The following is a 137,147-nucleotide window of genomic DNA, read 5'->3' on the forward strand; positions in this document are numbered from 1 at the left end:
CCAGCCTGGAGTCCCCTCCCATGTCCTTCATCTCCAGCCCCACCCCAGAGCCCATACTGCAGCTAGAGCCCTCCCCCCTGCACTCGGAACACCTTAGCCCCAGCCTGGAGCCCCCTCCTGCACCCCAAACCCCTCAGCCCCAGCCCGGAGCCCATACCTCCTCCTGCAGTCCAACCGCCTGCCCCAGCCCGGTGAACGTGAGTGAAGGTGGGGAAGAGCAAGTGATGGAGGGAGGGGGGGATGGAGTGAGTTGGGATGGGGCCTCAGAGAAGGGGCAGGGAGAAGGGTGTTCAGTTTTGTGTGATTAGAAAGTTGACACCTCTAGTTACTGGTTTACTGAAGAACACCCCAGGAGAATGGCTTTTTTCCAGCTTACCTGTTAATGGGAAGAAGGATCAGATCTAATTTTTGAATCACTGATAACTTGCTGAAATCTTATAACAATGAAGATGAAAGAAACCAGAGGTGGAAGCAGAAATATTATTCTGACAAAAGGGGCCCTTGATCTCCCATCTCTTAACCCAGAGGCTAGAGCGTGCCTGAGGAATCACACCTCTAATACTTGGGGCCAAGAGGGTACCATTAAAGAATTGCTGCATCCAAGGTCTTATGTAGTCCGGACAGACCAGGGGGACCATTTTGATGTAATCAAAGGGATCCATGACTAATCCAAGAAAGCTCCAACACATTGATAGTAGATGTGGAGCCTGGCATTTCCCATCTAACTGATGCTCTATCATCAGTGCACCAAGGAGAAAGCTGGTTTTATATATGTATATAATCGTTAATTTGTTTTTCTTTAAGAAGGAAGATGTGGAGACACGTTTGTAGGAGATTATAATTTAGAGACACTCCCTCGTAAGGACAGTATTGTGAACATAGGAATTTGGAGATGTGGCCTGAAGGCAGAGATTGGGAACATCGCATGGCTGTGTGCAGCAGCTCACTACAGAAGCTCTCCAGCTTGTTTTATTTAAGTTGTATTCCTTTCTCATTGATTAACTGGCTTGTTATTTCATGAACCCTGAGATCATTACAATGACTACTCTCAAAGCCAGTTACCCAGACCATGGAACAACAGCTTTTAATATTGAAGACATGGGATAGAGTAGACATGTAGGTACAATGACTGGAAATGCTGCAGAGAGCACGTCAGATCTTGTCTCAATGAAAATGGCTAATTCAAACTAATTTAGGATTCACAGAGAGAGATAGAGAGTGTGCACCTAAATTTTGGATGTTGCTATTTCTCTAATAAGCCGGGCTATGCCATATAAAATTGTGAATTATGATCTGAGACTAAGTGCACTTATAAGGGTCATAGGATTCCTCATTTGGGGCTTGATCCTGCAAGATGCTGAGTACTCTGGCGCTTAGCTAGCAAATCATTGAAGGATGGGCTTAACGTTAAGTACATAAATAGTCCAACCCTATTGACATGAAAGTTAAGTACGTGCTTAAGTGTTTTGCTGGATCAGAGTCTGGGTGTTCTGCATCCTGCAGGACTGAGGCTTTATTAAGTCATGGGTAGGCAAAAATAGAAAACAATGTTCAGAAAGGTTAATTTTTCTGCACATTTTCCAATTCAGTCTTGTTCTTTTGTCACTGATACATTAGTCTTTTGGAGCAGAGAGTGGAGAGTGGGAAGCCAAGATATTTAGTGACTAAAGCTGCAAGTGCTGACCAAATTTCCTTCAAATACCAGTAAGTGAAAGAACTATCTGCTGTCCCCTTGTAAGGTTTCCGTGATTTTTCTACCTGGTAGGTGGAGAACAGAATGCACTCCCTCCTCCTGAGATCGCAGGTTCAGTTGAATGACCTAGAGACCATCCTAATTAACTTTTCACAATATCTGCTGATCTGTCTGCAGGGATAGTCAGTATCACCACTATTGAAGACAGACAGATAGCTAGCTAAGAATCTGCTGATTCTGTGAAAATATAGCTTGTGATGGAGGTGGTCCATGCAAAACACCAGTGCCCTGATCACATTAGTTAGCAATGATCTGTAGCTGTAGTAGCCCTCTTATCATAGAATATTAGGGTTGGAAGGGACCTCAGGAGGTCATCTAGTCCAACCCCCTGCTCAAAGCAGGACCAATCCCCAACTAAATCATCCCAGCCAGGGCTTTGTCAAGCCTGACTGTAAAAACCTCTAAGGAAGGAGATTCCACCACCTCCCTAGATAACCCATTCCAGTGTTTCACCACCCTCCTACTGAAAAATTTTTTCCTAATATCCAACCTAAACCTCCCCCACTGCAACTTGAGACCATTACTCCTTGTTCTGTCCTCTGCTACCACTGAGAACAGTTGAGCTCCATCCTCTTTGGAACCCGCTTGAGCCCGATGGTCTAGCCAGCTTTCTATCCACCTTATAGTCCATTCATCCAGCCCATACTTTTTTAACTTGCTGGCAAGAATACTGTGGGAGACTGTCAAAAGCTTTGCTAAAGTCAAGGAACAACATGTCCACCACTTTCCCCTCATCCACAGAGCCAGTTATCTCATCATAGAAGGCAATTAGCTTAATCAGACATGACTTGCCCTTGGTGAATCCATGTGGTCTGTTCCTGATCACTTTCCTCTCCTCTAAGTGCTTCAAAATTGATTCCTTGAGATGAAAGGAGGAAATGCATATTGCTTCCTACCTAAAGGTGGTGGAGCTGGTCTGGCAGAGTATAATCCCAGGGAGTTCTAGGACGAATTCTGGCTAAAGTCTGCCAAATTTCTTACTTGCGACACGAGCTGCAGGATGGCTCTGCAACACCCACTCCTGCAAGGGCTGTGGCTTAAGTCACAATCTTGTTTATAACTAGCAGGAAACAGGGCTGATACAGATGCATAGCAATGAAATAATTAACAGTCAAAGGGCTTTACATTTGGTCTTTATTTTCTCTGTAGTCATAGTCACTTTCCAATTACTGATGAGTTTAAGTGTCCCAAAATAAAGAATTCAACAAGAACACCATGCCGCATGACCCAGAGACATCCCTGAGAAGCACCAAAATGTAAGCACTGTATCCCTTGTATGAAGCTATTGCCACTTTCCTGTAAGTGGAATACCTCTGCAGTAGGCTTCTGGATCTGCTGTTCTGTTAGCAAAGAGCTGTTGCTTGCTCCTGGACAGATTATATTATTATTATTTGTTTATTTATTATATGTTCTCCTTGCTTTTCTCCATAATTACCAGTTGTTCAACCCTAGTCAGATGATCAAGCAGGTTTTCAACATGAGAAAGGGCCAGACTGAGTTTTCCTTTGTTTTCTCAAGTCCTCCCTCCCCTATGCCCAAAAAACAAAACAAGAGCAACCAGACAAAAATCTGCTGAATGAGTGGAATAACCAATTCTCAGAATGCTATTTCAGCACTGATTTCTTAAGTGGCAATCACCCTTGAGTTCACGTAGAGATGTTCCATTATGATTCATTGGCCAAGTAGAAAATAATGCCTCTCCAATTACAACTCATTCAAGGAGGAGTGTTAATGGGCCACTTCACCTTGAATGGTCCCTTGAAATATGTGTTAACTACTTATGCTAAACAATCTGTTCCACTTTGTATTTAGCTGGGACATGGAGTAACATGGAGTTAGTTTCACAGACCTGAAGAAGAGCTCTGTATAAGCTTGAAAGCTTGTCTCTCTCACCAACAGAAGGACCTTGAGTTCACGTAGAGATGTCCCATTATGATTCATTGCCCAAGTAGAAAATAATGCCCTCTCCAATTACAACTCATTCAAGGATTGCTATTTTGTTAAGAAAAATCTAGTGTGCCATATAGTACACATTTGGCTTCACTATCTTGAGTAAGAAGTTGCACTGGAAGGGTTTGATTATTCAACGATTCAGTGAGTCTTTCAGAGTAACAGCCATGTTAGTCTGTATTCGCAAAAAGAAAAGGAGTACTTGTGGCACCTTAGAGACTAACCAATTTATTTGAGCATGAGCTTTCGTGAGCTACAGCTCACTTCATTGGATGCATCCGATGAAGTGAGCTGTAGCTCACGAAAGCTTATGCTCAAGTAAATTGATTAGTCTCTAAGGTGCCACAAGTACTCCTTTTCTTTCAGTGAGTCTTGTGATTTTTCACTACCTGTGTGGAAAATATATATTCTATACAGATGAGGGTGTTTAGCCAGTTCTTCTAAATTTTGTAGAGGCAAAATCTATCATTTTGCCAGTGAGCACAGAAATCTTCCTAGCTACAGAAATCTAGATTTTCTGGAAATTCAGTTTTATCTAACCATTCATTGAGCATATTGCAATTTTGATTTCCTCTCCCTGTCTACCTCTTTCTTCCTCTAGGGGGAGTTCAACTCCTTTTAATGTCCATGAGTCATGACTAATCAGTGGTAAGCCTAAGGCTGGAGAATTTGCATAGGCAGAGATACTTCTGTGACTGCTGGCCAGCCCCCATTCCTAGGCTGTCTACTTTCCAGGTAGCCAGGCACTCAGATACCGCAGAATATGCTCCACAGAGAAAGTCTGGGATATACACTCAAAACTGCTTTCACCAAACAAGGACACTCCCCCAGAGAAGTAGTTCCCACTATGGAATGATACCCAAATATCCCAAAAGAACCTGCTTCAATGTAAAAATAAAACCCCTTCGGACCACAAACCCCTAGTTGTCATCTGCCACACTACACTGGAACCCATACAGGCTCTCATCAAACAACTACAAGCCATTCTTGATGAGGACCCCATATGAAAGAAATCTTTCCTGAACCCCCTCCTCTGCTAATCAAACAACCCCCCCCCCCCCAACTTCACCAAGCTTATCATCAGAAGCAAACTCCCCACAGACCAGGACATACCAACTCAAAGCAGCACCAGAATCTGCCAGAACAACAGAGGTAAAACCTGCGGACAGATCTCCACTGCTACAGTGATCAACACTGCCCCCACAACACACTTTTCAAGATGCATGGGCCCTACACATGCCTCTCACAATATGTGATGTACCTCATCCAGTGCACTAAATGTCCCAATAACAACTATGTGGGTGAAACCAGACAATCACTACACTCTCAAATGGAAAATGATAAAAGACGAAAACACCAGATCACCTGCGAGTGAACACTTTTCACAAAGGGATCACACTATATCTGACCTCTCAGTCCTCATCCTCAAAGGAAACACGTTCAAAAAATGAACCTGGAGTTTAAATTCATAACTTTGCTAGACACTAAAAAACATGGACTGGATAGAGACATTGGATGTATGGCTTATTACAACAATCTGTAACACTGACAACCCTTCCCTCCTCCCCTTGGCTGTCTTCCTTTCCTCCCTATGACTGGAGGGGTGTTAATGGGCCACTTCACCTTGAATGTTGAAATATGTTTCATCTTGAAATATGTGCTAACTACTTATGCTAAAAGAAAAGGAGTACTTGTGGCACCTTAGCCCTGGTCTACACTAGGACTTTAGGTCGAATTTAGCAGCGTTAAATCGATTTAAACCTGCACCCGTCCACACAGTGAAGCCCTTTAATTCGACTTAAAGGGCTCTTAAAATCGATTTCCTTACTCCACCCCTGACAAGTGGATTAGCGCTTAAATCGATGTTCCCAGCTCGAATTTGGGGTACTGTGGACACAATTCGATGGTATTGGCCTCCGGGAGCTATCCCAGAGTGCTCCATTCTGACCGCTCTGGACAGCACTCTCAACTCAGATGCACTGGCCAGGTAGACAGGAAAAGAACCGCGAACTTTTGAATCTCATTTCCTGTTTGGCCAGCATGGCAAGCTGCAGGTGACCATGCAGAGCTCATCAGCACAGGTGACCATGATGGAGTCCCAGAATCGCAAAAGAGCTCCAGCATGGACCGAACGGGAGGTACGGGATCTGATCGCTGTTTGGGGAGAGGAATCCGTGCTATCAGAACTCCGTTCCAGTTTTCGAAATGCCAAAACCTTTGTGAAAATCTCCCAGGGCATGAAGGACAGAGGCCATAACAGGGACCCGAAGCAGTGCCGCGTGAAACTGAAGGAGCTGAGGCAAGCCTACCAGAAAACCAGAGAGGCGAACAGCCGCTCTGGGTCAGAGCCCCAAACATGCCGCTTCTATGATGAGCTGCATGCCATTTTAGGGGGTTCAGCCACCACTACCCCAGCCGTGTTGTTTGACTCCTTCAATGGAGATGGAGGCAATACGGAAGCAGGTTTTGGGGACGAAGAAGATGAGGAGGAGGAGGAGGTTGTAGATGGCTCACAGCAAGCAAGCGGAGAAACCGGTTTTCCCGACAGCCAGGAACTGTTTCTCACCCTAGACCTGGAGCCAGTACCCCCCGAACCCACCCAAGGCTGCCTCCTGGACCCAGCAGGCGGAGAAGGGACCTCTGGTGAGTGTACCTTTTAAAATGCTATACATGGTTTAAAAGCAAGCATGTGAAAGGATTACTTTGCCCTGGCATTCTTGGTTCTCCTAGATGTAGTCCTAAAGCCTTTGCAAAAGGTTTCTGGGGAGGGCAGCCTTATTTCATCCTTCATGGTAGGACACTTTTATCACTCCAGGCCAGTAACACATACTCGGGAATCACTGTAGAACAAAGCATTGCAGTGTATGTTTGCTGGCATTCAACCAAAATCCGTTCTTTCTCTCTCTGTGTTATCCTCAGGAGAGTGAGATATAATTCATGGTCACCTGGTTGAAATAGGGTGCTTTTCTTCAGGGACACATTCCTGCTGGGCTGTTTGCCTGTGGCTGAACAGAAATGTTCCCCGCTGTTAGCCACGGGGAGGGGGGAGGGTTGAGGGGGTAGTCACGCGGTGGGAGGAGGCAAAATGCGACCTTGTAACGAAAGCACATGTGCTATGTATGTAATGTTAACAGCAAGGTTTACCCTGAAAGAGTGTAGCGACTGTTTTATAAAATGTGTGTTTTTAAATACCGCTGTCCCTTTTTTTTTCTCCACCAGCTGGATGTGTTTCAATGATCACAGGATCTTCTCCTTCCCAGAGGCTAGTGAAGCTTAGAAAGAAAAAAAAACGCACTCGAGATGAAATGTTCTCCGAGCTAATGCTGTCCTCCCACACTGACAGAGCACAGACGAATGCGTGGAGGCAAATAATGTCAGAGTGCAGGAAAGCACAAAATGACCGGGAGGAGAGGTGGAGAGCTGAAGAGAGTAAGTGGCGGGCAGAAGACAGGGCTGAAGCTCAAATGTGGTGGCAGCGTGATGAGAGAAGGCAGGATTCAATGCTGAGGCTGCTGCAGGACCAAACCAGAATGCTCCAGTGTATGGTTGAGCTGCAGCAAAGGCAGCTGGAGCACAGACTGCCACTGCTGCCCCTCTGTAACCAACCGCCCTCCTCCCCAAGTTCCATAGCCTCCACACCCAGACGCCCAAGAACGCGGTGGGGGGGCCTCCGGCCAACCAGCGACTCCACAACAGAGGATTGCCCAAAAAAAAGAAGGCTGTCATTCAATAAATTTTAAAGTTGTAAACTTTTAAAGTGCTGTGCTTAATGTGCTGTGTGGCATTTTCCTTCCCTCCTCCACCACCCCTCCTGGGATACCTTGGTAGTCATCCCCCTATTTGTGTGATGAATGAATAACGAATGCATGACTGTGAAGCAGCAATGACTTTATTGCCTCTGCAAGCGGTGATTAAAGGGAGGAGGGGAGGGTGGTTAGCTTACAGGGAAGTAGAGTGAACCAAGGGGCGGGGGGTTTCATCAGGGAGAAACAAACAGAACTTTCACACTGTAGCCTGGCCAGTCATGAAACTGGTTTTCAAAGCTTCTCTGATGCGTGCCGCGCCCTCCTGAGCTCTTCTAACCGCCCTGGTGTCTGGCTGCGCGTAACCAGCAGCCAGGCGATTTGCCTCAATCTCCCACCCCGCCATAAACGTCTCCCCCTTACTCTCACAGATATTGTGGAGCACACAGCAAGCAGTAATAACAGTGGGAATATTGGTTTCGCTGAGGTCTAAGCGAGTCAGTAAACTGCGCCAGCGCCCCTTTAAACGTCCAAATGCACATTCTACCACCATTCTGCACTTGCTCAGCCTGTAGTTGAACAGCTCCTGACCACTGTCCAGGCTGCCTGTGTACGGCTTCATGAGCCATGGCATTAAGGGGTAGGCTGGGTCCCCAAGGATACATATAGGCATTTCAACATCCCCAACAGTTATTTTCTGGTCTGGGAAGAAAGTCCCTTCCTGCAGCTTTTGAAACAGACCAGAGTTCCTGAAGATGCGAGCGTCATGCACCTTTCCCGGCCATCCCACGTTGATGTTGGTGAAACGTCCCTTGTGATCCACCAGAGCTTGCAGCACTATCGAAAAGTACCCCTTGCGGTTTATGTACTCGCCGGCTTGGTGCTCTGGTGCCAAGATAGGGATATGGTTTCCGTCTATAGCCCCACCACAGTTAGGGAATCCCATTGCAGCAAAGCCATCCACTATGACCTGCACATTTCCCAGGGTCACTACCCTTGATATCAGCAGATCTTTGATTGCATGAGCTACTTGCATCACAGCAGCCCCCACAGTAGATTTGCCCACTCCAAATTGATTCCCAACTGACCGGTAGCTGTCTGGCGTTGCAAGCTTCCACAGGGCTATCGCCACTCGCTTCTCAACTGTGAGGGCTGCTCTCATCCTGGTATTCATGCGCTTCAGGGCAGGGGAAAGCAAGTCACAAAGTTCCATGAAAGTGCCCTTACGCATGCGAAAGTTTCGCAGCCACTGGGAATCGTCCCAGACCTGCAACACTATGCGGTCCCACCAGTCTGTGCTTGTTTCCCGAGCCCAGAATCGGCGTTCCACAGCATGAACCTGCCCCATTAGCACCATGATGCATGCATTGGCAGGGCCCATGCTTTCAGAGAAATCTGTCTCCATGTCCTGATCACTCACGGGACCGCGCTGACGTCGCCTCCTCGCCCGGTATCGCGTTGCCATGTTCTGGTGCTGCATATACTGCTGGATAATGCGTGTGGTGGTTGATGTGCTCCTAATTGCCAAAATGAGCTCAGCGGCCTCCATGCTTGCCTTGGTATGGCGTCCGCACAGAAAGAAGGCGCGGAACGATTGTCTGCCGTTGCTCTGACGGAGGGAGGGGCAACTGACGACACAGCTTACAGGGTTGGCTTCAGGGAGCTAAAATCAACAAAGGGTGTGCCTGTACATCAAGGAGTATTTCAGGCAGGACTGCACGGAGGGTTCCAATAAGAAATGGTGCACCAAAGTTATCGTTCTTATTGGAACAAGGAGGTTAGCCTGGCCTCTGATTGATACATGGCTAGATTAACCTCGCTGCGCCTTCTCTGTGACTGACTGCAGTGTGATCTAGACAGGGGAGGAGGAAAATGAGTCCAAAACAAATCTGGTCTATGTCTTGTTCTGACCCACTCCATCGATCCTTTACATCTTTGGCTGGCAGCAGACAAAAAAGGCGCGAAATGATTGTCTGCCCTTGCTTTCACGGGGGGAGGGAGGGTGGGAACGGGGTCCTGACGACATGTACCCAGAACCACCTGCGACAATGTTTTTTGCCGCATCAGGCATTGGGATATCAACCCAGAATTCCAATGGGCAGCGGAGACTGCGGGAACTGTGAGATAGCTACCCACAGTGCAACGCTCCAGAAGTCGACGCTTGCCTCGGTACTGTGGAAGTGCTCCGCCGAGTTAATGCACTTAATGCACTTAGAGCATTTTCTGTGGGGACACACACACTCGAATATATAAAACCGATTTCAAAAAAACCGACTTCTATAAATTCGACCTAATTTCGTAGTGTAGACATACCCTTAGAGACTAACCAATTTATTTGAGCATGAGCTTTCGTGAGCTACAGCCCACTTCATCGGATGCATACCGTGGAAACTGCAGCAGACTTTATATATACACAGAGAATATGAAACAATACCTCCTCCCACCCCACTGTCCTGCTGGTAATAGCTTATCTAAAGTGATCATCAGGTTGGGCCATTTCCAGTTCCAATTTCTGTTAGCCAACGGCCAAGGATGTTTGGTGAGGTGCCAGCTATGCCCGTTTATACCATCCGTGACTTTAACCGCTAGGACGCACTGTCCCTTCGCGGCGGGCAGCCCGGGCTAGGCTGACGGATGCCCCAAGGTCCTAACCACCCGTGACTTTAACTGCTAGAGCTCAGAGCTCCTTCGCAGCGGGCAGTCAATACTGACTGACAGGTGCCCCAATGGCAGCACTAAGAGCCTCTCCACACCCGTGACTTTAACTGCTAGAGCTCAGAGCTCCTTCGCAGCGGGCAGCCAGGATTGACTGACAGGTGCTCCAAGAGTTTGCCCCGTGGAGACGGCACAACTCAACGCTAGGCTCTTAGTACTCTCACCTAATGGCCAGGCTTTAGAGCCAAAACGGCTGAGGTTCTTTAATTGTGTTGGCTGCTTTACAGTAAACCAGAGAAAACAAGTCAGGCTTATGCACAAATGGTTACCAAAATTTATTAAGCTAGATTCTAATCATGTGGTTACAAAATTGCTAGTGCCTACTTATTTAAATGTAGAGATGTTACACACACAAACAAGTGCAGGAAATGGCCCAACTTGATTATCATGCACATTGTGTAAAGAGTTGTCACTTTGGATGGGCTATCACCAGCAGGAGAGTGAATTTGTGGGGGGGGGGGGTGGGTGGAGGGTGAGAAAACCTGGATTTGTGCTGGAAATGGCCCAACCTGATGATCACTTTAGATAAGCTATTACCAGCAGGACAGTGGGGTGGGAGGAGGTATTGTTTCATATTCTCTGTGTATATATAAAGTCTGCTGCAGTTTCCACGGTATGCATCCGATGAAGTGAGCTGTAGCTCACGAAAGCTCATGCTCAAATAAATTGGTTAGTCTCTAAGGTGCCACAAGTACTCCTTTTCTTTTTGCGAATACAGACTAACATGGCTGTTACTCTGAAACCTGTACTTATGCTAAACAATCCGTTCCACTTTGTATTTAGCTGGGACATGGAGTAACATGAAGTTAGTTTCACAGACCTGAAGAAGAGCTCTGTATAAGCTTGAAAGCTTGTCTCTCTCACCAACAGAAGTTGGTCCAATAAAAGATATTACCTCACCCATCTTGTCTCTCTACCTTCATGCTGCATGAAGGCTTTCTATGGCCTGGTCTAGCCTACAGACTAAGCAGCCTTACGTCGACCTAACTCTAAGCATCTGTGATGGGGTGGATCACAGAAACTCCCTTGGGAACTGCCAACACTATGTGCTGAGACTACCTCTAAGCCTGTCTTCCCTGCCAGCTTGGGACTCCAGAACCCTGCCTGGTTGTGCCAGAGATACTAGCCTGCTACAAACACAGACCCAGGTCTGAACCACGTCCCCCACAAGCTGCAGGCTTAACTGAAACAGCTTAAGAAGTGCTCCTGTCTCCAACACTCAGGTACCCAGCTCCCAGTGGGGTCCAATCCCCAAATAAATCCATTTTACCCTATATAAAGCTTATATATGGCAAACTCATAAATTGTTCACCCTCTATAACACTGATAGAGAGATATGTTTGCCCCTCCCCCAAGGTATTAATACATACTCTGGGTTAATTAATAAGTAAAAAGTGATTTTATTAAATGCAAAAAGTAGGATTTAAGTGGTTCCAAGTAATAAGAGACAGAACAAAGTGAATTACCAAGCAAAATAAAACAAAACATGCAAGTCTAAACCTAATAAAGTAAGAAAGTGATTACAGATGAAATATCACCCTCAGAGATGTTCCAGTAAGTTTCTTTTACAGACTAGCCTCCTAGTCTGGGTCGAGCAGTCACTCACACCCCTGTTGTTACTGTCCTTTGTTCCAGTTTCTTTCAGGTATCCTTTCGGGGGGGAGAGGCTATCTCTTGAGCCAGCTGAAGACAAAATGGAGGGGTCTCCCAGGGGCTTAAATAGACTTTCTCTTGTGGGTGGAGACCCCCTCCTCTCTCCTGTGCAGAATCCAGCTGCAAGCTGGAGTTTTGGAGTCACGTGGGCAAGTCACATGTCCATGCATGACTCAGACCTTTACAGGTGGCAGCCATTGTTCACATGCTACCTTGAATGTCCCCCGGTAGACTTCTTAGGTGGATTGGAGTCTTCCAAGGTTCCATTGTCCGTTAAGTGTTTCTTGATTGGGCACTTAACTTGCAAATTCCTTTCTCAAGAAGAAAAGGAGTACTTGTGGCACCTTAGAGACTAACCAGTTTATTTGAGCATAAGCTTTCGTAAAGCTTATTCTCAAATAATTTGGTTAGTCTCTAAGGTGCCACAAGTACTCCTTTTCTTTTTGCGAATACAGACTAACACGGCTGTTACTCTGAAATTTCTCAAGAAGCTGACCAAATGCCTTACTAAGGCTACTTAAAATCAAACAAGTACACAGCCAATATTCATAACTTCGAGTACAAAAATGATAAATGCATACAAATAGGATGAATATATTCAGTAGATCATAACCTTTACAGAGACATGTTACATAGCATATGTAGCATGAAACATATTCCAGTTATGTCATATATACATTCATAAGCATATTTCCATAAAGCATTATGGGGTGCAATGCCACAGCATCTACACTAAAATGTAGCTCCTGCAGATGTAAGTCACCCACTACACCAACTTAATAATGCCACTTCCACGAGAGGTGTAGCGGTTAGGGCAATGTAGTTAGGTCGACACAGTGTCAGGGTAGACATTGTGTTGCTTACATCGAGTGTTGCTGCCTTTCAGAAGCTGTCCCACAATGCCCCATACTGAGAGTTAAATCGGTGCAAGCGCTCCTGGTAAGGACGCACACCACTGACACAAGGAGCCTAGTGTGGACGTGTAAAAGCAATTTAATTGCTGCAATGGCTGTATGTCAACATAACTTATGTCAACAATTTGGTAGCGTAGACTTGCCCTAGTCTCCATCCCCTGGGGGCACGTACACACTACCACTTATGTCAGTATAACATATGTCGCTCAGGGGTGTGAATAAGCCAGCCTCTTGAGCGATATAAGTTACACTGACCTACGCGCTGGTGTGGACAGCACTATTTTGGCAGGAGAGTTTCTCCCTCCAGCATAGCTACTGCCACTAGCGGGGATGGTTTTATTATGCTCATGGGAGAGCTCTTCACCAGACACACTATAGCAATGTAGCTGCATCAGTGTAGCAAGTCTAGTGAAGACTATCCCTGAGTTCCTTGTTTCCCTTTTGCTCTGCTCCCTTTCCAAACTGCTCCTGTTTCTGTATTTCTGGCCCTTTCCCACTTCCGCTCAGTGCTGTTTTCCTACCCACTGTCTGAGTGCCATATCCCCTTATGCTCCATCTGCGCCACCATCCCCACCCCTGACATCCTTGGTGCTTCGTGGCACACAGTCATTCTGAAGCAAATTGGAAATTAGGTGGCAGCCTGAAACATAGCGAGAAAACACCCTGTCGAGTGGCTTTTAATAGATTCAAAACACAATCAATTCCGCTTTATAGAATTCAGTTTAAAAATCATTTTCTGTCTATTTCCCTGTGCCACTTTCCCATAGAATTCTGGGCTACAGAATATATGGCCCCTGAGCTAATTTTGTGTTTATTATCTTCACAACATGAGTCCTGATACTGTAAACGTGCAAGTGAATAGACCCATTGAAGCTAATAGGACTATTCCCATGAGTAAAATTAAACACGTGTAAGTGTGCTCAGGATTGGGACGACAGTTGAAGACCCCCAAATTTGTGTGCAGAGTGCTGGTTGCCACTTTAGTTCAGTGGTTAGTGGGGAAGGAGATTCTTTATTAGAATTATAATAATTGTTTTCTTCAAATCTCACTAATGTTCTGGGTTCAGCTTCAGTAAATATATCTTATGAATGTTTGTTTCTTTAATATTTATTTTTGCAATGCAATGCTTTGCTAGGGTTATATGGAATTGTTTATTAAATAACATTTTATTTATTTAAGACACATTCTTAGAAAAAAGAACATGGCATCTGAGAGTAATTCATTGTTAATATACAGTGTTTTGAGGGGTTTTTCTGGTGAGACAAACTATCAAATATCAACTTTGCCAGCAGACTGAAAGTAAACGTATACACTGAATTATTCATTAATCCTGTGGTGAAGCGAATGCAAATTCTGGGAGCCTCCTCGGCAATGCACACAATGATTTAACCAGTTATTCTAAAACAGTGTTTCTTGACCTTTCCAGACAACTGTACCCCTTTCAGGAGTCTGATTTGTCTTGTGTACCCCCAAGTTTAATCTCACAAAACCTATTTGCTTGCAAAATCAGACATAAAAATACAAAAGTGTCACAGCACACTATTACTGAAAAATGCCAACTTTCTCTTTTTTACCATATAACTACAAAAAAATCAATTGGAATATAAATATTGTACTTACATTTCAGTGTAATACTTGAGCCTGCTTTTCACTTGTGAACCTTGTCTGAAGCCCAAGCCAGGCGGCAGGGCTGAAGCATGGAACTTAGCTTCACAGGACCCCTGTGACAAGGGGCCCTGGGCAATTGCCTTGCTTGCCAACTCCTAATGCCAGTCCTGCACTTGCAACCCCCCTAAACCCACCCCACAGCCCCCCTGGGGGTCACAACCACCAGGTTAAGGAACACTGATCTAGATGAGTTGAGTATGCCCTGGAAGACCTCTGCATACCCCTATGGGCACATGTACTCCGATTGAGAACCACAACAGAAAAAAGTAAACACTGAAAATCTCTGTTGCTCTGTAGTTCCTAACAGGAAAAAAAACCCTTTGCATTTCATTAGACACTTAACATTCATAGCTAATGACTTGGGTTCAGAACAGAGTTTTTTAGTCTGAAAAAAGTTAAAGGCACAGTAAAGTTTTTCTACAAATAAAGATTCAAACTAAACAAAAGTCCTGGGCTAGAACTGGTTCCCTGGCTCCCAACCCAGCAGGGCTGTAAGCATTGTTCCACTTCTGCAAAGACACATAGATGGTGGCAAAAGATTTTTCTAACTGGATAACACATAAAATAGAGTAGATGGACACACAGATTTCTGTGGAGCCATGCTCCTTTGGAAGCAAAGTCACTGCAATACAGGGCTTTGATGAACGTAGGAAAATGGAAGTGAGAGAACATCATGGACCTGATATATACAAACAAACAAAGAGTAGCATTTCCAGATGTTAGAAAAAGGAAAAATTGTGGCCTGAATTATTTCACCCTTACACTAATCTTGAAATTTTCACCTATCTGCTAACATACAACCTTGGGTCCTGATGCTACAAACAATTGCACACCTAATTGTATAGACACTAGTGGTTTCCTGGAACTTGCTGGGACTACCTGCATGTGTAAAAAGAAAAGGAGGACTTGTGGCACCTTAGAGACCTACCAATTTATTTGAGCATAAGCTTTCGTGAGCTACAGCTCACTTCATCGGATGCAAGTAAACAAGTGTTTGTGGGATTGGAGTCTAGATATGCGTCTTCGAAGAAAGCTGGCTTTTATAGCAGCAATAAAAATGCTCTTAATGAAAGGCATAAGCCAACCTTTATAAAAGACATCACAAAAAAGTCACCTGAAGCATTCAAAAAGCAAATGTATTAACTAGAGCTAGTTTTTAAAAAAGCAGTTTCAAATAATGTCACTTTATTGGAATGTACCAGTGTATGGTGGAACTTAATGACAATTCCGTTTTTATATTAAGTCTGAGAATTATTTGATTTATTTCACTTGCATCTTAACTACATGTTCTTTGCAGCTGGTTTATAAAATAATATAAATGTGGTTGATATGGCTTTAAAAATGAACTTAAAGTGAAACTTAGTTACCCTTCCCCACACACACGATTAAACTAAAGAAAAACAGTTGAGTTTTCATTAAAAAATGACATATTTTAAAGGCTGAAAAGTTAATTAATTGTTCTGTTTAGTTATCTTCTTTCTCCCCATCCCTGTACCACGCACTGTTCTGTTTACTGTATCCTGGTACACTTTGTTTGGCCATAGAACTTCCAAATAATTAGCTTGTAGGGTAGTAAATCCCTACCGAAGCCTAGTGTTGTCTCCTCTCTAGTGAGACCCAAGTCCTGTAATTTGCTGAGGCCCAGATCCACAAAGGTATTTTGGCTCCTAACTTCCACTGAATACCTAAATACCTTTGTGCTTCTGGGCCTGTGTGACCAATGATTTCAGTGGAGCTCTGCAGTGATGCAGGATCAGGTCCTGTGATTGTTACGCTGTGGCTGCCAAATGTATTCAAGAATGTTTGGGTAGTACGGAGGTGGTAGCATTGCCCAAAGTAAATAAAATAATTGCAGCCGAAAACGGCTTGCTTTTTTGTTCACTGTCTGTGTCATATAAATCTAGAGGTTGCTTAATCAGTAAATGGCAGTGGTAGTCTGCTCATTAATTGGTGTATCTTACCTTGAGCAGGTGACATTAGTGCTCCAGTGTGCACAATGGCTACCTGTTGGTTTTCAGGTGGCATTCAACATGTTGAACTTACCACTGCCAAGTTATAAAGCAACTTCTGGGCTTGTTCTATTTGACAGAGAGAGTGAACAAATAAGCAAGCAGTTTTCTGCTGCTAGCATTTTAAAGTCTTAAATATCAACTTTATTGTCCATTAAAATTTATAAAAAATATTCACATTCTGCCAAGCCTCATTATGTCCTGTAAAACCATCAGATATTTGGTACATCCTTATCTGAGAAACTGCCTTTCTCCAGATGTGAGCCTGCCATGTTTGAGATGCATAGAGGTGCTAGAGTTGGACTTCCCTTAGCATACCACAGAGGGAGCTGCTGGCAGAGTATTTTCTGTGAGAACCCAGATTTGTTAACTTCTAGGATTTTGCAGAATGCTCATCTATTTGGGTCAGAGTTTAGCGAGTGTTGAGATGTGGGGGTGTCAGGTGAGGGATTAGGGCTTTGCAGGAGCTGAGGTTGGGAGATATTGGCTGTGTGGACTGGCTTCTTTTGTGCAGAGAAAAGTTGTTGGCTTGCTAATGCCATTTCTGCCTTAATTGGAAGGTACATTAATTCTGTCAGGGTGCCTAGAACCTGGGACAGGTTTTCCTTTCATGTTTCTACGTTGAACTAGAAATATAATTTTTTAAAACAAATATATTTTGGTGGGTTTATTTTTCTGCATTAATTTTATGACAGTAAACTTGCCCTTACTAGAGTCATAAATAAAACTTCAATCCTGCAGCTGTTACTCACATCAGTAATCCTTACTCATGCAAATAGACCTATCAGCTTCAATGAGACTAGCTGTATGAATAAAGATTACTTGTGTGAGTACACATTGCAGGGTCAGGACCTAAGTAAGGATTTATAATCATAGGAATACAAATGTAAGCATCAATAAATCAAAACCATTTCAGGGATATAAAGGTGGTAACCCAATACAGCGAGAAGTTTCATTAAGGTACACCACTTTCAAAGGAGACAGGAGAGACATTAAACCAGAATGACTCTGCTTAAAGATTTTTTGCTTGTTTGTTGTTTTACAAGACCTGTGGGCCCTCTAAAGTCTCCTTTCGGAGGGTGTGTTAGCAACTCTGCAAAATAACTTTAAAACTTAAAAAATAACTAAAATTTAATCAAAACATGCTTCTGATTTTCAGAGAACAAAATCAAAGGTCCTGCTTAATAAAAACCATGTGATCAGGAACAAAAAAGCATTGTTTCAGCTTCAATCACCAGGAAATGATGGAACAACCAGAAGAATGTGTATGTTGAGAAGTCCAAAGATAAACTCTGCAAACTGGTGTCGTCAAGACACAATGCATTTTATCATATAACTTCAGTCCTCTAACACAACTTGCATTTCAATAGCTTACTAATTGTGAGTGGCCACTACAGCCAATAAAAAAAAGAAATTAGTCCTAAATGGCATTGTTTAAAGAAACCTTCTCAACTCGGTATCTTGCCTATACTTTGTAGTTCTTATGAAGGGAAACTATTTTTAAAAGGTAAATTGTAGGATTATTTTTATTGTGGGGTAGGGGAAGCCTACAGACAATATCCTTCTCTAGGAAGGAAACTGCCGCAAAGCTCATTTACAGCTTTGCTCTGATGCTCAAACATAAATGGGGCGTTCTTGTGCACATCTTAAATTTTGGTCTTAAATAATGCTTGCTCTCACTGGTAGGGTTTCGTATGGTTCCCTCTTACTGCCATTCCCGATGAATGTTTCTTTGCAGTCACATGGAGAGATGGGGGCTCAATATTGTGTGTTCAGCTCTTGGAGGAACTGAGCATAGTTGCTCAATATTCCACAGAATGCCAAGCAAGACTTAGTACTATACCCAGCTAAACAGGATGGCTCACCATCCCACTAGACTGTGCTGGCAGTTGGAGCTAGAAGTCAGGTACTTAAGTGTGAATGCAGGTAAAGAAATAAGGTACTTTTAGCTGCTATCTCAGCCTAAAAAAGGAATGCCAGGTCCTGACTGTACTAGCTCCCTAGGCAAATACTCAGGAGCAGAATTTAGTCATGGCTGTACAGGACCCGTTCGAGACCTTACCCTTGGAAAACACGTGGAAATCCACCCAGCCACCTATCAGGCCCCTGTTTTATATTGTGATTTGTATCTTTAAAATATGTTGAGAAAGTTACAAAACACCAAATAGAAACTCAGGATTCCCAAGTGCTTTAGAAAGAGGGGGAGGCAGAGAACACATACAAATAGCAAATTTGATTAAATCTATAGATTTTTCTGCTTTGCAGCTCCTGAAAGCCACCCTGGACCATAAAAATGCAAATGATTAATAAGCAATGTGGGAGCATGGAGCCTTCTGTACTCATTCATTGTAAGGTGTATATTGTCTTCATCAAGCCAGAGACAATGGTGAATGTTCTCTACTATCTTCTATTCAAAGTAAAGCACCTTAGGCACAATAGGTTTGCTCTACCTGCAAGAAAAACTTCTTCCTCTTATCTGAAGGGAGGGGGTTTGGGAGCAATGGAAAATTACCAAATAGCACAACAAAAAAGACAGGTGACCCCAGCAGGGGTCTGTAAAGGGATTTACAGAGGGGAACTGGGAGAGAGTGCCATTTTGCACCAGATTAAAATGAGGGAGTCTGTTCAAGGGCAGAAGAGCCTGCCTTCCAGAACAGCTGATCTCCCAAGGGAAGGATGAGCTAGTGAGGGACATTGTGTTTAGGATGTTTTATTGTGTTGTATGATCTGTATTCTCCTGTGCTTTATCTGTTAAGTAAAGAACATAAAGTTGATAGATTGAACAAAATGTGTGTGTGTGTGGATGCACTCACTGCTTCACAACTGATGCATGCCCCTGAGAAAGTTGACCTGTGAACCAGAAGCATCATACCTTCTGGGGTGGAGCTTTGGGGAGTCTGAAGGGTCAGCACTGTGCCCAGAGGGGCTAGATAGCTGGGCAGTGGGTTCAATACTCAGAAGGGAGGGGTGCCAGTTAGAAGTTTTGTGCCCTGAGATTGTGCCTAGGAACCACAAGACTGGGGCAGTGGCTGGACTCAGTTCAGGCTCCAGGAGCTTAAAACACACTCAGGGATTCCAGAGCACAGTGTCTTAGATTCCCCTCACAGCTGTTCTAGTGGATGGCCAGGAAGGGGCGCATGCTGGGATCTCTCACACATTACACAATAGAAGTGGAAATAGCAGGGAAAACAAAATCCTGCCACCACACAAAACAAGGCCAGGTAGCCCTAACAAATTACATAGCATGTTATGCCTGAGAGATAATATAGCTGTACATGTCCCCCACTTATAAATATAACCTAACTATATTATTTTACTGGGTCAACATCAGGCTGTTTGGTTAAATAGTGCCAGGAAACAATATCTGTTTGGTGCCTGACAAACTCTGTTCACACACAGTTCTAAGTACATCAACAGCAGTCTCAGATCTGAAAAGCCACTGTAAAAATGCATGGTCCTTTCTGAACACAATTTTCTCCTCATACAAATATTGGTGAAAGCAGTATAGAGATGGAATTGCTGCCTAAAGTTTCTTTCCAATAGTGCAATAATTTCTCTCTTCAGAACTGACACTTTGGCTATAATGTGGCCACTACCTTTTCCAGCTAATCTCATTCTTTGGGGTTGCAGAGAAATTACTCTCAGTTTGAAAGCACTTACATCTGTTTCAGATATGGAAGGGGTTTTGAAAGAAGGGTAGCAGCTCTGAACTTTGCAAATGCCAAACTGCATCCATGCCTACTTAACGCGGTTTTTCATTTAACTTAGGAAATGGATTTGTGCTGTTAGCAAACCCAGAAAGAAATCTTTAATAGGAGCAGAGCCCTAGAAAATTCAATACATCTGAGCCAGTATTGCCTCAATTTTCTTTTTGTCAATCGAAATTCCTGCTTCGCTAATCAATTGGAAAATGTGATCTGGGCACTTGAAATAGCTCACATTTCTTTAGGTTCATTTTCAAATTGCCATTCTTGACCTTATCACAGACCATTTGTAAATGCATCTGTTCCTGTTCAAAAAATTTAGCACGTACCAGGATATCATCGGGTAATGACAAGATGAATGAAGCATGCTATGTAGTACCCTCTAGATGAGTGATTCAGATCATGGCCCTTTTTGGTGGGAAATCTCCAAACACAGACAATGCAGCTCTTTTAATTCAAGAATATTACACTCAAGACAAATTGTTCAATGATTACATAATGTTCTGCTGATAAAAAGAAAGGCCTTTTAACTAAATATTTTATTTTAATTAATCTATCTTAATTTGACTTAAGTAAATTGACAAAAAGTGGCTTATTACATTTACTACAATTGTTTGAATACATATACAGTATTTATTTGTAATACCAAATAAACTGTGTAAGTATACAGGACCTTAATTTTTTTTTTTTTTTGAGGAACTTTTGCAAACCTGCTGCATTAAGAAGTAAATTTTATCAAAAATGTCAAATTTTACTGGGTAGGAAATGTGACTTCTTATATTTGTATAGAACCTAGCACAAAGTGAGACTGCTGCAAACAAATAATCAAAAATAAGAGAGAAACTATTATAAAAATAAAGCCAAATAATTCAATACAAGTGTCCAGCAACTGCACTTAGTAGAGGACACAAACAAAACATAATTAGGCTTGGAAGGATTAGATTTTTATTGGCAGATGTTGGTAACTGTCAATTTCAGTGACCAACAACTGACAAATCTATTTCCATCAGTAATAATCAACATTTACAGACAGGCAAAGTTAAAAAAAAATGCTGCTTAAGAACTTAATTTAAGACTATTTACTTTGTATATTTTGATATGTGGTGCTGATAACTTTTAACTGTTATAAACTATAATTTTTAAAATCTCAACATTTACTGTCATTAAATAATTACTCTCTGACTCCCCCCCATTGCTTGACTCATCCATAATTTCCTGCAACCGTGAAAAGTTAAATTGACAAAAAATGCTTAAAACCCATAATTTTGCACAACCGTGAACATTTAAATGCATAAAAATTAAAAATTAACATAGATACTATCCAACAAAATTATAAAAAAAAATAAAAATCACATCCTGCCAAGCCTAACCATAATTTAATCCAGCAATGTCTTTCAAATAAGCAGGTAATTTCTATGTGTGCTAATAACAGGAACAATGTCTAGCTGTCACTGCTTATTAATTTAAGAGACCATTTTGCAATAATAATAATTGACAAAATATCCATAAAATAATCAGACTCACAATCAGGGCCAGGGACCTAGCCTACCATATTTTTATGGATATTGATTTTAAAGGCCCAAACAATTAAAATTAAACTCTTTCACTGTCCAACATTAAACAGTGATAGGTAGGTTGCAGGTCATTTAAAACAGAAACCTTGGGGTTTTACTCGGTTACTTGGGAAACACCCAAAAGCACTTGTTCACATTAAAAGTTTATTGAATAAACACCAAAAAAAACCCCAAGAAATTAAAACAGATATTTTTGTTGGGACTGGTGTTGAGTGATTATGCAAAGTAAACTTAGTCAAAACCTTTAAAGCCTTTCTCATTTTGGAAGCAAAATCAGTTTCTTATTTTCAGAATAACCTTTCTTCGATGAAAAGGAAAGGGTTCATTTCACTTTCTCTTCTGATGCATTGAGGGTATTTACTTATCCTGTTCTTAACAAACAGACAGACACAAACTGGAGAGGCAGGACAGAAAAGATGGGTAAAATACAGCTTTTGTGGATGTCTTTGAAATACTGAACCACTGATTAGTTACAAGGGGATGCTTTTTGGTTGGCAAGTCAACCCCAACACCTGCTGCTTGGATTCTGGTTTACGATCTGGTCAGGGAGGTCATCTGACTGGATCTTTTCTTCTCAGACAAGACAAGCTTGGATGAATACAGCATAGTTGACTTCAGGATTTCATGAAAAGCCAAGAGAGTGAGCGATAGGATAGAAGGAAAGAAAATAACACAAGGGAAGGGAAAACAATGCAGGGTCTTATGTGCCTCTGCAGTGCTGACAGTTAGATATCCCCACTGATGGGCTGAGGATTGGATGTCATGATGGTGTGGTGACTTTCAGTACTCACTGATGAAAACAAAGTTCCTTGAACAAGACTAAGGCCAGCCAGTCTTCCTCTCAGGAATAAAAGTCCGTTAGATGAGTTGACATGAATTGCATGAATTGCAGTGCTGGGTAGGGGCAGGGGATAGGAATGACTGCAATGCAAGGTGGGAGAGTTGATCTGAATTGAACTGATCATGTCTTTTTTCAAAGTCTCTTTTTAACGAACCCAAAAAGGGGGGAAAGTGGCAGTCATAGTTCATTTCCCTCATTATTTTGTCCTCCAATTAGGCCTAATATCTATCACACCAACCTTGGTCTATTAATTTCTAGTTCCACATTTTCTGTTTTTATACAAACATAATTTTAACAGTCCTTGGATTATATCCAGGGGCACTTTTTGGTTTAGACTAATTCAGCTTCTTTTGTCCAGGTCTTTTGCACTTGTAACAGTATTCAACAGTGGTAAACAACTTGACTGGTTGTCATGGTTATTGTAACATCTTATGAACTTTCAATACTACTTAACATTTGCACTTACGATAGAGATACACCTGGTATGCCCAACAGTCACAACAGGTCCTACTGGACCAACGCAAAATAGGGCAGCTATGGATTCTCTCAGCATGGGGAATCTTTGCCTTTTTTAAAGCCAGAATAGCAAACTTTATCCCAGCTCATACTGCAGTGGGCACATTGGGGCCAGTTGGCAAAGAGAAGCGCAGAGCTCAACTGTGATATACTCTGCCAGTCCCTAGCTACCAATTTTTCTACATGTATAAAAACAATGTTTTGCAAACTTATTTTTTTTAGTTTTTGGTCAACTGAAATATTATTCTACTTTTTGGTGTAATCAAGTCTAGCATTTTTAAAAATAAAATTGAAATGGCAAATATTTACTCTTGAAAACTGCTTTTGATGCATGTATAGGTGGATCCTTTCAATGAGTCTCATGCTGCTTTTTACTGATCACGCTTAGTGTTGGTTGCAGCAGGTAAAAATACATATTGACTTGAGAAACCATCATAGGATTATCTTTAAAATTAAAAATCAAAAATATATTTTTCACAATAACTGCTTCCATCAGCCCATTGGATAAAAAATGCCAGTGTATTACCGTCCCTTCAAGGCAATCACTTGGCCCTAACTTAATCCACTTGTAGTTAAATTTCCTAAAGTTGAGGAACTGAATATCAGTATTAATGGAATTACTTCAGATTTACACCAGTACGTGTCCTACATCAAAATCTGGCTCTCTAGCCTTAACCTCAACTATTATTACCCATAGAATGAAGTATATGCTGTATTGTAAAGTGCACAGACCCTCAGTGCAATATGTAGCCAGTCAGGGTGAAAACCATTTCTCAAGGAGACTTTTTAAACCAAAATTCTATTTCTATGACTTTAGCTCTCAGTGGGACTCCTCAAATAGACATATCCAGTAATACAGCCTAAGATTGTGTAGAACTCAGCATGCTTTGATGACATAAAGTAGGACGTTACTCTACTACAGATGACCTACAATAGTAAAAAAAAAAAAATTACATCTGAATATTTTAATGAGAACATCAGCAAATTTAGGTGAGGCTATTGACAAACCAAGTGCAGTTCTTTGTCTTCATAGGAGTATACTGAAGTTTCTCTCATGCTTGCTACAACTTCCAAGCTCAGGAGGATGCTTTTGATTTCCACTGTTGGTCTAACTTAGTTTTAGAGGCATTACTTGACTTCACTATATTTAGTTTGTCTTTGATCTATACAACATACTTCTTGGACACACAGAACACATAGTTGCTTGTTTGCCTTTGCCCAGGATAAAAAAGTACTGCTTGCACAGTTATTATTCACCTTTGATTGTTTTTTGATTTTTTGGAACAACTATCAAGAGTGTGTGTGTGTGCATATTAAGTTTGTCATCTGTGGCCATTATGTGACACAAGATTGTCTGGGCATACAGCACATGCCAATCAGGGAGCAGTGCCCCATCATTGTAGACACGGCACACAAATACAACAAAAAAGATGATCCCTGATACAAAGTGCTAGCCATCTATGTAGAGCTTACATTCTATATCTAGGTTTGTGTAAGGTCACCCATCACTAGTATCTGAGTGCCTTCCAGAAGAAATAATCACAAAAAAATTATTTTTCCAGTCCAGCAAGAACAAACCTAAATGTTTCTTTTAAAATAAAATCTATAAAATGAGTTGTGTCAATGTTCTTTGCTGGCACAAAGGGTGTGTGTTTGTTTTGTGCAGGGGAACTGTCATCTGAAGTTAAAAAAACCCCAGCATAGTTAAGTGCTGACATACAGGAATTTAACAGAGTTAAAAATGCACCTTTCAAAAAGCAAAAACTGTGCTCAGTAGCCATTGAGAGCAGAATACACCATATACCAGGATAGGTTTATACTGGAAATACACAGTGCAGAGAGATAAACATGAAGAACAGGTGGCTAAAGCTGATTTTTAAAAAAATCCCTAAAAAATAAATAGTAGAAGCAATAAGGCCCTCCTCATTACAAAAGAGTGAAAGGACTAAGAGGGAAAAATTAGAGGATGATAAAATAGCAGAGAATGCAATTTTGTAGCAGTGTTTACCATAAATGGTGAGTCTACGTCCAAGGACATTTTTCATGTGAAATCAGAGCATGGCTTTAACGGAAACTGAAGTTATGAAGCAACTTTAACAGTTGAATCACTAGCACCGGATGAAACCCACTAAGGAGATCTAAAGGAAATGTAAAATAGAAAGAATGAGAGATTCTTTAAAAACAGCAACTGTTCCTAAAGACATCTCTAGTGTGATGGTCATCTTCAGAAAAAGAAACCAGTGGAGATCCTAGGAATTACATCATGGAGTCTCACCTCAGTTGAGGGGAAATGACTGAATGTAATTAAGAATACAGCAGTACAACACTTGGATAGTTATAAGATTATTCTAATAATAGCCAGCATGACTTCAATAATGGAAAAATTATGCCTGTTGGACTTTGGAAAAGACTAATAAAGATAAGCCACTGGGGACAGTACCTTTATTAAAAGATTTTTGATTATCTTTCTGTAGGACCATAAGGACAATGGTGAGTAAGGATCCAAGTCCTGTCATGTATTAAAATGTGTTTAAACATTAGGAAACAAACAGCTGTTTTAACCTGGATGATGGTATTGGGACTTCTAAAAACATTTCAATTAATCATTTAGAGAAAAAGTACAGTGACCAGATGAAATTTCCCAATGTTAAAATGGAGGGGTTAGCAGTAATTGAGCATTGGGGAAAAATGCCATATGGATTTGGGCATCCCACACAACTAGATGAAATTTAACTGGAAACCATATAAATTGGCAAAAAACCACTACTCAGTAAACTGATGGTCTCTGCATATGAATGATCCTCTTAGGTCTTTTTCTTAAGAGTTATTGAAAATTTCTTAATAAAGCTGTGTGCTCAGTAATAGTGAAAAAATTAAATCTTGAATACATAATGCACAGAAATTTATACAAAAATGACCTTCAGTAAAATAAGTCTACTGTGTAAGTGCTAGGTGGAATTTTTACCAGCTTCAGCTTATAAAACAAAACCAAGATTGAAGTTTTATCTACATGCTATTGCTATTTCAGCTCTGATATATATGTTACACTTGCATAAACTAACCCTTGCTCCCAAGAACAGTTGTTTTAATTGAATCAGACAGTTCCATATGACTATGGGGAGAGAGAGCACTTAATATAATTTCCACCTTCTTGTGTGTCTTTACAAGATTCCCTTGGAGGACCACTAACAAGCACCAAGATCTCTGACCATTACTTGTGAACGTCAGAGAGACTCTGAAATCTGTTCCAGTCTTCACTGTACTAAACTATTTTTGTTTTTTCTACAGTACTTCAGCTATATATATGGCACTTTACAAACTAATAAGAAATGGCAGATTCTTGCTTAAGGAGTTGACAATCCAGATTAGGCAGACAGTCCCACAAGGTAAAAAAAAAAATCATATGCTTGTGTCATGCACACGGTTAATATTGTGCATACAAATAGGGTTTTTAATATAAAAATGTAAAGCTACTATAATGTTCACATATTAGCGAGAAGGAGCAGAGTTGTTCAAGCATGGAGATCAGTGCCGGAAGGTTAGTGGGGGCGAGGGGGAAGCCATGAAGGGATGTGAAGGAGGAAAAGTGAGGTTGCCTAACAGAGAGAGAGAATCAGAATATTAGACATTGAGATGGCTTTAAAAGATTGCGTATAAGCTTATAAAAAGAACAGTAGGGAAGAAAGAGGCAAGATATAGGCAGCAGCAGAACCTCTAGGATGAGAAGTTTGAATTTGATCCAAAGGGAAATCAGGGATTCAAGGTAAAGAACGACAGCTGCAGTGGCAGGCAAGAACAATTGTTGTTGCAGTATATTTAACAGAGGCATCTAGTGGGGACATAATATAGAAACCAGAAGAACAGAAATGGCTGCAGTAGCAGAGACAAGAAAGCCAATATTTTAGCACATGGGATGGCATGGAAGGGCAGAATTGAGCATCAGCCTGACTGAAGGAGTATGGACAGGAAAGACAGACAATGAAAAAAGTAGAATTACTAAAAATTATGAAGACTGGAAGAGGAAAGATGTGGAATTCCCTTTTAACTATATTCAGCTTCTGTTGACAACTTGATATCCAAGAAGGAATATCAAAGATAGCTACAGACTTGAGACTAAACAGAAGGGAAAAAGTCAGAGGTACAAAGAGATGTATTAATTATGAGATCATGCAGAAATACGAATGTAGAGAAGAGACAGAGCCCAAGCTGCTGGTTCCCTATTATTCATTCAGCATTGTGAAGGTGGCCTATTCAGTTTTTATCTAGTCCTAATCAGTTGCATACAATATCTTACCATAGGTTGATATTAACTTAAACAATATACAAAGCCAACAGCAGTGTTCTATGAAGGCTCATTCCTATAGAATAAAGAGCTTACTTGAAAATATTTTTATTCTCCCTTCTGAAGAAGTTTGGTCATTTTGATTTTTACCAGTTTAAGAAAGTTATATTGCTATACATGCTGTAGTTTGGCACATTTGCTAAATTAATCATGTCTCTCACAAACCATATACAATTTTAGATGCTCTAAACATTTGTCCACATTGAGGGGTTTTTAGATTTGACATTTTATCAATGTATGCACCACTTTCATTTCCAGTGTATGATCTTTGCATATCTGAGGACTTGCACTACAAGACATGGAAGCATATTTAAGGAGTTAATACTACAAGATAAAAGGGTGTTTTATTAGGACTGTTATTTTGTTGTGCAACAGCACCATCAGGCTATAAAACAAAATGGTGAAATATCTTAATATGAAGCACTTTCTAGATATGATTATAATTCTTCCATGTAAAAAGAGACTACAGTGAAGAACTACCTTGAGGCTGTAGTACTACAAATTCAAAACACATTTTTAGAACTTGTTGATACAGTTGAAAGCAGGGGCAAACATGCTATGGCCCTTTATTGCTGTGTTAAAAAACAAACAAACATACATCTAACCCATAGCTCCCAACACTATGGCTTACCTCACTTTATTAAAAAAAATGGAATGTAAGCTTTGTGATGTAAGGAAAAGGCCAATATCCTTGGCTCACAAAGATAATCACACAATTAGTGGAAGAACTCAAACTGTTGCATACATAAGGTTGTTTCATTTTGATAATTCATTACTCTACTGCATTAAATATGAACACAGCAGCCCCTGGTGAAGAAATATATATCACCACAATTGAAAGTAAACTTATGGAGAACTATTGAAAGGCACAATAATGTAATGTAAAAGCATTTGATCTCTTCAAGGAATTTTCATATAAAAAAAGCTTGGCTGTTTCTTGACAATGACAACGCATTGAGGTGTCCTAGAAATAGGATATATTTCTAGAAGTGATGACTGGCTATCTTCTACAAAGCCACTTGTACATATAGTCTCTGCATTCAAATCTTACCTGTAGATCCAGTTTTGCCATGACACCTACAAGAAGCTACAACTGTCCACAATGGATAGTTGATTGATAATTTGGATGTCTACAGCGATCCTTTTATTACCAAAAACAAACTGGCCACTTATGTCCTATCAGTTCCCATTACCCTGTGTCTTCCTTTTGTTTTATGAGCTCCTCAGGGCATTAACAGTGCATTCTTTTCTGTTTGGAAAGCACCTCGCACCCTGGTGTAATACTAGAAACAAAATAGCAAAGTAAACATTTAAACACCGGTTTCCTTCATATTGGAGAGAAAGAGGAAGATACTACTCCTGCCCAAATCACTTTAAAATGTAATATACAGCCCTTGGCCAAAAGAACAGTTTTACACTTGGTGTTTTAATTCAACAAACTACGAAGAATATTTTATTCAGTTTTGAAGAGCTCTCTTAGGTTATGTCTCCAGTCATCCAAAAATTACAATTGCCAAGGGTTTTATGTTCAAGGGGGCCATCTGCTCTTAAGTTTGATTTAAAAAAAAAAAAAAAATCAGTTGTCAAGCTTTGTAGGCATGGCAGGACACAAATGGCTAGTGAAGATCCAAACTTTGAGACATGTTGTTGGTTTTTTTTAAAAGTCAGGTGGTGGGTATTAAAGGCAACTATGAGAAAGCTGAACTTCACGCAAAAGGCAAGAAGAAATCAGTAATGGCATTGAAAGAAGAGTAAGATGGGAAGCAAGGTTTTGCATTAACTGAAGCAGGGTGGGCAGAAAAGAGATGACGAGATTATCACAATTTAGTGAAAGGGTTTTAAAGCTATAGGAATGAAGAAAGTTGTGTGACATAGGTGAGAAAAATAATGCCATGATCTTTCTTTAAGGAAAGACTATGTTGACTATAAACTTTAGTAAAACATACAGCAGATGACAGTGAAGAAGCAGTTCAAAACACAAGACTGCACTGACTGGGAGAGGGAAGTGCAGAGTAGTAGTAGCAGCTGAAGCCATAAGAGCAGATACATCTTGCCCAAAGACACAGAGTGGAGGAGCCATGACAAAATGCTAGTGATCACACTGGAAGATGATTTAACATTGACACTGAAGAAATGGGTGAAGAGCTTAATGGACCAGGACAACTCACATGACAAAGCCAAGAGGAGCAGTCAACTCTTTCAAAACTGTAGACAAACAGGAAGATTAGTACCAACCCAAGGCCCTTGCCTTATCAGACAGAAAGCTAATGCTAAGTGTGACTAGCAAAGGGAACAGAAACCAGCTCTCTAGTAAACCAAAAGGGGGAGAGGCAGTAAGTATTAAAGCATGTATGCAACATTCACAAGCACACCTGAGGCAAGACAGAAATGGTCCAACAATTAGAGAGGCCACATAGGCCACCAGAAGTATGTCCTTGTATCCTCTTTCCCTTAAATGGGCAGGAGAAAAGTGGAATGAGAGGACAGGAGGAGGTCAAAAGGCTAGAAGGTAGTCAGAATGAAAGTTGGTAACAAGCAGGGAAAAAGAAAAGGTTAGTAAGGGGCAAGGGTACTAAAATGTAGTTGGAGATAGTGATAGACTACATCTGGGAGAATTCTCTGGATATTGTCAATTTTATCCTAAGAACTATTGTGAACAATGGTGAAGTTTGAGTCAGAGGTGGGGAAGAGATGCAGGAGTAGACTTGTTTAGAAAGGGGGCAGGAGTACCAAGTTCAAAAAAGCAGCAAGCTTTAGGGCAGAAAGGCTGTAGGGGAGCCTGGATTCCCAGCAGAAATGCTCTTCAACATAGCAATAGCAAACAACCAAAGCTGTGGATTTGGGATGCCAGGGAGAGAGGAGGAAACAAAGTGCAGCAGAGCATGCAATAACTAGCACTAAAAGGAAAGGCAGCGAGAAAGGAAGTAAGAGCTGCAGAGTAGTCAGTTCAATCACATCCATTAGTTCTCCATCCCCAGTCAGACAAATGCAGGGAAGCCAGCAGCAGCATCCAGGTACATGAAGTGGTGAAAAAGAAATACACAGTAAGAGCAATGCTTAGCAAAGACAAGGCCAAGGGTCACCAACACACTCATAAGGCACAAAAAAATGGGATATATCAGATGGGCACTAACCATGCAAACATGAAGAAAGCCAGGATGAAAAAGAGCTAGGCATCCAACAGAAGAGTAGTGAGAAAAACAGCAGACAATTGCAGGGAGAAACTGGAGACCATGAAGTGTTGTCAGTGTAGTCCATTACATTACAGACAAAAGCAACCATCCGATCAACTGGAACACACATGCAGCATGAGTGGAAGTCAGCCAAGATATTCTTGCTAAGTCCATTGCAACAGGAGCCTTAACGAACAGTTCCACATTGTAGAAGTTACTCCCTCTGGCAGCATGGGACGATGGTTCACACTTTAAAGCCAACACTGGGGATTTTCTTAATGTTGTAAGATAAGGTGGTTGATTAGGCAGCAACATGAACTGCAGCTCTCTGCCTTGTTTAATGCATGATAGGTCCAGTAATCTAGTGTCACTTTCAGAAAAAAAATGTCAAAGGTGCTTTATGTACTATACATGCTCAAATTAAATTTAAAAAAAAGTGTGAAGCCATAAAGTACTTACGTTGCTGTTTGAAAGTTCCATAGAGAGGAGGAACTGGCTACACAGTGCTATTAAATGCCCAAAATAAGATTTTAAGATCTTATCTTAACTGAAAAAGCTTAACCTATAATTAATGTAACAGTTTTTTGTTAATATCCACTACTATTTACCTGCTGGCGATGGTATAAAAAAGTATGTCATGGAAGGTAAACAGGTAATCAGAAAGCAAGTTATTAAGAGCAATGGAATTCAACTTTTTCCCCTCACAAGCCTTTCCCTAGACAAGCAGATGGCTACAAATCTGATTAAACTTTTTTTTAAAAAACTAGAAATTTGTTTCCATTGAAATCCATTTATGTATTTTTTTCTAGTAGTAGCTTGTATTTTTTTTTAAGTTGTAACTTCAGTGATTGTACTGTTGTCAGATGCCTCCAATTAGAGCTGTGATAAGTGTGACTCATGTAAACATTGGTTTTTGTACATAAATATGAAAAAGTAGCAGGTCCCTATTCTGCATTTAACTATTACACAAAACAGTAGGGTAGTAATCAGTTAAGTTATACCAAACCAGTCTCAGTAGTTCCTCTTCCTCTGTAATTCTCGCTCTAAGCAGCTGCTCTGTCCCCCACCAGATATGCCGCTATGCCAAAAGTTGTTTTGAAGAAGCTGTCAAATATCAAGGCCAATTATGTGGTACTCAGCATTAAGTGAAAGATTAAGAATTATTTCCATAACTGCCTCAAGGTAATCTTTGTACATGTCTGTAGTGAACCTTTTAGGCACATAGTAATTACTATTTAGTTGCATCATGGTGGCACCTAGAAGCCCTACTCTGACCAGGATCCCATTGTGCTAGGAACTGTACAAACAGAAAAGCTGTCCCTGCCGCACTATGTCCCCTTGCCTCCCAAAGAGCTTTACAATCTAAGGTAATGTTCTTTTTCAGTTGGCAACATCTTATGATAAAATAAACGTAGAGGCAATGTTAAAAATTTTTAATGCCTAGCTGACAGAAATCTTCATATGTACATAACATATAATAGTAAACAATACAGATTGTGCAATCAGTATGGTGTCCCTCCTATTGACTTCAATATATTCTCTCTCTCTCCTGCTGTAGGCATATTTGGTTTCACACCATCTCTTCTCCTTTGTATCATAACAGCATGCTGTAAACAGAAGAAAGCGAGTATGAGAACACACTGATTTCTCAGAAGTCTCTGCCTCTAATTTAGCTCCGAGTGAATGTACTTCTTAGAAGTACTTTATAGCAGAAACTAGGTCCTTAACTTCAGTTAAATGCACTGGTATTAGTTAAGTAACATCAGATAATCCACTTTATCGTTTCAGTAGACAGTGAAAGCAAATACTTTTAAAGAACTACAGTATTCTCATGGCAATATGTCAGATTAACTGCATAATTGTGCAACCCACCAAAAAAGCTGTTTGCAGACAAGAATTATTTAAAGTCATTAGCTAAAGGATGTTGCTAGTAGAGCACAGGAGTGATTTCTCTGCTGATATTCCCACTGCAGAATGTTTTGTCTGAACAAAAAAAAGCTGGAGTTAGAAGGAAACTTAAGTGGCAGCAGCAGAACACCCCATGAGGAAGAAAAATAAAAGTTAGACTATATTAATAGGAAGCAAAATAAAGTGTAGGAGAACAATGTCAGGGAAGACAAAGTGAATAGAATGGTGAGGGAAGTTAACATAGGAAAGAAAACTCCCTGATTATATTGTTTAAAAATTTTGTTCTAATATATCCATGAGATTTGGGTCAGGATATAGTACCAGTACTAAATTATAAGATTCAGAAGGAGACAGGGGTATTTAACACTGCAAAAAACATTTGAGTAGACCCCCTCAGATTTGTAAAAAAGGACAAATATAGCAGTTTAAGACTTGCACCTATGCATTACTTTAACTTCTGAAAATTAGTTAGTATAATCATTGTTCTTAAAATTACACTGTGGCAAAACTAAAATTACTTTTGTTCTAGTATTTTCATTTTAATAGTGCTAAAACAGTAATGAAAGAACTTCAATTCATGTCAGAATATTGACAGGATAAACTGGAATTATCTAGTGCAAAAAGTTTGATTAGTGTTAGGCCTTAGTTACCAGGATAAACTCAAAGGACTGTTTTGTTAAACCAAAATATTCTGTTTGAGAATTTTGCTCAAGACTACTTACCCAAAATTTTCTGCAGTTTTTGTACTTTAAAAAATAAGAGGCACACATATCCTTTCTGTAGTTATTGTCATCCATACATTGTCTAGAAGCATCTGTTTCCTTTAATATGGAAGACAGGTCACACTTAAGAGCTGGTGGGGATAAATATATTTACACATTTTTAGTGTAATATTTCATTCTAAAAAATCCCCAGAGTATTTTATAAATTAAGATTAAGGGAGGCAGCCAACTTGTCTGAGTGCTACAAACAATAGTTGGGGAAGTAGGAGAAACTTTGCATCAAGGATACTAGGGCAAACTCCTGCTCTTACAAGAATCATAGAATATCTGGGTTGGAGGGGACCTCAGGAGGTCATCTAGTCCAACCCCCTGCTCAAAACAGGGCCAATCTCCAATTTTTCCCCCAGATCCCTAAATGGCCCCCTCAAGGATTGAACTCACAACTCTGGGTTTAGTAGGCCAATGCTCAAGCCACTGGGTTATCCCACCCCCCAAAGAAAGGCCAGGGAATCTGAAAGCAAAGACTTCAATTAGGAGTTGTGGCTGCTCAGCACCTGTGGGGGAAATTAAAAAATCAGGTCATCTGTCCTCAGAACACAGACAGAAGTTCTGTTTGGTTCTTTCAAAAGGTATCCAATGCAGTAAACAGCAAAATACTTGGGGGGTGGGGTTTTTTTGGGTAATTAAAAAAAAAGAGGGGAACAAATCCAAGCTACAAGGATTTAAGTCTGTCCTTGAAACCACAATCAGAATCCCAAACCTGATAACTAGAAGCCTACCCCATCCATTCGTGCAAGAGCTATTAGTTTCTGAACTTAATATTTTCAACTTAAAAGGTCCAAATATTACTGATGTTTACACGAACACATACACCCCTTCAGAAGGAATATGAAGCAATATAAACGACTTGCTTTTAGAAGGAACTATCTGGGTAGTTTTCATACCCCTATAATAATGCATCTTCAGACTAAACCATAACCGACCAATCTTACCGCTAGACATGGATTTGTATCGTGGTCTCTAAGTCGCTGCACATTTCTGGACATCCTAAAATGTCTTACTGCAGCTAGAAGCAGGAAAGAAAAGAAGGTTTTTTTGTATTTGACCCACAAGCGCCATTAATGTTAACAGTCTCAGTTTGAATTTCCATTTTAAGTGGTTTAACACAGAAACCTCTACCATAGTACATACACGCAAGATCTGAGAGAGATTTTTTTTAAACATATAATTTAGAAAAAAGGAGTATAGAAACTTGTTTGGTTTTCTGCATACAAGAGGCCCAGTTTTCTACTATATAAGGATGGTTCATGCTCCTCTGATAGTACGAAGCAACTCAGACCAGTTTAACCAGTCCTAGCTATGCAGTAGCTCCTATGCCAACTCCTGACTATTAGTGTAGGGATTTGACTGAGGAAAGGGGTATGTCTCACATATTCCTACACCTCCAAATTCGCCAGATACTACAAAAGGCCCTGTGGCTTTTAACAGCCACTGCATATTTAGAGAAAACTCAAATTGTTCTAATTTAAACTGGTGACCAGCCTAGTACCCAGATGGCACAACACAGAATTGAAAAGCAACAATGTGCACACGCAAAGCCCTCCTAGCTTGGGCCAAGTGCTCCTTGGCCAGTCCACAAGAATCAGGGCCATAGTGGAAACTAAGCTTTGAGTACAGAAACATCTAGACCTACTACTATATTACCAATTAGTGACATGTCTGACACACAAAAAATAGTTCCCTAGGGAAATATCCACTTAGATTCTACTTAACCCACATTTAAAAATCAGATTTTTAAACAATGCTTACCTACGAATATTGTAGCTAGTTTCCAATTGCTAAACCAGTGTAAAATAAAGTAGAAAACTAGTTTCAGTTTGACACTGAGCTTCCTACTTGATCTCATTTTTCTACAAAAAGCTGCTGTTAAAGACAAACTTAGAAATATAAATATAATTTAAGAGTATCTAAAGTAAAAATAGCATCCTGTACTAACTCTGCTTACATCAGTAACAAATCTATTTAGTCCTTTTTACCACTGCAGAGCCAATACACAGGAAGTAGTGGGATTCTATTCCTTTTTGTAAATCAACTGAATTGTTAAGTTTCAGCTGTAGGCCATATTCTGCCCTTAGGTACACTTGGGGAGCCTCTCTGAAAACCAGGTTGCCCAGGAGCTACTAATGGCAGAATCTGGTTTCCTAGTTAGTTTGGGGGTTGTTTTATTTACACCACAGGTAATTGTGTACAAGGGAGAAAAAGCTACTTCAGTTTCAGATCTAAGACGAGAGTATATAGTTAGAACATGTTTTTTAAACAGAGTTTGAAGTCACTGAAACAAACATGGAACTCTGATGCCTTTTTAATAAGCACTTTTCCACAGGAGAACCATACTTTAGAACAGTTTCTTTTGAGAAGTATTTGAACTCTCAGATTTTAATGCTGAGGGAAGACTGCATATAAGTTAAAAATGTTAACTCACCTACTGAAAGTTTTTTTAGCAACTGTTTTCACAGAGAGCTTGATATTTTAGTTGTATTTTAACTTTGGTATCCGGAGCTAAATATTCCGTTTCTTTGCTAGAGCAAGAGTGTTTTTGATCACACAGGGTTTAAAAATAAATGGATGTACACTAACCAGACAACCAAGGATTGCAGAAAAGGCCAAAAGAACTTACATCCCATCAACATCAATGCTGTTAACATGAAATTTCAGAAGTTTGCCCAAGTATTACTTATAACTAGTGTGTTGTGCTCATTTTAGAAAAGCATGATCAATAAGGGAACATTGCTGGTATGCTTTTAAGACTATCTTCATGAAAGTGACCATTCAATGAAAAGGCTGAAGGTAACTTACTGGAAGCAGATTTTGTCTAGTGTTCACACTATTGTCAGTCAGTCCACAAATGACTAGTAGCTCATTTAAAGCTGAGGTATTTCCAGTGCTTGTCAATCGGTCTAGTCCAATTGACAATGAAATGTAGGAAGTGTACCGATTGTAAATTGAGGTTTAAAAAGTAGGTTTTGTTCTTATAAAGTTGCTTAATGATTTGATTTAGAATGTGCAAAAGCTTAAATATGCTAGTCTATGTGCAAACATACTAGGCACTACTACAAAAAAATACTTCATAGATAAGGGCACACAGAAAATAATCTGATGGCTCCTCAACTGATTTTTCTATGAAGTGCTTCAACAACATTAGGAGCACAACCTACTATCAAGCCTGACAGGCAGGTAGGTCACATGCAAATGCTACTACTATTTGATTTAAGTTAACAGGAAGTAATCGCTCCTCTCCCTCCCCTCGGTTTTTACACATCTACAGGCTGACCTTCCTGCTTTAGGAATACAGGGCCAACCCCGAACACATCAAGGGTTTGTTTATACTACAGTTTTTAATTATGTTTTACTAAATTAGTGAACAGTTGTAAACAGCACAGGCAGGGAAAATATTACTAGTACAGTTTAACCCTAGGGCAGACTTGCAGTTCAAGAGCCATCAAGCTATTTTCCAGGGCTCCCACTGCTGCCAAGTCTTTCAGCGGAGCCTAGCACCGTCAAGCCCCTAACACGGTCATTAACGAGGAGGGCTGAATTAACACCTCGATCTGTGAGGGCGGAGGAGGAGGCTACAATAGGTGGCTGAGAGCGGTTTAGGGGCGGCCCCTCGCCTGGCCTCTCCCTTCCCAAAGCGGGGTCAAGGTGGTGCCCCCAAACACCTGCTTACGGGCAAGTCGCTTTCGCGGGCGCTGCGCTCCGGGAGCCCGGCGGGTCTCGGGCGGCCCCCCAGGCTCCGTCCTTGAGCTGCCCCCCGGGGACACGCAGCACACGCCCGGGGGCCTGCCACACGCTTGCGCCCCCGTTTCGCCGGCAGAGGGTCGGCGCCGCGCGCCGAGGGGCGGGAGGGGGACGGGGCGCCCCCGCCGCTCGCAGAGGAGAGGGGCTGCGGCGAGGATCACTTGCTCCCGTGACAGCGAGGCCGGAACTCCGGGCCGGGCTCGCCCGCCTCTCCGCCCAGACCCCTCAACTGCCCGGGGCGCCCCCTGCCGCCCGGGCAGCCGGGGAAGGGAAGCGAACGGGCCCCGCTGCGGCTTCCTCCCCTCCGCCCCCAACCCTGAGGCGGGACGGCAAAGCCCCGCTCCTGGAGCGGCGGGTCCCCGGCCCCCGCCGCCGCCCGGGCCGGGCCGCAGGGGGAAGGCGGCGCGGGACGCCCGGGCGGGCACGTCCCGGCGGCGGCGAACAGCCCGCCGCACCCCGGCCCCGCACTTACCTCACGGGCGGCTCAGTAGGCGCGCGAGCCCCGTCTCCAATTCGAAAGACGTCAGCGGGGGCTCAGGCGGCAGCAGTTATGTAGGGGCGCAGCCTAGCCCGCTCCCGGCCCCGCGGCTCCCCCCGGACTGACACCGCCGCCGCCCACTCCCGGCTCCTCGGCCGGCTTGAGTGACAGCGCCGGGCCCGCGGCCGGGCCGCCAATCCCCGCCAGGCCCCGCCCCTCTCTGACCTGAGCGGCGCCTCCTTCCACCAACCAGGCGGGCGGCGCGGGCCGCAGGCGCCTCCAGCGGGGCGCGGCCGGAGCCCTGAGTGACGGGGGGAGGCGGCCAACCCGCGGCGCGTGTGGGTGGCGGGCGGTGTGGGCGCGGCGTGTGCGGCAGGCTGGGCTGCACCGCAGCGCATACACTACAATGGCTGCTGGAAAGAGGGGAAAGCAAACAATTTCCAGGCCCGCCGCGTCCAGCCCGAAATATGGGAAAAAAATTACAGAAAAATCGGAGAACACTGTAAAGGGTGGAAACGGGGCGCAGAGGGGATGCTGAGGCTCCCGCGGTGAGTCTGCTGCGGGTTTGGGGGGCAGGCGCCGGGGTTTAGCAGGGAAATATCAGGGTTATTTAAATTATGAAGGGGGAGGAGGAGAAGGAGGAGGGGGGAGCGGAGAGCGGAGCAGCGGCAAGGAAAAGTTTGTGTTAATCGCGCCCCCTCCCATCTCTGAGCTGCCCCCACCATCCTTCTGGGGACCCCAGGGCAGAAAGTAGGGGAGAAAAATACATTGCCCGGAAAATGTATTTTATAAAAATATATCCTAGGAGTTTAGTCCACCCACCCCCCCCCTCCTTCCCTCCTGCACCGTAGTAGTTAAAGAGGGAGAGAAGTTTGCCTGGGGAACTCAAGGAGGGAGAGGGGTTCTCTCCCCCCCCCCACCCCTTAGCTTCGTTGGGGAGTTCTGAAAAGTTTTTTGCAGAAGTTTTTTCCCCCCATCTTCTAGCACCCCCCCCCTCCTTCTCCAGGGTCTGTGCTGTGAATAGAGTGACAGCAGCGAGAGGGAGCGGAAGACATTAGAGACCGTGTTGCCCAAAAATGAGGGAAAAATTAATATAAATTCACCCGAAGTATCAAACCAGGCGCATTTTGCACAAAAATTTCCCGGGTGGACCCCAGTCTCCCGAGTGTGTCCTAGGAAGTAGGCAGCTCACTCTTTTGGGGGGATCTGGAGTCACTTTGGGGAACTCGGCCCCCCTTTCCTTCGTTTTGTGTGTGTGGGGGGGAGGACTAAAGTTTTTCCCTTCATAATAAGGAAAAGAATGTATCTGCTCTCCCCCCTTCGAGTCGCCCAGGAGCCTTTTGCTTCCCTCATTCGAGTATGTTTAGAGGAAAGTGTGAATCCAAGTTAGTGCTGAGTGTTGTTGCATTGGGGAGAGGGGTTTGTTAACTGAAAGCAGGAGAGATCCGGAGAGAGAGAGAGCAGGGACAGCTTGTTGTCAGTATCATAAACAACCAAAATGGAGGGAGAACTGAGGCATATAACAAAATAAAAATTAGAAAAAAATTCCCAAAAATACTTAAAAATCGGGGCCGATCCCCCTTTTCTTCCTAAGGGTAGCAGAATAAACCCCGTGTCCTTGCATGCCCCTATTAACGTTTCAGGGAGCAAGGAGTTAATATTTATTATTTTTTTTGTTGATGAATTCTTTGGAAAGGCAAAAGCCTCTTATAACTCGCCACCGACAATAAGAAAACGTGAAAATCCCATTCAGATGAGAGTGGTGGGGGGAGATGATACTGTAGAAACTACATAATTTGGGGGTAATGTGGAGTGATTTTTAGATAAGATAAATGCTATAGTTGCTCCTTTATAACTTCCTTTTTAATGCTCTTTGTGTACAGTTGGTTTCTCTTTTTCTTGTTTTTTGGCCGGAATGTAATGCCTTTGTAGTGTCACTTTCTTGATCTAATTAGGATGTGTGAAGCAAAGAGTAAACCTTTCCGGTTTATAAAGTACATTTTCGTTGCATTTGAAATTCAAATTTTACTTGTGACTCCATCCTCTATTTAAACTGGATTCTTCAGTGTAGTGCTGGATTGGAACATTACCTCATAGAGAGAAAGTGAGGGCACCTCTTCTGGCGTAGAGGGCGCAGAGTAAGGGCACCTCTTCTGGGGATGCCTTGTGATTTCACTGGCATGCTTAGTTCACCTGTCTGTGTCCCATAAAGAATGTATTCAGCAGCCTTCTCGTTTTATTTATATAAAATGATGCCTCATCTTGCATCACATTGAAGTTAATGCGAAAGTGCTGCTGATGTTGGTTCCACGTGGGATCAGGGACAGAGCAGGGCATTTTAAAGAGACAGCTTCTCTTTTCTTATAGTTCTCACCTATGCAGAACCTCTGCCTAAAGCAAAGGGGTGGTTCTGGGTTTTTTTTAGATAAAGACATTAAATTGACCTTTGTATGATAAATTAATGCCACATAATAGGGATAAACTTGCAGATTCATTTGGATCCAAGCATTTCTTTTGTGCGTAGCAAGCCTTCAGGAGAGTTTTCTTAATGCATTAGTTATAAAACTGTGTTTTGGAAACGATTTTGGAATGGATGTTCCAGAAATTAAAAAGTAACATTATTAATATAAAATATAGTATACTTCTACTAGTTCTCAATTTCTTGAAAGGAGACTAAAGGCTATTATGTAACAAAATTTCATAGCCATCTTGTAAAAAGTTATTAAGTGCATAATTTTCACTTTGAGTAATTTCAGCTTTATGGGGGACATGTAACTGTCTGTTGAAAAGCAGTGCAAAGCTTCTTCTGTATTTAAAACCTGTGAACAGTTCCAAAAGGTTTTGAAAATAGTGCAATAACTGTTTGCTTTTAATTGGCCAAACTAAGGGCTTTTTACATGTACACCTTAGCTGTGTAATTCTAACATCTCTTGAAAAATTACCTTCAGTTTTTTAAAGAATCTTAACTACACTCAAGCTCCATTTATATGCATTTAACATCAGTATGGTAACTGGTACAGATTCCTGCTGTATTTTTAATTTGTAAATATTTAACTACTATGATGTGAATTGTTCCACTTGTCTATATGTCTGTATCTTGCATGTATTTTAATTCTCAGTAAGACATCTAACTTTTAAAATTCTTAGCATAACTTCTTAATATACTAATTAGATATCTTTATCAGAAATTATTACATTTTTTCATTACAGTTGATTTGTTTGTGTAGCCTTTATATTTAATTCTAAATTAAAACTTAAATACAAGGAATCCACTTCCGGAGATAGAAGGAGGGCTGAACTTGTAGGGAAGCCTTTTCAGCAAATGGCTTCTTTTGCCCTATAGACATTAAATATGAGTTGTTATAGGCCACTGTGTTCAACAGGCTGTGCTTACAAGCAATCCGTACCTTTATTGTAAATGTGACTTGTTGACTGGGATAGGCTTGTGGTTACAGATTTGGAAGAAATCACACAGTTTTCCAGTGACTCAAGCTTTGAAAATTAAATCACATCAACTATTCTTAGGGGAAAAAAAAGCTCATTAAGGGGGAAGGATTAATCTGTTAGTATGAAGGAATGAAATTGTACATTTTTACAGAACTGTCTTTCCAGGTTTTAGAGATCTTTCATATATTTACAAAAGAATTCAAATTTAGAAGGGCCTCTCCAATTATTTTTCCATAAAGCTTTTCTTTTTTTGTTGATTAAAGTTATACTTACCTAAAAAAACCCAGAAATTTGACAAAATTCTTTAAGTGTCATATGTTTATTTAGTGTAGTGCAATTTTTTAGTTCTTTAGTTATATAGAAGTAACTTTATTACACTAGTTAATGATACCGAAAATAAGTTTTTTTTTTTTTTTAAATTTAAACTAATACTACATTGATGATTATCGGAAGTATTTAATGTAAGACATCTCATTTATTTGGAAACTTAAATTATCATTTACTTTTTGTAATCCTGAATATAGATATAGGCATTGTTCATAACATCAAGTGTGGTGTAACAGTTGCTGGGTATCTTTCTTGACTCACAACTGCTTATTGTGAAGTGAATCCAGTACACCCAAGTGTAGAACAAAATTCAGACGCTCTAATTTGGGTTTGATCTATATTCTATTTTTCTACTTGAGTATATGTTAAATGTTACTTGATAGTATTCTTTATACCCCTAGTTGCTCTCATTTTGTAGAATACGGAGTTATTCTTAGAGCGATGAGGTGATGTTTGGTAGAAATAAAAGTAACATTTCAGGGAACTGAAGGTTTTAGAATTTAGATTTCCTTTTTCTAATATCTATAGCTCTGACTTGATACATGATAAATCATTTGAAAATTTGCCCTTTAAGTATCTAAGGAAATAAATGTTCATGGGCTGTTGTTGGTAAAGTTGTCCTAGTTTCTGTAGGTAAACTAGAATGTTCTAAATGCATTAAAAACTTTTGTAGGCATTTATCTGTCCTATCAGATAATGTTTGCATAGGTTTTATTAGCTACAGAGATTCTAAAATTGTTCAACAAATGCAAGAATATAGATTCTCATACATTAAACTTTTCTTGCACACTTAATCTAAGTATGGTTCTTGGCATGCACACTTTATTTAGTAAATTAGCCTGAAAAATGAGTTTCCCCAAGCACAGATTTTTCAAATTTAAATTACAATTTTTTTCAAGTTTTTCACTTTATTTAATGCAAAAATTCACTGCATCCAAAGTGGAACTATTTTTAATGGTCATCCATCTGCAGAGCTATTGAGTCAAAATGGTGCCCTTAAGTCTCCTCCTTTCAGTGCAGTGCAGATGTTTTATAAAATGAATGGGATAAAGTGGGTGACTACTTATGTTCTGAATTAGCAAGTATTGTAATGGTTTTAAATGATTTTACTGAAAGACTTGTTTTATTTCAGAAACTAAAACCTAAGGTTTTTTATCTGTTATCTATAACATGGTAGATCTTAAAAACTAGCTTTCATGATTAGAAAAATTTTGTTAGGAAGGTGTCCTAAACAAGTTAATTTGTTTACCAAAGGATAATATTTTGGAAAATGTAAAACATGTAACAGTGCTTAAACCATCCTCAGATGCATTGTAGTGTTAAAAGGAACTAGCAACCATCTCTACTGAGGTGACAGTATACTTGGTGAGAATATCCTCTTGAAATAGAATAGTGAGCTTTTAACTTTCTTTACTTTTGATATTGCATATTTCTATCTGCCCAGTGAACTGCTAACCATCTTTAACCAATTACCAAATGTTTAGGTAGCTTTAGGGAACTATTTCAAAATAATTCAAATATGAGAACAAAGTAACATTTTATATTGATCAGTTGTGAAATAAGTGTTTTGGAGTTCTAATGTATGGCAGAAGATTGCTGCATTTAGCTAGTAAAATATCTTGCTAATAAAATGTGTGTTTTTTCCTGTTAATCTAAAATCACATCTAGGACTTAGTCAAATGTTTAGTGATTTTATAAATTATGCAAACTTGGGGTTTGAACTTAAAACATATTACTTATAACTCATTAGACTTGCTCAAGCAGGTTCCTATACTTTAAATTATTTTAATGTAATGGGGAACATAATTATCTATTATCTACAGTTGAATAGATTGCAATTAGTAATGGATTTTAAATGACCACTTGTCCACAGAACATCAAACATAACTACACCAAATATGAAAAGAGTTCTAATTGTTTTGTATTACAATAATTAGAAATCTTCTGCTATGAGAACCTAATAATGAATAGCTTTGATCATAATAATGCCATGTTAAGTTCTGCTTTCAAGTATATTAATCTGCTACTTGGATTCTTTTCTTCCCTCTACCCTCAAAGTGCACACCTGCCATTCTCATCTTTTTAGGGCATATTAGCAGAAACTCCAAGTACAATTTAATATTTTAAAAAAAAGTTGACAAGACATTCTGTAATACTGTAAAAACCCCAAAATTGTGATGTGATACTACTTACAAAGATGGGTCATTCTCACAGAATCTATTAAAATTGTTAATATTTAAATGGTCCATGGATAACTTGTAAACAGAGTTACTGCAGGATCGTGGTATTAAAACTGCACACAGTGACTGAGGGGAATCTGAGATGACTACATATGAAGTGTGTGTGTGCATACTTGAACATTGAGAAGTGAGAGAGCTTATGCAATTATACTCCTGTTAATAGGATAAATTAGCTTGTTTTGTAAGCTTTCCTAATATCTCTTATTACCTTTAAAATACACTTATTTGTTTAGAATTTGAATACATTTTGTCCAGTATATTTTAATAAAAAGTGAATGGATAAAATTCTGTTCTCCGATGCACCATCAAACCCTGCTGATTTCAGTGGAGTTGCATAGGTATAAATGAGGGTAGAGTATGGTCCAATGTTCATGATTTTTTTTTTGGTCAAAATAATAAAGCATAAAAACAAAGACTAAAATAGGTAAAACAAGTGAATGTACCCAAGGTAGACAATAATGCATAGAACAGTAATTTAAAACTATGAAGTAAAATAACTTTATTTAATTATAAGAAGTTAAGTGGGAACCAGAAGAGCAAAGTTTAATATGACCATAGAAAGAAATGAAGAAATACATATGTAAAGGAACTTGGAAAATACAAAAAGTGTCTATTCCAGTAAATTGAATTGTTATAATCTTCTTTTGCACTTAACATGCCAAATGCCTCTCTGAGGAGAATATCCCTAGAAATCAGATTAGAAAGTGTTTAATGGGAATTTTGTCATACTTGTTTTGAGTAACGTTAGGGTAACTAAAAATAATTTGGTGTTTCTGTAAAAGATAGGTCATCTAGTTGTGTAGTTTGCATGCTGATAGTGACCTAGAATTTTCAGTAAATGTCTTTTCAAATCTTTACTATCACATATACTACAATCAAACAATTTACTGTAAAGTTCTACTCTGCATATAGTGCGTACAGAGTCGTACATATTTTGATGTGGGGTCAAATTTAATATTTTTAGACTGTCAAAAACTCTAGATTTTTCATTAATACAATTTGCGTAGTAGAATCTTGCTTATTCACATTGATTAGGGATCCCATTCCCAATTACTGAATTGTGCAAATCATAAAGTAAGCAAATAAAAAGCAAGGATAATGCATCACAAAGCTCATCTTGTTTGTTGATTTGACAAGTGTATACTGTGGTGTATCTAATTTAGTAGTAAATGTTCTGTAACATATTTTGAGAAAGCATTCAAGTCTGAATTAATGAGACATCACTACAACATCATGCTGTTAAGCCTTTGAGAAGTGCAAAGACCAATTCCTATATACAAATTAATGAGATTTTACTAGACTACTTTTAATAAGCCAGTGCTTACTGTGGTATATGTATTCATCATGGCTGTTACCAATTTCTTTAAAAATGAGGCTTTTCTGATCTGTTAGGGAGGATGTTGCAGTCGTTGAATTCTGTATAATATAGAAAACTATTCCAGACTACTAAGACAGACCTTTTGAAAAGGACCATTTAAAAAAAGAAAAAAAAATTCTATCCCAAAAGTAAAGGAGTTCTGGCAGTTTAATAATAATCTTCAAAACTGTATATTTAGTAATAAAATATATGTTAGACTTGGTAAATTTTTATTATTTTTTGAAACTCTTAATATAAATAAAAATTCCTAAAGTGATATTAATTGTACATTTAGTAAAATTGCTTCATCTCTAGCGATTACACTATTCATCACTTGTAAGTATGGATTTGCATTTTCATACTCAATATCTAAAATTGAAAAAATTAACCTCTACAGCTTGCAGTTATTCTTGTGTGTTTAGTCAAATGGCATACTACAAAGGGTTTCATATACATTACTTACTGAATATTATCAGATACTATTGTCCATTTCCTCCAAAAAGTATTTTAAACAAAATGAATGAAAAAGCCCTTAGAATTTAGCCACTTTGTCTGAAAGCCAAGTATAGATATTGTCAAAGCTGATTTTGTTCACTGGAAGATATTGTAGTTAATGCAGATTTAATTGATCTCATCCAGGAGACGTTAAGAAACTGTGAACCATGGAGCTTAAAAAACAGCTCAAACATGGCTGATCACAATAGGTGCCAGTTTAATTTGAATCTGGTGGACTTTTCTTAGTGACTTGACATAATTTTCTTTAGTGTCTTAATACTGGGATTATGTATAGGCTAAACCATTCTAATTAAACCCAACCAAAATATATTATGGGCTACTTTTCAGTTTCAGAAAGAGTAATAAAAATATTGTTGCACATATGAGTGCATGATATTACTACATACTGCTTTAAATGGTGTTTAAATACAGGTATAAGCATACCAATACAATGAAATCGAGAGGACTGTTATTCCTAAGTGATAAAACTTCATGATTTGTTACTTAAGAAGTTATTGATAAGCATATTATGTTATATCTAGTTATTCAGATTGTTCTTGCTGATGTAAAGTTCATGACTGTAGCAACTACCATAAAGAGTTCATATAAAATAATTATCTAGTGTTACACTTTCGTTCTTTATGCTTTTCCAATGTAATTGCTTCCTTATAATAATTTTTGAAGATGTGTTGCTTCATGTAAAACGTTTGTGTATGTTTCTCTTTGGTCCAGAAATCAAAGTCAAAAAGTGGTCTCGACTTTTATTCTCTCAATTAGTTTCTTCCTATGCATGACATCACTCTTGCTGGTAGTATTACAAATATAGAAATTGGATTGTAAGCTAAAATGGAAGACTAACTACCACTGGTAGTTGGGTGATGGGAGAAAGCCCAAACTGGATGAATATTGATACTAGCCTCTGAGAAAGAGATGTGAGTTCTTGAGGACTTGGAGTACTCCTTGCAATCAAATATATGATGTATTATCATTTCCCATAGGAAATACTTGAGCATACTCGTTGCTACCAACTGCTGTAGAAAGCAAACAGAAAAATAGATTGTGGTTTTAAAAAAAGATGCACTGTGAAATACATTACTTGGTAAGTATCATTTGTATAGGTAACTCATTTCCCTGAAATGTAATCAATTTTTCTACCTTTGAAAACTGGACCACTCTACAGTATTTTTTTAAGAGAGCAAGTAAGCTAAATATATCTTGGATAGCAAGTAGATACAGATGGTACTAAAAAGTCAGTGTGTTCATGTAAATCTAACTTGATTCTCTTTGTTAAATTTATATGCTGAAAGAGAAGTTGATTTTTGAGTAATCTTTAACTGACGAGTTTACTAGTTCAGTTGTTTGCAAAAGAAGTAAGGGTAGTTTGGCATATGTATGAGTCTTTTCTATTTTTAAGATATTTTCATGGAAGTTTTTAAAATCTTGAATATAAAAAGAGGGTGTATTTTTCATGATACGTGGTGGGAGGGGCGCTCTAGCAATTTAATCTGGTGGGGATAGACATTTTGAGAAAAATGAGGCCCAGTAGTTTTTACTACTTCAATCACACTGTTAGTTACAGCCATGAAGCTCTCAATATATTCAGTTAGCTTGGGTCAAAGTCCACAAACCCTGCTTGGGAAAGTTGATGTCACTAAGAGTTTTGTCTCAGTAATGACTTTAGGATTGTATTCTTTGTTCTTCATAGGGGTGAGTGACAAGCAGATGGACACCTCTTCGTTGATATAGATTATACAGTATTAAGCTTTCCTCTGATATATGTGTACATGTTTTCTGAAGGAATTAACTCATTATGTTAGATAACCTATTTTAGTGATAAATCTCTTTATTCTCTGAATTAACAGAGGCTTCTTTTATGTCCAGAGTTTCATGTTAAGATCGTAGTTAAACTGTGCTTGAATATGATGAAATAATCATTTCTATCAAACTGTCCTTTTAGTGAAAGGGTTGATAATAACGTCATTTATGGTGTTTTAATAAAGAAAAAAGTCATCTCTTTGAGTAGGAGTGGAATACTCTAAAACTAGCTCCTTAAGTAGTACTTAAACTTAATTATATTCAGCTCTTATGACAGTTGTGGGAAATGTGCATTGCAGAATGTAGGGCTTAGCTGATTTGTGAATTCTTCCCTCCCAACACATGGTAAATAGGTGTAGTCCCCTCCCTCCCAAAAAAAAGGAAAAAAGCTTTAAAGGCAGTTTATTTGCATGTATATCCAGCCTTTCTGAAGCAGAGGCCTTTGCAAGAAATTAAAGGAACTAACGACAAAAATAGGTTTGCATCTCTCTTAAAGATTTGATGTGCTGTACATATTTGTAAATGCATGCTGTGACTTCATATAAACTCAGATATTTAGATTGGAAGACAGAGAACAAAATATATGCACAGCCTGTTGTGTGCAGCCATGCAGTGTATGACAGTGCCCAATTCTTTAGCCCAGTGGTCTTTTGCCCAGGGAACTGAGGTTGCTGCCTTTAGATGCTAGTCTATTTCATATGTTTCTCTGCATTTGATAGGCTTGTTAGTAGCTTAAGTAGTTTGTTTCACGTGACTGCTTATAAGGTGCTCTTATGGGCAGTGTCAATAATAATATATGGTCTGATCTATAGAACTTTTAGACAAAAAATACGTAGTTTCCCTTTGTGCCCTCAAGAAGTAAAGCCATCAGCTGTTCTTCATTGCAAGCCAAAAAATACCCAACCACAATTAAATTCAGCCAGTACTCCCCTACCTCACAAGCCCTCTCCCCTTTTCATTCCCAAATTCTAAGTAAATTGATAGTCATTACAGTATGCCCTGCGGATCAAGAGTTTCATGCTGTTTCAGTCCAAGGACTAGATTCAAAATAGTGAGCACCTGCCAGAGAACAATCTAATGACAGCTCCCCTTCTCTTTATATCAAAGGGACTCCAGTTTGTGTGTCTTCTGATTGTTGGCATGAGAAGAGAAGCGTGTCTCAAGTAGGCAAGAACCAAGTCATTTAGGGCTTTGAGTCAATACCAGTACTTCAGACTCCATTGTGAACCTAATCATCAGCCAGGGCAAATCAAGGAACACTGGTGTCACGGGCTTCCAACAAGATAACACAGCGACTTGGTTAGTAAATAATTTAACAGATTACCTCTTTCCACACTGAAGGGCAAGGGACTCTTCTTTTTTCTTGCCACTTTCCTGTTCAGGAGTGGTGACTTTTTATAGCCTTTTTCCAAAACTCATAATTGTATGCTTGGCTACATGCAAACTGGTGTGTCTAAGGTCTGTTGATATCCAGTCCATGTACTGAGTCTTTGGCCTCCCCCTTGGTTGTCTTCAGTCCACAATCATTGTAAAGGCCATCTTACCAATATAACTTGGAGGTCTCCGCTGGACATGTCCATACCAATGTAGCCTCACCTTCCTCAACTTGTCCTCAGTTGGGGCAAGCCACAGTAGGCCCCTCCCAGTCTCATTTTGTTTTTTATATTGGAGTATCCAACCATTTGACCATCTGAACATCTTCATTTCTGTGGTAGAGGGCATACTGATTTTTCTTATGGCTGGCCATCTCTCTTTGCTCTATCCATTATGCTGGGTCAAATTACTGGCATCTTTTTATCAGAGAGAACTGGGGTCAACTCCTGCCATTTGCACCAAGCAGCTTTGGTATAATGCCAGGCATAACTCAGGAGGGCACCAGTGATGGGTGGGGAGCTACTGTTAGGAATTTGGTTGTTTGTAAATAAGGAAAAGTATGAGAGTTTTCAGTAGGAAAACCATCACAATTAGTCCAAAACAGCATAACTCCACTAGCAAATATATCCCTGAAATGGTTTTATTTAAATAATTAATTAATTAATTAAAAGTACTTGCTGAATTCTGAAGCTCCATGTTGCTACAGCAACATTGTCTAGCAATGTGTTAATGTTGTATTTAAGAATACTCAAGAAGTTTAATATTGATCTTGAAATCTAAAATGATTTCTTTTTCAAATTTCAGAATTAAAAGGAAATATTGAGTGACATTGTTAAAGCTAGAAACACTTAACAAATTAAATACACTATATACTCTATTTGAGTCAAATATTTTTTCTAAACAAATTTTAATATATGTATTATGTAGCTTCAATTGATTGCACAATACTGTGGATTGGACATAGAATAAAAACTTCTGTTTGTTAAAATTACTGTACTCAGTGTATTTGCCTTCGTTGGAATGTTGTTCTGTGATTGCATCATTTTTAGTTTATACAGCTTTGTGCTAATGTCTTATTTCCCCAAATGAATTTAATTACATTGTCCTCCCTCTCTGATTATTGTATGTAGCATGACTTATTCAGTAGATCAAAAGTTATGTTTATTGGAAAACAGGATTAATATTTTATACTTTTGCTAACACCACCTTAAAAATAGCCACATCAAAGATTATGCTTTTAAGTCTAATGTTGTAATCTATTAAACCATACATCATTCTGCGTGGAATGTTTTTAAACTGAGGCAGTTGTCCCTTACAACGGTTTGTCTGAGTGGTTTCAAGTTATTACAGAAGTACACATACAACATTTGAACTGTATGGGGATAGAATTGTGCTACAAGGTCTCAATGGAGTGCAGTGAGTGGGTAGTGCCAACTTAACAGTATTTCCAGGAATTGTATGAAATGTATAGCTCATGTAGTTTGGCTTACATTAAGGCATTCTGGATATTGCAAACAAAATTGTTATTAAAACTAGTATTTTTTAAAAGCTAAATTTTTAAATAGCAGCTTGCTGCTGGTAGACGCTCAAATTCTGCCCACTACTTGTACCTTCTCTCAGGTAAGCAGTGAAGTGTTTGTTTTATTTTAAATGAGTTATATTCCTGAAACCAAATATCTAATATTGTATATTAAAATTTTTCCAGAAATATTAGAGTTTTGGAGGCTCATCTGAAGTAGAAAACTCTGGGCAGGATCAGTAACATCTTCCATACTTTTGTTTCTTTCAATCACATATTCCTCTTTTTAATTTTTGTAAAAGTGTCTTCTGTTGCTGTATAAAAGACCCTCAGCAAACATCATGGGAAACAGTGAAACGGACGATGCACAAAATTCTGAGAAATGCATAAAATACAAAAATAGATATTTTCCTTATCTTTTCACTTCAGTAATTTTAAGTGTTACTTGTAACAACAGTAGATTAAAAAACTGAGGTTGGTGTGCCTTTCTTTTTTAAGATGACTGTTCCTTTAAACGTCAAAAACTAAAACCTGCAATATGTTAAACTGTTTAATACAAGGACATTTGCATGTACCTAAGTTAATTTAGATTGAGAAGTCTATTGAAGAAGCTTAGCAAGAACAGTTTTCATTCTAAATTATCGTCTAACAGCAAGAGGTAGAATATCTGAGAAATATTCAATTAGTCATTACTACTTGACCGTAGTAGTAGGCTGTCTATAGGATTTAGTGATACCTAAATGGCAGGTTAAAGTATATAACTTTACTCCTGTGCCAAAAAATTAAAAATTCTGCACACAGTGTTTTAAAATTCTGCATATTTTGTCAAAATAACACTACATAATCACGCCAATTTCAGTTATTTTGGTAATTTATTTCAGAATACTATCAGCAGCTATGTCTGTAACAATACAGACACAAAAAAAGTCCTCCGGGAGTAGTGTGTTAAGGAAACCCCTATGACAACCCAGTTCCTGTTTCTGTGCCCCTTCCCCCAGAGCCCAGCAGGAGGGCCAGACACCCACAGCTCCTCCGCACCAGAGCCCAGCTACGGCCTCCCCGCCCCCAGATCAGACACTCACATGCACCTCTTATCCCACACCACTCAGAGCCCAGCAGTGGGGCGCCCCCAGCCCAGATATCTGCACTCCTCCCCCTCATAGCCCTTCTGTGGGGCCCCCAGCCCAGATACTCGCACCCCCTCTCCCCGGAGCCCAGGGATTCAGAGGGAGAAACCGCCTAATGCTGGGTCCTGGGCTTGTATGGAGTTACCTGCATGGCGCTGCCCTCTCCTTCCTTGAGGACGTACTGGGAACTGCAACTGCCAGGAACCCTCCAGCTCCCTCCCACTTCTCCTGGCAGTGTCTTCTATTTGTGAGCTGGGCTCTGCTGGATCCAGTGCCCCCTAGTGGCGGTCAGGAGCTCTGCAGCCCATTTCAGGGGGGCAGAAATTCTGTGCAAAAAACATTAATTTCTGTGCCAATTCTGCATTGTGCAGTGACACAGAATTCCCCCAGAGTAAACTTAGAAGTCTTCCTGTTGCATGATTGATGAGCTGTCATATTATCCACAATGATGTGCTATTGCTAAGAGCTCTGAGGAGCATATAGAGCCAAACTCAGCCCTATTGTAACTTTACAGAAACCAGCAGAATCATACAAAGGATGAATGTGACATATATTGCTTACTAATGTACTTAACTCCTTTTAAGATAAGAGCAGTGCATTTTCAAACTGAAGAAAATTTCAAATATGCCTTACAAATTTTGCTAATAAGTAACAAACTAAACTATGTTTCATTATTGTTTTATTTCAGAGCTGCACCTACATCCACAATCATATGCCATTCAATTAGGAATCACAGAACAATGAGGGTTGGGGAAAAGGTGGGAGATGAGATAGAAGTATTGGTAAACATTTAAAGGTAAAGCCACAGTGCCCATACTGAGAAAATAATGACAAGCTAAGAAATGTTATTCTAACATATTTTGCTGTAATCCTGTATCTGTTATCTGTGAAAATATTTATCAGATTAAATTGTGTTGAGAGGGATATAGATAATTTAAATATTTTTAACCTTAGTCATTTTATAAACCAGTATCATGGTGTTATAGCAGAAGAATAGCAAAAGACAAATTATTAACAACAAAACCTATGTAAAACAAATGTCTTTAAATAGACTGAAATAGGACTTGTCTACACGTACAGTGATGCAGCTGCGCAGCAGTCGTGCTTCAGTGAAGACAGTATTACACCAATGGGAGAGCGTAATCCATCTCCGCAAGAGGCAGTGAAGCCTTCCCGTTGACATAGCGCTATCTAAACTGAGAGTCAGGTCAGTATAACTACGTCGCTTGGGTGTGGCTTTTTCACACTCCTGAGTAACGTAGTTTTACCAATGTAAATTTCTAGGGTAGACCTGGCCTAAGACTATTCCCAATACACATTCTGAACATTTACAGTATAAAGCCTTGGTGGGAAAGCTGTTGCATTAAGCTGTCTGTTTCAAAGCTGTGCAGCGAACCTTTCTAGCAGGTAGGATGTTTGGTTCTTCTAAGATTATATCTTAACTCAAGCTAATTCTGCAGTAATTTACGCTCCAATTAAATCCTTTCTAGTTAGGTTAGCTAAAATGAGAACGGCCATACTGCAAAATAACACTCAAGCAGCACAGTGTAATTGGATTAACAGTGGAGAGTAACTATGTCCCAACTGCATTACTAGCTTGAGTGTCATCAACACTTAAACTTCAGCCTATGCTCCTTTATGGTCCAAGTAGCTTGAGTTAGAGATTTTTGTGTGTGTACAGGATTGGGTTAATGGCAACACTTGAGTTATACCGTGAACTAACTGCACTGAAGACAAGCCCTAATATCAGCAACTGGTATATGTAGCTCCCTAAAACAGCAAGTGAACAGTGGAGCTATCTCAATCAGCAGCTCTGCAGCAAGATTACAGAGAACTACTGTCTGCACATTCCCTTACTAAGTTGATAAGATAAATGCTAAATCAAAGCTTTCCCCCCAAAATAACTAAAGTGCATTTACTCAATAAAAGAATAATATTGTATAAACTTAGAATGGTAGTTGAGGGTTGTATATCTGTCTGGTTGGGCTTGTTGGTTTCTTTGTTTTGGTTGAGGGGCAGGAGGTGTTAGGAAACTTAAAACTAACTCACTCCTCTCAGGAGATTCTTTAGTACTTTTGTTTTCTCTCAAACACACTCAGTAATCTTATATAAAATTAAAGGAGACCATTGCTTATTTGCAGACTCTAATTCTTCCAACCAGGAAAGACTTATGACCGCTGTAGTGAATGAGATTTCTTAATAATAAGAATTGTTTTCAAAAAATACTTTACAGCATGTTTAAATCGTGAAGTATTATTAAAATGATCCAAAAAATGGCAAAATAATAAACACAGATTCTTTTTACTTGTTCACTTGCTAATGTGCAGAAGTATTGTTCATGATGGGTTTCCCAATCACTATGAGCTTAAGAGGTTACTGTGTCCTCCAAGTTTCCTGACACACTAGCCTGGCTTAATGCAGGAATTGGCAACCTTTGGCATGCAGACCGCCAGTGGCCGGTCCAGTTTGTTTACTTGCCGTGTCCGCAGATTTGGCCGATCACAGCTCCCACTGACCGCGGTTTGCAGCTCCAGGCCATTGGGGGCTGCGGGAAGCGGCGGTCAGCACATCCCTTGCATCAGCCAGTGGGATCTGCGATTGGCCGAACCTGAAGACATGGCAAGTAAAGAAACTGCCCGGCCCGCCAAGGGGCTTACCCTGATGGGCTGCATGCGAAAGGTTGGCAATCCTTGGATTAATGTAACATGTATTATCTTTACAGAGATTCCTCAACTTTTCCTAACCTTAAAAATATCCTAGTTTAAATTATTTTTATTAAGTAACTTGTTTCTTAGGAAACTGTTAAATACTTCCAAATACCTTGCCCTTTATATCTAATATTTTTGCAACTAAGTATAGATTTTTACTTTAGTATTTGTGGCTGTATTCTCAAATTGCCACATTATTACATACATCTATTCAAGTAATATAGGCCTTAATCCATTGCTGTACACCTCACCGGAACCAATTTCAGTCAAAGGACATAGCTTGATTGTCACAGTCCAGTGAGTTTGCAGTTAAAAAACAGCACAACAAATGAAAAAAGAAAGCTAGCAGCTCAGGGGAAAAACCCATAATTTTACTTGTTAATTTACTAAATTTGAGACAGAAAACAGGACATGAATGGGAGTCTTCAATGCTATTTTTAGTCTCAATTTTCAGAGCAGAACTGTGCTTTAAAGACAAGAATGTACTTACTGAAACAGTTTATATTTAAACAAGACATGACAGGCAACAGGTCAAGCCTCTAACAAACTCATTGCAATGAGGAAACGCCAGGAGGACAGTTAGTTGTTCATTTTTTTTTTAATGTGGCTTGAACCAGGTTGCTTTTCTTTCTTTGCTACTTAATCACTGCTGCTGTGAGGTTTCTCCTTTTTTTCTCTTCCTTACTTAGTAACAACTTCTTTTCCATACCTTATTATTCTTTCTTGCTTTATTCCAAGACCTATTAACTTTTTTCCTCCTTGACTGTTGCATACATACCTTTAATATACTAAACAGGGAAAAGGATAAAATAGGGTAAAACTGTCCAACAACTTTGTCAGTGTCTAAACTTCCCTTTCAAAACATAATCCATTGATTTTTAATTTTTGTTTTTTAAAAAACTCTCCTTGATCTTTCTTTTTACATCCTTTTACATAGATATAATCATTAAGAAACAATGTGTTCAATATTTCTCTGAAATATTTGATTTAATAACTTTCCATTTATTCCTCAATTCATCCTTTTTATTGTAGTTTTTTTTATTATTCACCATTTCCATTGATTTTTTTTAAAATTTTTCCTTTGTATTTAATGTATATCTTTTTCCTGTGCGTGTTTTGCTGATCTCATTTTTTCTCTTTCCTCTGCTTGGATAGTTATACTCTGTCTCCTCCTCCTCCCTCTCAAAAGAAAAACATTAGGGCCCTGATTTCTATTCTACTTAGCTCCACGTGCTACCTGTCATAAGAGTGCTATGTAAAAGAGAGAGGTAGGGGTGTGTGTGTGTGTGTATATATGTGTATATAGTTAGTGCTAAACACGTCATAGGAGTGCTATGTAAAAGAGAGAGGTAGGGGTGGGGGTGTGTGTATAGTTAGTGCTAAACACTATGTAGTAGTGTTTTGGGGTTTTTAGGACCAGTACAGTTGCTTTTGTTTCACTCTAGTGGCATTACTAGGGCTGTCAAGCGAGTAAAAAAAATTAATTGCAATTACATGATTAAAAAATAGAATACCACTTCAGATTCTTAAACCTTGGGTCGAGTGCTGTATCTATCCTTAGAAATCCCACATTGGTACCTTCTTTGCATTTTGTCAAATCTGCTGCAAAACTGTTCTTAAAATGAACATGTGCTAGATCATTATCCAAGACTACTATAACATGAAAAATATGGCAGAATGTGGGTAAAACAGAACAGGAGACATACCCCAAAGGGTTCAGTCACAAAAAAATGTGTTAATTAAATTTAACGAGCATCATCCGTATGGGAGCATGTCCTCTGGAACAGTGGCTGAAGCATGAAGGGGCATATGAACGTTTAGCATATCTGGCATGTAAATACCTTGCAACGCCAGATACAAAAGTACCATGCGAAAGCCTCTTCTCACTTTCAGGAGACATTGTAAATAAGAAGCAGGCAGCAGTATCTCCCGTCAATGTAAACAAACTTGTTTGTCTTAGCAATTGGCTGAACAAGTAGTAGGACTGTGTGGACTTGTAGGCTCTAAAGTTTTACATTGTTTTGGTTTTGAGTGCAGTTATGTAACAAAAAAACCCTACATTTATAAGTTACACTTTCACGATAAAGAGATTGCTCCGCAGTACTTGTATGAGGTGAATTGAAAAATGCTGTTTCTTTTATCATTTTTACAGTGCAAATATTTGTAATAATAATATCAAGTGAGCACTGTACTCTTTGTATTCTGTGTTGAAATAGAAATCAATATATTTGAAAATGTAGAAAAACATCCAAAAATCTTTAATAAATTTCAGTTGGTATTCTATTGTTTAACAGTACGATTAATCGTGATTAAGCCAAAAAAATTAACTGTGATAAAAAAATCAATCACGTGAGTTAACTGCGATGAATTGACAGTCCTAGGTGTAACACATCCCTTTGTTCTTGTTTGAAAATTTAACAAATGGGTGGTGGAGACTAGAATCATGGGCCGATGAGAGGGGGAGTAGATATCTTGATAGTGAATGATAGGTCACAAAATGGCCCTGAAAGTGAGGACAAGCAACTTATATTTGATGCAATAGAGAAGAGAGAGCCACTGGAGGAATGCAGAGAGAGGGGTGACATGTTCAGAGTGATGTGCTAGGAAAATGATATCTGCAGTAGCATTCTGAATGGAGATGAACTGGGAAAGATTGCATTTGTCAAGACCAGAGAAAAGGATGTTGCAATAATCTAGATATGAGATGAAAGCCTGGGAAAGAGTTTTAGCTATGTGGAGAGGAAAGGCAATATTTTAGCAATTCTATGCATAAAGAATCCATAGCCTGGGTGTGAGAACTAGGTCAGAGTCCAACATGGTGCTGAGGTTATGGGCCAGAGTGATAGGTAGAATGATGAGGTTCACAGTGATCGAGGAATGGCTTGCTGGGGAGATTAAGAGCTCTGTTTTAGTCATGCTGAGCTTGAGCTGACAGCTAGACCTCCATAAGGAGATGTCAGAGAGACAGGCTAAGACTTTAGTATGGATAGGAGGAGGTAGGATAGGAATAGCGGAGATACCAGCCCTGTCAATTTTCTGTAATCTTCCCAATTTGTACATGTAATTATGAAATTATGAATTCAGGCCTTAAATCTATGACTTTTGCATCATTCCCCACGACTCGGGTCCAATGAACACCGCAAATAGTGCTGCAGGGGGCATTCTTCACCACCACCCCCCATGGCAGATGCACAGACTGCGCAGTGACAGGTCTGACAGGAGGCAAGCAGTGGCAGTTTTGAATGGGGTTTGAGGCCCCAGATCCATCACCTAAGCAACAGGCTGTGTGTTGCACTTTAGCTGCTAGATTGCTGGATTATGTTAATGTGCTCTAGATATCTTGTAGAGCATGCTGGCAGGGTCCAGACGGGGCAGTTAGAGCACAACATAACAACCTGTGACTTGGGTGGTGAATCCCATGCCCCAAACTCCATTCAGAATGGTTGTGGCTTGCCTACTACCAGATCTGTTGCTGCACAGTCTGTGGGGGAGGAGAAACCAGCAGGGCAGAAGGAGGAGGCGGTGGCGGTAGTGGTGGTGGTGGATGAGGATCATCCTGGGAAGCAGGTCTGGGTCTGGGTCTGGGCCTGGCCAAGGTAATTAAGAATCTAGGTAGCATAGCAGAGCAGCTTTCCTAGGACCGATCCTCCCTTTCTTTCAGTTTGGGGTGCAGTGAGGGGGCTTGGTCTTAGACAGGAAGGGTGGGGGCCCCATACACACACACATGTCTCTCAGGCTCCCTCCTTAGAATCATAGATGTGTAGGACTATAAGGGACCTCAGGAGGTCATCTAGTCCAGGGTTTCTCAACGTTTTTCTCCCCGAACCCCCACCCCCCGCCACATGCTATAAAAACTGCACAACCCGCTTTTGCCACTCCACTGTTTTTCTGCATATAAAAGCCAGGGCCAGCATTGGGGGGAGCAAGCAGATCCCGTGCCACATAGGGTCCCGCGAAGCTACATTGCTCAGGCTTTAGCTTCAGACCCATGCAGTGGGGCTTCTGCTTTCTGTCCTGGGCCCCAGCAAATCTAATGATGGCCCTGTTTAACAGCCCCCCTGAAACCTGCTCACAGCCCCCCAGGTTGAGAACCACTGATCTAGTCCAGTCCCTGCACTCAAGGCAGGATAAGTAATAACTAGACCATCCCTGACAGGTGTTTGTCTAACCTGTTCTTAAAAACCTCACAGATAGAGATTCCACAATCTCCATAGACGTCATAGCAATGCAAGTTTCCTGGGAGCGAACTTCCCTTTCACCATGTTTGGGGTGAGGCGTGTAATGGGGAAAATTCGGATTGAATCCCTGGAGAGAGTAGTGCCATGGGGGCAAGTAGGGTGCAGAAAGAAAATCGTGCCTACTTGCCCCAAAGCTTAACCACCACTGTTTATCAAAACGACTGGTGCAGGTGATAAACATGAGCCAAATATGCCAAAAAAACACTCAAAAAGGTTTCAGAAATTCAAAAATGAACTATACAACCAAATCTGATTAAGCTGTCAAGAAAGGACGATGGTTATGTGTGGTTTGACGTTTTGATGACGGCAAATGTAAAGTGATCACCTGGTTGCTATTGGTCCCAGCATGTCCAGAGAGTGCCACTGGAAAGAATATTTTTCAGCTTCCTGTGGGCTGCCCGTGTCACCTTGTGTACATCATGGCTGAGAAAAGTGTGAAGCACCTGTACATCCGTGTTAATTTTTAGCCTTGCGTGTGCTTCATCATTTGTGCCTGGAGGGAATAAACATTTTTATTTTATTTGCTCGCTGTCTGGACTTTTTACTGCCATTTCTTGTAAGTGTGGGCCATAGAATCATTACACTTAGTTCCAAGTCCTGTGAGCCTTCTGAGCTAATATTCTACCCAATTTACTGTGTAGGGTAATTGCCAAGAATACCATTCAAACAATCAAATAAATAGTGTGTAGTGATCCCTGTTGCACTTTCATATAGAAATTCCCACTAAAATTGGGAAAAATAACTTCCTAACTCATTGTTTACTCTCGAATGACTAATATTTTTGAAACTTCAGGTTTCTTAATCAGAAGGAGGTATCCTCCTTTTTGGATTAAATAGTCTCAGATGGTGTTCTCCAGTGTAAATGACACTCAGATACCACATTGGTGGGGTGTAGTGAATATGGATACACCTATTCTCCTTTGATTTATGGCTTGAATCCTTTATTATTTGTAATGCGGTAGGGCCTGCGGGCCCCCATCAGGATCCATTGTGCTAGAGGCCGTACAAAAACGCACACACGTCACATTACAGTGTAATTGTGAGACTAGATGCAACAAACAGGGAATGGGGAAGAAAGATAAGAGTAATAAAATAAAGTACTTGCAGTACTTTTGTAGTAATTGCACTTCTTGACAATTACTGAAGCTACCAAATATTTAGTAAATAAATAAAATCAGCTATCCCTGACTAATACACAGCTAAATCATTATTCCTCCCATCTGACTCCAAGACAGGATTCTGAACAAAATTTTCTCTGGAGGGAAACTTTGTGAAGAATTAGAATGGTCTGCTGAGACAAGCAACATCAGAAGTGAGAGTTAAGTCACTTATAGAAAACCGATAACCTCCAAGTTTTCAAACCCCAGGCTATGAGGGAAGATGTACAGTAGGGTGTGAGCAGATGATTCTTGAAGCAACCTGAACCCCAGCTAGGGTGTGCTGAGATCGGAGCTTGTGCGGTAGTTGGCTGGGGACTTCACTGTGCCCATTAGGCAACAGAACATATTTCCCTGAAGCTTTGGTGCACCAAATAACTTGATTGTCTGTCCTTTTCCCTGGGCTCTCTGCATCCTACCCTCTTATAAAACATCCTAGTGCACATGCATTGTGCAGGACAAGACTGAGCCCGAAGGTTCAAGAGAAATTTCTATTACATTTTGACAGGAATCTTTTAATTAAGGGACGTGATCATTCCATCAGTTATGCTTTAACAACAACTGTTGAGGTCAACTGAGAGGATGACTGGGCCCATAACTTCAACGAATCTAGGAGCATTTTGAAGAAAAATTTTTTTTTCTATGTAGCACATTCTCAAAAATGTCATGTCTTCAAGAGTACTTATCAGCTGGAAGAGAGTGAAGTGAAACAAACAGGTAGTTGCAAAAAGGCTGCTTTAAAGCTGCAGCTATGCCTTCTAAATTTAAAGGGCTATCCCCAGAAAGGCATGCTAGGAATATCTTTCTATCAGAAGGCAACTCAGTTTTATGGAGGGTCAAGAAGAAATCCCCAGAGAAGGTGTCCTCAAGGAAGGAGCTGTTTTTGTGTTGTATGCAAATCCACTGCATTATGACTTTACTTTTTAAATTATAATTTTTTGCAGCATATAACTCTGTGCATGATATGTTATACCTCACCTCTCACATGTTGGTGCATATTAGATTCATAGATACTAAGGTCAGAAGGGACCATTATGATCATCTAGTCTGACCTCCTACACAATGCAGGCCACAGAATCTCACCCACCCACTCCTGCGAAAAACCTCACCTATGTGTGAGCTATTGAAGTCCTCAAATCGTGGTTTAAAGACTTCAAGGAGCAGAGAATCCTCCAGTAAGTGACCTGTGCCCCATGCTACATAGGAAGGTGAAAAAGCTCCAGGGCCTCTTCCAATTTGCCTTGGAGGAAAATTCCTTCCCGACCCCAAATATGGCGATCAGCTAAACCCTGAGCATATGGGCAAGATTCACCAGCCAGATACTACAGAAAATTCTTTCCTGGGTAACTCAGATCCCACCCCATCTAACATCCCATTACATTAGAAAAAAACAGGGACTGAAATATTCAGTCAGCCAAGCTGCTTCCAAGAATCTAGTGTTTTCCAAATGTGTTGAAAGCTGAGCCTCTCTTCAGGAAAATGAAACAAATCCCACACACAATCCTCCCCTCATCCCCCCCAGCTGTGCCATGTGTTGTTAAAAGCCTACCTGTCTTATTTATATGTCTTCCGGATACCCCAGCTAATCTTTTGTACACCATTGGGGATGGGGGGGAGCACATCTAGCACTTAGGGAAATGCTGAGGTAATCTAACCAGTAGCATCTCCCCCTCTTCTATCCTGCTTCTCACCCCCAAAAAGTGAGAGACCAGCAATCTGTTCCATTCAAAGGCAGACTGACTAGCTTGGATATGTCTGAGCTAAAAGTGCCACCGGTGGGTAAAATATGGTCTGTCTACAGAGACCTTCAGTGGCCTACAATAATGCCTTCTCTAAGTGCGCGATGAAGGCAAAGCAGATCACCTGCAGGCTTTATTGTTATTGAATTCAAACATTTTCAGTTCCTCTATCATGGAAAAGGAAATACTGTTTTGAGACTTATTTTTTATTTTTTAAAATGTACATTTGCATTAAAATTAGTTTTAGCACTTAAGTTCATGGCAAATTTATCTGTTAACTCTTACTTTCTATAGTCTCCATCATCAAAGCATGTAGAAGGTTTAGGCCTTAAAATATTTTTTTTATTGCACTTGTGGAACTACATAATTGACTGCCAAATTAAATGGTGATGGTATATGCCCCCTTCTGTGCAAGAGCAGCCCATCTGCATTAAGAGTTTGCACTGATGGAACTCTCCCAGTGCTGTAAAAAACCCACCCCCATGAGGGGGGTAACTGTCAGTGCTGGGAGCACAGTCTACACTGCCACTTTACAGCACTGAAACTTGCATCGCTTAGGGGGGTGTTTTTTTCACACCCCTGAGCGAGAAGTTTTCAGCCCTGTAAAGTGGCAGTGTAGACAAGGCCTTCGAGAATTCTTAAGTAGCTGCCAATATCAATTATCTTGTGGCTGTCAATTGTTGAGATGGAAGTAGTGTGCAGATCAAGGCATATCTTACATAAATTGGTGAACAACCAGTTTGTTCACATTTGACCACCCTTGTGTACTTTTAACTTCCTTTAATAATCTAAAGTTATTAAATATATGTTGTATGTGACAACCATTACCATTAATGGATTATGAATGCAGAGCTCCTATTGCATCTCCTGCTATCAGATGTTTACCTGTTGAAAGTTTTGACTTATTGATGGTGCACTTCATTTCAGTGTTGGACAAATTTATTATTAAAGGTAGTCTAAAGAAAACTGGTGAACTTGATTCATTTCATAAATAAACTAGTCGACATTATTCAGTACTTATCTCAGAGAAGATGCACTGGGACTATTCTGTGGCATCCCAACTAAGGAGCCCTGATGGAATATGTAGCAGGTGAGCGGCTTTTTAATTATGTGGTGTATTTGTCAAAGTAACGTTTTTTTCATAGCTCAAGGGCTATAAAATTATATTTTTTTAAAAAAGTTTTGAAAACTGCTGTATAACTTTTAAAAAGCCAATTCCATAGAACATGCTACGCTCTAACAGGGTTTTCATTATACTGTACTGTGAAATCATAGAGTGACACATTCAGGGGTGTTGCAGTGGAGTCAGCCCAAAGTCAGGAGGAACCCAAACATGAAAAAAGTATTTATGCACTGAATGCCAAACCTAACCTGGTTACTGGGGAGATATATTTCTGCAATTGATCACATTTTTTAAGAGTAGAGGTTGATTATCTTTCAAAAGAAGGCTTAATTCTTTTTTCTTACAATAGTCTGAAAGTTCTCAAGATATAAAATTTCTTCATGTATGTAATAAACATGTGTAATTATACATACACCAATACTACAGACACAGAATATGTTAAAAGAACAAGATTAGGGTTGCAAAGTCAAGCACTCAAGAGTTAGGAAATGCCGAAATTAAGACTGCCCATGCAACCTCAGTTCAACCCCCTGTGCATATGCATTAGGATAATCTTTAACTGCATGATCACAAACTTTTTTTTTCGACAGGTCCCCTGCCTCATTCAGTGCACAGAATGGAGAGTGCTCAGTTAATGAACAGCCATTCAATATTTTGTTTTTTCTTGTTCAGTGTGTAGCGCTATGTCTTATTTGCTTATTTACATTTATTATTCAAACCTTGCTTTGAAATCAGAATTATTGGTATCCTCATGGGGTTTCTTTGGTGCTCGTCACTGAGGCTGCTCGTTTGTCACAGAGGTTACGGAAGTCGCAGATTCCATGACTTCTGGTGCGGCTGGCTCTGGAGCTGCGCGAGCAGCTCAGGCAGCCCCTGAGCTAGTTGTACTGGCTGCTGTTGGGGCAATCTTGGGCCACTGTGGCCCACCCCCCCACCTTCCCCAGCACCAGGAGGAGGAGTTTGGGTGGGGTGCTCAGGGTTGGGATGTGGGAGAGGCAGCACTTACCACTTGGGGGGACTCCCCGAAAGTGGCAACATGTCCCTCCCGCAGTTAGTGACCACCTGTGAAAAGCTTGGTTTAAATTACTTGACCAGCGTCTCATAAGAACTATGTGACAGAGGCAGGGATAGAATCAAGTTCTTCTGGGCAGCATTCAACTGCTTTAACTGCAAGATCTTCCTTTCTCTTCCTACATCCCCTACTTTATTCACTGCACACCTTCCAACTTCTGCAACAAATGAGGCAAGGTTCCCAAAGACCACTCAGAATAGTCTCTCACGATGCAATCCTCATTTATCCCCCAAGCAGCTCCATCCTGTGCACTGAATGAGGCAGGTGGGCCTGTGGGGGAAAAATAGTACATGATCATGTAATTAAAGACAGCATCATAATGCATATGCAAAGGAAACCTTTAATTCTGGCATTTTCTTAACTTTTGAGTGTTTGAATTTGCAGCCTTAATGTTCCTTTAACATAGATATTTTTTTTTGTCTGTAATTTCCTCGGTTTTAAAAAAAAAATAAATTGAAAAAACAGATTCCATCATGTGGCATTACATTGATATCCACGTGGGTTAGTAGCAGAGTTGGAACCTTTAGATCAGTGTTTCCCAAACTTGGGACACCGCTTGTTCAGGGAAAGCCCCTGGTGGGCCGGGCCGGTTTGTTTACCTGCCGCATCCGCTCCAGCTGGCTGCGGTTCGCCGCTGTAGGCCAATGGGGGCTGCGGGAAGTGGCGCAGGCCTGCAGCGGTGAACCGCTATTTGAGCTGAGTAACTTATGGCTATAGTATGCTGTCCCCTTCTGTGTGAATCAGCACTAGGGCGGGGAAGGATACTTTGCCAGAGGGTTTCACAGATACTTGCTGACAGCAGAAGAATGGGTTCCATTTCATGCTCCTGAGGGGAGTTTACTTTGTTGTGTACAGACTCTTCTGCACATTTCCCTCAAGCTTGACCCCTTCTGCTTTGACCTCTCCAACTTGTCCTTCCACTACCTCTGTCTTGTCCCCACTCCAGCTGTCTGACCCAGTTGCCAATCTTTGGATATCTTATTCTAGACCCAAACCAGCAATTGCTAATCTCACCCCTCTACATTCCCCATCCCTGTCCCAGTTTCCCTCACTCTTGGTTTTCAGACCTAGTCTCTATGCCCAGCCAGTCCTGGTCTCCCACACATCCCAACTCGCAGTCCTAGTTTCCTTCTTCCCCACTGTGAACATCTAATCCCAGTCTCCCTTCCCCTCCCAAGGCTCCTTGTCCCAATCTGTTCCTTCAGTCTATCTGCAGGTCTGGTTCTTGTTGTGCATTTGAATCTGTCAGCTTCCTCTTTCAGGCTGTCTGGCCCCAATAGGGGGTCATTTTAAAAGCGCAGGAGAGTGTGTCCCAGCTCTCATTTTGTGAGCTCAGGCTTGGCATGGCCCATAGCTCATCATCATCACTCCCATAAATGCATTGGTCGTTGGGGCACCATCATTGAGGAGCAATCGACGATTGTGTGTCAGTGCTTGGGTCTCCGCGAAGTCCATTCCTGTCCACTCTTACGTTGTCAATCCATCTCTTCTTCTGTCTACCTCTTCTTCTCTTCCCCTGTACTGTCCCTTGGAGGATGATCTTGGATACGCAAGATGATCTTGTTGCATGGTTATACCACTTCAGCTTGCGCTTCTTCACGGTTGTCAGGAGGTCTTCATATGACCCAGCACATTGGGTGATGATGTTGCGGACCTCTTCATTAGTGACGTGGTCGAAGTAGGAGATGGCCAGGATTTTACGAAAGTATCTCATCTGTACTACCTGTATTTTCCGTTCAAGTTCTGTTGTAAGAGTCCATGTCTCTCACACATACAGAAAAATGGAGATGAACGATGTGTGCAGCAGTTTCAGTTTGGATTCCAGGGAGATGGTCTTATTCCTCCAAACTGGCTTTAGCTTTGCCGCTGCTGCTGCTGTTTTTTGCGCAGTTCTTTCCCAAATTTCTGCATTGGATCTTTCATCAGTGATGATTGCCCCCAAGTACTTGAACTGTTTCACTGTCTCCAGCTGTTGTTCACTGACAGTGATATGTGAGCTGATCCCATCATGATTCTTTGTCATCAGCTTGGTTTTCTCTGCACTGATCTCCATGCCATATTTTTGCGGAGGTTTCGTCCAATCGTTTCACAAGATTGGCAAGTTCATCTTCATTGCCTGCCCAGGCCATCAATGTTATTAGCGAACTGAAGATTTGAGATTGTTCGCCCCCCAACGCTGATTGTGCACATGTGATCTTCTAGGGCATCAGTCATTATGTGCTCCAAGTAGATGTTGAACAGTGTGGGGGAAAAAGAAGGCAGCCTTGCTGGACTCCAACAGTGGTGCAAAACCACTCTCCTATTGTGCCATTGATGAGAACTGCACTGCTGGCCTTGGCATACAGTTGTTTAATGGTAAGAATAAGCTTACGACCAACATTTACTACTTCACGGTTGCCCAGAGAGGTTTGCGCCATACTCTGTCGAATGCCTTCTTGAAGTCAACAAAGACGTGGTAGATGTCGTGCTGGTGTTGTAAGTACTTCTCACATAGAACACACAGGTTGAAAATCTGTTCTGTGGTACTTCTTCCAACATGAAAGCCAGCGTGTTCTTCAGCAATGATAGTCTCTGCTTGTGGCTTCAGTCTGTTCAATATGACTTTCAATATCACTTTGCTGGGATGGCTAATTAAGCTTATGGTCCGGTAATTTTGACATAATTGCAGATTGCCTTTCTTTGGCAGAGTGATGATGAGTGACTGTGGCCACGTGAAGGGCCACTCACCAGTCCGCCAGATCTTGTTGCAGATCTTGGTGAGTACATCTATTACCATTTCTCCTCCAAATTTCATCAGTTCTGCTGGGATGTTGTCAGTACCTGTAGCCTTTCCGTTCTTGAGTGATTTCACAACTGTCTCCACTTCTTCATGTAGTATTGGAAAGTCATCCTCCTTTGTTGAATCTGGGCTAAGACACTAGGATCTCCATTTGTTTGGTGGTTGTACAGATCAGAGGAGTAGTTTGTCCACCTATTGATGATGTCCCTTTCTTCTGTAAGACTGTTTTCTTCTTTGTCTTGAATTGAATTAGCTTTGGTCCATCTTTCCTTCGTCAGATATTTTACAGTCTGGAAGGCTTGTTTGCTAATTTTATTATTAATACACTCTCCAATTTTAGAGCAAGGTTTTTCAATCCATATCTCCTTGGCCGCCTTCATTCCTTTCTTGATCTTTCTGCCAATCGCTCTGTATTTATCAGCTCCCTCAGTGCTGTTCTTGTCTCAAGTTCTCTTCTAATGTCACACGTTTGTAGTATTTCATTTGTGACCCATGGTTTCGTCGTCTTATGATGTTTCCCAACTATGTCCATTGCTGCCTCCTTTATTACAGTGTTGAAATTGTTGGTCATTTTTTCTACGTCTTCCTCTAGAGCAAGCAGCGGGGCAAATTTTCTCCTGATCATTGCTTGGAATGACTCTGCAATGTTTCGGTCTCTGAGTCTTTCTAAGTCCAACTTGGTTCCGGTGAACTTTGGCCTGACAGTTTGCCTTAGCCGCAGCCAAAACTTTAGCATCACAAGGTCATGATCACTTCCAATATCAGCACTGGGAAAGCTCCTTGTTTTAGCTCTGTTAATCCCAGAATGAAATCATTAGGTGTATGCCATGTTGATTGTCTGGATGCTTTATATGCTCCTAATGTGTTTGCAAGAACCAGATTGTTATAGCTGTTAAACTCAAAGTCTCAATGCTCTCTCATTGGTTACCATATTACAGAAAGGGCCACAATAATCTCACCAGTCTGCCTATGCATCAGTACCCACGTTAGCATTCCAATCTCCTTGTAGAATTAGGGTATCTTGTGTACCTTATTGATGATGTCTTGGAGCTAATTGTAAACATCTTTCAATTTGCTCATCGTCACAGTCTGTTGTAGGGGCGTAGACTTGTACCACTGTGATATTAAATGGTTCTGCCTTTAGATGGATGGAAATAAACCTGCTGGACATTGGGCGGCATCTTAATACTGAATTCTTGATATCTTTATGCACAAGAAATCCTACACCGTTGACATGTTTGTCCTTTTCACTGTAATAGAGGAAAGGTACTTCCATTGGTACCTCTCCAGAGTTCTTCCATCTGACCTCAGAGATTCCTAGGGGGTGCCAGGTGTATTGTTCCATTTCGTACATGAGTTCTTTCAACCTCTCTATTTGTCTCAATGTCCTTACGTTCCATGTGGCTATGGTGATGTTATCTCTTCCATGGATTCTCTTTGTTGGGGTTACACCAGTAGTATACTTGTAGCATCTACCCTGGTGGGAGATGGATGGCGGGGTCATTATTAACCTGGGCTGCGATCAATCCGGTAGGAACATCATTGACTTGCTCATCATATGGTATGTCTTGGGCAAATTTCTAACCTGGCAGAGCCCATCCCTGTTAGTCTCCTCTTACGACATGCAGGAGGAGCAGTGGGCCTATTCTGTCCCCAGACCCACAGGGAGGGCCCATAGCTAGGGCCCTACCAAATTCACGGCCATGAAAAACATGTCACGAACCATGAAATCTGGTGTCCCCCTCCCCCCCTTGAAATCTGGCCATGTATGCTTTTACCTTATATTATACAGATTTCACGGGGGAGGCCAGCTTTTCTCAAATTGGGGGTATTGACCCAAAAGGGAGTTGCAGGGGGGGTCACCAGCTAATTTTGGGGGCGGGGGGTTGAGGTATTGCCACCCTTACTTCTGCACTACCTTCAGAGCTGGGTGGCTGGAGAGTGGTGGCTGTTGGCCTGGCACCCAGCTCTGAAGGCAGTGGCCCTCCAGCAGCAGTGCAGAAGTAAGGGTGGCAATACCATACTATGCCATCCTTACTTCTGCGCTGCTGCTGGCAGTGGCTCTGCCTTCAGAGCTGGGTTCCCAGCCAGCATCCACCACTTTCTAGCTGCCCAGCTCTGAAGGCATAGCCGTCGCCAACAGCAGCACAGAAGTAAGGGTAGCAGTACCGCCAAGCCCCCCCCTCCCCCCCAAAAAACCTTACCACCTCCCCACAACTCCTTTTTGGGTCAGGTCCCCTCCAATTACAACACCATGAAATCTCAGATTTAAATAGCTGAAATCTTGAAATTAATGATCTTTTAAATCCTATGACCGTGAAATTGACCAAAATGCGCCGTGAATTTGGTAGGACCCTACCTATAGCAGACACCTGCAATTGCAGGGAAAGTCCTGCTCATCCCCAGGCTGGAACATACTGAGGGCAGACAGAATCTTCAGGGAATTCAGATCTTAAAATCTAAGGAGTCTCTACTGAGCGTCAGTGAACTGTAACTTTTGAAAGGCACATTTCCAGGGGGTGGTATCACATTACATCACTGGTGCAAAGACCACGCCCTGTCAAATTTCAAGTTCCTACACCAAAGTATAGGTATGCTAACAGCATTTCAAAGACAAGGCACCAGAATTTTTTAACATTTTTTCCATAGCCTTGTTCTTGGAAATGGCTGAACTGTTTTGGCTGAAATTGGCCATGCTGGGTGTATGCCTCAGGCTTAATTTTTTGGAAGATTTCAACCATATAGTTTCCCAATTATAAGAAACTGAAAATAGGTCGTACAGTGGGAAGTGCCAGGCAACCTTAATAAGCTTAAATAGAATGGGTTAATATTTCTGAGCCTGTGGCAGGTGGAATCAATATTACTGAGTGAAATCCTGTGTAAGACAGGAAAGAATTATTGTCCTGCTTTTAGTCAAGGTTTGTTAACAACCCATTTTGTTAGGGCTTATCAGTCTGCTTAGGAGCCAAATGAAGTACAGTGCATTTCACACCACTGTTCATTATTGGATTGATTAAAGACTGGGTTTCTTATAATAGGAAATTTTTAAAAATCAAAACCATTTTCTTTGAATTTTGGGACCTAACATGGTTTGATAATATTGGTGTCTGAGATGGCCACATGTTGAATCCCTTTGCCATCCATTTCATGCACCTCAGGCTGGCTACTGTTAGTCCACTTCACTTGGGAAGACTGCCAACTACCCATTCCCATCTCCTGCAGCCCTAATATGTGTGGAGACCACCAGTGGAGTGCATTCTTCTCATCACACCCACTGGCATGAGAAAAGCTTCCAATGACAGTCGTCCACACCCCTGCAGAGCACCTTCACTTTTTCACTATCACAAAGCTTGTGAGGAGGTTACCAGCAGATTTCTTCCCAATATGGCACATCAGTTTGCATGAGGATGCTGTTAGTGGATTGCTTCCATTTGGTAGTGAAATGTCCAGTGAGATCAAGGTGTTAAATGAACCATTCTGAGTGTTGCATTTGACACCGTGTCCCTTTCATTTTAGAAGCATAAGGTTAAAATGTTAATATATTGATTCTCAAAGGTGTATTAAGATAGATAAAAGTTTTCAGTTGATGTTCATTTCAAATGATGTTTCTTCAGAAAAACTGTCTGCAGCCTATCGGCACAGATAGGACATAAAACATTTTCCAGGCATAACTAAATTACATATTCTCAGTGTAAAAAATCTTTCATTGCTTAAGTCAGGAATTGTGTCTTTTGGCTGTAAAGCTTCAGTTTTATTTCCAGCTTTAGGCTAATTTTAAAAACAATAGTACTGGTTTTTTTTTAAATTATCATGCAAAAATGTTTGTCTTGAATCAGAGACAATGCAAATAGATTTGTAATTATGGATAAAGGCTCTGTTCTACAACAAAGTGGGTCTTTACAAGATTTTTGTGGTAGGTAACTTCTTTGTTAACCTTTGGGTTTTTTAACTAAAAATATTTCTTTTTCAGATTGTTCATTATGCCTTTTCTCGTGTTGGATATTGTTTGAGTGTTATAAATAAGCAGTTCTAAATGTCTTAATTTCTGAATTTTTTGTATTTATTTCAGTGAGACTTTGTCAGTTTGAGAAAGATGGGTTCTGATTAGCAGATTACCATCATCAGGCTGAGACTTTAGTAACGTTTAGCCTCGAGGTGTTTATTTTTGAGAACTTAGCTTTTTTGTATTTAGAGTCCTAAGCATCTGTTGATTATGGAGTATAATTTTACTTGGTTGATGTCATAACTATGAATATGATAAACTAGAAAGTTTGAAAAATATTTTTCTTTTAAGTAGATAGAAAAGATAGGGAGTATTAGGTGGTGGTTTTCAGGATCAGTGAAGTTCAGGAATTATAACTGGTGAGCTCCCTGACTCCCTTTTCTGCTATCATGTTTTTTGTGAATGGAGAAAGTGCTGGCTTTTTAACAATGTGCTGTCCCTGGTTCTTGCCTAGGAGCTCCGTCTCTTCTATCACTCTGGTTACTAGATATTTGACCAACTCCAAACATCACCCATCCCTTTGGCTCCTGGAAGGAGCAAGGACCTTTCTCTCTTTTTCTCCACTTGTTGTACACTTCTAGCTGCTATAGGGAATTCTTCCTCTTCCCCAGCCTCTGTTTTTGGGTCTTCTTACTCTGCGAATAACTCTAGTACATCTGCTGTGGTTTGCAGAAGCAACATGAAATTGAAGTGACTGATAGTTTCACTAACACCTAGGCTTTCTGTAACAGCTGTGAAACTGACCAGAGTTGTTAATTTCATTCCGTTGCTGCTACTTGGCTAGACTTTGAGCAGCAGTAAAGGCACTGACCTAATTTGTCTGCAGACTGAAGAAGATACTACTGCATCTTTTTACATTTGGTTCATGTTTGGGAAAGTTTTCTTCAACTAGTTATCATTTTTTTTTAAATGAAAGCGTAATGCCTTTGAGAATTCCCTTTATTGAGATCCATGCTCTGTAGTTGCCTGCCTTTGGTGTAGAAGCTTGGAAGTTTTTGGTCCTTTCTTACAGCCTTAGGAGCAGCAAGCTGGAACCGAGAACTGTCCATTGCTTTATCTCTTAGGCATCTCTTAGGTTTTCTAGGCTTGGCATTTGATGTAGGTGGTTTGTGGTTTTGTTGTTTTTTATTTTAGACAACATACACTTTTTGTGCGGATATGGACTTAGTTTGGCCCTGTTGGTTAGCTCTCAGCAGCTGGGATGTCCACTGCTAAGATCAGTGCATCATATGAAGCTATAATGTTGGTGACGGTGAACTAATCCAGTGCTTGATCTGTTGTGGTGAGGGATATAATAGCTATAGGTCAGGGATCTCAAACTCAATTTGCCTTAGGGCCAGTGCCAGTCCTCAAATCCTCCCATCAGGCCAATAATGTCACTGAAGATGGTGTTCACACCATCTCCCAGCCCGTTTTGTTTCCCACCCTTTTCCCTCACTTCCTTGGCTTCATGACGCCACAGCTGACTCTGCCCAGTGACTAGTGACGCTGCCTCCATGGCTGACTCTGCCCAGCAACTAATGATGGTACCTCTGTCCCTCTCTCCCAGCCAATGGGAGCTGTGCGGGGCGGCGCCTGCAGCAGGCACCATGGCTGCATGGGTCTCTCCTCTGCCGGCAACAGGAGGGATAGGGAACTGCTTGCAGGGAGCTGAGCTGCCTGAGGTGAATGACACGTTGCCAAGTACAACCCCTGGGAGTGTCCCAGGAGCAGCAGGATGGAGCAACATTGTGGGGAGGGGCACGTGAATCTCTCCTGCCCGCTCCCCTCCCACCCCCACTTTGGCTGGCAACCTCGAGGGCCGGATGAAAAAACTTTTTAAAAGTTTCCGCAGGCTGCAGTGGAGAGGTTCTCTGGCCGCAGATGGCCCGTGGCCCGGGACTTTGAGACCCCTGCTATAGGTTCTTACAACTCCCCAAATATAGGTGTCTCAAAAGCCCTTGTTTGAGGAAACTTTAAAGACTCCTTCATTCCAGTCCAGTGCTAAGCCCTTGATGTGATCAACATAAAGGGATTCTGAAGAGTCTAAGGGTAGGTTTACACTTAAAATGCTGCTTAAAACGCAGTACAGCTGCAGCACTTCAATGAAGATGCTGTTATGCCAGCGGGAGAGGTTCTCCCATCGGCATACTTTAATCCACCTCCCCGAGAGGCCGTAGCTATGTTGATGGGAGACGCCCTCCCGTCAACAGGGCGCTGTTTACCCCAGGGGTTAGATTGGTATAACTGCATTGTTCAGAGGTGTGGATTTTTCACACTCCTGAGAGACGTCGTTATACCGATGTAAGTTTGTAGTGTAGATGTGGCCTGAGTCCTAGTTGGCTAGCTGTAGTGCTGATTGGCGAAGTCAGTGCAAAGGGATTTCTTGATGTCTAGGTAGCAGTTGAGGTGGAAAGGTGAGTTGATGATGAGCAGCTTCGTGCTGAAGTCCAATACTGGTGATCAGGAGGTCTGTACTGAGGCTGCCTCAGCATGGACTTTTGCACTGAGAGCTATAACATAGGATGTAGAATCAGCCTCTTTGGCTTTGTTGCCATTCTGAGAACAGGGGATCCAGTGATCATCTGTGCCATATCTGTCAGTGCTGGATTGTTCCACAGCATAAAAAAACGCAAACCAATCCATTAGTGTGGGAGATGTCACGGTATTGCTCTCCTTGGCCTCAACCATTCTTGAGGCCTAGGTGTCAGCCTTCAGTATTGGCTTCTTTGGCATTGGTATTTCCTTCTGGTCTTGTCCCAGAGACGGTGGAGCAACACTCTCCTTAATATACTGTATCTGGCTCTTATCTTCCTCATCTTCTGTTACTCTGAACAGGGAACCTTCTGCAGTCCAAACTTTGACTGTGGACCGTCTTCTGAAGGAAGACTAGATTTTGTGTCAAGAACGGCCTGGGTGATAGACACTGAAGATCTTTCTAGGGCAGTGGTTCCCCAACTTGTTCTGCCGCTTATGCAGGGAAAGCCCCTGGCGGGCCGGGCCAGTTTGTTTACATGCCACGTCCGCAGATTTGGCCAATTGCAGCTCCCAGTGGCCGCAATTCGCTGCTCCAGGTCAGTGGAAGCAGCTGCCAGTACGTCCCTCAGCCTGCGCCACTTCCAGCAGCTTCCTATTGGCCTGGAGCAGTGAACTGCAGCCACTGAGTGCCGCAATCGGCCGAACCTGCGGACATGGCAGATAAACAGACTGGCCCAGCCCTCCAGGGGCTTTCCCTGCACAAGTGGCAGAACAAGTTTGGGAACCACTGTTCTAGGGTCCTTTACTACCTGGAGATGCCAGGTGTAGCTTATGCCTCCTGACTTGCTCTCTCTGGTCAGGATGATGGTCTGTATTCTGGCCTTGCAACAGACCCACGTAACTGCCTAGCAATCTTCTGACCCGGGGGTGGAGGGGTCTCTGTTTTTCATCTCCCTTATCAACAGGGAATGCTGTCCATACTGGTCAATGTGAGCACAATAATCCTGAGGTCAAAAGCTAAGACAATGGCCTCCTGAGAAATCACAAAAGAGACTTCAGCCAGTTTCTTATCACTGAAAGAGGTGCCTTCCACCAGATGTCTTTCCAGGTGTTTTTTCTTCCCTAGGCTCTGATCAGATTTATGGGATTCTGAAGATGAGAGTGGTGCAATGCAAGAGACTTCGGAGGGTTCACCACCTTTACCATCCAGGATGAGGTGTAACTTCTCCACCTGAGGCTATCAGAAGCTTCCAGAAGGAGATCTTGGGACAGCTTTCAAAGGTGCTTGATCTAGAGTCTCACAGTAACCTAGGACAATTTAGGCAGGTGGCCATTCCAAATAACGGAAGCATCTTAGAACCTGCAGAGTATTTTTGGCTAAATTTTGCTGAAGTCATATCTACTTCCAAGAGGACAGACCTTATCTACTCTATCCCTGAGTGGAGCTTTGAATATGCCATTCACATCCTATACTTGGATCCCCGGTTGTGCCTGGTGCATCAGTTTGCCATGAACTTTCATTGGCATCCCTGCCTCTTAAGAACAGATATGCCATATACTTTGATTTTCTGGGATGGAAAAAAGGCTTGATTTGTTCTATTTCTCTCCTCATGTAGCTAATTAGCAGGGGTAATTGGCCAAATATAACTTATTGCCCTGGGATAAATTTTTGTAATTGGTGGAGCACCTTTCTAAAGAGGCCAGGAGAGAGGCAATGACTAAAGTTGCTGAAGGCTGATAAGTCACAAAATATGCACTGTAAGGGCTTTACAATGTGTTGGATGCAGCTCCTAGATTTTTAGTGACCGCTACTATAACCATGGGACTATATTTGTGACTGATGGGTTCTGGGGTCCCATTTAAGAGAGAGGCCTCTCTGAAGGACCTTCCATTTGAGGGCCCATATGTACAATGAGAAGACAAACCATTCAGAAAGGCAACCTTGAGATCGTCAGACCTGTTTCTTTTCCTTCTATAAACACTGAACTTTCTATTCCATTTCCTTCTGATAACAAGAATGAGGAGTACTTGTGGCACCTTAGAGACTAACAAATTTATTTGGGCATAAGCTTTTGTGGGCTAAAACCCACTTCATCGGATGCATGCAGTGGAAAATACAGTAGGAAGATATATATATATACACAGAGAACATGAAAAAATGGATGTTGCCATACCAACTATAATGAGACTAATCAATTAAGATGGGCTAGTATCAGCAGGAGAAAGAAACCTTTTGTAGTGATAATCAGGGTGGCCCATTTCCAACAGTTGACAAAAAGGTGCGAGTAACAGTAGGGGAAAAATTAGCATGGGGAAATAGTTTTACTTTATAATGACCCATCCACTCCCACTCTTTATTCAAGCCTAATTTCATAGAATCATAGAATCATAGAATATCAGGGTTGGAAGGGACCCCAGAAGGTCATCCAGTCCAACCCCCTGCTCAAAGCAGGACCAATTCCCAGTTAAATCATCCCAGCCAGGGCTTTGTCAAGCCTGACCTTAAAAACCTCTAAGGAAGGAGATTCTACCACCTCCCTAGGTAACGCATTCCAGTGTTTCACCACCCTCTTAGTGAAAAAGTTTTTCCTAATATCCAATCTAAACCTCCCCCACTGCAACTTGAGACCATTACTCCTCGTTCTGTCATCTGCTACCATTGAGAACAGTCTAGAGCCATCCTCTTTGGAACCCCCTTTCAGGTAGTTGAAAGCAGCTATCAAATCCCCCCTCATTCTTCTCTTCTGCAGGCTAAACAATCCCAGCTCCCTCAGCCTCTCCTCATAACTCATGTGTTCCAGTCCCCTAATCATTTTTGTTGCCCTTCGCTGGACTCTCTCCAATTTATCCACATCCTTCTTGAAGTGTGGGGCCCAAAACTGGACACAGTACTCCAGATGAGGCCTCACCAATGTCGAATAGAGGGGAACGATCACGTCCCTCGATCTGCTCGCTATGCCCCTACTTATACATCCCAAAATGCCATTGGCCTTCTTGGCAACAAGGGCACACTGCTGACTCATATCCAGCTTCTCGTCCACTGTCACCCCTAGGTCCTTTTCTGCAGAACTGCTGCCTAGCCATTCGGTCCCTAGTCTGTAGCTGTGCATTGGGTTCTTCCGTCCTAAGTGCAGGACCCTGCACTTATCCTTATTGAACCTCATCAGATTCCTTTTGGCCCAATCTTCCAATTGGTCTAGGTCCTTCTGTATCCTATCCCTCCCCTCCAGCGTATCTACCACTCCTCCCAGTTTAGTATCATCCGCAAATTTGCTGAGAGTGCAATCCACACCATCCTCCAGATCATTTATGAAGATATTGAATAAAACCAGCCCCAGGACCGACCCTTGGGGCACTCCACTTGATACCGGCTGCCAACTAGACATGGAGCCATTGATCACTACCCGTTGAGCCCGACAATTTAGCCAGCTTTCTACCCACCTTATAGTGCATTCATCCAGCCCATACTTCCTTAACTTGCTGACAAGAATACTATGGGAGACCGTGTCAAAAGCTTTGCTAAAGTCAAGAAACAATACATCCACTGCTTTCCCTTCATCCACAGAACCAGTAATCTCATCATAAAAGGCGATTAGATTAGTCAGGCATGACCTTCCCTTGGTGAATCCATGCTGGCTGTTCCTGATCACTTTCCTCTCATGCAAGTGCTTCAGGATTGATTCTTTGAGGACCTGCTCCATGATTTTTCCAGGGACTGAGGTGAGGCTGACTGGCCTGTAGTTCCCAGGATCTTCCTTCTTCCCTTTTTTAAAGATTGGCACGACATTAGCCTTTTTCCAGTCATCCGGGACTTCCCCGGTTCGCCACGAGTTTTCAAAGATAATGGCCAGTGGCTCTGCAATCACAGCCGCCAATTCCTTCAGCACTCTCGGATGCAACTCGTCCGGCCCCATGGACTTGTGCACGTCCATCTTTTCTAAATAGTCCCTAACCGCCTCTATCTCCACAGAGGGCTGGCCATCTCTTCCGCATTTTGTGATGCCCAGCGCAGCAGTCTGGGAGCTGACCTTGTTAGTGAAAACAGAGGCAAAAAAAGCATTGAGTACATTAGCTTTTTCCACATCCTCTGTCACTAGGTTGCCTCCCTCATTCAGTAAGGGGCCCACACATTCCTTGGCTTTCTTCTTGTTGCCAACATACCTGAAGAAACCCTTCTTGTTACTCTTGACATCTCTGGCTAGCTGCAGCTCCAGGTGCGATTTGGCCCTCCTGATAACATTCCTACATGCCCGAGCAATATTTTTATACTCTTCCCTGGTCATATGTCCAACCTTCCACTTCTTGTAAGCTTCTTTTTTATGTTTAAGATCCGCTAGGATTTCACCATTAAGCCAAGTTGGTCGCCTGCCATATTTACTATTCTTTCGACTCATCGGGATGGTTTGTCCCTGTAACCTCAACAGGGATTCCTTGAAATACAGCCAGCTCTCCTGGACTCCTTTCCCCTTCAAGTTAGTCCCCCAGGGGATCCCGGCCATCCGTTCCCTGAGGGAGTCCAGTTTGCAAATTAATTCCAATTCTGCAGTTTTTCGTTGGAGTCTGTTTCTGAAGTTTTTTTGTTGGAGTATTTTGACTTTTAGGTCTGTAATTGAGTGACCAGAGAGGTTGAAGTGTTCTCCGACTGGTTTTTGAATGTTATAATTCTTGACGTCTGATTTGTGTCCATTTATTCTTTTGCATAGAGACTGACCGGTTTGGCCAATGTACATGGCAGAGGGGCATTGCTGGCACATGATGGCATATATCACATTGGTGATGTGCAGGTGAAAAAGGCTCTGATGGTGTGGCTGATGTGATTAGGTCCTATGATGGTGTCCCTTGAATAGATATGTAGACAGAGTTGGCAACAGGCTTTGTTGCAACGTTGTCTCTGCCTCTCTTTTGCATGCAGCCCTTTATAAGATAGTTTTTTTCCACAATAGTTATGGATGTTTGGTGTGGTAATTGGTTGTGTTCGTGAAAGGAACTTAACTGGATTAAAGATTGGTATCTGTAGGGGACAGAATTAAGTTTGCAATGTGTGGTCTGTAACGTGTGTATGATAGTTGTTGTAATGGTACCGTATCTATGGTTGAAGGAGAAGAGGGCATGTACTTCTAGGCTTAAATTTTTTCTTTGATTCAGAACAAAAGTATTTTGTATTAATTTTCTAGGTGGTTTTAATAGCTAGGTAGACCTGTGTGGGGCAGAAATGCAGTGCTGATGGAGAATATTTTATCCAGAAATCTGTGTATTCTTCTGTCATTGCTTGTTTCTGGACCTCTTCTATTTCTGATGTTTCTTTTTGAGATGGAGTAACCGTAACTGGATAGTATTACAAGCAAGGCTGCATTTATAGATTTCTGTATAGACTCATTTTGTTCACAGTCTTCGTACCTTTTAACATTAATTGTTCTTCTAGCTGCCACTGAATATTGAGCATATGTTTTAACTGAGCTGTCCACAATGGCACCCTGGAGTTTTTTCCTCTGACTGGCTAAAGTTAATACAGAACTCCTCAATGGGTATGAGAATAGTTCAGATTATTTCTTTCCTTGCATTTTATCAACACTGAATTTCATCTGCCATCTTGCCACCTATTCAGTTAATTTTGTTAAGTCCCTCTGCATTTCTTCACAGTATTCTCTAATCTTAATCAATTTTATTATCTACAAAAACATTATCACTTTATTATGTATTGTCCCACAGTTGTCCACTCAGGAATTTCTTATGCCTTTCTTTCCTGGTACTGGTCACTGTTGGCCAGGATATGGGTCTAAGTGGACCACTAGTCTAATTCAGTTTGCCATTTCCTATATTCATTTCATTACAGTTGCTTAAAAAAGGCTGCATTCTTGATAGTTCTCACATAAGCATGAAGAGTGTGCATGATCCAAGCTCTCATGCCCTCCCCTTTACCCCCCACCCCCCGACTGTTCCATAAGGATAAGATGGTTCTGTGCAACTCCAAGTGTTTTTAGTAAGTAATTTATCTATATTTTCACCAATCTTCATTCAGTTTTGGAAGAAGGTAGTTTGCATTGTTCAGATGCTAGAAGAGTTCTCAGTTATTCCTTGGACAGGAGTAAGTCTTCTGTAAAACATGTGCGTTGTTCATAGCCTACAGGGATACATCTAGAGGGCAGAGAGTTTCCACTGAAAGATTAAATAGATGAGATTATGTATACATCTTTGTTGTCATCTGGCAGGTATCCCAGTGCCTGAGGTCTTAAAACATATTCAACTATATCCAAGGCAGATTCAACTGTATGTCTCAAAAGAGACTCCAGGGAGATACGAGGCTGCTACTTGGAGTTCCATGCATACATTTACATGGTATTACTCCATCAATTTGGCTTGTAGATATATGACCCAGGAATTCAGACTGGTGTTTCATCTAGTCCAGCATCCTGTCTTGATAGTGGCCAGTCCCAGATGCTTCAGAGGAAGATACAAGAAACCCTACAATAGGCTGTTACAGGATTACCTTCCCAAGGGAAAGTTCCCTCCCTACCCGCATTTATTTGGTTTATGCCCTGAAGCATGACAGTTTATTGCCCTTCTGAAAAACTTGTTTTTAAAACAATCCTTGCTGTTATAATTCTGGAGAGTCTAGTTATCTATGTAAATGTCCAATCTTTTTTTAATCCTGCTAAGCTTTTGATCTTAATGATATCTTGTGGTAATAAAACTCACAGGCTAATTTTGTTTCGTGTGAACAAGTTTTTATTTTAAATTTGCTGAATTTAAATTTCATTGAGTGACTCTTCGGTTTTGGCATGAGAGAGGGTGATGTGAGTACCCTCTCTGTACCATTAATTATTTTGTAAACTATTACCATGTCTCCTAGCTAATATAAACAGTCCCAATCTTTTCAGTTTCTTAACATGAACGTTTTTCCATGCATCACCTCATTCTCATTGCTTGGCTTTCAGTCTCTATTTCTGCTAGAGCCTGTTGGAGATAGGGTGACTATAAATGCACACTGTATTTCAGGTGAAGGCACACCTTTGATTTATATAAAAGCGTTAAAATTTCAGTGTTCATCGCAGTGTTATAAAAGCTAATAGCAAAATAAACCAAACCAAAACAAATAGTAGTGGATATACACGTGGATTCTAGCATTGGAAATAGGCTTTTGCAACTCAAGATTGGGGGATATTGCATTGACTCGCCATTAAAGTGGTGGGAAACTTTGAGGTGGGTACCGATGCCATGGCTACTGATGAACAGTGAAGATTTTGTAATAGCTGAAATAGGTAGCAGTGTCACATTAGGAGCCCATGGTTCCTGGTTCAGGCTTCAGCAGGAATGGATTCCTAACAAGGATGCAGACTGGATGCAACCCCTCAGGAAAGGGCAGGGAGCCAGCATCTACTGTGTGCCATGCAGCACATCTTAGTGATGGCTCCCTGTGCTCAATCATGGAGGGATTTAGGAAGTGGGGTTGTGGCAGGAACTAGTGGATCTGTTAATATATGTGGATTCCTCCACCAGCCCCCTTCCCAACTTGGTGGAACAGAGGAAGCACAGCAGGGAGTTGTGGCTACTATAGCCCTCAGTCTGCAACAGTAGTCATGAAGTGGATCCAAAAGTCTGGGAGTGATTCTACTTCCTTCACCTCCTACATACCTTTTCCATAGCACAATTCGTTTATTCAGGTTGCATGCTGGGATGAAGGCTTTTCTCAAAGAAAGAAATGCTGCATGAAAAATATCCCTCATTTGTCTTTTTTTAAACTCACATTTGTTTTTTCTTCTGAATACAGCAGTGCAGTATCTTAAGTATTCCCACGCACATCAGATGCACTAGGGCAACTGGTAGCTTGTGCTTTGTTTCTTCACAAACTTCAAAATGGGTGTACAGGTGATATAACTAGCAGCTAAAGAGGATGGTGGTTGCTTGAAAATAGGGATGGTGGTTTCCTTATGTGTTTGACTGAATTGAGCCAAAATTTGACTGTGTTCTGAGTTGTTTCAAGTCCAGAAAGGCTTGCTGATACCAGCTTTGTGGTTTGTTCACCTTTTAAAAGGCAGTTTTTGCATGCAACAGAAACCTGATCCTCTTTACAAACCCCACCTTTTTTATCCCCATTCAAACCACGAAAGTTTAATAGAAAAAATAATTAAACTATTAATTGAATATTACTTGAGATTTAAAGCAACAAAAGCCATGAGAACTCTTTCAGAATGGGGGGCGGGGGAGATGGAGGGGGGGGTTTGTCCTAAGTGTGCTGCATCTTTAGTTATGCTCTCCTAAGGCTTCTGTATTTTAGCTCATAGGGTCACTTGATATACTCAGCCAGCATCAGAGCTCCAGCAGTAGTAGCAATGGCCATCTTGAATAAATGTAAGTGAACAATTTTCTTTAATATAAATCATCAATTTTCTATAAAGTTATTTCCTTTTCGGGTAGAATAGCAGGTTCTTGGAGAGTGGAGTGTTTTTAGGACATTTGCTGCTGCATAGCAACTGAAAAACTTAGGCACGCACGCACCCTTTCTACCCCAGTGTTCTACCGGGAATAGCTTCAGTGAGAAAACAAATTTAAATACAAGGCTAGAATAGGTTATTCTCCAAATCCTGCCCCAGTTTGCACCCCATGCAGTCATAGGCCATGTCTGCACTATGGGGGCACAGCTTCGGCGCCATAGCTATGCTGCCATAGTCCCACAGGGTTTATGCAGACTACAGCAATGGAAGGGGTTTTTCGCTTGCTGTAGAAACTCCATTTTCCAAAGTTCCAGTAGCTAGATCAGCAGAACCATTCTTCCATCAGCCTAGCTGTGTCTACACCAGGCTGTGTGTTGGCATACCTACCACACTCCAGGGTGTGGATTTTTCACACCTCTGCACATTGTAGCTACGTCAGCGTAAGTTTTAAGTGTACACCAAGCCTTAGTGAAGTCAGAGAGGTACTCAGTTGCCATCTGACATAGGGCAGAACTGGGCCCTTAGTACACTTTTTTTACTGTTTGTATTTATATGTATCATGTACATTCAATACATGTGATGTAAAACTAATTTCTGTTTGATAGCGTTATTTTGGTCACTTGTGAGTTGTACAGTTGTCCCAAATCTATGGGAACTTTTTCTGTAGCAATCTGTCTAACCCTCCCATGTAGGGCATTGTACTGTGCTTGCCCTGTTCAATACTACTAGTTAGCATTTATATTAAATAGCTCATTACATAGCTAATCCTCACAATGTCCCTGTTAGGCAGGAAGATAAATATTATCCCCATTTTACAGCTGGAGAAATTGAGACAGAAAGATGACGTGACTTGCCCACATGGTGAATCATAGGCAGAGTTGCAATTAGAATTCAAGACTTTCTCATTCCAAGTCCCATGCTTGATTTTTCAGACCATGCTACTTAAAAACTGGCCCTGCCTTTTGGCATCCTGCTAGCTTTTCCAGCACAGCCAATTCCTTTGTGCTGCCTGCATAGCAGACTTTCAAAGTGAAACTGCTAAACTCGTTGGTATGTTCTACTTTTCAGCACATGGTATGAATGCAGCTCAAATGAACAGAGAGAAGTGATGTGACTGGGAGCTGCATTTTCCATGCAATTCCAACTCTGGGTGCCTCTAGAACAGACGTGTCAGTTGTGCTAAATTATTTAATAAAAACAAAACAAAGAAAAAAAACACAACACTGTTGCCATATGCCATAAAGTGTATGAATGAAAGATTAGCATGAATTCATCAATTTCATTTTCACTTTCTACCAATGGACTAGAACCTGACAACTAAAATGTCAGTTGACTTTACTGATTACTGAAAGCATTCAGCACCAGGTCAGGAGTATAGAATCCCCTTCACAAGAAGTGAAAATGTATTACTAACCTATTATACCACTTTGCCTTGCTCTGCAACCTAATTATAATTGTTAAACAGTAAACTTCAAAGATACAGTTACATAAAACTTCTTTTGAAATTAATAGCTTATGGCTATTAGAATCTGAAGAGATTTTGAGAAGATTGTATTACACTTTGTGCAAGATAAATGGAAAATGATATTACCAATTGCATAAATGAATTTGATTCTGATATTACTACTGTGCACTCTGGTTATGTTAATTCATGCATGTACAAAATTCATCATTGCCTATCATTTGTTCTGTATGTAAAGTGACATTTTCCTACCTGTAAATAACATTTTGCTACTGCAGTAGCTAAGAGTTTCTTTGCCTTTGTTAGAGAATTTCACCATATTAAACATGAATTTGTGCAAATTATTTTTATTTTGAGCTTGAAATATAAAAATCTACCTGTATACAGGCTTTAGGCACATTGACAGTAGTTCAGTTTACAGCTCTAAAATTGTTTTCACCATGGTCTGCAGAGTTCTCAGAAAAGCATCCATGTGGTGCCAGAGAAATCCTAGAAACAAAAAAACAAAATCACACAACACGCTGCAGGGATCAGATTGGTTTACCCTAATCAACTCATTTTTTTAAATTCCGTATATAATTTGGGCTATCTAGTAACCCAAACTGAGCTCTGAAGATTTCAAATTATCTAGGTCCATTTTAAACATTGAAAGCACACACAGAGATTTCAATATTATGGCTTTTTAAATAATAACATATTAGATCATGGTAAAGTTTGGTAAGTTCGTTTCTTACATGTCCACAAACTAACTAAGATATACATAGCAAAATGTTTCTGTTCTTTGTGTTCAGAAAAGGTGATGTACACCATTGTGCTAGTATTCATAGTTATGTTGCTATAACATAGTGTAAAAATGAGTTATTTTCTAATATGCAGAAAATGGTGCTCTGTAGTTTAACAAGCTTAATATCTTTTTTTTAAACTTGCCAATACTTTTATGGCTAGGATAGAAGAAAACTTTAAGATTTTGGAGGCAAAGAAGCCCATGCAAATAAGTCCTTTCTTATATATTGGCTGATGTACCACAGCAGTATTGTGCTTTTTCTCCCAAATGCTTGCTTAACTACTAGTTGTAAGATTATTTCTGTTCTAACTTTGGAAGCCCAAGCTACATGTTACCAATGCTGTGGACAAAAAACATTCTACTTGACACTTTTAATCCTGCTTTTTCTTAGCTTAGAGAGGTGCTTTCTTGCTACTTGTGTTTGTCACTAGCTTGAAAGAGACCCAGCTCCTATTCTTTCTAAATTTTGTGCACTTCAACCTATTTCTGTCTACTGTGAATCTCTATCTTGCCAAGTAATAAAGGCTTAAATTCTGTAGTTATGAATTAATGAAATCCTAAAATCCCTGTGTTTTTTGTACTTTCTCTGACTTTATATTATACCAACACCAGCACAACCATAATTATGCGTCCAGTAATGTGCTTGCTAACATGCTCTCGCTCCTTCCTGATACAATTCTAGAATGATTTTCTCTGTTTTACTTTGATACCTATGTTTATCTATTCCCTAACTGGAAGAGGAACATGTTATCTATTAAGTAGTTTGCCGGAGGCATAAATTTGATCTCTCGCTATCTACAGGTCATTCTCCTGTTTTTGTTTCTTAGGATCATTGAATATATTTTCATTTTTCTCTCAGATCTTTTCATTGCTCTACAATGAATTTCATAAACCACTCACCTCCCCATGTGCTTGGATTTTGTTTTCTTTTCTCCAACCCATATGTATGTTGCCATTTTACCGCAGTTTCACCTATCTTTTTTTTTAAACTAGTATTTAATCCACAAAAGCAGGGTTCTTTTGTATTGTAGTTTATAGCATATCTAGGAATCCCGACATTCAAGTAAAATATGTCAACCTCTTTAACGGTTCCTTTTGTTCCTCAAACCATTAAAAATATTTCAAATATGGCTTGTCTCTATAATTCCATTATTTGTATCATTAATTACATCCTTATGCCTCTGATTAATGTTTGCTGGATCTTTCCCCTGCTGAAGTCTAGTTTACAAACTGATAGTTCCTTTCATCTCCTTTAGATCCCTTCATAAATTCAGGAGACCTAACTCTCACTAATTATATTAAAATAAATACATATTTTTAAAAAGTGGTGAAACTAATTATTTGTTGTAACATAATTGAAATTCCTATGGAAGTAAAAATTTTAGGCAGCAAGCCCTACTGAGGAATCTTGTCTGTTTCTTCAGCCAGATAATTCAGTTGTCTTGGGCTAGATTTTTGGAGTTCAAGTCATTTAAAAATGTTTTTAAAATGCAGTTAGTTTTCAAATTAACAGTTACCTGTAAAGGGCAAACAGAGATTTGTACCCCTTTTTTTTTATATATACAAATATTAGAAATTCAAGTCTTGTCTGCCTGAGAAGATTCTCTGGGATAATTGGAGAACTAGTAGAATTATAGCATCACAGTGCCAAGGAAGTAAAATCTGATAAATTTGAGAAAAGTTAATTTTATTATCGGTTTTTTGTTTAACACCCCGAGAAAGCCCTTACTTCAACGTGTCTCTGCAACTATTCATATTTAGCATAATTGTTCTTCTCCATCAACTTGCCTGTGATCTAGAATCAAAGCTTTCATGATAAAGAGATTGCACTATGGTACTTGAATGAGGCGAATTGAAAAATACTATTTCTTTTGTTATTTTTACAGTGCAAATATTTGTAATAAAAATAATATAAAGTGAGTACTCTACTCTTTGTATTCTGTGTTGTAATTGAAATCAATATATTTGAAAATGTAGAAAAATATCCAAAATATTTAATAAATTTCAATTGGTATTCTATTGTTTAACAGTGCGATTAAAACTGAGATTAAACGCGATCAAGTTTTTTGAGTTAATCACATGAGTTAACTGCAATTAATCTACAGCCCTAGTTTAAAAATATTCCTCTTGTTGGAGGAACATTGTCTTGTTCTTGTTCTTTAGAGAGTGGGTAAATAAGCGCAGCTGACTTATACCATTCACTAATTTAAATACATCGGTCATGTCCTCATTTATTAATCATAGAATCTTAGGGTTGGAAGGGACCTCAGGAGGTCATCTAGTCCAACCCCCTGCTCAAAGCAGGACCAAGCCCCAATTTTTGCCCCAAATCCCTAAATGGCCCCCTTGAGGATTGAACTCACAACCCTGGATTTAACAGGCCAACACTCAAACCACTGAGCTATCCCAGTTATAGTTTTCTCACTTTCTCCTGGGGTGGTAGTCCTTCCAATGCCTCTGATAATTTTTGTCTATCCTTGTCCATTATCTGAACCCTATCTATTTCTGCTGGGACTCTTTTAGATGGGTAACCAGAATTGAGCACAATATTTAAGGTGAGGGTGTACCAACAACTTTCATAAGAGTATTGTATTTTCTCTGTAAATCTATGCAATTATATCTGCTTTTATCTTCAGACAGCTTGAAACAATAGCTCTGATAGCAGGGAGCTGTCCCGTTCACTTCAGTGAGGAAGCTATCTTAAATGTTATCTATTTCACTGCTGATCATTTTAATAGAAATATCCATTTAATGTACTCTCTTCCTGATTGGTGGTTAGTATCAGATGCTGAGACAGGGTAGAGTAGTACTAAAGTTAGAGTAGCTGGTTTTAAAGGTCTTCATGGATTGGAAATGAGGAATTTAAATCCTGTTCCCCACGTTTAAAGTTACCTATGCCTGAAAAAGTGGGAAAGAAGATCTGTATTCCCTCCCTAGTACTGAAAGTTTCAGCTGCCCTTTTCAGGACCAAAATGCTTCTTCCGCCTCCCTGGGTATGAAAAGCCTCCAATACTCCTTTCCAGGTGTCAGCAACCTTCCAGTCTTCCCCCAAGTACTTTTTAATGCAGTTATGCATTTTCCATACAAAAATCTGCAGCACAGTGGAAGTTGGGGTTGTGTGAAGCTGAATTGGATACCAAAATAAAGAACACTATACTGGAGTGGACAAGGTAGTAAAGAGGGAGAAGGTTTGGTATGAGACACTGCTACATAATTCTGGGGTTCCTGTCACAGAATTTTCAGGGCCAGTGTGCCACAGAAAACATGGGGCTTTATACCTACGTAACTGAAATAGATGGAGAGATTCAAACCTCGTCCTTACAGTTAGGGACTGAGTACGCTTGTAATAAGTCATCATTCAGGAAGCCTTGCAGTAAGAAACGGGAAGAGAGATTTGATGTTTATAAGGAAAAAACTAGGGCTGTCGATTAATCTCAGTTAATTCATGCAATTAACTAAAAAAATTAATCTCAATTAAAAAAATTAAGCTCGCTGTTAAACAATAGAATACCAATAGAAATTTATTAAATATTTTTGAATGTTTTTCTACATTTTCAAATATATCTATTTCAATCCTCTGGAATGGAAGCATCAAGGGGCATGAATCTTTAGCGCATCTGGCATGTAAATATCTTGCGACGCCGGCTACAACAGTGCCATGCAAATGCCTGTTCTCACTTTCAGGTGACATTGTAAAAAGAAGCAGGCAACATTATCTTCTGCAAATGTAAACAAACTTGTTTGATTGTCTGAACAAGAAGTAGAAATGATTGGACTTGTAGGTGCTAAAGTTTTACGTTGTTTTATTTTTGAATGCAGGTTTTTTGGTACATAATTCTACATTTGTAAGTTCAGCTTTCATGATAAAGAGAGTGCACTACAATACTTGTATTAGATGAATTGAAAAATACTATTTCTTTTGTTTTTTACAGTGCAAATATTTGTAATAAAAATAAAAATAAAGTGAGCACTGTACACTTTATATTCTGTGCTGTAATTGAAATAAATATCTTTGAAAATGTAGAAAACATCCAAAATATTTAATAGAATTGTATTCTATTATTGTTTAACAGTGCATTTAATTGCACATTTAATCGCCATTAACTTTTTTTAATCACTTGACATCCCTAGGAAAAAAATTTCATGGATTATTTATATACACCATAAAGAAGCAAAAAAGAGGAATGAGTTAATTTTTTTTCCCCTTTGCAGATCAACTTCTAAGCAGATGATATTCCCTGTATAATTTAAGCAGGATCAAAGAGTTATGTTCTTGCAATGTTGGGCCCATTCAGAAGTCCTTTCTTGGATAGTTGGTTTTGTTTTGTTTTTTTTAAAGATTAGTACTGTGTGAGGACTTTAAGGCTGGGCCCAATATTTGAGGGATTTATTTAATTTCCAAATCATTCATACATAGTCGTTTTTTTACTTTTTAGAGAAATCCTTTGCTGATATGTAACCTTTTCTTTTTATGTGTTACTACCAAATGCAGAACTAACTGAAGTTCTATAAGTGGACTAACGTAAGTTTTAGTCATTAATTGATACTTCTTATGCAATAAATCCATTCAGTTTTAATCCGCATTAGATCATTCTATACCTGGGCTATTTCTCTACCTCTTTAATTTTCCCTTCCTGTACCACCTGCTCCCCTTTCATCCCTCTTCCCTCCCCTCAACCTTTCTGAATATTTTGATTTCACTAAAGTCTAGTTCATTCTTTCTTCCTTGTTTTTCAGACCAGCAAAAATGGGAAGTACTGGATTCTGGTTTCCTCCAAGAAGAGTCAGCGGAACTGGTTAAGACCAAAATCTGAGGACTTTACTGGGCTACCATCAGGTGTGCATTAAAACAAAGGCTACTATAATTCATTTTTAAGTATGCACTTCTTTTAAAATGGTATAAAATGTATGATGTATGTAGTGCAGTAGATTTTTATAGTGTATATCATCATTCATCCTACAGTTGTGAAAGCACCAATGAGAGTGAGAATTTTAAGTGATATGTTGAGTCACAAACAGGCGTTTTTACTCATATAAAATTCGTTCAGCTGGTCTTCAGAAAATGTAATATTTGAACATCAGTGTTTTTAAGCTTTGTCTTCATTGCTCAGTCTATACATCCACAAGTGAAAAGTGGAATTTTTTTTTATATTGAAAAATAATTCTGAAGTTCTTCATTAACTATTGAAAATATCCTAGGAATAGCAATCAGACCAACATTTTTAAACGAATCACTATCATAATTATAGGGTCAAATCCACTCTTAATTTGTTTTAACAATGCACATTTGAGTACGTTTTTGGGCACAAGGAATTCAAAATCATCTTAATTCATTTGGATCATAGGGAAACTAAACATTATTAACTCTGCTTAATAGGCTTGATCCTTTTCAGCATTCTGTGTTTTATTTTTGATACAGAGATTAGAAAACTGGAGGCTTTGAAGAGGGGGAGAAATATAGTACATGTAGAAGATCAGTGACTTGAATTGCAGTGAAGTTAGTTTAATTTTATTTCTCAAATTCTGATTAAAAGAGACTTTGGTAAATCTTTTTGTCCACAAATTTAACTTAACTTTAAAGTTGCTGGGCCAGATCCTCCTCTCATATCAGTATAAATCAGAAATAACTCAGTTAAGTCATGGAAAAATTGGTCTGGGCTTTTACCCTTATGTAAGTAAAGAAGAATTTGGCCTCAGGTTTCCAATTGACTGATTCATTTTATCACTTGATAGGGGAGGAGGGTTGAAACTAAGCTGCTTCTTTGATGACCTATGTACATTCGCACTTAGGAATTGGTTCCCAATGCTCCCATCTCATGAGTGTGAATGTATGGAGGCAACTCTTGAAGAATCACCATTCCTGAAGAAACCTCTCTTCCATCACTGGTTAACTTAAAAAAAATGCTGTAGTTAACCACTGATACAGCTTTATAATAAACTTTCAGTCTGATGGTTTAAGGTTGCAGTGTTGCTAATCCTTCAAATTAAAAAAGCATAACAGCAAAAATATCATGAGATTTAAAAAATAGAATAATATCATCTTGGTCTGTCAATTCATGTTTTTACCCTTTAAGAGAAGAGGCATATGCAGACACACTCAGTGCATTTTTGGTTTAAAATTCAATCTGAAGTGTACATAAAATGAACACACATTTTAAGGATGACCCTTTCTCTCTTTTCCTCCTGACCAACAGGAGAGAGACTTTCCTTCACACTCTCTCCAGCTCTAAGTGGTATGTCTTGGACACTTTTGCAAGGTCCTTCTGCTTTTCTCTTCAAGCTGAAGCCCCATTTCACTTGGGGATTGTTCTCAAGTCCCTTTTCCGAGCAATGTTTGCTACCTCACTGTGCCCTAAACAGAAGCCCAGCGGCAATGGGGAGGAGAGGACAGCTGATCCAGGGGACAGGCTGCCTTGGAAGTTAGCTATCCTTCCTTCACTGCCAGCTAGGGACAGTTCATTTTGTTCACTAGGGGAGGTGGCATTAGCTGGGAGCAGCTGTTGCCTGGTGCTCTTTGCCTGACTCCTGGCTGCTCTTCCCCACCTGTCCCAACAGCTGCTTCTTTTAAGCTACAAGCATGCAGAAGCACACAGCAGGGAGCTGAGATATTGAAGGAGGCAGCAAGCTTGGGAATAGTGCCCTCCAATGCCAACCGAGAGCTGCACTTCAAAGCCGTCCGCTCCAGGCTACTGACATTGACCTCTGATGTCTGTGGCAAAACTGCATCTAGAACAGTGGCGTAGCCAGACTTCCTGAGCTGATGGTACTTGTGCATTGGGTTTTCAAAGACTGGAAATTACTCATTGCGATAGAAATGCCAAATTCAACTCCTTCAAATCCTGCCTACCTTTTATATTGAACTCTGACATTCATTTTGTTTCTCTCATACTGCCTTTCACCATGCTGTTGTAGATCTAGCTTCTGATCTATGTCACATTAGATCCTTTGGTATTTCAAATTGCAGTTGAGTTGTGATGTTTAAAATAGTGCTGTAGTATTTTTGGCAATAAAAGATTGTAAAGTACTGTGCGATCACCAAAGATCAGTTACTACCATGTACTACCAGATTAAGAATTCAGAACTACTCTTTCCAACAGACAATTTAAATGGGATAGGCCTCCTCCTGAGTGGGTTTCTCATGTATTTCACAGATCTTAATACCTCAGGATAGATTGTGATCCTTCTAGAATGAATGAATAAGTGTTTCCATCTTGATCTAATCTAACTTTCAACATTTTCTCTATTTTATGATGTAGGAATTGTTTGGGGAGGATGGCTGTTTCCAGTGTTGACCTGAAAAAAACCTAATTTATAGATATCTTTATCCATATCAATTTTGACTTAGTACAGTATACAGTTACAGGAAAATTTCACTAGGCATTAACTGGAACATTGTGTATACTTTATTTATATATACACAAGTACAGTTTAATCCCTTGCGAAATCTGCAGCTGCCAAAAGTCAGCTTTATCCGTATAGTTTTGAGTAAAGTTATTTTTGATGCCTTCTGTAATCTTTCTGAAATACTGCTATTCTCCATCAGTGCCCTAAGGAAAAGTTACAAGGTGTAGTGTCAGGGCACATGTGGATCTGTTCATCCTGAGCAATGCATTTTAAGAATTGTGACAAATAGCATAAAGAAGCCAACAGGTATTACATTAGACCAGCTGAACCTAATTTTATTAAGTTTTATTCAGAAGCATCACATAGCAAGTAAACTTCAAAATTAAGTTTAGTTACAAACTAGTTGTTTCTTATTTTTTTTTCCAGTCCCCTTTTGCTTTCTTTTACGACCACATGAAACTTGAGAAGCCATCTAAAGCTAAATCATTTAGTGGAGTTGGGCAATTCCCAAGTGTCCAACAAGAAGGCCTGGTTTAGGCTGCGATGGCCACTGTCATTCCTGGTGATTTGTCAGAAGTAAGAGATACCCAGAAAGTCCCTTCAGGGAAACGTAAGCGTGGTGAAACCAAACCAAGAAAAAACTTTCCTTGCCAACTGTGTGACAAGGCCTTTAACAGTGTTGAGAAATTAAAAGTTCATTCATACTCTCACACAGGAGAGAGGCCCTACAAGTGCACACAACAAGACTGCACCAAGGCCTTTGTTTCTAAGTACAAATTACTAAGGTATTAAACTCTATTTATCTTTCAGATTATATTATCTATTTTATGTTGGCCATTTTAAGCCTTGTAAAAGTATATGTTTGTGTACACATTCTTCAGCTGATTTGCAGAGAGGAAATGTTAATTAAAGTAGACATTGGTTTGTTTCTAGAATTCTAAGTTACAGTAAGTTTACCAGCTAATGTCTTTGAGTTTGTTTTTATAAATGAGACTAGAATTTTCATTTGTATAAAGAGTTGCCACAAGAAAAGTGTATGGACTGAGAAAATTTTGGCTATGGACATTTACACAAGTACTTTTATACTTGCCCATATCCCTGTTCCAGTAGCTAAAAACCACCAGAAACTAAAGTGTCAATTTAAATGTAATGTTCATGTTTTGCTATATTTAAATTTGTCAAACTATCTTTGTAGTGTCCTGCTGTCAGCTAAAAAAGATTCTGTTGTGAAGAAACGTTAGTGTAGTATTTAGCTGCCATTAAAAAAATGAACACTTGTACTTTTTGATCAAAATAATTACTTACAGAATATATCTGTGTTTAAAGGCATATGGCTACTCATTCTCCTGAGAAAACCCACAAGTGTAATTATTGTGAGAAAATGTTTCACCGAAAAGATCACCTAAAGAATCACCTACATACACACAATCCCAACAAAGAGGCCTTTAAGTGTGAAGAATGTGGAAAGAACTACAATACCAAGCTTGGGTTTAAGCGTCATCTGGCTTTGCATGCTGCAACAAGTGGTGACCTCACCTGTAAGGTATGTTTGCAGACATTTGAAAGCACGGGAGTGCTGCTGGAGCACCTAAAAACTCATGCAGGCAAGTCATCGGGTGGAGTAAAGGAGAAAAGGCACCAGTGTGAACACTGTGATCGTCGGTTCTACACCCGAAAGGATGTCCGTAGACACATGGTAGTGCACACTGGAAGAAAGGACTTCCTCTGTCAGTATTGTGCACAGAGATTCGGGCGGAAAGATCACCTAACACGCCATATGAAGAAAAGTCACAACCAAGAACTTTTGAAGGTCAAACAAGAGCCAATGGACCTTCTAGATCCCTTTACCTGCAATGTTTCTGTGCCTATAAAGGATGAGCTGCTTCCAGTGATGTCTTTACCTTCCAGTGAGCTGACATCAAAGCCATTTACAAACACTTTGCAATTGAATCTCTACAATACTCAAATTCAGTCCATGCAGAGTTCTGCATCTGCACACCAAATGGTCACCACATCATTACCCTTGGGAATGCCTTGTCCAATAGATATGGAGTCTGTTCACCCGTCTCACCAGCTTTCTTTGAAATATCCACTCAGTTCTACCTCATATGCAATTTCTATGCCTGAAAAAGAACAGCCATTGAAAGGGGAAATTGAAAGTTACTTAATGGAGTTGCAAAGTGGTATACCGTCTTCATCCCAGGATTCTCAAGCATCTTCATCTAAATTAGGGTTGGATCCTCAAGTAGGGCCACTAGATGATGGAGCTGGGGAGGTTTCCCTTTCCAAAAGCTCTGTTTCCATTAGTGAACCTCTAAATCCCCAACCGTTGGACTTTTCTCAGTTGTTCGGCTTCATACCAGTAAATGGCCCTCCCTATAACCCTTCTGTTTCAGTGGGGAACCTTGGAATGAGTTATACACAGGAGGAGGCGCATTCTTCAATGGCTCAACTTCCACCACAAACACAGGATCCTCACGATCCTAGCAATAGTATAGGTCTTGGGTCCCTGCATTCACTGTCAGCAGCTTTCGCAAGCAGTCTAAGCACAACCACCACCCTACCACGTTTTCATCAAGCTTTCCAGTAGGATGTACAAAGCTGGCTTATTACTGTCTATTTGTAGAAATGCCTTAGGTAATCATTTTTAATTTAGTGCCTACTATGAGACATTACAAATTCTCTGCTTTTGTACAGTACCAATCTCATGAAGCCAGTAAGAAATTTAAATTAACTTTTACATGTTTTGAAAGTGTTTTATTCTCAACTGTGTTTACTTTGGTTTTTAAAAAGTCTCATTGATTTGTTTGAATTTTCACTGCCAATTGACACACTGACAAAAAAAAATCAATAGAAAGCAATTCCTGCTAAACTTTGACACACACCCCTTGTTTATAACTTTTCTGAAACTTTTCAGTCATTCTGTTTTGTCAAGTAAATGGTAGCTTGACCGTTTTACATTTTGTGCATTTTGTAATAGAATCCTAGTTTTTAATTTTACACACAGCTTCCTGAAGATCTTCAAATGAACTAAATGGTGATATCTTATGTGGTCCATAATCTGAAATCAATTTTTTTTTAAATTAGTATAGAATTCAAACATCCTTGTTGGAAATATGTACATACTTTTCATTTTGACTTAGTCATTATGAAAGGTATTAAAAACTTGCTATTTTCTGGCTTAACTTGTTGCTGCCTGTATCAAGATTGGATAAGAAGCAATTTAACTTAAATACTCATCGTAACGCGACAAAATTAAAAAAACATTTATTCTTGTTTAATTGGCTAATGTGTCAAGTTAAAATTGGAACCGTTTTGTGCTTTTGTGACTCTGGTGAAGGGAAAAGAGGCAAAATTAATGGCTGACCCTGAAATATAAAAGTGTTGTAATTTAGTAGTGCGGAATATTTTGTCACAATTTTTGATTTAATTCTTAACTTGCTGTCTTTCTTTTTAATAGCATAGAAGGAGCACTGCATAGGAGTCTTCAGATTGTATATTCACGTCTGTAGGCATCAGTCTTTCCTAGCTGCCACAGCCAAAGTCTGGGTCAAGTCCAGCCTGAAGTTTTATACCTAGTGTCCGTTCAATGTGAGCCTGCAGTCAGAGAGTGAATGTAAATTTGCAGATATCCATTTTAATTTTTTTTTAAGCGGAGTGGGTCTTTTCAGTTGTGTGACGTGATGTGTTATGTCCTCCTAAGCAACAAGTTAAATGTTAATCACACTTACTACACCTGGGTACTTGGCTAGGGACTTTTTTCCCATTGCCAAGGTTTAAAGACAGGACTCTTAGGAGTGAAGTAAAAGCATATTGCTTACACCACTTTTACCTAACCTGATATACTCACGTCTCCTACCCCTAATAACCAAAAGAGAAATAACTGTGATGTGTAAAAGCAAGCTAGATTTGCTTTAACTCAATACTAATATTCATTTTCCTTGTCATTTTTTGGATAAGGAATTAAAAAATAAAAATGAAATACAGTCGTATCACTCAGTCAGTAGTGAGGACGCATACAAGGTTTTAAGTGGTTAAAATAAATGTACTTCACAGAAACAGAAGTTGCTCCCATTGAAGGAGCTTTTGCTCCCAATATTTTATCATTAGCTCCTCCTTTTTTTCCCTCTAGGAGCAATATGCAGGTGTAGTTTTACTATTTTATACTTATATGTATTTAAATTTTATTACTGAAAGATAATGTTTTTATAAATGTGTTTGTGTTCCAAAGGCATTAAAATAAGGATGTATTAATAAGGATAATACCTTTTCAAATTCTGGGTTTAGGAGCATATGATCTCAAAGTGGACTTTAGCTCTGCTTCATGACTGCTTCCTTTAGTTTCTATGAAACAGATTGCTTACCTACATCTTTAGTTGAATGATGTGTTCAGTATTGCTTCTCCCTCCCTCCACCCCAAGCATTTTAAGGAAAGAAAACATTGTGTGAAAAGAGCACAAAATAAACAGAACAGAAATACTTTAATACTAGTTTAAACCAGCAAGCATAAGACAAAAAGCAAGTGGAAAGAAGTTACTTTATTCTGGATCTAGTTTAACCAGTTTGAGCGGAAGATAAATGGATTCCATTTCCTTAATGGGCCATATTGTATGTGGAACTGAGCATCTTTAACTTCTGAAAAGTTTTGGGTGCACAGAATCATACCCTTCGTAAGCCACATTTGTCACCCAGAAAAGGCAAGTGGAGACAGGCCATTCCATTAGGTTGTGTTTGTCAATATATGCAGCTGTTGGAAAATGAATATGCATATCACCAATTTCAGAACTACAGTGAATTGTTAGTCTGGCAGCAGGGAAGGCCACTTGTTAGTGTTGCAAATTAGTTTAATCTTAACTGCCAACACAGAACATTCTGACAGCCTATCCCATTGCTTAAGGGGATGGAAGTGGTGTGTATTTAGCATTTAGAAAAAGTGCCATTTGTTTATCAGTTTTAGTTCTGATTAGACTTGATTGAAATTTTTTTTGCCAGCATCCATTTTCTTAGTATATAACCAGAATCTTTACTACTAATGGTAGTGCCTTAGCTTTGTAAAAAGGGATTGACTTTTCACTTCAGAAATAGGGACCTCAGACAAGATATTGAACCTCATTCAGTCAGGGCTTCAGTTGGTGGCTCCATGATGTATGTTTGCTACTGAACTAGGATGTATGAATATGTGGAAGCAGATTGACACTGTTAGCAATATTAACACTTAGTGCTTTAGAGTATATTTAGGCAGAATTATTATTGGCCACTATTAAAATGTCAGTTTTTAAACCCTACTTTCTTGTTACCGAGTTGATTTTTATTTTTTCAGGGGGGGGGGGGGGGGGAGGCTGGCTGATCATGCACCACTCTTTGTGCAACTTTTAAACTTCTAGTACGTTTTTTAAATATATATATTTTTGTGTACTTGTTGCTTGTGCTTTATTTAGTAGTAAATTGTGGAATAGAGTGATTTATTGTTAATTTCACAGTAGCGGTTTTTAAAAACCATATACTGACTGAAACATGAGCCAGAGCTGATTGCTTATTAAGCTAATAATGAATGTTAAGAGTACATATTTTCAGGATCATTTGCCTAGTGAGCTATACATGTATTATAGGCCAATATTTTTTAAAATAAAGCTTGTTCAACCTCTATGTTACACATATTACAAGATATAGCACTTTCAAAAAGAAAACCTAAACCTTTTAAGAAAATTTCTTACAGGTTATGCTTTTTATTATAAAAACTTTTATTATAACTTGTTTCAAGTGCCATTAGATTACATATATGTAGGACTTTGGTATAATGCTTTGTGTACAAAATGGTAGACGTAATTTTAAACAGGTACATTTTTACAGTGTTTTCTTATCAATTTGCTATATTGCACAAAACCAGTGTGTCTTTCTTAAGGCTTTTACAATGGTTTTTTACTAGGTTTACATGTTTCAAACTACACTGTCTTCTACTGCCATTTTTAACACCAATACAAAAGTCATGCGTTCCTCACCAATTATAAACTGTGCACTCTGGAGTTTTGGATGGTAAATGGTCATAGAATTTTAAAATACCCTATGTTAGCTATGCTGCTGTCTGAAGTCAACATGGGGCCCGATCTTACCCCATTAAATTAAAGGGAAGCAGGACTGCACCCTTAGTTATGTCTGTTTGTCTCATACACTGGTTTAGCAGCTCATTCTACATACTTGTCAGTCTCTAGAAGGCCTATGAAATGTACTTTTGCTATAAACTATGTAGACTCTCAGCTACCCATCCTGCAATCCTCCCAGTGTACAATGAAAACCACCACCTATTTAACATTACCTGGGGAGTCAAAATAAAGTAATGCCATTATAGTTCAAAAGTGTATCTGGAAAGTCCCAAAGCCCTTATACAATAAGGGTGTCTTATTTTGTTGGAAGGCAGTGTCTTTTGATAACAGTTATCTAGCCCTGGAAGTGACACAGAACTATTGCTAATCATATGTAAACACTTTTCAGTATAAGCTTCAGTGGTACAGTTGAACCAGAATGAATGTTTATCTTCTCAGAAACACTCCTGCAATATTGTTATATTGGATCATGCTGCTAATGTAACTTGGGATACAACTCCTCTCATGGTGCTACAAACCTTTCTGTCTCATTCAGATGTATTTTTACCCTTAGAAAAAAGGACTATACTAGACCTGTAGGTATACGATATATTTTTATACTGTGACTTAATTTGTCATTAATGAACTTTGTACACCACCACAATGTATTCATATGCACTTGCAAAAGGAAAATCTTGGACATGCAAATGTATACCCAAACAAGCCTGACTTTTGTTCACAAAACTAGAGGATGACAGTTAGTTAAAATGAAATGTGGGCTTTTTCTATGGTGTGGAGTGAAGAACATACTGTATGTTGCTAAGAGCCCTTTGAATTTAGACAAAAACTATATTGGGGAATGGATGACGCACCTGAACCTGACTTGGATTGCTGAAATTATATTTTTGGCTAGTGGGGAAAAAAATGTTTGGACTTGTATGTTAAAATGTTTTAATGATAAAGATTGAGTCAAAAATAGAAAGGAAAAAAAACAAACAAAAAAAAACCCACCCCTGCATTCCAGACTGAATTTGTATATGTTTCTTGCATTTAAAATTGCTATCCTGTGATATGGGAAATTGAGTTGCTTATCATGTATATGTACTTTAAAATGTATTCACAAACTACTGTTGTATTTGTATAAAATATAGACAAAAAGATTGCATATATATTTTTGTGTATAAGCTCTGTAAAATAGCAATCCCAGTATGAAGCTGCAGCAGAACTTCATTTTAAACATTCACATCCAAAGAAACAGACTATTTATTGTCCACATACCCAGATTATAAAATATACCTTGCTGCTATCAAACAATAGTGCTGCAGCTACAGTGTTATGTTTGCTGTACAAAAATATGTGAACTCCACAAAATATATCAATAAAGTTACAGAATGGTTTTAGTTAATGTATAACGTATGGCTGGCATTTTAATAGACAAACGTGGTTGCGTGTGTGGGGTTTTAGAAAATGATCATAAATTACAACTGACACATTAGACACATTTATTTTCATTCTGCAAAGATTTAACAACTTGCGTGATTTAAAACTGGGAGGATGGCAGTTATTCAGAGGCTCGTAAAACAAAACATAGGCATCTGCAGTCCATGATTTAACCACGTGACCAATTGGAAGATCCTACTTTCACTGTAGTGTACTAGTGGCATCTCTACATTGAAAATAAGGATTGAGGAAGCTGCCGCGTTATGTGTTTGGAGCCCACCATGAGAAACCGGCAGGTGAGTTTGAGACTTATTAGCGCACAGGAGATTGTGATGTTTTGCGTGATCACTTCAGACAGAAATATGGGCAATTCGTGTTGACTTTACACTTGCTATTTGTAATGACTGGAAATTATGCTTTAAACAAGACTGTTGGGACATTTCCATGAAAAACCATCCTGGGAAGCTCTGTGAGGCCAAAACACTACATATGCATGAGTCCCTACAGTCAGTGCCTCAGCATGCAGATGGTAGTATTATGAATCTAGTCAAAATCCTGTTCTTGCCGTGCTGTGTATAGTTTGTCGCCCCTTGCTCCCATTCCAAGTAGATACTTCCACTAACTTATGACGACCTACTAGGAAGCTAAAAGACTAGCAGCCGCCTGACAGTAGGTTTACATTCATATTCCATCCATTCTCAACAGTGTATTTGGGTTTGTGTCTCTGGGAGTATAGAGCTTAACCCTCACCACTGACTACATTTCCTGCCTTTGCTTTCTCTTCCCCTATTAAGGGGGGAAAAGAAGAAAAGGCAGAAAGGAATTGAAAAGAGATTCTGCTCCTGCGAACTATGGACCTAGATGTTTCACCTACTGTGAGAGAGATTTTTACCTTATTGTCTCAAATTTCTCTCTCTCCCCTGCACTGGCTAGTGCCAATAAAAAAATCACTTCTCTACCATGTGCTCCTCATTTGCTTTATATTGCAGTAGTGCCAAAAGACACTCATGAGAATCTGAGCCTGGCTCTATATACATGGAGAGATATGTACCCTACTCTGAAAAGCTTACCGTCTGAATTAAACAGGCAACATAGAAACAAAGTGTCACATTAGCTACATTTTTTTTTAATATTTCCCCCTAAAGCACCCTTCCCCCATTTTAAAAGAAAAAAAAATCCTTTGTCCAGGTGCCTCACCCAGTATTCTCTACACTTGCTGGCCTAACATGTCCTCCTTTCCAGCCTGGCAGTGCTGGAGAAATAGGGCAAGTTCTATAAATGGTTGGACAGGTGGGGCACAGCCAGTTGACTCATATTGTAAAATGGATGATAGAAAAATATTTTCTAAAGGCCCTGTGGCATGGTCCCTTCTCCTCCTGTGGGTGGGAGCTCCAGCTGCCTTCTCCAAAGGTAGGGGACAGGTACAGAGGGTTCTACTTCCTCCTGGGACTACTGTTTAGAGTAACCAGATGCTGGAGCCCTTTTAAACCTCCTGTGAACCTGGCCTTATTGCTAAAGACCTCTCAGCTTGGGAGGGTATTGTTTGTCACCTGCCTTTCAGCATGTCCTCATTATTTTAGCGTGGGGAGTGCAGGAGTAAATACTAACTTGCTGTGTTGTACCCAATGGGCACTAGATTCAGCCACCATCTCAGTTCCTGCATAGCATGAGCACTGCCAGCTTCTGTGATCTGGGATATATTTTATTTTTTGAGTCCCTCAGCTCTGTCTTCTTTCTTCCCCACATACAGAGAGGGGATTACTGAGTGACCCCTGTGGAAAGTTCAGAGATGTTATCACTTCAGCTGTATTAAACTAAAAGGTAGTTTGGACCTCCCTACTATTTAGCAGGCAATATCTATGGTAAATGAGAGAGGAGAGGAGATGAGGGCTCAATATCTTCCTTAGCAATACATCTAGTGACTTCCTTATCTTTCTTGTGACTAGAGGGGAAAGCCCACTTGGGTTCTCTTTTTTTTTTTTTTTTTCCCCCCTCCCTCCGGTGGATTCCCAAGTATGAAGAAAATAGCTTTGTCGGGAGAGAGAATTTAGAACAGGTTTCCAAAACTATGGTCTGTGATCCACTGATGGTCTGAGAGAGAGCTGATTGATCACATGGTGGTGGCTTCTCCATTTTCAGTTGCTGCATTATATTTTCAGGTGTAAGTGTGCTTTTAATTTTCCATGTTGCCAATTGTAATTGCCAGAGGAATGTTATGTTGTCATAAATGGGCAGGAGGCCCACAAGATACTCTGTAATAAAGTACACTCCATGCGATGTAAAAGTTTGAGAAGGCATGCTAGATGATTTAACCCTTGACTATGGTGATTGAGCAGAACCTTTAGGCAAAGAACCAGTGATGCCTCATCCCCAGATTTATAACTGCATTGGGGATGGAGATGTTGAGGCTATAAGCATGCAAGAAAGTGGTAGAAGTTCTAGCCAATCCTCTCTGGCATTCTCTCTTCATACTTCTACTTTGATCGTTGTCACTCAGAAGTTAGCGCAAGCGTGGCAACTGTCTCCAAGTCCTAGAGCATAAATACCTAGGTTCCTCAGAGAAGGCAGTGCAATTTTCTTCATAGATCTGAAGTAGATGCGACAGTGTTATCTTCACTTCTCATATCTTCCTCTCTGAAACCATGACTTGTGAAAGGCGTGGGTGCATTTTGTGTGGTATCAGCTTCCATCCTACCTTTTGACTTCCTCTGACTGATGCATTTCTTGTGTAATTATCTTGTGATACATTTTAAGCCTTTGGGGGGGGGGCGCAGAGAGGGGAATTAATGTCTTTGGAGTAGCATATGCTACAGCGTAGTGGTGACCTGTATAGTTCATAGGCCTCTAGTAGGCAACTGAGATGCTGCTTGCATGTACCTTCCAACACCCCGCCCACTGCTTTCTTGAAATATCAAACAGCCATGGTTTTGTTTGCTTTTTAATAAGGTGCTAATAAAACTGTGGTCATGTAAAAGGCACATGATGCATCTCTACATGACAGTGTCTTTGGCTCACGTCTGCTCTGTCTGGAAATGGAACACCAATAGGAGTGAGAACTTCCTGAAGAAGCAGAATGCTCCAGGAACAGCAAGGATCGCAGGCTTCCTCCTCCCCCACCCACCTGCCCCAAGCTAACCCCTGTAGGCACACAAAGCAACTGAGAAAACCCATTTTACTTAGGAGTGAATGTGCTGTGAGGAGTAACCTTTCTCTTCTCTCTCACCAGAAATACAGAGAGGTCATTCACTCCACATGCATGCCTCTTCCCTTCACTGCACCACACTGAACCTTGAGACAATTAGCAGTGGAGAGGTGAAAAGACTGGACACCGTGGGAAGATTAGTACTAGGGAAATGGACCTGGGGTGGTGGAGTGTCATAGAGATAGATAGGGTGGTTTGGGACTATGGAGAGTTAGTGGGTTTTGGGATGTGGGGAGTTAGAGAAGATGAGGGGAAAGGAAAGAAAGGAGGAAGAGATTGAGATGAGAAGCTAAGGGAAAGAAATTGAAAGTAAGTATAAGAAGGAAGAAAAAATATTCTTTGGATGGGGACAATGGAAAAGGTAGAAAAGCAAAGGGATGGACACCAGGATATATAACAGAAGAAAAGGAAAAGTGTGAAGGATGATAAAAGGAAAGAATGATAAAAGCAAGGGAAACCTAGTAAGTTTTAAGTATTTAATATTTTGATTCCAAAATAAAATAGTTCTGCCTAGTTAGGGTTACCAGATAGCAACTGTGAGAAAACGGGACAGGGAGTGGGGACTAATAGGCACTTATATAAGAAAAAGTCCCCCAAAACGGGACTGTCCCTTTAAAAATGGGACATCTGGTCACCCTGTGCTTCTTGGGCATGTTCTGTAATAAAACAGAATATTCAGGATGTACAATTATATATTCAAGAAGTAACAATGGCAAGGTTGCCCCCTTGTGCATGTGCATTACAATCCAGTCTCTTCATGATCTTTAGCCTGTATCAGGTAAAGCAATATCAGATGTTCCCTATAGCTTTAGAGAGATGTGTAGCATCTTCTAAATGTTTAATTTGTGCATAATTCTATTAATTCATTGGCATAATGGTTCACTACGTCTTCAAGGATTTAAATTGGGGAGATGAATTCTGTGATTCATATTTTTAAAATGTAATCAACAGCCAGTCACTCTACAATTTCTTTTCAACCTGCAGCCAAGCCTTCTTTTGATGCAGCCCATGTTATAAGACAGTTAATTGTGAAAATACTTACATTTTTAATTAAGTGGTTTCTGGTGGTTAACATAGATTGAAACATGTTGGGGAGACCACACGACATTGTTGCATTACCCCTGGGTGGGGTATATATGCCACTAACTTTCACTATTACTTTAAACCAGTGATACTCGGACCTCAGTGGTTCAGGAGCTAAATTAGGGGTTAATATTACCCAAAAGAGCTATAGTAGTGTGAATTCATTTTCTATGTGTGTCTGTGTGTATATATAAATTCTTACACAAAATGACTGACCAAATATTTTATCAACTACAATTGGTTAATACCATAGTAAAAGTATCCTGATTGGTTAATAATGAAATCACACAGTGTTTTAATATTGTGCTGCAAGGAGTCACAGGAGACACATTAAAGAGCCAGTTGCAGCTCAAGAGCTTCAGGCTCAGTATCACTGCTCTAAACTGTTATACTTAATCTATACTATGTTGTGTAAAAATCATATTAGTGTGTCCTTTTCATATAAATCACTTCTGTGGACTCTGATATACACCGAGTAGTACAGGGTACTAGAAGATGTTATACACACCATTGTCATAGGTTTTAGAGTAACAGCCGTGTTAGTCTGTATTCGCAAAAAGAAAAGGAGTACTTGTGGCACCTTAGAGACTAACCAATTTATTTGAGCATGAGCTTTCGTGAGCTACAGCTCACTTCATCAAATGCATGCCGTGGAAACTGCAGCAGACTTTATATATACACAGACAATATGAAAAAATACCTCCTCCCACCCCACTGTCCTGCTGGTAATAGCTTATCTAAAGTGATCATCAGGTGGGCCATTTCCAGCACAAATCCAGGTTTTCTCACCCTCCACCCCCCCCACACAAATTCACTCTCCTGCTGGTGATAGCCCATCCAAAGTGACAACTCTTTACACAATGTGCATGATAATCAAGTTGGGCCATTTCCTGCACAAATCCAGGTTCTCTCACCCCCCTCCCAAAAACCACACACACAAACTCACTATCCTGCTGGTAATAGCTCATCCAAAGTGACCATTCTCCCTACAATGTGCATAATTAAGGTGGGCCATTTCCAGCACAAATCCAGGTTTTCTCACATCCCCCCCACCCCCATACACACACAAACTCACTCTCCTGCTGGTAATAGCTCATCCAAACTGACCACTCTCCAAGTTTCCTCTTGTTTTTTCCTACCCCTCCCCCCCCAGATGTTCTGGTTTAACTTGGATTTAAACTTGGAGAGTGGTCAGTTTGGATGAGCTATTACCAGCAGGATAGTGAGTTTGTGTGTGTGGTTTTTGGGAGGGGGGTGAGGGGGTGAGAGAACCTGGATTTGTGCAGGAAATGGCCCAACTTTATTATCATGCACATTGTGTAAAGAGTTGTCACTTTGGATGGGCTATCACCAGCAGGAGAGTGAATTTGTGTGTGGGGGTGGAGGGTGAGAAAACCTGGATTTGTGCTGGAAATGGCCCACCTGATGATCACTTTAGATAAGCTATTACCAGCTGGACAATGGGGTGGGAGGAGGTATTTTTTCATATTGTCTGTGTATATATAAAGTCTGCTGCAGTTTCCACGGCATGCATCTGATGAAGTGAGCTGTAGCTCACGAAAGCTCATGCTCAAATAAATTGGTTAGTCTCTAAGGTGCCACAAGTACTCCTTTTCTTTTTACCATTGTCATAGTATATATATAAATTTAGAACTGTTTGCACAAACTTTTAAAAAATTCACCATGCATACAGACCAACCCTGGAAAAGTAATTTATCACCAGCTATGTTGTTGAGGTTTTTTTGTTTTGTTTTTTTAATTAAAAATATAAATGGTGGTTGCTTTTTGTTTTTTACAAGTCCAAGCTGGGTGAGACAGCCAAAGATTCATACAGATTAAGACTCTACATATGGTTTCCAAGCAGGCTGAAGAGTTTCCCACAAATATTTGATTTGTCTAAGAGAGATGGCAACTTCTTGTAGAGCGTACTGAGTCCTGACAAGAAGGTACCTGTCAGACCCTTACATGTTTTGACGGATACAATTTCAGCATGAAAGTTCTTCAGGCAGTGACTTTGAACATAAGCCCACCTTCTGGCTTATTGCTTTTTTAACTAAATTAAGAACAAGGGACATTACATGATATTGTTATAGGTAAGATCATCTCTCTCCCTTTTCTCCTAGCATCAGTGTTCAATTTTAAAGTGGGAACAGACCAGCAAAATATGCCAGGGCAGAGGACTGTTCTTCAGTTGAACACTAATGTAATGGACACTAAAGACAAGTAGCCATGGAATAAAACCCCAAACTCACTGAAGTCCTAGGCTGGGCACGTTTACCTACCTCTGACAGATGCCTAAAAGCTCTCTTTTTTTTTTACACTTCAGTGGAATGCTTGTCATGCCAGTAATGTATTATGGGATTAGCCAGTGTTCCTACCTCCCCATCTCTTTGCAAGAGGACATCCCAAAATATTTTTTACCATTTATTAAAGGAAGCTATCCTGCTCATTGTCTGCGATATAGACACAGTGCTGGAACTGAAGCAGGAGATGGACCTGTGTTCATGGTTGTTCATAGACCTATGGAAGATGGTAGGCCTGGGTGACTGTTCATTAGTACCCCACATCCTCTCACATGCAATACATTATTCAGATCCCAATCACCACCATTATTACTGTTGTATTAGGACAAGGAGCAGTCAGTAAGTGATGGAAGCCTGTTGACATCATTCCCAAGCCCATTGTAGTGTGTGCGCCATGTTTACTCAGCTCTGTGGAAAACCATGATCCTACCCCTAAACTGCAAACTTCAAAATCCAGCATTACCCTTTATTCCTCAGTTGCCCTATTTGAAAAGTAGGGGACCCATGGGCTATTAATTAGCTTTCCAAGGTATTTAGGTGTCTCACTGACATTGATTACAGTGAGAGGTAGGTGCCTAAATACCTTGGAAGATCTGGGCCATAAATTCTAAGGCCAGAAGGGATCATCTAGTGTGACTTGTGTATCACAGACCTTAGAACTGTCTGAACTAGAGCAGATCTTTTAGAAAAACATCCAATCTCTATTTTAAAATTTCCAATTATGTTGAATCCACCATAAGCAAAGGGTTAATTACCTTCACCGCTAAACATTTACATGTTGTTTCTGGTCTGAATTTGTCCAGTTTTGACTTGCACCCATTAGATCTAGTTATACCTTTGTCTGCTACACTGAGGAGTCAATTATCAAATATTTGCATTGGGCTAGCTATTAAATCTTCCAGTACAGTTACCTGAATTTGTCTGCCATACAATGCCCTTATTTCACATCATACGATCTTCATACCGTTAACAGGCTTTGACGCTATTGTGGCTTGTCTCCACAGAATCTGACCAGTGTGCAATCCATGGCAGGGTGGCACATAAATTATTTAGAAATGTAGAAAAGCAAAGGGCTAGCTAAATGTATGTCAAGGTCACCTATGAGATAGTTACAACATAAAAGAGCTAGTAATTTTTTCTTGCAGTGTCTGCAAAATATTCTATGTTGTAGTCATCTTTTGAACATTAATAATAGTGTTCTTATGTTCTTCCATTCTCAGGCTTGGAGGAAATGATGACTAAAAAGGGTCATCAGCTCCCAAGAATAACCTGGGTTGGATCAGCCTTCTGTGAGCACAGTGTTCATTTAGTGCCACAAAGAGAGAGAAAGCCAAACAGACATCTATTAGGCAACAGGACTGAAAGTCAGGCCCAATAAATATGACTCACAAATTGTAAGCCCAGTTGGGATCATCTAGTCTGACCTAATGTACAAGACAGGTCATAGGACATCCCTGTATTAATTTCTGTTTGAACAAGAGCATGAGTTTTTGAAAAACATCCACTTTGGATTTTAAAAAACCAAGTAGCGTTGTTAAAAAATAAAGTAGTGACAGCTGTAGCAGATGTGCTTATTGAGCGCATTCAGATTTACATGCAACTACTTGAAATGTTTGACTATTTGCTTCTCTATCCCATCTGTCCTGCAGAAGCACCCAAGCTCTGGAATACTGAACTGGCTCGTGTTCATCATCGGAATTTAATAACAATTATAATTGTTCAATTGCAAGACAACCTGTGTGTCTCCATTGTCCTCAAATTATGCCATCAGTTACACTTTTGCAATCCTACTGCTGGCAAAAAAATTTCATGAATATAAATGAATGTACAATCTGAGAACCATGAGCTTGCATAGGTGTAACTGAAGGCAGTATTTGGACTGTAAAATCTTTATTAAGGATGATGATACATGAATCAGAAAGAACATGGCTTGACTTTCAAATGCCAGACTGAGGATGCAAGGACAGACAGAAAAAAAGTATTTTGAATTGTAAACTGAGCAGATTTGATATAGAAATAATTGAATCACAAATATAGAACCTTACAGACATTTTTACAAAAGAATTTCATAGTAGAACTGCAATTCAAGTTAGGGTTGCCAAGTGTCTGGTTTTCGAGCAGAATGCCCGGTCAAAAAGGGACTCTGGCAGCTCCAGTCAGCACTGCTGACCGGCCTCTTAAAAGTCCAATTGTCGGCGCAGGCAGGCTTCCTACCCAGCTCCATGCAACTCCCAGGAAGCTGCCAGCATCTCCCTCTGGCTCCTAGGTGGAGGGGCAGCCACGGGGGCTCCATGCTCTGTCCCAGCACCAGCTTAGCAGCTCCCATTGGCCAGGAACCGTGGCCAATGTAGGCATGGGCAGCACGCAGAGCCACGTGGTCACACCTCCACGTAGGAGCTAGAGGGAGATGTTGCCGCTTCCTGGGAGCCACCTGAAGTAAGCAACACCCGGAGCCCGCACCCCACCCCCTCCCATGCCCAACCCCCTGCCCCAGCCTGGAGCCCTCTCCAACACCCCAACCCCCTAATCTCCAGCTTCACCCCAGAGCCTGCACCCCAGCCAGAGCCCTCATCCCCTCCTGCACCCCAACTCCCACCCCAGCCCTGAGCCTCCTCCTGCACCCCAAATTCCCCAGCCCCAACCCAGAGCTTGCACCCGCAGTAGGAGCCCTCACCCCCACGCACCCCAACCCCCTACCCCAGCTGGCTGAAAATGAGCAAGTCGGGGAGCTGGGGTGGATTGAGCAGGAGCAGGGGCAGGGCCTTGGAGAAGGGGTGGGGCCTCAGAGGAGGGGCAGGCAAGGGTGTTCAGTTTTCTACAAATACAAAGTTGGCAACCCTAATTCAAGTCCTAAGGAGATAAATCGGAATCATTTTGCATGATTTTAAAGCTTTTTAGTAAAAATCTCTCTTCATAAATCTCTTCTTGGAAGTTATACAGCAACTAGATACTATAGGGTTGCATTTATTAGAGAGAGTTCTTGGGGGTGGGGAAATACAACTAACTATACACAGTTACAGGTTTCGGAGTAGCAGCCATGTTAGTATTCGCAAAAAGAAAAGGAGTACTAGTGGCACCTTAGAGACTAACAACTTTATTTGAGCATAAGCTTTCGTGAGCTACTCTGATTAAGTGAGCTGTAGCTCACAAAAGCTTATGCTCGAATAAATTTGTTAGTCTCTAAGGTGCCACAAGTACTCCTTTTCTTTGTACACAGTTAAATTCTCTGAGGTAAAATCAATTCTAAATGTCAGTTTTGTAATTGTTTTCACATTTGAGGCCTAAAATATTTCATACTCATCTAAAGCGCACACATCTCTACACCCACAAACACTAGTGCACATTAATCAAATTCCAACTCCACCTAAAGAAAGGGAACAATTGATCATTTTAAAAAAAAATGTTTGCTAATAACTCCCTATGGATTCCCTAGAGCGTCATGTCTTATATGGGTCTGCTGTTTAGACTGTAAGCCCTTTCAAGCAGGGACTGTGGTGATTTGTTTTTTCTCTTGTACAGCACATTGTCAGAATTTAACTGTAATAACAAATATAAACATGTCCTTAGATATGACTGAGGGCAAACAGCAATGTTCATGGGGGCTGATCCTGCATTCCTTTTGCACTGGAACTCTCCCCAACTCATAAGGGAGGCTTGGGTGTGCCCCAAACGCAGTATCATTTGTTACTTTTTGTAGAAATATTGCACTTAACTAAGGGTTGATCTTCCAGATGTAAATATTTTTTGCCATAGATGATTTCACCCATATTATATTGCAGCTTTCATAAAACAGGACATATATTGCAATATTGTCATTTTAAAGATAAACCATGAAACCCTGTTTTTAAAATCCCTTGTTATGTATTTGTTCCTAATGACACTTTAAGAGTTTAAAAGCTGAATTGTGCCCACAATTTCCGCTGATGCTTTGCAGTTGATGAAGCTTCCTCTCTCTTTGCACGAGTCTAGAAAGAGAAGCCATGTTAGTGATCTGGTTGTGCTTCCTCTTCACGTGCACTAACGTGGTGACATAGGTTGCTATGAAAGGCTCCTTTGGAGGAATTGCATTGGATACAGTAGAACTGCTGTACTAGGAATTTTATTAAATAAAGGGGTGTGCTCCCCCTTCTGGTCAATAAGGATCATGCCACCAGATATAGAAAATGGTTGAATAGATAGGCACATCATGTGGGTGTAATCTCTTTCTCTCTTCTGTACTTGGGTAACTGGGCCCAAACAATGGAAGGGTTTGGATGCTAAGTATAAAAAAGACACTCTTCAGTAATGTGCTGTGTAATGTATTGTGCAATGTTACTGTGTTATATGAAAATCAAAGCTATTAAAAGTCGGTTCTCTTTCTAAAAAATTCTGCTTTAATTACATTCAGACTGAAAGAGGCCAAGTATCCCTCCACATTCCCTGCCTCCTCTACCCCCCAGCAACTGCTGTCATGCATAGGATTTAGTTTCCTCAAGGGAAGATACATTTGGGGACCTAAAGAACTTTAGCGTATACCCTTTCATTACCAAAATCTAATGCAATGAACACCGAGAGAAGAATGCAGTTTGCTTTCTCTGTGTGTTCATGTTTTGGGGATGAACGGACATCATCACTGTGGAAATCATAATTGTCTAACACTGCTGTTACAAGTTACACTGAAGATGACCGCAAATCAAAGAAGTGAGTGGAGGGGAAAAGAACTTGAACCATCAACATCCAAGCAGAAAATCTCTTATAAAATTATTTTGAAAAGGATTTTTAAAAGAAAAAAATAGGGTGTACTATTTGAAAGGTGCTTAATCAGAAAGTGGAATGTGTTTAAATGAGTTGATTTAAAGAAATTCCAGTTGATGGTGCCCTTTAAGTTATTCCTCCTGTTCTTCAGTCTAATACTTTCCTGGCACAAAAACCAGAAGCTTGACTTTGTTTTTTTTTTTGTTTTTTTGTTTTTTTTTTACAGGTGCTGAGTGCCTGTAGTGACCTTTGAGGTCAACACGGTGTGGCTGCTCAGTACCTCTGAAAAACAGAAACGTGGGGGTGGGGGGAGAGGACAAAGAGGAGTGGAAGAACTCACAAGAGAGGGGAAATCCTCATTCTTGAGGAAGAAAATGTTCTTAATTTAAATATTCCTCGATATAACCCCCAAACCTCCCATCCAGCATTCAAGAGCCTGTCTTAGTCTGCTGGAAAGCATCCGTAGCAAACAGGTTTCACCCACCTAAAAGATGCCAAAGTCCCCTGAGAACCTAAAGCAGGGATTGTCTGTACAGGTAACAGCACAGTGGGACCGTGATACATTACTAGAGCCGGTAGGGGCTGCCATAAGAGAAAAATAGTAATTAATTAAAGTCTCCTGCCTACATTATAGACTCCTCTATTTACTGTGCCACATCTCTTCCACCTTATCTCCTCAGTTTGGCTAAAATCAGTACCTGCCCAGGAGGTGGCATTCACTACCTGGACACCCAGAAGGTAACTTAACATGCCTTACTGCCTAATTTATGAATTGCACCCAAAGTCTGCTACTTTACAGACAAATAAAATACAAGTTTCTACAGGGTTGCTGGAACAATTTTTATAGTGGGTTTGCTGAGAGCCATTGAACCATACTGTGAACCCTGTATATAATGGAAACCACTTCAAGCCAGGGGGTGTGGCAGCACTCCCCACATCCCTGGTTCTGGCACTTCTGTGTCCCTGCCCTGAAGCGTTTACAGTGTAAATAAACACAGCATGAGACAAGTGAAAACAAACCCAAAGGAAGTGGGCTAGGGGAAGAGGAGGAGAAGGAGTATACTTATAGGGTCTTGACTTTGCTTTAGGGGTCGAATAAATATTCCTGGGGGGGTTGATTTGTTTGCTGTTGTTTATTTTATTTTGATTTAAACACAAATAAAAGCATAGAACCATTGCTATAAGGTGCCACTGATACTATTATCATTGTGGCACCTTAGAGACTAACCAATTTATCGATGAAGAGAGCTGTAGCTCATGAAAGTTTATGCTCAAATAAATTGGTTAGTCTCTAAGGTGCCACAAGTACTCCTTTTCTTTTTGCGAATACAGACTAACACGGCTGTTACTCTGAAACCTATTATCATTGGTTTTCCCTAACAAAAAACACATTCCCGTTCCCCCCTCACACTCCAGCCTCTCACCAGCAGGCCATAGCTTCAGGATATTTTGAATTAAAGTCCCAAGTTAAGGCAACTCCCCCCTGAGATCACTGTGCACCCAGCCTCCTATCTTTTATAATGAACTCAAGTGACTTTGCTGACCACAAGTGTGGCAGCAGGGCACGGGGTGAGAGGTAATTTCACAAATAGGCAGACCATTTAGGCCATTATAGGTCATAACTAACACCTTGAAGTCTATTTAGAAGCTAATAGAGATCTGCAGAATGTGGCACACTGGTGTTATATGCTGATCCATGATTCTCAACAAGTGAGCCACCAAGTTTTCACATCAGTTTCAGTGGCTGGCTGGATTTAATACATAGCTCCTCAGAGAGCCTGTTTCAAGATGGCAAAGGCATGGAAGACAATAGTGATCTCCATACCCAGAGGAAATGGGCATGTTTGTTGGGGTTTTACTATCAGTTTTATTTTATGAAAATAGGATTAAAAATAAGATATTGGGGGTGGGGGACTTGGTGGGATAGGAATAGAGGAAAGGGGGTGGACTATGCAAGCACCAAAAGGTAAGGAAGAAAAGGGGGGAGAGAGCCTGGGAGGACAGAAGGGAATAGAGTATTGATGGGGTGATAGAAAAGGGGGGGAGGGAAAGAAGGGAAGAAGATAAGCACAGAGGTGACGGAGTGGGAGGAATCACAGTGAATAGAGTGGGAATCAGAGAGGGATGGAGCTGAACAACCAATAAGTCTGAAAGCCAGCAAGCATAAAATGATGATGACACCAGGATGCTGCCCCCTTTCTTGGGCCAAAACTTTGAAAGTTCTCAATTCTGCCTTCTTCCTGTTCTACTCCTCTCATGGTACTGCTCTGCTACCTACCCCAATAAAGGAGAACTAACAACTTAAAATGCCTTGTTCAAAAATTTTAAGTGACACTTAACTTTCGAACGCCTGAACAGCAAATGTAACTTTTCTTGTCTGCATAGTAAACACTGGCATTTTTATCTGTTTGAATAATCAAAGTGGTGCTTTCCGTGCCTTCTTGGCTGCAAAGATTTGAACTGCTTCCTGCTGAAGGTCCACAGTCTGGGCCAGCTCATGCTCTATTGAGATGATTGCAAGGCCGACCAGCCTCTCCTGTGTCATTGTGGAGCGTAGATGTGTTTTTATTAACTTCAGCTTGGAGAATTTGCATTCTCCACTGGCAAATGTTACAGGAAGTGTTAGAGGTATGCGCAGAGCAACAAAAGCATTTGGAAAGAGGGTGGTCATCTTATCTGTGCACATATATTCCAGAACAGCCTTTGGAGTTGATCCTGCTGAAATTTATCTCGAAAGGGCTTTCAATTCATCACCTAAATCACTCGCATCAATTGCGCATGTCATCAGGTGTCAACATTGTCTCTAGTGCCCTGCATTGCTGGTGTAGGTCTTCTTCAGGTACAGTGAGGAGTTTGGGAATTTCGTACAACATCCCAAATATACTGCTGTGTTTCCTGAGCTGCATGAAACGTTCTTCAACTGACCGTATTGCACAAGCTAGCACCTGGTTAAAGAATTCAACTTTGAATTGTTGTTTGGGGTCTCTTATGGGATTATCCTGTGCCTCGTAATCAAAATGTCTTCTTCTTGGGTGACTCTTGTATTCCTGAATGGATGGGAAAATAGCTTCAGTGTGAAGTTCCTCTGCCAACTTCTGTGCACTCTTCAGAACGTTTTGAAATCCCTCATCTGACCAGTAAGACTGTAGGTATGACTTTGCTTTGTCCAGTTGTTCCATTGCTCCAGATTTATCAAGGTCAACACCTTAGAGTCTCTTGCTTACAACGTTTATTTCAAACAGTATGTCATGCCACAACACTAAGCCACACAGAAATTAGAAGTTACGTATGTTTCTGGTGATTCCATTTCCCACTGCCACTGTTCTCCCATGAACAGTTCCTGTCATAGCATTATCCTCCATAATGACAACTATGGCATCATCTATCTTCCCAGTTTGGTGTTTGATAGGCTTTATCGCCTCCACTCAACTTTCCCATCATGTGGCACGCAGTGGTTTCAGTGTCAGAGAGGATGTTTCCAGATGTTGCTTCAAAATTTGCCATCGATGAGTGGATGCAGAGAAAAGTATATAGATGCTTTGAATTACATTAAAAAATTCAGCAGCCTCACTAGAAGCTGATGCTGTATCAGTGACCACCAAGTTGAATGAATGAGAACTGCATGGGACAAAAAAAGCTCGAGGGTTTAACTCTCGGATCCATGTCTGCACTCCTCTGTTCTTTCCTCTCATGTTGGCACCATTATCGTACCTCTGACCTCTCATGTCAGCTATCGCAATTCCCATAACTTCCAGCTTTTTAAGAAGCATATTTGTCATACCGGCTCTTGTAGTATCATCAATGTCACTAAAGTCTAGAAAATGCTCTCTGACAGTCACCATTGCAGGGACATTTTTACTAGGTTCTGTTGATGTTACAAAACGCACCATTAAAGTAATTTGTTCCGTATGGCTGATGTCAGGTATGCAGTCCAGAATAACAGAGTAATATCTTGCTGACTTCAGATCTGCCACAATCTTCTGTTTGACTTTTGTTGCCAGTAACTGCATGATCTCATTTTGAATTGTTTTTCCAAGGTAGTGGGGTGTGTACATTTCTTGGGTGGTGACTCTTCTTAGATGCTCCTGGAGTACAGCATCAAACTCAGCCATCAGCTCCACAATTTTAAGGAAGTTTCCATTGTTTGGCACAGCTAATCTGAAGTGCCATGCAGTGCTAGGTTTTAGGTAGCAAGCATTCTCACAATGGCAATGAGCCTTTTCAGAACATTTTGCCAGTAAAGAGACTCTGATGCAATCTTCTCTTGATGCTGATCATCTCTGGTGGCCTTTAACCTAGTCTCATCTCAAGCTCTTTCCACCTATGGAATGCTCTCTGGTGATTTGCTGCCTTCTCATGGCATGCCAGATTTCTAGCCAGATTTTTCCAGTCCTTTGTTCCTGTAGAACCCAATGTGGCTGGAACATTAGACTGGAAGAGTTTGCAACAAAAACAGTACGCAGCATTCTGGGTTTTTGAGTACATAAGCCATGGCCTCTCCACTTTGTCACCATTGGGGATTTCACACCAGTAATGTGTTGGGTGGAAACTTCTATTTTCATTGTCTTTGGGGAACATGAAGTTTTTCACTTGCTGTGGCCCATGAAGTACAAGCAAGTCCCTCAGGCTACTGTTCAAGTGGGTCCACAGTCCTGGATCATCTAGACTTAAGGAACTAAACTCAGCAGCAGCTGTTTCTTGTGCCTCCACCACACTCTTCTCTGATCTACACTTTTCTTCAGGAATGTGCATGGTTACATCCCTTTGAGATGGAGATATGGATGGTGCAGTAGCTGCCAGGTCACCTGCACTCTGACTAACTGGAAGATCAGGCATCTCCTCACCACTCACATCCTCACTGGGGCCGGAACATTTGTGTTTATGTATCTCAGGAGAGCTCCTTCCTGCTTAGATAGAAAAGCTTCCTTTACTTTCTTTCTTTTTCTGAATGATGCCCCAGAGGGGCGTTTTCGTCTTTCACTCATGACTGCTGTTCTGTGCCAGCTATGGTGGCTCTCAACACTCAATTGAAGGGGACAAATAAGCAGGCTCGTAGCCAGTCCTGAGTGAGGGAAGATATCAGCGTCTTAAGGGCCTAACTGGCTCCTACTACTTCAGTTGACTGCCTGTTCTCCTCAAGTGGGTTCAGGGAAGCAGCAGGAAACAGGAAGCTCCCTGAGAAGCTGGTGTTAATTAGTCCAGGCGCCTGGGGGTGCTAGAGAGGTCCATAAGAGGCTCCTCCTCCTCTCTCTCCCTGCAGCTCCTGCTACTTTCTGTTATTGCCTCTCACCTTTCCTCCTGCCTGCCTGTTATATCTCTTGTGCCCTCCTTCCTCCAGCACAGCACTCCACCATCTCTGTGCATCTAGAGCAGAGACATACATATGCACCAGCAGCAGACACAATTTTCTACACTCTGGGTCCTAGTGCCCGCCCCTCCCCCCCAGTCTGGCACCTGAGGCGTCCGCCTCAGTTCGCCTCATGGTAAGGCCTGCCCTGGTAGTGGGGGCCCCCTGGCAGGCCCTGGCTTACTGTCTGCATCCTGATTCTGGACTAGAAAGAGCACTGAGCACAGTAGCCTCAAGCCACCTCAAAGCTCCTCCTGCTGCTAGGCTCTCATCAGAAGAAGGTGGGAGAGTGTGGGGGAGGAAGCCACGGGGGTGTTTTGTCCCAGGCAAGTTCCATCTGGGACAAGAGATGCTGGAAGATCCTAATTCATCCCTGGCTCTTTTCTGTCTAACTAACATGATAAAAACCCATATTGTGCCATCCCAACCTGTTTGTCTAAATTCCTCCCAACTGACCTGTTCCCAGTGGGAATCTGCCGTTCCACAGAGCTGGGAGATAACAGCATTCTCATTCACCTCGGGTCCAGATTCCACAAGTTTGCTCGATACTTGAAACTAGGATGTTCCAAAATCAGATCTCTCTCCTGACAGACTAACGCTGATGCAGGCAGCACCCATGCAGTCTCAGCACTAAGCTGTGTCTCATTTGCGGGTTGCCAGAGACTGAAGTCTTTGAGACCTGCTTGGCTGGTTACTCCAGGGTTCAGAGAGGGTCAGAGGAGGCCAATAGGGATATCAAGCATTCCCTCCTGGACCCGACTGCTCACAGGGACATCTGTGAACACAGTCATGGTCCTTTCTCAGGGAGAGAATGCTGGTACTGGTGTACCTGTCTGAGAGGGACATAGTCTCACCACACTTGGAATGTCCCTTGAAGCCACTAGGCTGCTTCCTGTGCATCCTGAAAAGAAAAAAGGGTCACAAAACCACAACTGTCAGAGCAGCAACAGTCAACAGAGTTAGTGCAGGCCAAGGTCCAACTCGGAGGAAGCAGGAGCTAGCACTTCAAGGAAGTAGGTGCTAAGAACTAGGGGCTAGACTTTCATAGGTATTTACATACCTGAAGATGCAGATAGGAGCCTAGTGGGATTTCCAAAAACACCTAGTCGCCTAATTCCAATTTAAGCCAATGGGAGTTAGGCACCTAGTCACTTTTGAAAATCCCACTAGGTACCTATCTGCAACTTTAGGCACCTAAATCCCGTTGGAAATCTGGCCCTAGAAGTCCCAATGCATCAATGAATATAGCTGGTGTCTAGAACAGAAACAGTTGGCACAAAATGCTCTGAAGAAATGAGAGCAAGAGACTCAAAGTACCAAGGCACTGCAGAATATTTGGCCCGGTTTGTCATAGCTACCCCTTGGAGCACCTTCACCCACTAAGGTCCCAAGGGAACTGTAGATGCTTTCATGCACTCCAGGGCATATAAGATGCCTTGTGCTAAAACCAGTGGTTCCAGAACTTTGAGCTTGAGGCATTCCTGACTTTGTGCCCAAGGACACAGAGCAGGGAGCCAGCACAACTGTATCCTAAGAGAAATTATTTTTTCTTTCTTTTTCAATTATAGTTTTTTGTTCATTTTATTGCATTTATTAACTATAATTCTGGGTAGGTATTGTTGTTTTATTTTCCTGCTAGAGCAGCTACAGTAACTTCTCCAACTTATTTACTACAGAGGATCTAGAAATAAAAAGAAAAGGAGTACTTGTGGCACCTTAGAGACTAACCAATTTATTTGAGCATGAGCTTTCGTGAGCTACAGCTCACTTCATCGGATGCATCAAATAAATTGGTTAGTCTCTAAGGTGCCACAAGTCCTCCTTTTCTTTTTGCGAATACAGACTAACACGGCTGTTACTCTGAAACTAGAAATAAAACATTTATCATCCCACTGAGCTAACAGGGTGGGGTGAAATGTTATGGGGGAACTAGAGGGAATTACTATTCATTTATTATTTACTACTTATAAATAGATGAAACATTACAACATTTTGCTTTTACCCAGATATTATCCTTGTCTCTCTCTGTACTGACTTGGGCATCCAAGTAATTTTGTTTTGTACCAGTTATATTTAGGTGGCAACTAATCATTCTCTTAACAAACTAATCAATGGTTTTAGAGTAGCAGCCATGTTAGTCTGTATCCGCAAAAAGAACAGGAGTACTTATAGCACCTTAGAGACTTTTGTTAGTCTCTAAGGTGCCACAAGTACTCCTGTTCTTTAAGCTAATCAATATTAGCTTTCTCAGTTTCAACTGCTTCCGCCAGTAACAGCTGTGAGGTATTTAATGCACATGGTGACTATCATTCTTGCCTACAGTGAAATATTTTACTTGATCACTGTGGTCCATTTACTCTTGGAATATTTTGTAATGACATTCAGTTGGAGATTCTTTAAATAACATTTTATCCTGTGATGAGAAATGATACAAAAGGCAGTACCCCGTAAAGTGAGTTAACATATTTTAGCCTAAACCCCATTTGTATCAAGGAGCTTTCTTTAAAAGCCTAGATTTAAATGCAATTTGCTTTCAGTGTTGGAGAAAAATGTTTGCAGCTGAAACTGATTGGGGTTCAGCTACCTGGTGACAGATGCAGCTCATTTGGAGAGACAGAGAGAGCATAAAAGAGGCTCTGGAAAAAAACTACTTAGCTCCTCTTTTTCAGGAGGCTCTCAGCCTGTCTTTGTTTGTTATTATTAACGCAGCCCCTGTTCTTATTCTCAACTCACTATGCCATCCCCTATCCCTCTTAATCGTCTCCTGCCCCTGGAGTTTTCCCCCTCTGTGGACCTGCGGCCCTGCAGTAGTCCTTTGGCATTCCCTGGAAAAGGTGGAAAACTCTTCTTAGGGGGAACTCCTTCACCGAGGGCTCGTCGGCTGCCTCCACGCCTGGCCTGGTGCTCTATAGACTGGGATCAATTGTGCCTACTACAGCCCCTGGGCTCTGGGGGCTTTGGGTCTGTCTACAAGGCCACCTACCATGGGGAGACAGTGGCTGTGAAACAGGTGAAGAAGTGCAGCAAGAACCGGCTGGCATCACGGCAAAGTTTCTGGGCTGAGCTGAATGTGGCCCGCCTACACCATGACAATGTGGTACGTGTTGTAGCTGCCAGCACATGTGCTCCTGCCAGCCAAGACAGCCTGGGCAGCATAATAATGGAATATGCGGGCCGCACTACCCTGCACCATGTCATCTATGGCACTAGCTGCCTGCAGGGAAAGGGAGAGGGTGATGGGGGTGGATGTGGCAGAGAACCCCTAAGCATAGCTGAGTCCCTGGGTTATTGCTCTGATATTGTGACTGGCTTAGCCTTCCTCCACTCACAGTGTATTGTGCACCTGGACCTGAAGCCTGCTAATGTCTTAATCACCGAGCAGGGTGTGTGTAAGATTGGAGACTTTGGGTGCTCCCAAAAGCTGGAAGATAGTGTGTCCCCAGGTCCCCAGCTTTACCAGCAGGGGGGCACATATACCCACCGTGCCCCTGAGCTCCTCAAAGGGGAGAAGGTCACCCCCAAAGCAGACATCTACTCTTTTGCTATCACCTTATGGCAAATGGTGTCCCGTGAGCAGCCTTATTTGGGTGAGCGTCAATATGTGCTCTATGCTGTGGTGGCCTATAACTTACGTCCATCTCTGGCTGCTGCAGTCTTCTCCGAGTCTGCCTTGGGCCGAAGACTTGAGACTGTCATTTGCAGCTGCTGGAGATCTGATGCAGAGGAGCGTCCCAGCGCAGACCTGCTTCTTCAAAGCCTCCACTCCTTGCAGGATAGACTGTAGCAATGCAGCAGATTCTGCAGTGTCTTTTTCTCCCCCCCCCCCTTTTATTGCTGACTTTTTTCCTTTTTTGTGTGTGTGGCTGCATTAATGTGTTGTGGATCTGACCCTTGTTTCTTCCAAAGGGTTTAAAAAAAAACTACCTGTTGTGAAATTTCTATAAATAAAGTGATTAAACCCAGTTTGGTCAGTGTTGAAGAAAAGAATGGAGGTAAGACTGTCTGAAATGAGTTTGCTGTCCTGAGACTGGGCTCTGTCCTGCCTTGCTCAGGAGAAACTAGAGAATGAATCTGGGCTTCTAGTCTGTTTCAAACTCTGGTTTTCGAGGGGTGAAGTATAAAGGTGTATGAAGTCCTCATTGTCATCTTTTTTTTTTTTAAAAGGAATTTTAAAAATGCCTCAAACTAGAGTGATGGGAGTCCTGTAATAATCTGGCTAACTATTCCCAAAATGTGCGATTGGGGCAGCATTTTAAATTGCCTCAAAGAAATTTCCTGTATTTGCATATTAGTGGTCTTCCTTTTCATTCCTAATTTCCCCAAACAGATATTGATCCTACATCCTATGAGCAGATGTACAGAGAACAAAGAAACATTGAGGATAATTGAAATCTCTCTTCCTCCACTTCCCCAAATGTTGCCTCATTTTATGTGAAATGGATTAGGACTAAAGATATTGTGTAGCTTGTGTCCCTGTTTAGCAATCTCACAATGAAATAAGGTGGGTTTTTCATCAGTTTAAGCTTTTAAAGGTAAGAAACGGACTCTACAAATGCTGTATTAGCAAGTGTATTGGGTTAAGAAAAAGATGCAGCATTGCCAGCTGTTATGGTGAATCTATCTGTATTTTATGGTTTACTTAAAGCACCAGCCCCTGGAGTCATCGGAGCTTTCACACATTTAAAAAGAGTTGGTTTCTAGTCACCATGCTGCAGAGAGAACCTGGATAATGTAAACCCTAAAGCCTTAAAAAACTGAAAGGAAATAAGATTCCCAACATTTTAAAAGCCAAACTTATGACTTGGGGGCCTGACTCTCAGCTTTTGAATACTTAGGGTTGTTTTGGCACTAAGGAAGACATTTAGAACAGCTGGGGAAAAAGATGCCCTAACAACATTAACATTTTTAGTGATGATATTCTAATTGAGAAACTACTACCACTAGATTATCACACTTGTTTGCTTGCTTTACTGTTCTCTCCCCTTCATCTTATCTATCTGTTGTGTCTTGTTATAATCTACACTGTAAGCTCTCTGGGGCAGAGACTGTCTTTAACTGTGTCTGCAGAGTGCCTAGCATAATGGAGCCTTGATCGGTGTCACTGTAACTGGTGATTACTGCACTAGTTGTCCAAAATGTAATTCTTATTTAGAACTATGAAGACTAGACTGCTATAGTTTGTACTTTTTCAGCTCTTCCCTTTGTCTCATTTTTGGAAGAAGGAAGTGGTGGTTCAGTCCAGTTTTGTTTTTTCTCACTCATCTCCATTCCTTAAAGGATTAATGTATCATAAGTCAGAAAATGACTGATCTGTTCATGTCTCATGAAGTCTTGTAATTATGAATTTTGAGATGAAAATTCTAGTCTTCAATATGAAAATGTCTAGTTTGTTGATCACAGAATGAACATATTTAAAAGGTACCCCTAAATCTTTTAAATGGTTTTTTAATTAAGGAGGGCTTTGAAAAGCATACTGAAGGAAAATCGTAAAGGTAAATTGGTTTTTCTTCATGCTTCTTGTTTCCTTCAAAACATGCTTTATGGAAGTTTGGCAATTTACAGTGTACCATGATCACTGTGGCTTGCCCTATAATACTGTACAACTTGTATCTTATAAATTGGGATTGTCTTATGAATTTTAACATGGGTTTACCATATTGAGTCAATTGGCTGTCTTGAAAACGTGCCGACCAGAGTGCATTAATGTAAAACCTAATTTAGAATATAATCTCCACCAAACTATCCACATGTGGGACTAATGGTCTGCAGACATAAAATTTTAAGAAAGTGACACCTAGTGTTGTGAATGCAGAAGAACACCATTAGTCTAGTGGATCTCAACTTGTATTACAGTAGCTTCTGATTTGTTTATATCAGGAGTGGGGCTCTGTTGCACTAGGCACCGTACAAATGTTCACTATTTTTTTTTTTAAGACTCTTCTAAACAGAATGAAGTGTCCAGGGTGTATAGGAATCAAGTTGAAAAACAAAAACCATTCAGACCTTAAGCAGCCTATTCCAAGTCAGTGTGGGAAAAGAAATCAGAGACAAGACGATGAAGGGGCTGGACAAACTCTGTGGCTGCCTGAACAGAAAGAAAGATGGATCTGATAGATATTAGAAATCTTATGAATGAAGTGACAAGATTCAGACACGGTACGGATGCACGGGGAAAGGAGTCTGAGATGACTCTAGAATTATGGGCTTGGTCAACAGGGAGGATGGTGGTATTCTCAATTTGCCAGAGAGGTGAGGCCATATGGTAACTCAATCCAACCTTTCACTTCCTGAGGAGGCTGCCACTGGTCACTTAAAAGGGCTTTACTAGCTTTTGTAGAAACTTGGGAGTGGTTTATAGCAGTTTGACTTTTGATCATTCAAGGGGATTTTCCTCTATTGCCGTCTCTATGTTGGTGTGAACAACTGTACTATGACCACAAAGTGGTGCAACTGCAACTTTGTCTCTGACATCCTCTGGCAGGATACACACTTCAGTGGGCTGTGTTTGAGACTTCTATTGTTTGTTTGAACGTAAACAGCTAAAAGTTGTTAGATTCTTTTCATTTTTGGAAACCGTCCACTCCCACCCTACTTTACCAAATACACTTGGTCTCTGTGGGGCTCTATCTCCTTTGTCCACATCTTGCTATATCCATACAAGTGGATAGAAGATCATTTAAAACACTTTTGTTGCGATAATCCACTTCCTAAACCATGCACCAGAATTATCAATACATAATTAACCATAAATTGGGGATATAACAATAGCCTTTCAATTAATTCTGGCATGCTAATGGCAATTAAATTTAGTCAAATGTCTTAATTACAATAAGAAAAGGAGTACTTGTGGCACCTTAGAGACTAACCAATTTATTTGAGCATAAGCTTTCGTGAGCTACAGCATCCGATGAAGTGAGCTGTAGCTCACGAAAGCTTATGCTCTAATAAATTGGTTAGTCTCTAAGGTGCCACAAGTACTCCTTTTCTTTTTGCGAATACAGACTAACACGGCTGTTACTCTGAAACCTTAATTAAAATAGACATTGTACACTTGTTTGGTAACCCTGGATGCCACAGGGGCCAAAATCTTAATACCACTTCAGACTCTCTATGGAACTTGTTTCCAATTTTGTCCTGTAATTGGACAAACTCATGTGTCTTTAGCTGTAATATGTCCCTAATGTCAATGAATATCTCTATATATGAAGAAAATGGTCAATATGAGTGTGCTTTGTAGAATTTTCTGATCAAGTAATTTAAAGATCTGCAAAGCAGAGCTGCTCTAGGATAGACAGACTAAGCAGAACACTGGATTAATAGAAAATTTTCCACTGAAACTTTTTAGAAAGAGTCATGATGCAATTAAGAAACAGATTTTGTTTAAACCTGGTGCTGTCAAATTAAAGCCTCAACAACCATTATATGTGGAAAATGAGATCTAAGCATATGTGACCAAACCAGTCAGGAGTACTCTGGAAGTGTGTTGGATCAAAATGAAAACTCTTCAGTTTTAAACATATCTAATTTTCCTTTTTGAATCAGCCCTTTAGAGCTTGGAAATAGTCCAGATTTTGGCAGTTAACTTGATCAGTCAAGTGACCAGAAGGAAAAGATCGCTACTCCATGGGTTATCTTGAACTGCAGTGACAAAACATGTAAGGGGAATGAGAATGGAAGAAGAGATCAAATTGGAAATGGCGTGTCTACGGTGAATTTGAGATACAAGTTGGGTAAGGTAATATCTTTTATTGGGCCAACTTCTATTGGTGAGATATTGCTCCCCTTTCTACTGGGGATTGGACTGAGATCACTAACTTGCTTCAGGTAAGTCACCTAACTGCCATCACATAGTAATAGCTTGTCTCTCTCACCAACAGAAATTGGTCCAATAAAATATATTACCTCGCCCACCTTGTCTCTCTAATACCTTGGGGCCAACAGGGCTACAACAATACTGAATACAGCGAATTTTGTCACTTTGTATTACTTTGACTTGCTCTTCTTAGCTATTGCTGGAGCTCTTTTATGTTTACAAACAAAGTTTAGGCATCAACTCTTTAGGGTAGGCACCATGTTTTTGTTCTGTAAAGTTCCATATCATTTGAGAGTTCAGTTGGACTACTTGCATGCTTAAAGTTAAGGTTGTACAAAAATTTATGCAGGATCATGGTACTGGTTTCTCATTTTAACTCTTCCATTATAACTGGAAATATAATGGGGATAGTGTGGGGTAACAATGAATATTTTATTTATAATATGTTCAAAGGTAAATTATTTCAGCTGTTTCTGCCATCAATATCCTATGTAATCTTGGACACATCTCAACACCTCTGTGCTTCTGTTATCCCCCCTCATGGTGAAATAGGGGTTGGTTTGTTTCAGTTCAGGCAAGAAGTGGGAATAAAAAGTCTACTGGCTCCTAACCCAGTGCTCCATCTAAGACCTGGAGTATTTTGATACAGAAAGCAACTGTAGATCCTACATTTCCCAGAACACATTCCTGAGTTGTTAAGCAGCCCAGCCTGACAAGGAGCAAAATGGACCAATGTTCTGATAAGGAGTTAAATGGCTGCACTTGTTTGTGCAGTGAAGTGGTTCTCAACCAGGGGTATCTGTACCCCTCGGGGTTCACAGAGGTCTTCCAGGGGGTAAATCAGCTCATCTAAATATTTGCCTAGTTTTACAACAGGCTACATAGAAAGCACTAGTGAAGTCAGTACAAACTAAAATTTCATGCAATGACTTGTTTGAGTATACTGCTCTGTATACTATACACTGAAATGTAAGTACAATATTTATATTCCAATTGATTTATTTTATTATATGGTAAAAATGAGAGAGTAAGCAATTTTTCAGTAAGTGTGCTGTGACACTTTTGTATTTGTGCTGTCTGATTTTTGTAAGCAAGTAGTTTTTAAGTGAGGTGAAACTTGGGGGTATGCAAGACCAATCAGACTCTTGAAAGGGGTACAGTAGTCTGGAGAGGTTGAGAGCCACTGGTGCAATACATGTGGTGCTAACAGCATATTTCATAACTTAACAGACTGTTCTATTGCACATGTGCTAGGGCCATGAAGAATGAAGTACATAAGTTGGAAATTTAAATGTTCAGCTGTTAAGAAGCTATTCCCCTGAGGAGGGGACTAAAGGATGTGAGAAATATTATATAATCTGACTTATTTACTTTAGATATTTTTCCCTCCTGCTTAGTTCAAAAACTTATGCTTAAACTTTCAACAACAACAAATACCTTCAGAGACAAACATGGAAAACTTCAGTTGAAAAAATGAGTTTAAAAATGGAGGCTTTATAAAATGGGAACTGCTTTCTTAACAGTAGCTGGTTTTGGTAGCAAAATATGTAATAAAATATAGTTAGGAATATTTGGGCATCTTGTTTAATTTCTTGTCCTTGCATGTTTTCCTCTAGTGGTTTAATTTAAAGCACAGTGAAAATGAATGTTTTTTTTTTTTAAAAAAACAAAACCACCTAGTTTGTGGGTTTGAATGTGTCACTGCAGAGAGATTCAGCTGACAGCCATCTGCTTGCATATCATTGAAGTATGTAACCAATATAAAGTAATAAAACTAATAGATTCCAAGGTTCCAATAGATTCTAGTCTGATCTGCTGTATAACACAAGCCATAGAACTTTCCCAAAATTACTCCTAAAGCATATCTTTAGGTTTGTGCAGTGTTTTTTTTTAATCTTGGATTTTCCATCTCTGGCAATTTTTAAACCACCACAACCCTTGATAAATTCTTCTAATGGTTAATTATCCTCATCGTTAAAAAATGTACACCTTATTTCCTGTCTGAATATGTCTAGCTTCAATTTCCAGCCATTGGGTCGTGTTAAACCTTTCTCTGCTAGATTGAAGAGTCCATTATCAAATCTTTGTTCCTCGAGTAGGTACTTAGAGACTGTAATTATTACCCACAAAACCTTCTCTTTCTTAAACTCAAGGAGCTCAATCTATTTAGTTTATCATTATAAGGCATGTCTTCTAATCTTTTAATCATTCTTGTGGCTCTTCTCTGAACCCTCTCCAATTTATCAACATCCTTCTGGAGAATTGTGGACATCAGAACTGAACAAAGGCTTCCAGCAGTGGTCACACCAGGGCCAAATACAGAGGTAAAATTATCTTTCTACTGTTATTTGAGATTCCCCTGTTTATGGATCCAAGATTGTGTTAACCTTTTTGGCCACAGCGTTGCACTGGGAGGTCCTGTTCAGCTAATTATCCACCACAACCCCCAAATCCTTTTCAGAGTCACTTCTTCCCAGAATAAAGTTTCCCATCCTGTGAGTATGGCCTATAGTCTTTGTTCCTAGTTGTATATACTTGCATTTAACCCTGTTGAAATGTATGTTGTTTGCATCCAGTGTACCAAGTGATCCGGATCGGTCTACATCAGTGTCCTGTCTTCATTATTTATTTTTTGTCCTTTACAAGCTTTCAGTGATGAATTTTGTCTTCCAGGTCATTGATAACAATGTTAAATAGCATAGGTCCAAGAACCAGTCTCTGAGACCTCACCAGAAACACACCTGGTTATGTCACTTCTGCAAATAAAGTGAATGAAGTGAGAATTAAAGGGTTTTCTTAATTTACTTAATCAAACCAGTCCTATTAACAAGGATTAAAACTTAGACATTCTTTTGTTGGAAAACAGTCTTCAAGTTTTAATATGTCATGCTTGTACTGAACTTTGAAAAAGTAAAATGTTTAACTGCTACAGTTACAAGCAGCATTTAAAAAAAAAATTGTCCAGGTCACACAGGGTGGCGCGAGCCAGCAACGCTCTTATTGGAAGTGTACATTCAGAATGGTTCTTAACAGAAATTGCAATTTTAAAATTGCATTTATGTGGGTGGGGCAGGTACATTTCCATTGGGCAGAGTCAGGTATTCATGCAAACCTTCCAACAAGCTAGATTCCTTGGACTCATTTCTACTGGGGATTGGACTGAGATCACAGACTTGCTTCAGGCAGGTCACCTAACCGCCATCAGATAGTAATAGCTTTTAGTCACTACTGGGCAGAATGGTGGAAGGCTCTGTATTCCATTATGAATCCCTCGGAGATCTACCACTGTGTATTTTTTTTCTTTTCCTTTCCCCAGTCACGGCTGTGACTACTTTTTTGTGCTAATGGATCTTGTCATCTTAAGCTTAGACAAACACTTTAAACCTAAATGTATCTCTTCCTCTTAAGAGAAACACAATCTTTTAAAATAATTTACAACTTTTTATTGGTAAAGTGCTATAATTTACATAATGCCTTCTATCAATAATATCTTTCATGCCCCAAAAAGCTTGCAGTCTAAGATAAAACCAACAAACTGGCTTTGTTAGTACATGGTGACTAAGGAAAAATCATCATGTGCTATAGTTCCTTTGGGGGTATCCAATCATAAGTTACAGTTGCATGTTTTACAGACCCTAACTGCACCACATGTGGGTTTCACTTTAAGATGCTGTGCAGCTCACTACTTTAGGGGATGCATCTGCCTGTGTTCCTTCTGTGAAGCAGAAGTACAGTGGGTATGATTGGAACTAACAGTTGTGAATGCATCAATCAACTTTGTTTGGGGGAAAATATACCAAGTGGTGTATTTACATGGAAGTGTGAAAATTGGCATCTGCATTAGTGTTGTAACAAAGATCAGCTGGAATTGTATATAAAGAAAGACTTTAAGAGTTCTACTTCCATCTGAAAAGGTGACTTAAGCTTTGTGTCCTTACATGGACTAGTAGGCATATTTGCCTTTAAGAACAAAACTAGAGAATTCTTCTCATAGTTGGAATCTTTTAACAGGAATATATTTAAAGCAGGTCTACATGTGAGCACCCAAGGGACTCCTCTTTTGAACAGGAAATATGCTTGCAGGAAGTTTTCAGAAAGGAGGTCAATGAAAAAATGAAGTACACTCTGGGTGGTCTCTGAGGAGAGCCTTAGATCAGCCACAACTAGTGGAAGGTTATTGTGGAACATGAATATTCCTTACTGCCTTTTATTTTTTTAAAGAAAACGTGGGTTTACTAGGAAAAAGACAGACTAAAATAAGGAATTGTGAGATTTTTGTAAGAGTAGACTTTTATTTTTTTTCTTTTGAATTTGTCTGGGGAGAGGGAAGCCTCCTTTTTAAAGGAGTCAGAACTGAGAAGACTCCAGGGGAAAAAAGTCCTATTTGAAAGCTCTAGGAGACCACAAAATAAATAAATATTGAGTATCTGTCTGTATCTCTAAAATTGCCTGCTCAGAAAAAAATATTTTTGTGGCCACGTTTATTAGGGTTATAATATGATGAAAATAAGAAAAGAGATACAAAAATCCTCTGATAATTGTCTCAGCAATGTAGTGATGAGACAAACATCCAGACTGAAAAATGCAGTTTCCAGGTATTGCTGGTGGCATACTAATAGATTATTCATCTCTCATATACTAAAGCCTTATTAAAATACTGCTTACTTTCCTGTATTGAGCAGACAGGAATATAGCAAAAAGAAATTACTAGAGAACTGCAAACTGTCCTGGTTATTCTATCTTGTACCCTGTTAAATAGAAACTTGGGTAACTTTAAGAATGGGTATTCCATAGAACTCTTATTAAACCAGCAGCAAACTTCTATTTACTCAAAAATTAAGCTTACCTAAAGTTTTGCTGCTGGTGGCATAGGGGTATGGCACTTGCTCCTAATGAAGGAGGTCATAGGCTCAAATCCTGAGGTGGCCATGGCAGGTGGAGTGAAAATGTTGTACCTTCATGAGCCCAGATAATGCACTGTGAACCTGGATAGCTAGGGTGTCATTCTTTCTTTCTCTGGCACACATGACTATTCGCTGCAATTCATAGTAATTCAGAATGTCAAGAACTAGTCATGTGAGCCAGGGAAAGAGAGTAAGAGTGTCTGGCTTTTGGAAGTGGGAGACCCTAGTTCTCATCCCTAGATTCATGACTGTGTACAGAAAGTGAAACAAGTGCACTGGGGAGATTGAAAAAGAACTCTACCAGACTAGCTCAGTGGCTAGGCCACTCCTGCAATTTTGGGACACTTAAGTTCAAATCTCTTTTCCTTATCAGATAGAGGGGGGGAATTCATAGAATCATAGAAATGTAGGGATAGAAGGGACATCAAGAAGTCATCAAATCTAGCTGCCTGTGCTGAGGCAGGATGGAATAAACCCAGTTGGCTCTGACAGGTGTTTCTCCAACCTGTTCTTAAAAACCTCAAATGATGGGGATCCCACAACCACCTCTAGAAGCCTATTCCAGTGCTTAACTATTGTTAGAGTTTTTCCTCATCTCTAACCTAAATCTCCCATGCTGCAGATTAAGCCCATTACTTCTTGTCCTATCTACAGTGGACAAGGAGAAAAGTTGATCAAATTCTTCTTTATAAGGTCCCTTAATATAGTTGAAGACTGTTACAAGGTTTCCCCCCTTGGTTATCTTTTCTCAAGACTAAACATGCCTAGCTTTTTTTAACCTTTCCTCATAGGTCAGGTTTCTAAACCTTTCACCATTTTTGCTACTCTCCTCTGGACTCCAGTTTTTCCACATCTTTTTCTAAAGGGGGGGGGGTTACCCATAACTGTATCCAGTATTCCAGCTGAGGCCTCACCACTGCTGAGTAGAAAGGACAATTACCTTTTGTCTTATATAGAAGACACTTCTGTTAATATACCCTGGAATATTAGCGCTGCCTCCCCCCCCCTTTTTTTTTTTTGGCAACTGCATCATATTGTTGACTTATATTTAAGTTGTGATCCACTATAACCCGCAGATCCTTTTCACCTAGCCAGTTATTCCTGTATGCTGTAGTTACGTGTTTTGATTGTTTTTTCTTCCTAAGTGAAGTTCTTTGCACTTATTTTATTGAATTTCATCTTGTTGATTTCAGACTAATTCTCCAATTTAAGGTCCTTTTGAATTCTAGTCCTGTCCTCCAAAGTGCTTGCAAACCCACCCCCCCCTTGGTGTCATTTGCAAATTTTATAAGTATACCCCACACTGACTCCTGTAGGACCCCATTAAATATGTTCTCCCAGTTTGCCAATGAACTCTTGATAACTACTCTTTGACTGTGGTCTTCCAACCACTTGCGCACTCACCATATTTTCTCTAGTTTGCTTCTGAGACTGTCTTGTGGGATTGTGTCAAAACCCTCACTAAAACCAAGATATCAGATCTACTGCTTCTCCCCTATCCACTAAGCCAGTAATCCTGACAAAGAAATTGAACCCAGGCCTCCCACAGAGATACCCTAACCACTGGGCTAAGTTATAAGGGGGGCACCCCTCCGCCTGCTGCATGTTGTAAACCTAGTTCTCCTTTACTTTTGTTAAAAAGCCCAAAATAAAAACTAAACGTTGAGTTCTTATTTTATTTGACCTCATTCAAAAAAAAGTTGACTTTTTTGATTTGATAAAAATTTTATTTTTTGTTTGACCAAAACAAAACTTTTTTCCCCCTGGAAGTGCCAGGGAATGAAAAAGTCCATTACCTGTCCTGCCCTACTGATTCAAGTAGGGGAAACCTACCCAAAGAATCACCCAGGCCCAGACAAATGACAGTGACTCAAGGGGATCCCTGATTCAAGGGGAATAAAGGTTGGACTTGAGGCACTAAGGGCTAACTTGAAATACCATAAGAGACTTAATAAATGGACCTCACAAAGAGCGTGGATGGGGAGGGGATTTTTTAGTGTTCTGGCCTGACAGTAAATTCTTATAAGAACCAACAGGGAGCTGAGAGTGCTGCACCCGCAGAGCCATGTAGTGCTACAAGGAGGTGCCCGGAGATGGTTGCCTGTCATAGTTTCATTTGTTTTATTTTTCTTTTAAGAAGTTAGAAGATTTCTCTGTGCAGAAAACAAAACTAAAACTTCAGAAATATAAGGAGGCTTCAGTAAGGTTCAGCTCCCCACAACCCCAGCCAGATAGATGCTGGAACTGGGGGTGCTGCTGCACCCTCTGGCTTGAAGTAGCTTCCATTATATACAGGGTTTGGTTCAGTGGCCAGTGACTTACAGCAGGGTGTTGAGGGACCACAGCTGGGAGACAGTGCCTCCTAAATTCCAGGAGGAGGAAAGGTGCGGGGAGGGGGAGTGTATGGGAGACCCCCCTCTTCCCTTGACAGGGAAACTGAATGGTTCACACAGCATATAAAGCCATCTCCAAACTGTTTCAAAATGGGAATGGCAATGAGAACAGGTTGTATCAACCCAAAGATCAATATAAACCCCACACTATAACTGGAGGACACACCTTCACAGCAATTTCTTTCAAGAAAACATCAAAGAACTGAGCCTCAACTACACTCCACTAGAGCAGCACCGCAGCTGCAGTACTGCCTGAAGATCCAGATAGAAAAGTAGCCAGAGCAGAGCCTCTATTCTGCAAAGACATACATGTGCTTCACTTTATGCACTATGAATAGGCTCTGTTTCGTTGGGACTACCTGTAGTATGTGAAGTTAAGTGTGTGCAAGTCTTTCCAGGAACTGGTCCTAGGATCTGCACCAGGCTGCTAAAGATGGGGGAGTAAGTTTTATAACCTCCTATGCAGTTTCCTCATCTTACACGTGGAAACTGACTGTCCTGGTTCACAGTTAATGTAGCATTGCCATATGCAAGCATTCAAAGATCATGAGACTAATACTTTCAGTTTTTATTTTCTTAGTGGTTTTTGAGTCATCAGGTTCCAAATTTTTTCCCTGCAGCCATGGGGGTTAGAAATTTTTTAAAAATTAAAGCTTTTACAAAATTATGTAGTCACATGACTCCAAGAGCTAGCTCATCAAGACAAATAAATATCATTAGGCTTGCAAAAAATAAAAAAGAGGAGCAAGAGTGAGCAACGCTTTTTTAATATGGCAGTCAGTGGTTATCACGCCCCAAACTGCTTTCTACACATACTTCAGGATCAGCTCTATTTGCATGACCACAGTCTTCCAAGCCCTTAAAACAACGATAACTTCTCTTTCAGTGATAAATGTGCAAACCCAACATTTCATCCTGTTTTGTGGATGGAACTCCTGTTGTCATCAGGTGGGGGCATGCATGTGTGGAATTGGAAGGCATAAGTGTTTCTTTTAGTTCTTGTTTGCAGGACAACTAAAATGGTAGTTTAAATGGTAAAGTAAAAGGGGGGAAATACATTGATATGTATCATCGGATGCTAAATAATCCATATTCTTTTATGTTGTAGAAACAGAACTATCTGTATGTTGTGTGCATGAGAATGTAGAAAATATGCTTTTATTAAGTATGCATTTTCTGAACTACTGTGGTAAGATTAAGTGTAAGTCAAAGAAAACCTTTAGGAACTGTGCTATACAGATCCAGAAGCTCTTAACTGCACTGGTGTGTGAGACCACAGTACAGACTCTATAGTTGCTTTTTTTCCTAACCACAACCTCTTAATTTAAATGGTAGACTACAGCTGCTTCTTTGCTACATTAACTTTTCAGAGAGAAATGGGTAAGCCCTTTGAAACTCAAACTTCTTAATATTTGATGCCCCTTGGATCATTTTCATGCTACATTGTTGATCCGGCCAGCTGTTCGGGGTAATGATTTCTTCAATTTAGTTCCTGTTTCTGATCAGAGCTTGAACACCAACACATCTTGTTTTCTTCTGAGTCCTAAGCTTTACCTGACCTTTTACTAGTCCTGCTTCTGTCAAGCCCCAGTGTGAGTAATATAGGTCACAAAAGGTGGAGCATCATTGACCTGGCTTCAATTTTTCCTCTCAACCAGATTCCAAAGAGTTAGGAAAAGTACTTACTGTTCTTCCTCAAGGGTATGATATGTTGAAACTCAGAATACAAACCTTTCCCCTTTCTTTTTATTAACATCTACATGGTAGGTAAGTGTGAGATGCCACCAATATGCTGCTCTAATGTTCCAGTAGCACCAATGTCCTCATGACACCTCATCTGAAATCTCCCTCTCCTCAGCCACAGACAGCACTTTCACACATGTCCCAGTCCTGAAAAAATGTTCAGGACCAGAAAAAAAAACTGGTTCAAGTAAGTGCAGGAAATAGGAAAGTGAAGTTGATAGGATGAGGGAAACAACTGAGAGAAGCTAGGTGAGACACTCGATTGAGGTACTCTGTTGAGAGCATTAGCCATCTAGTCCTTAAGATGCCTTGGGCTACTTCTTGAGAGGTAGGCACTTTGGATATCAAGAAATACCTTCTTCCACGTCTGACGGGCCAGGGAATTATATTGCTTAGTATTAAAGACCAAACTACTGTGATTTGTCACTTCAACATGGGACTATAACTCTTTACCCAAAGCTTGCGATCGAGGTCACAAAAATGCCAGATGGTGAAAAAGGCAGCAGGCTGTCTTCTAAGGTCACTTACTGAAATTTAATGGGTTTGTTTGTCTGACCCTCATCGAATACCAAAAGAAAAGGGAAGGAGGAATTGTCATCAGGATCCTGATTCCAGGGCCAATGGAGAGATGCCAAAGCTCCAGGTCCGCCTGATTGACTGCGTAGGCATGCCAATGAGGGAGTGAGGAGCCTGGGGGCCTGTCCTCCATGTGAGCTGGGGCTGCCTGAGCCACAGTAGGGCATAGCTAAAGAGAGCAGCAGCCTGAGCTGAGCTGGAGGCACCAACCCATCTTGCCAGTGAGTATCTAAACCAAAGGGGTACCTTTTTCCATGTTACGCAAGTGCTAGTGGCTCAGTGTGGGCTGGTCAGGGAAGATGCATGATGCTTGCATCTGCAAGAACATAGGATTTTTCCAAAGGCTGCTAGCAGGGATATTTTCCCGACTCCCACATGCCCATAGTGATTCTGGGGGACACCGTCTACTCCTTGCTCCTTTGTCTCTTGAAATTCTACATTGGCCACCTCAATAGACCCAAGGAAAGATTTAAATACAGCTCAGCAGGTGCAGGATGACTGTTGAACGTGCTTTCGGTATATTTAAAGCTCAGTGGGGATATTTAATGGCTAGATTTGATCTCAGTGAGGCAAACATTCCTATCATTATTGCTGCATGTTCTGTATTACATAATATTTCTGAGGCAAAGGGAAAAAGGCTTCCAGCAGGGGAGAGGTGGACTGGCTCTCTGCTGAATTTGAACAGGCAGACAGGGCTATTAAAAGAGCCAGTGATGGAGCTATATGGTTGAGGAGGCTGTTAAAATGTTATTTTATAGTTCGCCATAGCAGTGTTGTGTGATACTTTTCTGAACTAGTGTGCCTTTGGGCGCACAGACCTTGAATATGTTCATTGTACGGTCAAGGGTTATTGACTCCCCTTATTAATGTTGTAATGTGGCATTTATGCTTGGTACAAACAAATGTACTTTAAATTTCAAAAACAGAACTTTATTGGGTGAATGTAAACAGGAAATAAAGCTAAAGTGTAAATACAGAAGTACTGTAAGAGGCTGACCCAAATATATAAAAAATAAGTAAACAATTAACATAATTGCATATTAAAAACATATTACAATGTTTCTTTCATGTTACACTACAGTGTACTACTTGTTTTTAAGTCATAGTTGTCCTTATTTTCCCTTACCACAGAGTGATTAGAGAAAAGGGTTCATGTCATGCTGCAACCTGTGATGCTGTGGGTACACGAAGCAGCAAATGGAGTTTTCCATGAGTCGGAAAGGCTGCTATGTACGAAGCCTTGGGGTAGTTAGCACAATAATTTTTGGCAACATCTGTGTGTGTTGCTTAAGTAAAGTTATGTCCTGGTGAAATTACTGAAGCACCTCTCTGTTGCTTTGTCGTTCCTTCAGTAACCACTCTGTCCATTCCTGGTTCTTCCCCCTGCTCTTGGCCATTCGGCCCCTCCAATCCCTGTGCTCGCGATCAGCAGCTGTACAGGACTGGAGGATCTCACAGAACATATCCTTCCTGATCTGCTTCTTTCTTCACCTGATCAAGGTCAAAAGTTCAGCAGGCGTAGAAGGGGCATCTCTTAAGGCCACCATGCCAGAGGCTGCTGATTAAAACAAAGAGATACAGCATTAGATTTACAGTCACAACAGAAAGTAAAAGATGTCTTAAACTCCCTTACACTATTCCTAAAAAGACCTTTAATAAGAAATTATATTTTTCACTTTAGTTTCAGAGCCCCTTGTTACATAAATTTGCAGCTCAAGCAATGGTGAGTATGGACTACTGGGAGTCCTGGAGGACTGTTGTGTGGAAGGTTTAGACATTGGGTGCCTCTCCGTGTCAGTAAGGGGAAAATGGAGTGAATATTGAGAATATTTTTATAGGCAGTGGTGATTTTGGCTGATATCTCACTTCTGAGTTTGATAAAGGCCCAAAGGACACAGCTGCCACTGACATCGTGAAGCTGCCTCAGCTTGTATGCCGCTAGCCTGTTGAAATGGTGTGTGCAAAATTAATGGCAGAATGGTGTGACGGAATGGTTTCTTCCTCTATTACAGGGGAAGAAACAAGGCAGTCATCCTTCAGAATATTTGGGAGAGGGCTGCAAAGTATCTCCATGAAAGTTTCATTGAGTTCGTTCAAGAGGATACCAGGAGCACCCCTGTTGAGCTACGCAAAATACTTTGCCTGGCCCCCTGGCTAGCTTAACATGGAGAAGCGGATGCCACCTCTTGCCAACCACAGGACAGTGATCTAATGCAGGCTGTGTAACTTGGACTGCCATATTTTTTTAAACTTTTCTAACATTTTACAAGTTACCCAAATCATGGATAGGATGGGTGTCATTTTTAAAAAGAAGAAGAGTAGGTGGCGAGAAGGAGGGGAGGTTTTGGGCAACAAAAAGGTTAAAAATAATTGCTTATAAGGAACAGTACATCTATACATTTAGCTGAGCTCCCTTTCATGTTATCAGGCTCATCAGTGCTCACCCAGCAAGATGGCTTGACTGTTGCTGAGTTTCGAACACCTGGCTTGCTGAATGGCTTGTGTCGCTTTCTTGGTCCTCCCCCCTCCCTCCTCATTGTGCACTGCAGAGGTTTCTGCACCTGGATCTCTCAAAGTGTCCAAAATCACATTCTGGTGCTGGTGGGTCCTCACCAAGTATGACATCTAGGAACAAAGAATGTAAGTTGTGTTTACAGGAGCAGGGACTATCATGGGAAGCAGACACTCTGAAAAAGATGTGTGGGTCATAGTGGATAATCAGGTGAACATAAGCACCCACTGCAACACTGTGGCTAAAGCACCAATGCAAGCCTGGGATGTATAAGCCGTGGAATTTGAAATAGGAAGGCTCGATTACCTCTGTGCTTGACAGGATTGTGACTGCTAATGGAATACTGTGTTCAGTTCTGTTATTAATTCAAGAAACAGTTGATACCTCAGAGAGGGTTCAGGGAAGAGCCAGGCGACTGGTTAAGGATTGGAAAGCAGGACTTGTAGTGATTTAAGGAGCTCAATTTATTTAGCTTATCAAAGAGCAGGCAAAGGCGTGATTTGATCAGGCTATAGGACCTACACGAGGAACAGAAATTTGACAATAGAGGGATCTGCAATCCAGTATAAAAAGGTATCACAAGATCCAACTTAATTGAAGCTCGACAAATTCATACCAAAATAAGGTGCAATTTTTTAAGGGAGGGTAATTATCCATTGGAATAAAATAGCAAATGTTGTTGATACTCTATCACTGGAAACTTTAAAATCAAGACTCAATGTTTCTTTAAACAATGTGCTCTAGTTCAGTGGTGCCCAACCTCATTACGTAGGAGGGCCACATAAACCTAAGCACAACCTTGTGTGAGCCAAACAATTTTAATAAGATTTAAAGTCACCTAGATTGATTTATATTTTAAGTTCAGTTTGTTTCATATGTATTTAAATTGTAAATAGAAACTGTATTGTCTCTTTACACACATGTGTAAACTAAAATGATGTAAACGTGACAACACAATCCTAATGAATTGGTTGTTAGTATACTATGTTGAAGCAGGCTGTGGGCCTTAAGAAATGCTTTGGTGGGTCGTGTATGGTCTGCAGGTTAGGCAGCTCTGCTCTAGTTCAACCACAGCTGTTGATCTTGAAGCAGGAATTAATTAAAGGAAGTAAAAAGAAAAGGAGTACTTGTGGCACCTTAGAGACTAACCAATTTATTAGAGCATAAGCTTTCGTGAGCTACAGCTCACTTCCTCAGATGCATATCGTGGAACGTTCCACGATATGCATCTGAGGAAGTGAGCTGTAGCTCACGAAAGCTTATGCTCTAATAAATTGGTTAGTCTCTAAGGTGCCACAAGTACTCCTTTTCTTTTTGCGAATACAGACTAACACGGCTGTTACTCTGAAACCTGCCATTAAAGGAAGTATGCTCTTATGAAGTCCTATGGTCTGTGTTATGCAGGTCAGAGTAGATGATCACAATGGTCTCTTCAGGCCTTAAAAATCCATGAATTTATGACTTGCAATGATTATACTTATCAAGGAGGATGAAACCGCCAAGGCCCATAGTGAGGTTTTCAGAAGCTTGAGTACTCTTAGTAGTAAGTAAGTGAGTAAGAGCCTGTGGAGCCTCAGCCTAACCAACTTCCAATCTTACCACAGAACTCTTGTTTTAGTAGAAATCTTCTTACAATATCAGACGCAAAAGGATACTAAAAGGGAAAGGTGACCCCCCCCCCCCCAAAAAAAATCAAGTATAAGTGGATAAATCCAAGACTAAAGGGAGCAGGGTCCAGGAGGGCTTTAACTCGATGCTAACTGAAGTTTCTTTTTTGCTCCTAGATACTATAGTAGTGGCTATAATATAAATACCTTGCAGGAATAGACAGGAACAAGTTCATCACCATTTAAAGCAAGTTAGTTCCTACAGCCAACTCTATTAATCAAGAATGGAATTTAAAATGATTGTAAGCGCTCTGGGGCAGGGTCTGCTTCTTTGCTGTGTGATTGAACAGCACTTAGCCCAAGGGCCTTGATCCACAACTTGGGCATTAGGCATTACTCTCACACAAACAAATAATATTTGCCTAGTGTTCTCTCATTTAAAGAATGTTACTTTAAATTATGGAGACTTTTTAATGAATTATTTTTGGCTATAATTACTACTTTTAAAGTCCAGATCTTAACAATTTTAGACTGCCATCTTGCAAGGGCCTACACATTTAAAGCTAAAGGAACCACCGTGGTGCTGTATCTACCCTGTGAGGATTGGTACAAAGGCTGAGCGTGGGGTACTTGCTGCTCTTGTACTGTGTGTGTGTAGGGGGGGAAAGGATATCTCCTCCTCCCTCTGCGGCCACCCACAGCACAAAATTGAAATGCTGAGGCTGGACAAAGGGGGCAGGATTTGGCCTTTTAAAATTGAAAAGTTGACCAATTGTATTTAAAAACTGTCAATTTGAAGTAGCTCCTACCACAGACTTTTCGCTGGCAAACAAAGTCAGTGTGAGCGGCCGAGGTGTTTTTCAACCTTTTTATCTTTCCATCCTTGCTTTAAGTTAGCAGAAACCAATTGCTTGAGGCGATGCTGCAATTACAATCCTGTGAGAACCCC

The 137,147-nt window shown here is 40.6% G+C and overlaps 3 protein-coding genes across 13 annotated transcripts; 2 read left to right on the top strand and 1 right to left on the bottom strand.

Annotated features, from left to right (window-relative positions):
- Positions 1–31,974: 31,974 nt before the first annotated feature.
- CHCHD7 (coiled-coil-helix-coiled-coil-helix domain containing 7) lies at positions 31,975–37,613 on the bottom strand. The gene is made up of 4 exons (XM_073331113.1): positions 37,457–37,613; positions 34,179–34,252; positions 33,187–33,285; positions 31,975–32,163 (listed from the first exon to the last, which is right to left on the bottom strand). Exons 2-4 carry the CDS (start codon positions 34,230–34,232, stop codon positions 32,059–32,061), a joined length of 258 nt encoding a protein of 85 aa, XP_073187214.1. The 5' UTR covers positions 34,233–34,252; positions 37,457–37,613; the 3' UTR covers positions 31,975–32,058.
- A 165-nt stretch (positions 37,614–37,778) lies between these two features.
- On the top strand, positions 37,779–97,503 carry PLAG1 (PLAG1 zinc finger). 11 transcript variants are annotated; one of them, XM_073331115.1, is made up of 7 exons: positions 37,779–38,010; positions 46,327–46,427; positions 47,034–48,442; positions 51,852–51,959; positions 87,855–87,954; positions 90,888–91,246; positions 91,788–97,503. In XM_073331115.1, exons 6-7 carry the CDS (start codon positions 91,005–91,007, stop codon positions 93,049–93,051), a joined length of 1,506 nt encoding a protein of 501 aa, XP_073187216.1. In that variant the 5' UTR covers positions 37,779–38,010; positions 46,327–46,427; positions 47,034–48,442; positions 51,852–51,959; positions 87,855–87,954; positions 90,888–91,004; the 3' UTR covers positions 93,052–97,503. The 11 variants fall into 11 exon arrangements, with proteins under 11 accessions (XP_073187216.1, XP_073187217.1, XP_073187219.1 ...); XM_073331116.1 differs by having other exon boundaries at positions 48,251–48,442; XM_073331118.1 differs by lacking the exon at positions 47,034–48,442.
- A 19,881-nt stretch (positions 97,504–117,384) lies between these two features.
- Positions 117,385–118,434, top strand: MOS (MOS proto-oncogene, serine/threonine kinase). Its single transcript, XM_073329408.1, has one exon. It carries the CDS (start codon positions 117,385–117,387, stop codon positions 118,432–118,434), a length of 1,050 nt encoding a protein of 349 aa, XP_073185509.1.
- The last annotated feature ends 18,713 nt before the right edge of the window (positions 118,435–137,147 follow it).

This window comes from Lepidochelys kempii, chromosome 2, assembly GCF_965140265.1.
Source record: "Lepidochelys kempii isolate rLepKem1 chromosome 2, rLepKem1.hap2, whole genome shotgun sequence".
Classification (NCBI taxonomy): Eukaryota; Metazoa; Chordata; order Testudines; family Cheloniidae; genus Lepidochelys; species Lepidochelys kempii.

Bases quoted from the DNA above. Each gene is read 5' to 3' on its own strand.
- PLAG1 (XM_073331114.1), top strand. From the start codon at position 91,005: ATGGCCACTGTCATTCCTGGTGATTTGTCAGAAGTAAGAGATACCCAG. The intron at 91,247-91,787 runs GTATTAAACTCT...CTGTGTTTAAAG, and splicing joins TCTAAGTACAAATTACTAAG to GCATATGGCTACTCATTCTC.
- MOS (XM_073329408.1), top strand. From the start codon at position 117,385: ATGCCATCCCCTATCCCTCTTAATCGTCTCCTGCCCCTGGAGTTTTCC.
- CHCHD7 (XM_073331113.1), bottom strand. From the start codon at position 34,232: ATGTCCAGAAATGTGCAGCGACTTAGAGACCACGATACAAATCCATGT. The intron at 33,286-34,178 runs GTAAGATTGGTC...TCCATATTAAAG, and splicing joins ATACAAATCCATGTCTAGCG to GAAACAGATGCTTCTAGACA. The intron at 32,164-33,186 runs GTAAGTAGTCTT...TTCTGTTTACAG, and splicing joins AAAACTGCAGAAAATTTTGG to CATGCTGTTATGATACAAAG.